This window comes from Diceros bicornis, chromosome 19 (genome assembly GCF_020826845.1).
Source record: "Diceros bicornis minor isolate mBicDic1 chromosome 19, mDicBic1.mat.cur, whole genome shotgun sequence".
NCBI lineage: Eukaryota > Metazoa > Chordata > Mammalia > Perissodactyla > Rhinocerotidae > Diceros > Diceros bicornis.
The window spans coordinates 28,463,993-28,581,542 of record NC_080758.1 but is presented as its reverse complement, the minus strand read 5'-3'; the positions used below and the strand labels follow the sequence as shown (position 1 = coordinate 28,581,542).

Genomic DNA, 117,550 nt, shown 5'->3' with positions numbered 1-117,550 from the left:
TCTGAGCCTCAGTTTCCCCATCTGTGAAATGGCAAGCAAGAACATCCTTCCCTCTCAGGATGGTTCCAAGGAGAAAGAGCAAACCGTGACAGTTTCCTGGGTGCTTCCCCGTTTATAAAGCGCTTTGGGGTCCTGCCCGGTGGCACAGCGGGTAAGTGCACGCGCTCCGATTCAGCGGCACTGGCTTCTCAGGTTCGGAACCGGGCGTGCACAGGCGCACTGCTTGTCAAGCCATGCTGGGACAGTGTCTCACATAAAGTAGAGAAAGATGGGCACAGATGTTAGCTCAGAGCCAGTCTTCCTCAACAAAAAACAGGAGGATTGGCATTGGATGTTAGCTCAGGGCTGATCTTCCTCACACACAGACACACACACACAAATATATATATATATAAAGCACTTTGCCACCATTGCTTTATTAAACCTTTAGGAGAACCCCAGGGGGGCAGGAAGCTCCATCTCCCTATTCTACTCAGGGGGAGCGTGAAGCTCCGCTCTGGGAAAGCAGCCCTGGAGTTTTGCAAAGACCACAGATTTAGGAGCCGCCTCCAGGCTCAAAAGAACCAGTGGGGTGCCCTGGAGAGGCCTGAGGTTGGGTGGGCTTCACAGCATTCATTTGACAGAGGCAGTGCAGCCTAGTGGTTAAGAGCAAACACCCTAGATCCAGCTTGCCTAAGAGTGCACCCCACCACTGCCCAGACCCACTGTGCTACCTCAGGAAAGATACTGAAAACCCTGCTTCAGTTTCCTCCTCCGTAAAACGGGCTTATAATAGTACTCACTTCACGGGGTTGTTGCTTGGATTAAATAAATTAATACGTGTAAAATACTTAGAATGTGTGGCATGTTGTAGGTGCTCAATAAATAGAGTGGGGACAACGGGGGCTCAGAGAGGGGAAGGTGCCCGTTACAGGGCTCACACTCCAGACCTGGGAGGCCTTGGTGGCCCTTGCTGTTTGATGGAACATCCCTGTGCAGCCCCAAGGGGCCAGCACCTTTCTTGGAAATCCCTTTTAGGTCTTGATATCTGAATTCACCAGTGTCAAAAAATAACTCCTTGGGGCAGAAGTTGGATGGGAGGTGGGTGGAGTTCTGTTTCCCTGATTCCAGCACTCCAGGGACCAGCTCCCCTGTGTCTCAGAACCCTCCGAGCACAGCAGGGGGTTGTGGCACCTCACTTAACCCTGGAGACTCCCCTGCCGGGAGGGATGGGTGGACTCATTTTCTACACCAGGAGGTCCCGCAGCCGTCCGGGGCAAAAGAAGGCAGGCATTCTTATCTTCTGAGCACCTCGATGGAGCCAGCACTGTCTGGGTTTGCTCCCACATTCCTAACTTTGTTTCATGCTGTGTCAGACCCTGTTCTAAATGCTGGGGACTCAGCCGTGACAAGTCTGACCTATTCCTGCCCTCAGGGATCTTATAAATCAGTGGGGAGACAGACCATTATCAAGAAAATAAAATTAATAGCCGAGATCATTTAAAATAGGTTATAAATGTTATGTATTTTCTTGAATGAACAGGATAGATTTGTTCTCCATCAGATATGACTGAGCGGTGGCTATTTTCAGTAGGAGTCATCAGGAAGGTGATGTTTAAACTAAGATCTTAAGGAAGCGAAGGGGTGAGGAGTGCAAAGATGTGAGGGGAGACAGAGAAAAAGTAAGTGCAAAGGCCCTGAGGTACTTAAGGAACTGTGAGATGGGCACTGTCACCTCCGTTCTATAGATGAGTCCAGGTGAGGGACTTACCAAGACCACCGAGCTCGTTGTATGAAGCAGATTTGAGATTTGAACCTGGGGCAGCTAACTCCAGTGCCCACACTGTCCAGGGACAGATCACAATCTTTGCAACCCGAAGGCAGCCTCCACCCGGACTTGTGGATGGTCACTGGAACCGCACCCTGGGCCTGGACTCCAGGTTTGAGGGCCTTGTCACAGTTGGGGGTGTCAAATCCCAATTCTCTAGACCAGCACTTTCCAATAGAACATAACATGAGCCAAGTATGTTTTCATTTTTCTAGTCAGGTATTGCAGGAGAATAAAAAGAAGCAGGTGGAATTAATATTAATAAATATTAAATATTCTATTTAATCCAATAACATAGCATATTATCATTTCAACAGATAAGATAATAAAAATTATTAATGAGATAATCTAAAATTTTTTTCATACCAATGTCTTCAAAATCTGGTGTGTATTTCATACTTGGTTTGGACACAAATCAGCATGGAAGCTAAATTGTCAGTGGTGAAAGTGAAATGTTGTCCTCCCAAAACAATTAAATTGGGTTTAAAGGAAAAAATATGCTACCTGTTTTAAAATTAAAATTCAGTAAGATGAAAAATTTGGTTCCTCAGTCACACCAGCCACATTTTAAACGCTCAGGAGCCACGTGTAGCAAATGGCTATGGTATTGAGTAGCACACCCCTAGACCAAGAATTCCAGGGAGTATAGCAAAGAAGTGAAGAGCGTGGGGTCTGCAGTATAGATGCCACAGAGCCTGGAGCCTCAGTTTCTGCATCTATGAAATGGATTGATTATACCTTCTTTGCATTGTAGTCCTAAGGATTAAATGCACTGAGGCAGTTTTCTCATCTGTGAAACGGGGAAAATAATAGTGCCTACTTCATCGGTTTGTTATGAGGATTAAATGACTTAATATCTGTGAAGTGCCTGGCATATAAATGCTATATAAGCATTTGTTAAAAGAAGAGAAAATAAATGGTGATCAACGCCCCAAAATTAAATGCAAAAATGTGCACTTTCCTGGATGGAGAGTTGGGCTTTCGTCAATTCCCTTCTCTGCGGGCTCAGAACGTCCCTCCACCCAGATGCCTGAGCCACGCGGGCTGCATTTCTATTCGCTGTAGTTCCGCTGACCCCCAGCGCTGGGAGGAGGAACTCGGCGCGGGGCGGGGAGGCTGCGCTCCAAGGTGGGGGTGGGAGTCCGTGGACCGCGATGATAGGAGCCGCGCCCGCCTCCCTCCTCCACACCCCGTCGCTGGTGCCTGCCTCAAGCCTGAAATGCCACCGCTGGTGTTCTTAAAACGTTTCAGCTTTTTTTTTCTATGTCTGTCGCCAGTCCTCCTCCTTTTGTTGAGGAAGATTGGCCCTGGGCTAACATCCGTGCCCAATTTCCTCTACTTTATATGGGACTCCCCCACAACATGGCTTGACAAGCAGGGCATCCCTGCGCACGGGGGATGCGGACTGGCGTACCCTGGGCGGTCACAGCCCCGCGTGCGCACCTCACAGCTGTGCCACCAGGCCGGCCCCAAAACCTTCCGCTTGGTAAGTTGTGCCCACGAAAGCGAAAAGATGCTTTGGAAAGAATTTTGGTTGGATTCAGGTCTGGCTGAAGCCATTGACCCCGTGAGATGGTGGGCAAGTCATCTTCCCTCTTGGGGCCTTAGTTTCTTGTCTGTAAAATAGGAAGAAAGAGTTGGATTAGGTCGGTGTTTTCTAAAATATGACATGTATAGCAATGGTGGGGTCTCAAGACTCTGAATCATTGAATCATTTGGTGGTACATGCATTTCCTTTTGATTTTCTTCCTGTTCCTCCAGTTACTGGGGGGAAAAGTCTCATTTTACAGCCTCTCTGTCTTTAACAACTCGCTTGGTAAGGAAGAGAGAGCAGGGCTCAGTCCAGAGCCTTCAGCAAGAAACAGGATTTTGCTAGGCTTGAAGAATCTTATTTTGCTTTCCTTGTATTTAATTTGATGGTGACTTTCTCCTTACCGGAAATGATAGTGGCTTTCCATTTGAGGTCAGTGACTTAAATGTTCCCTTTTAAATGAATTTACCTAAGTTTTAAAAAATAAGCTGATTGAAAGAAAAACATCAGGAAACTAATAATACAGATGCGTAAATGGATTTGAGCCAATCAATTTGGGAAAAGCAGTGAGTGATTCAAGAGTTGCAGCTCTAGGCCTGTGCTCCTCTTGGGGAGCCCTCATTAGGAGACCAGACACCCCCCCTTCTCTGGGGTTTCCCAGGGGCTTTGCAGAAATCCCTCATCATCCGAATGTGGCTGAGGCTGGGCCTCAGGAAAGGCAGGAAGCCCTGTGCGTGGGCACAGCATCTTCCCAGAGGTGGCCCAGTGGCAGCCACGGCCCTGCCAGGTGACCCAGGTCTGCCCTGTGGGCCTGGGTTTTCTTTAGGAAGAATGTGATTCCTGTGCTTGAGGATGGAGCATGGCCCTGTGTGGGTGCTTCCTTACATCACCTCACTGCATCCTCAAACCTCCCAGGGAGTTGCTGTTTTCATCCCTGGAGACAGATGAGGAAACTGGGCTCAGAGAGGTGACATCACTGGCCTAAGGATGAGGAGGGTAGTGTGATTAGGAGCCTGTCTATCTGGCTTAAAGCCCAGGTGGTCTTTGTCCACAGCCTTACATAACCTCTTTGGCCAGTACTAGTTATATGACACTGGGCAAGTCACTTAGCTGCTCTGAGACCCAGAGCCTCATCTATGAAATGGAATTGATAGTAGCATCCTCCTGATAGGGTTATTGAACTGCTTCTTGTTACCGGGAACTGTTATTGGATTAAATGGAGGGTTAAATGAGTTAATACAGGTAAGGTGCTTAGAAGAGTTCGTGGCACACAGTAAGCACTTGATGATAAGCGGCAATATTATGTCTACGGAGCCCAGGCTGCTGCCTCCCCTGCACCCCAACACACACCACTTGAGAGCTGAGGGTGGAGGGAGAGGTGGGGACACACCTCCTGAGCATCCCCCGTGTGGCAGGCCTGGGCTGTGTCCTCCGTCTGCTTTCTCCTGTAATCCTGACCACAGCCCTGTGAGCTAAGGATGAACTTATGCCCTTTCTACAAGTGAGAAAACCAGGTGTCAGAGAGGAGAAGTAACCTGCCCAGGATCACACAGCAAGTCCAGGGGTTTGAACCCAGGTCTGTGTAGTTCCAAAGCCCGTGTCCTTCCGCTATTTCAGGAGCCTCAAGGAGATTGGCTGAAAGCTCTGGGGAAGTCCTGTGCCCCCCTCAAGGGTGAGGGGTCCTCTCCCCAACCTGCGGTGGGAGGAGCTGGATACCGCAGGAGGAAGGCAGGTTTCTGGTTCTGACCTTGCCTTTGACCTTGGGCAGCCCCAGTCCCTCTCCCGGCTCAGCCACAAAATTACTGCTTCATGTGTGTAAGGATGGGGCTCTCTGAACTTCCAGGGATCCTGCTCTGTCCCCTACCTTCCAGCTGAGGGGAGGAGGGAGCCCAGATCCACCCCTCCCAGTACTGGAGCTGCCACTGAGTTGCTGAGTCGTCTGATCCCTGCCCTGCCTGCCTTCCTTCCTGCCCGCCCCCTGCGGTTCTGAAGCCATCAGCACCAGGGAAGGAAAGGGATGCTGTGTTCCATCCAGGCCACTGTCCAGCCCTTCCCTTTCTGAGAAAAGCTTGTGAGATGGGGGGTGGGGGGGGCACTTCGAGGTGTTCAGCCAGCAGCCGGTTGCATCAGAAAAGCCTTGCGCAAGGCGCCCTCCTGGGTCAGGCGTGGAGTCCTGCCCCATAGCCCCTACCCCCATCCCAGCCGGAGCCCCTGGGGTGCTAGAGTAAGGACTGTTAGGCCTTGTGGGGGACACTCAACCAGGCCTGGCCCTCGGGAGTGACCTGGGGAGGGCGAGAGCATGGAGGGGAGTGTTTGGATGATGGCACTTTAGGCTGGAAGGTGCTCCTCAAGGAGTCCAGAGCGAACTCCCCCACTCAGTCCCTCCCTGGACACTGACTGAGCCCTGACCCTTGACTCTGGTCATAGACTGAGCCCTAGTCCCTGACTTTGGACTCTGACTGAACTCTAACCTGAAACCTTGGCCATAGCCTGAGCCCTGATCACTGCCCCTAGCCAGGGCTAAACCCTGACCCTGGCACCAAACTGAGTGCTGACTCGGTTCCTGACTGGGCACCCACCTTTTCCCATCCTGACCCCTGGCCTGAATTCCAATTCTGGCTCCTGACTGAGTTATAGTCCCGCAGACAGACTTAGCTCTAATCTGTTACCCCTGACCCCAGTCCCCAGATACACCCAGCTCTAGCCCCAGGCCTGAGTGTCTTGAGACACTCTTAAGAATCAAGAGAGCTGTGTCAGGCACAAGCATCAGGAGCTTGGCATCTGCTGGCCTCCCTCCTGGGCCTCTTACCCACCCAGGCTGAGGATGGCCCAGGGGCTGGGTTGAGCTGGGGGCCCCCATGGAGCTGTCCCCTGACTAGCATGAGACTGTGACTCAGCAGGGTGGGGGCTGGAGGTAGAGTCAGCAGGGTCATTGAGGTTGGGCGGGGGCAGGTGCTGAGTCAGCGCAGGGAGAGAGAGGACAGTGTCTCTGAGGTCAGAGCTGAGGGGGTGGGGGTGGGAGGCTCCAGGTCTAAAAATGGATGGTACATGTGGCCGGCCGGGACCGTTAAGGTAAAGCAGCCCCGTCCGAGTCCTATCCACCTCCATCTGCCCATTTATTGCCCATTTTTCCATCACTCATCTATATTATTCTCTCTCAGAGCATCCTGTTCTTTTCCTTCATAGCACGTATTATAATTTGGAATTATATATGTATTTGTTTTTTCATTTATTTAGTGTCTGTCTCCCCCACTAAACTGTAAGCTCCTTCAGGGCAGGCAGCTGCCAGTTTGGCTCCCAGTGTATCTCCAGGTCCTGGTACAGTGCCTGGCACACAGTAAGTGTTCAGTAAATAGTAGATGAATGGATTAAATCTTTCCACCTATTTATTCGTGCCTCATCCATCCATTTACCATTCACCTGTAATCCATTCCCCACCACCGATGCATTCAACTTTCTCCTACCATCTCTCCATTCTTCCATCTACCCTCCACTCAACCGTTATCCACCCATCCATCCATCCATCCATCCACCCACCCACCCACCTATACATCTTTCCAGCATCGAACCATATATACGCTCATTCAACAAATACTTATGGAGTACTTCCTAATTGCCAAGCACTATTCTAATGGCTGGAGATACTGCCATGAAAATAACAGACAAAAAACAGTGCTTACATCCCAGCAGAAAGAAAATATGCAAGAAGTAATTAACATAATAAATACTTAAATTATAGGTCATGTTAGAGAGTATTAGAGGAAAAGAGTAGAAACATAGAAGAGTGGGTGAAGAGGATCAGGAGGGGGCATGGAGGCAGGTGGTGGGTAGGGTGGTCCGGCGGATGCCATGAGACTCTCTGGAGGGCAAATTGTTCAGGCAGGGGGAATGGCTTATGCAAGGCTGAGGGGACACTTGACGGGTGTGCTGATGAAGGAGGTCAGCGTGGCTGGAGTGGAGCAAGCGAGAGGGAGGCGGTAATAGATGAGGTCAGAGAGGTGATGGGGGCAGACCATCTCGAGCTTTGTAGGCCTTTGAAAGGACTCTGGGGAGAAGGGAGCAGATGTCGCAATAATTCTGCTGAGAAACGCCGGTGGCTCAGAGCAGGGCAGCAGCAGTGCAGGTGGTGAGATGTGATTGGATTCTGGGTATGTTAAAGGTAGAACCAACAGGATTGCTAATGGTTCAGATGTGGACTGTGAGGGAAAGGGAGGTGTCAAAGATGCTGCCAAGGTTTCTTGGCCTGAACAACTCCAAGTATGGAGCTGCCATCAGATGAGATGGGCAAGGTGTCTGGAGGCAGCCCCAAGGTTCAGCTTTGGCTGTGTTGAGTCTGAGATGTCTTTCAGACCTCCTAGAGGAGACGTCGGGTAGGCAGTGGATGTATGCGCTGGAGTTCAGGGGCGAGGTCTGGGCTGAAGATATAGATCTAGAGTCATGGGCATGAGACTGGATGAGAGCACCAAGGACCAAGTGCTGGACCACTCCAGCAGGAAGGGTAGGGAGAAGCAAATGAGGGACCGATGAGGTAGGAGGACGGCTAGGAGAGCATGGACACCTGGAGGCCAAGTGAAGAGAGCAGATGTATCAGGGAGCAGGGAGTGGTTAACGGTGTCAGAAGCCGTCGGTCAGTCAAGAAGATGAAGACTGAGAATTGAGCATTGGATTTAGCACCTTGGTGACCTTGACAAGAGCAGTTTCAATGGATGCAAGGTAGGGGGGGCAAGTAGAAGTATAATTGGAATGGATTTAAGAGAGAAGAGGAATTAGAGACTGTGAGTATAGACAATTTTTTCAAAGACCTTTGCTGCAAAGGGGAGCAAAAAAAGTGGGGGGTAGCTGTGGGGAGGGCTGTAGGATCAGGTGAAGACTATTGTCTTAAAGATCCATCCATCTTCCATTCATCCACAAATCTATTTGACCACCATCTACCATTTACCTGTCCGCCCACCAGTCACCACGCATGTGCAAACATCCACTCCTCATCCTCGCCCGTAAGCTAAGAAGGGTGTCCTGAGCTCCCACAGGGACCAACTCCCATGCCAGGCACTGGGGCTGGGGGTGGAGGGCAGGGGGTGGAGGGCCTAGAATCTGGCACATAGTAGATACTAGGTTTAGAGGGATTAAATGAATTAAAAAGCAAGAAGGCGTGGTGCCTCCCCTCCAGGTGCCTGGTCTAGCAGGAGGATGCAGAAAGCCAGAGCTGGGAGCATTGTCTGGGATCGTCTAATACAAACCAGGGAGGGGATGCCTTGCCTGAGGTCACACGATGGGTCAGCGATGGAACCAAGATTCATACTCAGGCCTCCTGTCTTGGCAGACAGGTGTTTTCTCTTCCAGGATGTTCTGTCCAGGGGGCAGAATTTAGCTGGGGGCAGGGAGTGTGTGGGGATATGGCACTTTCAAGAGGACAGATTTTAAAATATTTTTATTTGTTTATATTTCAGCTCAAAATTTAAAAGGTACAGGGAATAATACTTGAAAAGTCTCCCTCCCATTCCTGTCTCCAGCACCCTAGTTCCTCTTTCTGGAGGCAACCAATTTTCTTGTGTTTCCTTCAAGACGTAAGTTATGACTATTTTCCCCTTTTCACACAGACGGGAGCATACACACACAGTCCTTCAGATTGCTTGCTTTCTTTCTATTTACGAATTCATCTTGGGGATTATTCCATACCAGTTCAGAAAGACCTTCCTGATTTTTTTTACAGCTTTGTAGTATTCCATTGTAGGATGTACTGGTTTATTGAGACCACCCCTTGTCAATGAACATTTCATTATTTCCGGTCTTTTGCAATAACCAACAATGCTGCAGTATTCACACATGGGGGAGCAGAGAGAATCTCCAAGATAATTTCTTTCTTTTTTTGTTTTTGTGAGGAAGATGAGCCCTGAGTGAACATCTGCCAATCCTCCTCTTTTTGCTGAGGAAGACTGGCTCTGGGCTAACATCTGTGTCCATCTTCCTCTACTTTATATGGGACGCAGCCACAGCATGGCTTGACAAGCAGTGTGTCGGTGCGCACCTGGGATCCGAACCTGCGAACCCCGGACCGCTGCAGTGGAGCTCGCGCACTTAACTTCTGCGCCACCGGGCTGGCCCCCAAGATGATTTCTTAGAAGCAGAATTGCTAAGCCAAAAGTTTGTGCATTTGCACTTTTTGTGTGTGTGTGAGGAAGATTAGCTCTGAGCTAACATCTGTTTCCAATCCTCCTCTTTTTGCTGAGGAAGACTGGCCCTGGGATAACATCCGTGCCCATCTTCCTCCACTTTATACGGGACGCCGCCACAGCATGGCTTGAATAAGCGGTGCGTTGGTGGGTGCCCGGGATCCGAACCTGTGAACCCTGGGCAGAGCATGCAAACTTAACCACTACACCACCGGGCCAGCCCCACATTTGCACTTTTAATGGAAATTTCTGGATGATCTTCCATTGAGATTGTACCAGTCTACCTCCTGCTAGCAGAGCGTGAGTGCCTGTTTCCCCACTGGACTTCGACAGTGCAGTGTGTTATCGAAGTTTTTGATCTGTACCAATCTGATTCAGAAAGATGACAGGGTCTTCATACAGCTTTCATAGGTTTCTCCTGTCCTGCCAGGTGAATCTTTTCACATTTTACAGCCACAAAGCAGCTGGGGAAGAGGAACTTCTCAAGGTCTGCACCGCCCAGGCTGCCTTGGTGGGCAGTGAGCGCTCCATCTCTGATGGTGACCCAGCGGAGGTGAGAGGAGGCCAGCCAGTTGGCCTGGCAGGGGCTGTGCTTCTGAGAACAGTCTTCCGAGAACAGTCTCCCTCCGCTTCCTCTGTTCTCGGCTCCCCCTCTCCTCCCAGCTGTGCCCATGGGCTGTCACGTGTCTATCATCTTCCCCCATCTCTGCACCCCCACAGGCCACTCCAGAGCTCCAGCCGCCTCCTGAGGAAGTCATTTCCCTCTTCCTGCTATTTAACCTGTCCTTGGCCCAGAGCTTCTGGAAGGCTGGGCTAAGGTGACATCCGGCCCTCCTACTTGGCCCCACAAGACACCAGGGAGAATGTTAGAATCTTAAACCATCTCAGCTGGTCTGGCATTTAGTGATGGTCAAGCCCACACCCCCTCATTGTGGGTCAGAGTGCAGAGTATGTTTGTGTGTGTGTACGTGTGTGCCAATGTGTGTATATTGGTGTGTATCGCATGGATGTGTGTCTCTGTGGCAGCCTGGAGTGAAGGAAAAAAATGCCTGGTTCTGGAGCCAGGACAGAGCGGGGCTGGAATCCCTGCTTGGCCTCTAACAGCGATGTGACGTGGGGCCAGTCACTCGCCTTCTGTGAGCATTGGTTCTCTAGTGTGTAAAGTCAGAACGATAATCGAGGAGCTGCCCCTGCCAGCCTGGCTGAGCCATCTCCTTCCACTCCCACCTTGCTCCCTCTGCTCCAGCCACTTGCTCTTTTTTTCAGTCCTTGAACAAACCAAATTCTTCCTGCCCCAGGGCCTTTGCCCTTGCTGTTCCATCTGCCTGGAACTTTCCCTACATCTTCCCAGGCTCCTCCTCCTCCTTCAGGTCTCCTCAGAGAAGCCCTCCCTGACTGCTTAGGAAGACTTGTGCCCCACCCCAGCCCTTGCAGTCTGTCTCTAATCCCATAGCTCTGTCTTATTTTATTCACAGCACTTGTCAATGATCACATTTGTGTGTTAAATCGCTTCTTGCCAGTCCTCCTACCCCACTAGAAGGTAAGAGCCCTAGAGGGCAGGGATGCTGCGTTCTTCTGTCAGCACAGAGCCCGGCACCTACCAGGTGTTCTGTTGGTGAATAGTTGTTGAATGGAGGAATGTGAAGTACTCAGCACAACGCCTGAGATACAATAAAAGCTCAAAAGTGCTGGTTATTATTGTTATCTAAGTGCTAGTGGCTGTCATGATTATTTATGAGGAATAAACAACTTTGCCCGGCAGTTCTTACAGCCAGTATTTATTTGAGTCTTGTGTGACTAAGTGTCATGGGAGAAACAGGGATACGCGAGCCAGCGGATGCTGTTGCGGAACAGACAACATTGCTAGAAGACAAGGACCGTGGGAGATAGTCACGGTGCATTGAGATCGTGATGCACTGAGTTATTCTAACGACGAGACTGGACATGGGTATTATCACCCCACTTTTTAGATTAGAAATTGAGGCTCGGAAAGGTGGACACGTCTAAGGTCACCCAGCTGGGCAGTGTATCTCCAAAGCACTTAGCATGGCGCCTGGGCCCAGAGTGGGGACTCAGTGGCCAAGGTGTCATTGGCACATCTGTCTGGGCCTCCCCAGGGGCACTTCTGGTGCCTGGAATGCGAGGCCTCTGCCTGGGCGCACCCCGCACACGGGCACCCAGGAGGTGGCTTTGCGCTGCATGTGTTCCTCACAACTCTGGGGCTCCTGGTGGAGAAGTCAATGCTGAGGGCCACTGGGGTCTTTCTGCTGGGAGGTCTGTACCCCTGGGGTCCAAGCTCTGGGCTGAGGAGGACTTAGTCCTGAGATAGGAAGGAGCAGCTTTGACGGAGGGCAGGATGGGGGCTGCGCCTGTGCTCATGGGGACACATGCACTGGCAGACACCAGGCTGTGTGAGCACTCGTGCACACACAGACACACCCCTCTCTTGCACGCTCTTGCTCTCCCAGGCACGCTGACGATGGCTCACACTGGCTGAGTCACTCTGCAGGTGAAGGGTGCTCCCGGTGCCCCAGCCTGACTGATGTCATTCCAGCTCTCAGCTCTGCAACAGCAAGGCTGTGTCCGCGCTGTCCAGGAAGCGTCCACAGTGCTCAGCCCAGGGCCAGCCCAGAGCAGACACTCAAGATTTGTGGAGAAGATAAATTCACTCCCTTCCTCTTTCCATCATTAATTTATTACCCCTTCCTTCCTTCACTCACTCACTCGCTCACTCACTCACTCACTCAGGGCCTCCAGTCCTGCTCCACCCCACCCCTCACCCCACCCCCACCCCCAGCACAGCCTGCATCTGCTGTGTGCCCAGGTCCTGGCAGCTCTTCCTCTGCCAGATCCGGTCCATGGACCCTGCCCAGGTCCACACCTCCATGGACATCCTGTCTTCCTCCCTCCTTCTCCCTGCCCTGACCACATGGCCTGGGCCAGATGCTTATGAAATCCTATGAATCCTTCCATCACTGGAAGGAAGGAAGGCCATCACTGATGGCCTGTTGCCCAGGGCTTGGCTCTGAGTCACGTGCTCTGGGGCTTGGCGAGGCTGGGACAGGAAACTCACAGCCCTTGGTGACGCCAAGCCAGGCTGAGACTTGGAGCGAGGCCAGAGTCACTGGTCCCATCACCACACAAGCCCATGGAGCACACCTGTGAACAGACACGTGAGGATGTGGCCCAGAACAGGACGTGGTGTGTCCAAGGTCACAGGGAATGTCAATGTGGGGATCCAGCTGTGCACATCTGTTCACTCCTGAACACAACTGCACAGTAGAGGACACGAACTCCACTTCCTAACATCACAGGACCAAGGTTGGAATCCCAGCTGTTTGCTAGCTATGTGACCTTGGGCAAGCACTTCACTTCTCTGAGCCTTATCTTTACTTACCTACACATAGTAGATGCCCAATAGATGTGGCTGCTAAAAAAATCAAACTTGATTCTTGTTACTCCATCTTGACCAGAACAATTAAAAAAAAATTTTTTTTTGGAAATAACTTTAGATTTATACAAGAGTTGCAAAGACAGTACAGAGAGTTCCTATCTACCCTCCAGCCATGTCTCCTTCCTCTCCTGAAGTCGGGGACAGTTTCTTGGCCTTTCCTTGTCTTTCGTGACCTGACACTTCTGAAGAGTGCTGGTCAGATATTTTGTAGCATGTCCCTCATGTGGTTAGGCTGAAGTTATGGATTTGCGGGGACGCACACCACACAGGCGGAGTGCGCTTCCCATCACATTATTTCAGGGGTCTATGATATCAACAAGACTTGTTACTGGCGACGCTAACCTTGATCATTTGGTTAAGGTAGTGCCTGCCAGATTTCTTCACTCTGAAGTCACTATTTTCCCTTTCCACATTCTATTTGCTAGAAGCAGGTTGCTAAGTCCAGCTCACACCCAAGGCGAGGGAACTAAGCTTCACCACCTGGAGGGCGGAGCATCAGAGAACTTTAACACAGGTTAAAAGCCCCACAGAAATTAACAAATATGTGGAGGGAAGATACTTTGAGACCATGCAAATATACTGTTTCTCCTTAAAGTTTCACCCACTCATTTCAGCATTCATTAGTGGATTTTGTATGCAGAAATTTTTACTGTGGTGTGCTACAGACGAATTTTCTATTTCTCTCAATCCCTCTGTATTTATTAGTTGGAATTCTTCTGTAAGGAAGATTTCTCTCTTCTCTCTCATTTATTAAACGCATCCAATCAATTATATTATTTTTAAAATTTTAAAGTTTATTATTTTTAATAGGGATTGCATTGAATCTGTGAATTGCTTTAGGTAATACGGATATTTTAACTATGTTAATTTTTCCAATCCATGAGCACAGAATATCTTTCCATTTCTTTGTGTCTTCTTTGATTTCTTTTAACAATGTCTTACAGTTTTCAGTGTATAGGTCTTTCACTTCCCTGGTTAAATTTATCCCTAGGTTTTTTATTCTTTTTGTTGCGATTATAAATGGGATTGTATTCTTGATTTCTCTTTCTGCTAGTTCATTGTTAGCGGGTAGAAATGCAACTGACTTTTGTATGTTGATTTGTACCCTGAAACTTTACTGTATTCGTTTTCTATTTCTAATAGTTTTTTGATGGATTCTTTAGGGTCTTCTATATATAAAGTTAATTATTTTTAAGAATGTAGTATATTCACATGGTTCAAAATGCAAAATGGGTTGGGGCTGGCCCCGTGGTGTAGCGGTTAAGTGCGCACGCTCCGCTGCTGGCGGCCTGGCTTTGGGTCCCGGGTGCGCACAGAAGCACCGCTTGTCAGGCCATGCTGTGGCGGCGTCCCACATAAAGTGGAGGAAGATGGACATGGATGTTAGCCCAGGGCCGGTCTTCCTCAGCAAAAAGAGGAGGATTGGCATGGATGTTAGCTCAGGGCTGATCTTCCTCTCACACACAAAAAAATAAAGAAATAAAATGCAAAATGGGTGAAAGAGTATGATGTGCTAGTCTCCTTCCCACCTCCACCCCCCAGCCACTCCGTCCCCAATCCCCTCCCAAAAGGCAACCAAAATCAACAGAGATTTTATGCATATGCAAGCAATGTCCATAAATATTCTTTTTACACAAATAGTTTAAAAGTATTCATAGTGTTCTGCACCTCGCACCTTTTCACCTAACAATCTAACTTGGAGATAGTCCAGATCAGTACATAAAGAACTTTCTCATTTTTTTACATAGTGTTCCATTATGTAAATATACCATGATTTGTTAACTAGTCCCCTATCAATAAACACTTAGGTTGTTTCCAAATATTTTCTGTTACAAACAACGCTGCAGTGTTCCAGCAGGTCGAGTTTAACCTACAGGTGCACCTGCACCGGAGGGAGGGATCAAAGGGCGTGTGTGTTTTCCGTTTTGATATTGCCAAACTGCCTCTCTTGCAGGCTGCGCCAATTTACACCCTGTTTTCGTTTCCTAGGGCTGCTCTACAAGGTACTAGAAACTGGGTGGCTTCAAACAACAAAAATGTATTGTCTCACAGTTCTGGAGGCTAGCAGTCTGAAATCAAGGTGTCGGCAGGGCCATGCTCCCTCTGAAGGCTCTAGGAGTGATCCTTCCTTGCTTCTTCTAGCTTCTGGAGGTAGCAAGCAACCCTTTGCGTCCATTGGCTTGTAGATGCATCACTCCAGTCTCCGCCTCCATCTTCACGTGGCCGTCTTCCCTCTGTGTGTCCAAATTCTCCTCTCCTTATTGGGACAACAGTTATTGGATCGGGGCCATCCTAATCCAATATGACCTCTTCCTAACTTTACTGTATCCGCAAAGACCCTATTTCCAAATAACGTCACAATCACAGATTCCAGGTGGACATGAACTTTTGGGAAACACTATTCAACCCAGTACACATCTTCACTAGCGTGTATGAGAGTGAAATGGAAGCTCCTTTAACATCTTCAAGGATTCGAGTGACAGTTGGCATCACTGGGAATTAATTTTGGTTATTGGATTCTGCTCCTCTGAAATGGGATGCTTTCTTGGGACTGGGCTGTGGGGGAGGCCTGAGATTTATTGGGGTTACAGACAAGGGTTGGCTTCCCCGGTGGCAGCTGGATAGGAAAGCTAATGGGAAGGAAAGCTAGTGGGACACAGATATTCTGGGGTGGAGGTCTACCTGAGTTTTTGGGCCCATTTTGACAGTGTGAAATTCTATTCCTGGTCCTGATCAGCTGTGGGCACTCACCCAGAGTGTCCAGGTCAGAGGTCACACACAGCTGTCCAAGGATTGAAGCTGTCCCTGGGAATGTTTTGTCTTGCACAGCCCTTAGGCAAATTTGAAACAGATACTAATGTTTAAAAATGGATCCATCTCATATAAAAATTTGGTTTCCTAACTTCTCTGGGTAAAAAATATTTGTTAATACCATGCTCACATTTCCACATGGCAAGAAACATCTGGATATATTAGTTGGCACTTGATGTCATGTCCCCAGCCCTGGGCTGTCAAACCATGGGGCAATATAGTGCAGTGGCCCAGGCTGTGGACTCTGGAGCCCGCCTGCCTGCGTTTGAATCCCAGCTCTGCCATTTACTAGCTGTGCATTCTCCGGCAAGTTGCTTAATGTCTCTAAGCCTCATCATCCTCATCTATAAAACTAAAATTGATTTGTTCAACACACTTTTTTCTTTTTGCTAAGGAAAACTCGTCCTGAGCCAATGTCTGCGCCAATCTTCCTCTATTTTGTATGTGGGTCACTGCCACAGCATGGCTGCCGACGAGTGGTGTAGGTCTGCCCCCAGGATCCAAACCTGGGTTGCCGAAGCAGAGTGCACAGAACTTAACCACTAGGCCATGGGGCCAGCCCCTCAACACATTTTTATTGAGTACCTACTATGTGCCAAGCACTGTTCTGGGCACTTGGGATAAGTCAGTAAACAAGGTGCAAAGATCCTTGCTCTCGTGGAGCTCATATTGTGGCTTGGGTGGACGGGTAATATATAACACTATAACAAATAGGTAAATTCTGTGGTATACTGAAAGGGGATAAATGCTATAGGAAAGCAAAAGCCAATATCAAAAGTGCACCGGGAAAGGGGAATGGGAGCAGGGTCACGTTTTAAAATAGGCTGCTCAGGGAAGGCCTCAGGGAAGGTGACATCTGCACAAAGACTTGAAGGAGGTGAGGGGACTGAGCGAGTGGTGAACTGGGGAAGGGCATGCCAGCAGAGGGAACGGTGAGGCAAAGGCCGGGAGGCAGGAGCTGGGCTTGATGTTGGAGGAACAACAAGGAAGCCAGTCTGGCTGGAGAGGAGGCAGGAAGGGGGAGAGTGCTGGGAGCTGAGGTCACAGGGGAAGAAAGTGGGAGGGGGAGGGCAGCAAATCCTATAGGGCCTTGCAGGCCACAGGGAGGATTTTGGCTTTTACTTTGTGTGAGGTGGGAGCCATGAGAGGGTTCTGAGCAGAGAAGAGACAAGAGCTAACTTACATCATAACAGGATCTGTCTGGCTGCTCTGTAAGGATCAGAGTTGATGGGGGAAGCAGGAAGCCGGGAGACTGGGGAGAAGCTAGTGCAATAATCCAGATGAGAGGTGCTGGTGGCTCAGGCCTGCAGCTAGCGTGAGGATGCGGGACGTGGTTGGGTACAGGATGTGTGTCCAAAGTTGAGTTGACAGGACTCACTGATGCACTGGATTCAGGCTGCGAGGAAAGAGGGGGCTCAAGGATGACTCCAAGCTTTTGGCTGGAGCTGCTGCTCACTAAGGTGTGGGCAGCACAGTGGGGGCAGGTCTGGAGGGTGAGGGGTGATAAGGAGAAGAGTTTGGGACAGTTGAGCAGAGATTCAACACGCAGGTGAGTGCAGCTGGAAACACCAGCGTGGAGTCTGGGAGTAGAATCATGGTCCCCCCCTCACAGGCTATTGTGAGGGTTAAATGAATTCATGTCTATTCCCTGAGAACAGGGCCCGGACCTTGGTAAGTGCCAATAAGGGTTAGCCAGGAAAAGACCCCACCTTTGGCTCCAGCTCCCTCCGCAAACACCCCCCAGCCCTCCCGCACCCCCCCCCCCCCGCCGTCTCTCCCAGGAATAGGGGCAGTAGGTTGTCAAGATGACTGAGAAATTTCCTTCCCACCAGGCTAGCATTTAAATCCACCCCTGGGAAGCCTTAGGCAGGTGGCTTTACTTCTCTGACCATTAGTTATCTCATCTGTAATATGATGATAGCAGTCCCCTTTCTCAAAGGGTTCTTGTGAGGCGCAGAGGAGAAAGAATGGGTTTAAGCGCCCAGCACACAGTAGGAACTTGTAACAGTCTCCTACTCCCATGCCCCCAGTGGTCAGGGAGAAAAGAAGCAAAGTCCGTGTCCATCCCAGTGTTTATTGAAAGGGAAGGTGGGATGGAAGGGGTGAGGATGGGGAGGGGGGATGCCGCACAAGGGCAACAGGGCCTGCCTGGTCAGGGCGGACTGAGGACCCTCCCAGGAGGCCCCTCCAGGCTGGTGGTGAGACTGTGGGGAGGGCAAGGGCGCGGCCCATGGGCGCCTCTCTCCAGCTGTCTTGGAGCTCCCCCTGGTGGTGGAGAACGGAGACGATGCACCTGGCTGGGGAGCCTGCAGGATGGAGGGCTTGGTACCTCCAGGAGGGCACATCTGTTACAGGTAAGATCAGGACCTACGGGTGATGGTTTCTAGGTGGGTGGAATTTGAGGGGCAAATACATCCAGTTCTCCTGCCCCCTGGCTCTTAGAGACCATTTAAATGCATGTCCAAAGTATCTTCCGAGCCACATGGGACCATGAGGCCTGCAGCTAGTCTCTCTGGGCTGAATCTGACCCCCACCCTGGGGGGTCCCCTGGAAACCAGGCAGGTGCAGAGCCCTGCTCCAGCTGTAGAGCAAGAGCTGGCCCAGGAGGAGTCTGAAGATATAGGTCTGAGTTCCTGCAGACCGCCAGCCTCCCTCAGCCTCCTGCTCTGTAAACTGGGGCTAGTAACAGCCCTTAATGGGTGGACTGAGGGGCTCTGATGCCAAAATGCATGTAGCAAACGTACTGTAGGGATAAATGTGTTCACACATCCTGGAGGGGAAGTCCAAGGGAGCATCTTTGACCCATCCCAAGGCATCCTGGTACAGCCGACAGAGGGAGGGTCAGTGGATGAGAATGACCTCGCTTCCCCTCCTCCTGTCTTGGCCCATGAGGGGAATGCTTACATCCTGGGGAGAATAGGAGAGTCAAGGAACTCTAGGCTCTGGTCCAGGCCTCGTAGCACATAGGCAGGAACCGATGGTCTGAAAGGGTGAGGGGCTTTCCCAAGGTCACAGAGGAGAGGGGGGATCGGTTGAGGGAGATGCTTTCTGCTCCTAAAGAGCCTTGGGAAGGAGGGGCAGGTGGGCAGTTTTAGGAGGACTTGGGGAAGGTTGACATCTTGGATGAGATGGGGCCCTACCCCTGGGACGGGGCATGAAGATGTGAGCTCGACTTTCTGACCTGGTGTGGGGCCTTCTGGGAACTTAAAGGGAAGGGGCTCTACTGAAAGGGAGAAGTTAGGGAGACAAGGGGAGGGCGGGGTGTGATGGGGAGGAGGAAGGGTCCAGACTCCAGGTCTGGCGCCTCCTCTGGCCATGTGGGCAGCTCAAGAGTCCCGCTTGGGCTGGATGGTCTGCACAGAGGATTGCCCAAAGGGGCCGGCGGGCGGCGAGAACCAAGACTGGCCACTGGCATCACGGAAGATGGGGGACAGCTGCTGCTCGGGCTCGTCCCCGAAGACCTCCACATGGCTGTCAGCTTCGGTGTCCAAGGGTTCTGCCTTGGTGTCCTGGCTCAGCCAGCCCGTCATGGCCCAGAACAGGCAGATAGCCAGCAGGACTCCAGCCGCCACGCAGAGCGCCGTACCAGCCAGGCGGCAGGTGCCCAGGGCCTGGTTGTAGTCGGCTGCCCGCTGATCCAACACCAGGAACTCACCCTCTCCGATGCCTTCCAGCTTGGGGGGCACTGCATAGCCAGTGGTTAGGGCCGCCACACCCAGCAGCAGAAGCAGGGTCCCGGAGGACAGGCTGATCTGGGGAGAGGCAGATGGATTGGGAGGCAGTCAGGGACAGCCAGGGGCCCCAGGCCAAGGGGTCACCTTGGATCCCAACTGGACTTAAAGGTAACCCTTTGGTCCAACCCTAAGAGATGAGAATCACAGAACACATCTGCTAGGATCTGACTGACAAGGGGCACAAACTGTCATGTTCTATTTGGAATCTTGAGGCCTCTCAATTAATTTCCTTCCCAGCTCCCACCTAGTCATGGGTTTCTCCTGCCAACCTTGAGTCCCCGTCCATCATTATTTGGGTCCCATCCTATCCCCCATCCCATCTACCCTCTATCTCTCTGGTGGGTTAACCCCTACACCTCCCTCAGATCTCATCTCAAACCTCACCTCCTCAGGGAAGCCTTCCAAGATGCCCCTGGACTGGGTCAGGCTCCCTGCTCTGCACTCATGCAAATGCTGTGCCCATTTATTCTGCAGTGCACTCACCTTGGTGCACACCTGGACATGTTCTTTGGTTACTGTGTAAGTGATGTCTGCCTGCCCCACAGGACTGAGGGCCCGGAGAGCCATGAGAGCAGAGACTGGGTCTGTTTTGGCTCACTAGGTGTCTTCCGTGCCTTGCATGGTGCTGATACAGAGCAGTAGCTGAGTGAATGTTTGCAGAATGACTAAATGAACCACAGCTACGAGCTCCTCAAGGACAGGGTCCATGTCTTCTTACATTCTGTGTCCCCAAGAGCCTAGCACACTGCCTGGCAATAAGAAGATGCTCGAAATTTTAAAATACATACTCACTTTCTCCTGGAAGTCTTCCCTAATCACCCCAGGCACTGAGAGCATTTCCTCTCCTGACATCCTCTGCACACCTGGCCTGAGGCTGTGCATTCCCTCTGCATAGGTGGCACCTCGCCTCAGAGGGGAGACCCTCTGTCTCAGTCTCCTTACAGTGTTTAGCAAAGAGCCATGCCCATCGTGGAGACTCGGCTCACTGCCGCCTCCACACCTTCCCACATGTGGCGCCCTCACTGGCCACTCTCCCTGTTGTTTCTCTCACGTTTTCCACTGCCCTGGCAGCAGTACCCCAATAGATCACTGTGAAGCCACAGTCAGATTTAAGTGGGATGAGCCCCTCGTCCTGCCAGTCAGTGTATACCATCCCCTTGGCCATAGTAATTACTTCAGGGCTGGGCAAGTGACCCAATCAGAGCCAACACCATGCTTGCCAGGACTTCCTCTTTCTGGAGGAAATTCTGATTCTCCTTGGATGGTGTGGGGTGAAAGACAGAGGGTGGTAGCATGGTAGCAGCCATTTGGGGAACGTCTGGGGAGAGCCTGAAGCTAACAGGGGCTGCAAGGGTGGAGGCACCATGGGGAGCCTGCAGACTAAGTGAAATTTTGAGTCCTCAGTGTGGTGGTTTGAACTGCTGGATCAAACTTTGCCTGAAGGCACCAAATCTCTAGTGTCTTCTATAAAATGAGTAATATTTTCCCTTTCTAGTTTAAACCCACTTGAGTTGGGTTTTCTGTTGCTTGAATGTGCAAGTCTCACATGTAGCTGCTACAGCATTCCTTTGCTTTCTAATCACTGACCCCATCTCCTACCTGAAGCCACAGGAAATCACCAGAGTTGCTTCTCCTCCAGCCTTACCTTCCAGCACAGTGAGGGCCAGGGTCGGCGGGGGCACAGGATAGGAGGCCCCTCGGGGTCATCGCTGAGGGCAGTACCTGCACAGTCCTCATAGAAGAGGTGCAGATAGGAGCGGACCCCATACCACTTGCCATCTTCCACGTTGGGGCCACGGCTGCAGCCACAGGGACGGTCGCAGCTAGGCATCATGGGGCCCTATGGGGTAGGCAAGGTGCAGCGGACAGAGGGAGAGGTCAGTGGGAGTGGCCCATGATGACCCTCACAGGGTCTCTGTGCCCCTCCACTTCTCCTCCCGTTTTAGACACCCCACACTTATAGTACAACCTGGCCTTCTGGAATCCTGGCCTGTGTTTCCCTAAGTACACTGTGAAGGAGCCAGTGCACAGAAGAGCTTAGCCTAGAGCCTGGCAATTGCAGGTGTCAATAAATGTGCATGTTTCATCTGGAGGCCACCCAGTAGCTGGACTGTGCCTTCTGGAGCCTGACGGCCTGGACTGGAATCCCAGATCCATCACTTCCCGGCTGTGTGACCTTAGACAAGGGCTTTCACCTCTCTAAGCCTCGGTTTCCTCATCTGTAAAACAGGGCTAATAATTAAACGTGCTTCATACAGTTATTGTGTCCGGTGCCAAGAAATGATAGAAGTTGTGATGATGATTATTATTATGACTAATAATTTCTTCATTATTATTTTTATCCTGAACTTTGGAGCCCTGTGTCTGGAGTGAGAGATCTTCATCCCCATCTCTTCTCAAAATCTCCTCCCCCATCAGGCTACTCTTGGGGGTAATGGTCACGGCTGGGTCACGTGTCCCATCAGGCAGAGCTCCCTAAGCTGTAAGGCCCTGAAAGGTCCCTCCTTAGGCTGCCCTGTAGAAGGCAACAACCTTTAAGTCCTGAGAAATCGTGAATCCACAGGAGGTGAAGGTCAGGGACCCTGGGGATTAGGGGCTCTTAGGCTCAAGGGCTGTTAGATTTCTAGAGAAGCCTATCTAAGATCCCCTCTTTTCAAAAATGGAGACACTGAAGCCTTGGGAATGGAAGGTACTTGTGTCTCCACACACAGTAGGACTAAAACCAAAGCCCGGGGACAGGGGGCAGTGCTGGGGAAGTACTGGGCCCCTCCCCACCCGCCATGATGGCCCTCAGCCCCTCTGAACAGCTTCAAACAAAATAAAGCAATGTGCTTATTACACTGAAGGGTAAGACAAATTTCTAGCCCTCTCACATTTCCAGCCAGATATGGCCCTCAATTCCCCGTGTAGAGACTCACCAGTACACACATACACACCCACAGCACAGAGACACACACACCCCAACACAGACACACAAACACCACAAAGAGACATACACACACAGACACACATATACCCCACAGAGACACATAAAATAGACACACACAGCACAGAGAAAGACACACAGACACGTTACATACAGAGACGTGCCACAGAGAAAAACACGTGCGCACACACACACAGACACACACACACCAGAGACATACACAGACACACACACACCACAGAGACACACACCAACACAGACACACAAACACTGCAAAGAGACATACACAGACAGACACACATATACCCCAAAGAGACACATAAAATAGACACAGCACAGAGGAAGACACATAGACACACTACATACAGAGACACGCCACAGAGAAACACACACACACATAAACACACAGAGACACACACATAAACACACAGAGACACACACATCACAGAGACACACACATCACAGAGACACACACATACAGCCACACGCAGACACACACAGCCACAAAGTGTGTTGAGGGTGATTCCTGGAGCCCCTACAGGTCCACACAAGCGCAAAGGAATGCTGTCGTTAAAGCTTGCCTATAAATCTCAGGACTCCACAGCTCTCACCCACAACTCAGGAGAAAAAAAGGAAGAGACGAAGAAAATTTTCTTTGACAGAGAATTGGAAAAGGCAGACACCAAAAGCGAAAGACAGAGAAAGAGGGTGAGAGGTCTGGAGAGGGAGGGGATCTCCCCGGGAGGGGGCGGGGCTCCGCGGAGGGCGTGGCCAGTGCGGGAACCACCCCGGGCTGTGGGCCCGGGAGGCCGCGGTGGGAGAATGAATGGGGGCCAGAGGGGCAGTCAGGGTCTCAGTGCAGCGACCTGTAATTAAAGACCCTAGAGGAGGGAGCGCCGAGGGGGTCCAGGAACTGTCGGCCTGGGTTAGCTCCTCCCCTGCAACTCACGGCCCCTCTCCCCCAAATATACATAATCACTCAATCTTGCCGTCATTGCAGAAGGAAGGTGACCTTGACGCTGCCTTCCCCTCGGCCTGGCCCCTCCCCCTCTCATTTTAGGGTTGCAGGGAGGCGGTCTAGCTGTCGGGGGGCGGGAGCGAGAGCATGCTGAGGACCCGGGACGAGGGTTGCCATAGGAACCGCTGTGAAGATGTCCCTAGGCGGGAGAGGGGAGGAGCTCGGTGAGAAGGGAGCGGGAAGAGGAGGGGGCCACAGGGTCCGAGGGGGGAGACTGCGGCGGAGGAGCGAGCGGAAGGAGGCGTACAGGAAGGTGACAGGCGCGAGGGCCTGAAGATGGATGGAATCTCTCGCCTTTGCACGGCCTCACTCAGTTCTCCTTCCCAGACCCCCAGACCCGCCCACTCCAGCGTCCGGCGCTGCCCAGACTGGGAGAAGGGCGCCCTCCTGGGGGGTGAGGCCAGGGATCACAGGCCAATGCTCCCCGCCCCCCACCGCACCACTGTTTCTGACCGGACCACCCGTTCCCTGGTCCAAATAACTGCATCCTTTCCCCTAGAGGGAAACTGAGGCAGAGAGGGTGGGAATGGGTTTCTAGTAGAGAGGTGGGTGGGGGTCTTGTCCTTTGAAGCCCCCGCCGATCCTATCAACCCTGAGGTGTCTCCGGGAGATGGGGCTGGTGAGATCTCTGCCGCCTGCTGCTTCCCTGGGACCCCACCTCCCAAAGCCCGAGGCACGCTAGGGCTAGGGCGCCGCCGTCCTGCCCGAGGCAGGACACAGCTGGGGCTGGGGATGCGGGCGGGAGTGGGGGTTCCCCGGAGCCCCGGCGAGGGCGGGGTGGGGGTCGCGCCGCGCGCGGAGCAGGGCTGAGCTCACCTCTCTGCCTGCTGTCTCCGCCGAGCGGGAGCCAGAGCGCCAGCCCAGCAAAAGCGGGTTCGGTCGGCGCCTGCGCCGCAGCCGGGGGCGGGGGTGATATGGGGGCGAGAGGGGGGCGCCAGCCCGCTCCAAGGGCTGGCTCTGCAGATTGTGGACCCTTGCAAGATCGCGAGCCCCTGTCACCTGCCAGAGTTCCCTTCTCTCTCTGAGACCCCAAGTCCTTCCTGGAGACCCAACCCCGTCCACCCCACCCCCTCATGCGTCCTTCAAACTCTTCACCGGCTCTCCCATCACTCCCTGGATCTCCCACCGCTCTCACTGAAGCCCCTTGCCCTCACCAAGCCTTCATTTCCTCACTGTATCCTTAGTTCCCTCTCTAGCCTCCATCCCTCTCATGGAGCCCCCACCCATGTGTATAAACCCTCATCTCCTCACTGAGCGCCCCGCCCTTCACAAACTACTGTCTGTCTCTCTAAGCCCTCACACATGGTTGAGCCTCACCTCTGGGTCACTGGGTCCCTACCAGGAAGTCCCCTCGTGCTTGCACCAGGAGCCCCTCATCTCTTACTGAAGCCCTTGCCCTCTCACTGAGTCCCCTGTCCTCTTTCCATTTTCTTTTCCTCTTTGAGCCCCTACACCTTCCTGAGGATCAGCCCCCTTATCTTGAGAAGGGAGTTGGGGTGGGGAGGAGGTGTTGGGAGGGGACACCTTCCTTCCTTTCTGCTCTGGAAGGAGCCAATGAGACAGGCTCCCTTGTTCTCACTCCCAACCTACCCCTAGTTCTGCCCTGGGCAGTGTGTACCCTATGGCCCATCTTCCTGGAGAGCCAGCCCTTGCCAGGCAGCTGCATCTACTTCATTCCTTGTCATGTGCCCACAGCCTTGGTTTTGTCCCACTTTTGCTATGTGGTCTTGGGAAAGTCACCACACCTCTCCCAGCTTCATCAGGCACCATTGCATAAACATGCCTTCACGCCTTGAGCATCCATTCCATCTCTCTTCGTGCTAGGGCTGGGGACACAAAGAAGAATGAGCTCTGCAAGATGGGGCCACATCTTTTTCATTTTCTATTGTCTCCCTGAGCCTTGCATAGTGCCTGGCATTGAGTAGGCAGCTCAATAAATATTTACTGAACACAGACTAATAATAATAGAAAATATACGGTGCTCATTATGTGCAAAGGGCTTGTCTAAGTTCCTTATATGTACTGCCTACCCATTTAACCATGTGCATGTGTGTGGTGGGGGAGAAAAATGGGAGGAAGTCCTGGAGTTCAAAACTAAACTCAAGAGTGGTGACAGGAGATGAAGCCAGAGAGGTGGGCATTCATGAGACCCTGCAGGACCTCGTGAGCAAGGTGAGGAATGTGGACTTCCACCCAAGAGTAGTGAGGAGCCATGGAAGGGCTGTAAGGAGGGGAGGGGATCTGTGGTCTGGTTTGCACTCTGATGAGATCCCTCTGGCTGCTGATCCCCCAAGAGAACAGGGTGGAAAGCTCAAGACTGGCAGCAGAGACACCAGTGAGGATGCTCCAGGTTAGAGATGACGATGTCTTGGCCTACTGGGCTCACAGAGAACTGAATGGATTTGAGACATCTTAAGGGCAAAATAAACTACAGGAATAGCAAAAGATAGGAAACACCCTGTGGCAGTTTTAAAACATGGCTGCAAATTCTTTAGCACTTCTCCTATGGAGAGATGGGATCTACGTAGCCTTTCTTCGTATCCCGGGTGAGCTGATGACTTCATCCAACAGAGTATGGTGGAAGCGATGCTCTGACTTCCAAGGCTGGGACATAAAAGGACACGCACTTCGCTGGAACTCTAGCTCCTGGAGACCTGAGGCGCCATGCAAGAAGGCTGTCTGCCTCGAGGCCGCCATGCTGTGAGGAAGCCAAACCACGTGGAGAGCCCGCGGGAAGGCGCCACATGCCCGCTGAGCCTGGCCTCTGAGTCATCCCACTTCAGGCGTCAGACCAGTGAGTGAAGAAGCAAGCAGATGACTCCAGTTCAGAGCCGTTCAAATCAGCTTCAGCTCCAGTGATATCGGAGAGGGGATGGGTGAGGTTCTGGAGGTGACGGGAAGGGATGAGGTCAAATGTACGGGGGGATGGGCTGGCCTTGAGCCAGCACAGGAAGATCCAGTACCCTCTGAGAGCCGGGGACGGAGGGCAGGGTGGCCACTGAGGAGAGATACAGCGTGGTGGTTGTGAGTTGAACTCTGGAGTCGAACAGATTCAGGTTTGAATCTTGGTTCTGCCACTCGCTGCTTACATTATTTACCCGCTCTGAGCCTCGGTTTCCCTGACTGTAAAATAGGGATAATATTAGTAGTTGCCTCTCACAGGGGTTCTAAGAGTGCAATTAGATGTGCATAAAAGACAGTTAGCAAGGCACCTAGAACAGAGTAAGAGCTCCATAAATCGTTGTTGCTGTTACTACTATTATTGTTACATTAGTTTATAGGTGAGGAGGGTAGGAAGTTGAGTGACATGACACCTGATAAATTGAATGCTCTTGAGAAAAACAAGAGGCATTATCTAAGAAAAAGGAAAGTTCTAGTTCAACAGGAGGCTTAAAAAGGTGGTGAAGCAGATACAAAAGGTGACATATTGAATGATTCCATATATATATGAAATACCCAGAATTGAAAATCCATAGAGACAGAAAACATTAGTAGTTCCTAGGGGCTGGGGGAAGGGAGGAATGAAGAATGACTGCTTAATGGATTTCCTTTTGGGGTAATGAAAACATTCTAGAACCAGATAGTGGCGATGGTTGCACAACATTGTGAATGTACTAAATGTCACTAATGGTAAATTTTACGTTATGTGTATTTTACCACAATTTTTCAAAAAGGGCAGTGAAGACTTGGAACAATCAATAATAATGATGGATGTCACTTATTGGGCATTCACTATGTGCCAGGATCATTTATCTTCTCAATAGCCTTACGAGATAGGAGCTGTGAGAATTCCTATTTTGCAGATGATAAACTCTGGGTCTCAGGAGGGTGAGTCCCTTACCCAAGGTCATTCAGTCGCCATGTGGCAAAATCTGCTCTGATGGCTCTGAGGCCGTGATCTGTGGAGACAATGGTCTGCGTGGCTGTGGCTTTCTTTGGCAGTGTCGGGAGAAATAAGAGTGAAGAAGAAGGTTTCTGGGACCCCAGCTCCCGGGTTAGGGTTCCCCTGGACAGGTGGGGCAGAAGGAGAGGATAAATGGGGATGCAGCGAGCAGGGGAGAGAGCAGATCCCATGATGAACCTCAGGATGGAACCTGGCTCCGTGGGTAAGGACGCCAGGGCAGCCCAGGAGGGGAGCAGATGGATCTGGGGAAGATGCAAGAATTCCAGACTGAGGAGTCTGATGAAGTCCAAAAACAGGTGGATGGGAAGGAAGGGAGTCTGAGGTCAGAGTGTGGGACCCTGTAGCTAAAGATTTTACGTGTCGAAACTTGTAGGAGATGAGATGGTCTAAGCCAGTGCTGCCAATAGAAGTTTCTGCAAAGTTGGGAATGTTCTATATCTGTGTTGCCTATACAGAAGCTGCTGGCCACATTTGGCTGTTAAGCCTTTGAAATGTGGCTAATGCCAGTGAGGAACTGAATTCTAAATTTTATTTAATTTTAACTACTACTTTACATCTAAGTTTAAATAGCCACATGCAGCTAGCGGCCACCATATTGGACAGTCAAGGGTCAGTGGGACAAACCTTGCTGCCAGGGCCCCACTTTGGGCAGGATTGCTGCCATCTCAGACCCCTCAACCATCCCCACTCACCCAGCGCTTTTGCTCTGCCCCTAGTGGTCTCTTCTCTACATTGCAGCCACAATCTTCCCTTACTCCCCTGCTCAAAACCCTCTGACAACATCTCACCTTACTCAGGGTAAAAGGAAAAGACTGTGGTGGATTAAAGATGGCCACAGACTCTTTGTCACTCTGCCCTTCAAGAGGTGGAGTTTGTTTCTCCTCCCCTTGAATCTGAGCTGGCCGATGACTGCTTTAACCAGTAGAACGTGGTGAAAGTAATGTGGTGCTGGTTCTGGACCTAGCTTTCAAGAAGACCCACTTCCTCTTCCCCTCTGTTGGAACACTCACTGGTAGGATGTTTCCTCTTGGACCCCAGTCCCCATGCTGAAGAAGCCCAAGTCACATGGAGAGGCTACATGGACGTGCTCCACTTGACAGCCCCAGACAAACTTCCAGCCCGGGACCATATTAGATAGCGTCATGTGTGTCATCTTGGATGTTCCAGCCCACTTGGGCCCCTAGATGACATCACGTGAGCAAAATAACCATCCCACTGAACCCTGCAAACCCACCGAATCTTGAGAGATAATAAAACGGTGTGGTTTTAAGCTACTAAGTTGTGAGATGGTTAGGTATGCAGCAATAGACACCCCAAACCAGTCCTTATTGTGCCTGTCATTGCCCCCTCCCCCACAACCTTATTTATCTCCTTGATCTCATCTTCCTCCTTTCCCTTGCTCACTGTCTGTCCGCTGGGCTCATTGCTAGTCCTTGACTGAGCCAACTTCATCAGGCAAACTCCTACCTCAAGGCTTCAGAGCCTTTACTGCTCTTTCTCCAGATACCTGCATGGCTAGCCTGTTGCTTTATTCAGATCTCTGCTCATACGGTGCCTTATCAAAGAGGTTTTATTTAAATACTGTGGTAGAGACATAGACTGCTCACCAAATTTCCATGTGCTCCACGTAAATTTCCCAGTCCCCTTGAAATGAGACAAAGCCACGTGATCAGTTCCGGCCAATGAGCTACGAGCAGAGTCATGCAGGTCACTTCTGGGCCAAAGAATTTGTTCTGGTTGCTATGCTGCATAACAAACCAACCCCAAACGTAGTGACTCAAAACAACAACAATCATTGTTTTGCTCACAAATCTGCAATTTGGGCAGGCCTCAGCGGGAAGGCTTGAGTCTGCTCCACTTAGCATCAGCTGGGGTGGCTTGACCAGGGACTGGAAAGATCCACTCCCAAGGTGGCTTGCTCACATGGCTGGCAAGTTGGTAACGGCTGTGAGGGGGGAGCTCAGCTGGGGCTGAGGGCCAGGAGACTCAGTTCTTCTCTGTGTGGGACTCGCCACAGTTTCTCAAGCTTCCTCACAGCCTAGTGGCTGTCTCCCAAGAATAAGTATCCCAGGAAAGAGGTGATGAAATCTCCACGTTTCTTAAGGCCAGAGTCTAGAAACTGGCACACTGTCGCCTCTACTCTATTCTGTTGATCACAGAGGCCAGATTCAAGGGGAGGAGACACACTCCCCGGCTCTCAGTAGGAGAAACGTCAAATAATTTGGGGGCCATGTTTTAGAACTGCTAGAGCGTTTAAGAGCTGGTGCATGACCATCCAGTTATGTTTTCTCCTGACGTGACAGTTGTGGAGGCTACCCGTTGACACGGTAGAGTCAGAAGATGGAAGTTGACTGGACTGTTGAGTCCCTGAGTGGAGAACAGCTGCTCTGGAGAGTCACAATATCAGAATATGTTTAAGCAAGAAATAAGCCTTTGTTGTGTCAATCCATTGATATTTCAGAGTTAATTTGTTACTATGTCATAATCCAGCCTATCCTGACTGATAAAGAAACTGGTACCAGAAGAAGGGTACTTATGCAACCAAACCCAAAATACGTGGCAGTGCCTTAGTGGTTGAGGCTGCAGGAAGGAAAGTTGGCGATGCTTGTTATGCAGAAGCAACACGTTTGGTAAAACTTTCACTGCAGTAACTTGGGAAGCAGACTATATGGGTGCCTTTGGCTGTGTTTGTCCAAATATTCAAGAGAGAGATGAGTTCAGGAAAGAACTGGCTGGCTTGCACACAGAAATAAACGGAAATAGAGTTCAGAAATTTAGGTCCTTGCAGAAGTGGAAAAGCCTAATGCTTCCAGACCCCAAATAGAAAGAGATGAGCTTTAAAAAGGTGCTGAGCACAGCAAAATCTATGAATTCACCAAAATGTTTTAGGGCAAAGATTGGGTTAAGGGTGTGGCCTTCACACTCATTTTAAAAACTTCTCTGTTGATTAAAGTATCTTGGGCTAAAGTCAATTAAAGTAAGAGATTGGATTTTTAAAGGCTTTGGATGAAAAATACTCTGTATAACTTCTCAGATGGACAGAATGATTCAAGGCCAAGCTCATATTCGGGGTGTGGCTCTACCACCTGGTATTCCTGATGGCTGCCGTTAAATTAACATAGCTCTTTGAGGTAAGAAAGCAAAGAAAATAAAGCAGACCTAAGGACTGTGTGTGGAAACGTATTGTGGATATGGTTTTAGTACACAGAACTGACTAGAGTCAAATGGATAAGAACTCTGTTGTTTGTTTTTTTTTAATTTTTTTTTTTGTGAGGAAGATCAGCCCTGAGCTGACATCTGCCAATCCTCCTCTTTTTGCTGAGGAAGACTGGCCCTGAGCTAACATCCGTGCCCATCTTCCTCCACTTTATGTGGGACACCGCCACAGCATGGCCTGACAAGCCATGCGTCAGTGCGTGTCTGGGATCCGAACCTGGGCTGCCAGCAGCGGAGCGTGCACACTTAACCGCTGCGCCACGGGGTCGGCCCCAAGAACTCTGTTTTTTGAGAGAACTGTTCTGCCAAAGAAATCACAAGCCTGGGATGAAAAACCCATGACTGTTTGAAGTTCAAAATGATCTTAGGAACCTACAGCCATTAGCATGGCTACTATCAAAAAAACAAAAGTGAGGGGGCCGGCCCCATGGCATAGTGGTTAAAGTTCCCCATGCTCTGCTCCAGCAGTCTGGGTTCACAGGCCCGGATTCCAGGCAGGGACCTATATCATTTGCCAGCCATGCTGTGGCAACAACCCACATACAAAATAGAGGAAGACTGGCACAGATGTTAGCTCAGGGCTAATCTTCCTCAGCAAAAAAAAAAAAAAAAGCAAAAACTGAAAATAACAAGTGATGGTGAGGATGTGGAGAAACTAGAGGCCTTGTGCAACGTTGGTGAGAATGTAAAATGGTGTAGCTGCTGTGGAAAAGAGTATGACAATTCCTTGAAAAATTAAAAATAGAATTATCATATGATCCAGCAATTCCACTTCTGAGTATATGCTTAGAAGAACTGAAAGCAGGATATCTTGAGGAGGTGTTTGCACACCCATATTCATAGCAGTATTATTCACAATAGCCAAAAGGTGGAAGCAACCCAAGTGTCCGCTGACAGATGAATGGATAAACAAAATATGGTATATACATACAATGGAATATTATTCAGCCTTCAAAAGGAAAGAAATTCCGACACACACTACAACATGGATGAACCTGGAGGACATTATGTTAAGTGAAGTAAGCCAACCACAAGCAGACAAATACTGCATGATTCCTTGAGTATTCCTAGAGTATCAAATTCATAGAGACAGAGAGTAGAATGGTGGCTGCCAGGGGCTGGTGGGGGGTGGGGAATGAGGAGTTATTGGGTTAACGGGTGGAGAGTTTCAGTTTTGCAAGATGAAAAGAGTTCTGGAGATGGATGGGGGGGGTGGTTATAAAACAATGTGACTGCTTAATGCCACTGAGCCGTACACCTAAAAATGGTTAAGGTGGTAAATTTTATGTTATGTATATTTTACCACAATTAAAAAAAAAAAAAAAGGATCCTAGGATCCCCAACAGTTTTTAGGCAGGAAGTGGACTAAAAAAGCTGTGTACCTCCCAAGGATCATGAGGCAGCCCTCGGCCTTGTTGCCTTCCAGTCCATTCCTTGCTCTTTCCCTGCTCTGCAGACCTGACCCCTGGAGGCTGAGGGTCCCAGCCTCCCTTGTCAGCTGGCCTCCGGACAGGAGATTGTGGGAGAAGGGGAGAAGCCACGGTTGTTCTGCCTCTCCTCCTCGGGCTCCCCTAGCCTATACTGACACATACAACCACCTCATCTAAAAGAGGAGCCTTTCCTCACACTTTATCCCCTTCACCGCATGACTTGATTACATTTATCTGTGTATTGATTGTGTGTTTCCATCCACGAAAATGTAAGCTCTGTGAAGGCAGTGACTATGTCTGTCTTGCTCATTGATGAATTCCCAATCCTGGAGACAGTGCCTGGCACAGAGTAGGCACTCAGGAAAGATTTGTCGAAAGAGTGAATAAATTTAGCTGTTGAATCAAATGCACAAGAGAAGAGGGAAAGCCCTGAGGAGCTCCTGGCAGGTATTCATAATCTGCAATAAAAGCCAGAGAGGTCAGGTCGATTCTTTAAGTCACACAGCAAACCCTCCACTGACCTCAAACCCAGGCTTCTTTCCATTCTGGATTTATATCCACGTCTCAAAGACATCTTTGGCCTCAGATTTTTTTGGAGGAGAAAGAGCAGGACTTGACATTCATTTAGATAACAGGAAACCCTGAAAACAACTGAGGGTGAGAAATTGGGTTGCTAAGAAACCTCAGAGGATGGCGAGAGGTGTGGTATCCATTGCTAGGCAACCTGGAAGAAGCTAGACGGGCAGGTTTGGCTTTCTCCCTCCTTTTCATAGGCTCCTGGAGTGCCAGGCTGGATATGTTCTTAAAGACGTCTAGTCCAACCACCCAACTTACAGATGGGGAAACCGAGGCCTCAAAAGTCAGGGTAATGAGCCCAAACTCCCTCCGATGTCTCAACAAGAGCAAAGACAAATGGCATAGGTGGGGAGTGGCCCAGCATGACCGAGGCAGAGTTTCAGGGTAGAGCTGGTTGCTGAAGAAGAGTCTATAAAACAGTAAAGGTGGCTGACCCCGTGGTGCAGCAGTTAAGTGCGCACGCTCCGCTGCTGGCAGCCCGGGTTCAGATCCCGGGCACGCACCAATGCACCGCTTGTCAGGCCGTGCTGTGGCGGCGTCCCATATAAAGTGGAGGAAGATGGGCACAGATGTTAGCCCAGGGCCAGTCTTCCTCAGCAAAAAAGAAGAGGATTGGCATGGATGTTAGCTCAGGGCTGATCTTCCTCACACACACACACACAAAAAAAAAAAACAGTAAAGAAGGCAACTGCAAAAGGCGTTGAAAGCCAGGCCAAGAACCTCAGACTATCCTGAGGGTCACGGGGAGCCACCAAAAGGTTTTCAGCAGTGGTCAGACGTGTGTTTTCAAAAGACCCTTCGGGCTGCAGTGTAGAGCCTCAGGGTGACGTCCAAATGCCTTCAGGGCCCGTCGAGCTCTTGCCAGTCCATCTCCTCTCTCCCCACCACCCCTGCAGCCGCAGCCAACTTCTCTCCATGTCAGCCTCTCTTGCTAAGTCTTCCCACTTGCAGTTACTGGTGTCTGGAAAGCTTTTCCTTCACCGGAATCTGCCTCATCCTGCTGTTCTAGTTAGAACCGCTGTGTAACAAAGTGCCCCCAAACCTAGTAATGCGAACAACGGCCATTTCACCACGCTCACGGATCTGTGGGTCAGAAATTTGGGTAGGGCAGGATGGGATGGCTGGTCTCTGCTCCGCGATGGCTGAGCCTCAGCTGGAAGGCACTCTGACACCTAGGAGGGGCCTGAATGACTGGGGCTGCATCATCTGGAGGCCCCTTCACCCGTCTGGCGCCTAGGCAGGCGTCTGCATCACTGGGAGCACCTGCACGTGGTCTCTCCAGTGTTTCCGGCTTCTTCACCACATGACTGTCCTAGGGCTGGTGGACTTCTCACATGGTGGTCCAGTGTGACCTCGCCTCGGAAACCCACAGCATCATTCTGCTGCGTCCCATTGGGTACAGGTGGACCACAAAGGCCAGTCCAGATTCAAGGGGCAGGAAATGTACGGAAGGGATGTCAAAGAACTTGTAACCATGTTCTAAAACCACAACCGAATGAGGTCTCAGTCACAGCGTAAACATCACCTCCTCCAGGAGGTAACCTGACCACACCCTGCTCCATGTCTGGACTAAGTGCCGCCTCTGTGTTCCCCGAGCCCCACTGTCCATCTCCATCAATGCATTTCCACCCCTGTGTTTATGCATCTTTCTCCTCAGACCTGCGGGCTCAGTGAGGATGCACCACGTCCGTCCCTGTCACCTTTATACACCCAGCACCTAGCACAGAGCCTGGCAAAAGCAGACCCTTAATAAATGTTCATTGAATAGGTGAGTGAATGAGTAACTGAACAAGCCAAGGCATGGAGTCCAATGCAGAGGCCATTCCTTCCTCACGAACCTTACATAGTAATTGGAGAGACAGATACAAAATAAAAACTATATGTGATAAACACCAGATAGTTAAAAATGCTACTAAGAAAAATAAAGCAAAGTAAGGGGACAGCATAAAGGAGGGTGTGATACTTTATGTGAATGGTCAGGGAAGACCTTTTTGAGGTAGTGACATTGTAGCTGAGAACTGAAGGAAATGAGGGAATGAGCCATGTGAATATCTGGGAGAAGAGCATTTCAAGCAGAATAAACAGCATGTGCAAAGGGCCTGAGGTGGGTGTGTGCTTGGCAGTTTGGAGGAACAGCAAGGAAGCCAGTGTGCCTGGAGCATGGTGAGGGAAGGAAAAAGAGGTAGGTGAGTCCCATGGTGGGCCACAGGTCAGATCACATAGGGCTTTGCAGGCCACGCTGGAGACCTTGGCTTTTAGTCTGAATGAGATGGGGGCCATTGGAGAATTTTGAGCAGTGGCGGGACATGGTCTGATTTATAGTTTAACCAGAGCCCTCTGGCTGCTATGTGGACAACAAGACTGTGATTGACACAAAGGAGAAAGCAAGGAGTCCCTTAAGGAGGCTGGCACCGGATACCAAGCAAGAAATGATGGGGGCCAGGACCATGCAGGTGGCCATGGAAACAGTGAGCAGTGACAGGACACAGGACACATTCTGAAGGTAGTGCCAACAGGACATAAGGGATATGAAGCTATGAGAAAAAGAAGTCAACAATGATCAGAGGTTGTTGAGCTGTTAATAATATGAGGTGTGAAGATGCGGAGTCGGGGAGCAGGCTTGGCAGGATTGTGGAAACAAGAATTCATTTTTAGACATGCTAAGGTTGAGGTGCCGATTAGATATCCCAGTGGAGATGACGAGAAGGCAGCCAGACACGGGAGTCTGCCAACGTCAGGATGGAGATACAGACGTGAGAATCCGCAGCCACGACAGGCAGACTTCTAAGATGGACCCCAAGATTCCCACCCCTGGTGCACACGCCCAACACCAGTCCCTCCCCTCAGTGTGAGACCACTGAGGGTGATGGACGTCACTCTTGCGATCAGGTTACATTATATGGCAAAGGTGAAGGGATTTTGCAAATGTGATTAAGGTCCCAAATTAGCTTTAGTTAACCAAAAGGGAGATTTTCCTGGGTGGGCCCGACCTAATCAAGCGAGCCCTTTAAAAGATAGCCTTCCCCGAGCCAAGTGACTGGAAGCTGTGGAAAGATTCTCCTGCTGGCCTTGACAAAATTAGCTGCCACGCTGTGGGAGGCCTGTGAAGAAAGAAACTGTGGGCCACTCTTGGAATCAAGAATGGCACTCTGACAGCCAGGAAGAAAACAGGGACCTTAGACCTTTACCCACAGGGAAGTGAATTCTGCCCACTGCCACGTGGATGTGGAAGAGGACACTGAGCTCCAGAAAGGAACGCAGCTCACTGGCACCTTCACTGCAGTGTGAGATCCTGAGCAGAGAACCCGGTGAGGGCATGCATGGACTCCTGCCCCACCAAGACTGTGAAATAATAAATGCATGCTGTTTTAAGCCGCTAAGTTTCTGGCAATTTGTTATGCAGCACTAGGTAACCAATACATCAGCGTGTAAGTGTTTCTAAAGCCTTGGAACCCAGACGGCTCAAATAGCCCGGACCTGAAGGATGAGTCAATGATGGCATGAATGAGCCAGATTGGAGGACACACCCCGACCCCGACCCCCAAATGCTCCCTACTCCTTCCAGCCAGTAGGTGTCCCCATAGTCCACACAAGCAGGACTCTCCCACCTTTCACAGGTCAGAATCCATTTCCTTCTGAAATGGAAGGAACTAAAGTCAATAAACGGTCCCTCCTCTATTCGCACTCACCCTCCCTCACTTTACATATGGGGAAACTAAGGCCTGCAAAGGGGCAGAGCCTTGCCCAAGATCCCACAGCGTTCTAGCTGTTCTAGCACTATTTCTGGCCAGGCGTTTTAACCTCCTCCTCCTGGGGCCATTCGGAAGAGCAAATAGACTGATCATCTCCCTCTCTCCAGCTCTGACTCGGAGACGGACTGCCAATGGGACTCAGCAGAGGGCTCTGGAGTGACTTGTGGGCCGAGGCTGGAGATTCTAACTGAAGCTCCAAGGTTGCAGCTGACGGTGTTGGTGAAGAAGGCTCCTCCTACAGGCGGGGCATCCGAAGGGCCCAGCTGCAGTTGCTGGGCCAGTGACCCAGTTGCCTTTGTCCAGCCCCTCACACCCTCCTTTGCAGGCTGGGTTCTCCAGAAGCAGACGCGGAAACTGAAATTGGGGTTCAAGGTATTTATTAGGGATAAACACCTGTAAAAAGAAGAAGGAGGAAGCAGGATTGGGTACAGGAAGTCAAACTGCTCTGCAGGCCTGACAAAGCCTCGGCCACCCTGGAGGGGCCCTGGGGTGAGTACTGTGAAGGGCGAGTACTGCCTGCCGGTGTCTGTCCTACACTGAACTGAAATGGCCAGGCGGGTATACCCAGGCTGACTCAGACACCAGGTGCAGGCAGCCCTGGGAAGGGCGTGACCTTGGGCGAGGAGGCTCCCTGCAGCTGAGACAGACCCTGAAGGGCTGACAGCTGGAGGCTGGCCACTGACCATACTTCCCACGGCCTGGGTAGTCCTTCCTTGAAGGGGGTTCTGGGTGGCACATATCTCTGTCTTCCACACCTTCTCAACTCTTTCTTATAGGGTTTTTTTTTCCGTCTTGATCCGAGAGGCTGGGGGGATGCAGTCACTAATTCCTGCATCCCCTCAGTCCCATTTTCTATAGGCACCCGGTGCTCCCAAATCTGCTATAGCTCTCTTAAAGCGTCTGTGGGTATCCCAGTCCCCAAATACCCTCTCTGAAGGAGGTCTGCACATTCGACCTCCGTTCGTACTGGGGAAACAGGCTTTGTCCAGCCTTAGGAATTCACTGGATCTGACAGAGGAAGAATCAGGGGGATGGGCGTCAGGAGGACAAAAGATTTTGAAAACGCTTGGTCTCAGTTTCCAAAAACACTGGGAAAGAATCTCAAGGACAGGAATCGTTGTGGCTTCTGTTGCTCTTCTCTAGTCATTCAATAAACCTACACTGCGGGCCAGTGACGTGCCAGACACTGGGACCAACCCCACCACTCCAGGCCCTGAGCTGACAGCCTAACGCCATGTGCAGATTCAAACAGGGAGGGAGAGGCAGCACCCTGAAGTAATACTTCACCAGGAGACAGAACCGACTTGGGGCTTTGTCTCTGACCTATGCTGCTTGCAGGCCTTCCTACAAGTTGCTTCACCACCCTGACCCTCAGTTTCCTCCTCTGGAGGATGGAGTAGTACAATTTATGGAGCACCATGTTAAACACCTTAAACTTCAGCCTGTGAAGCAGGTACTGTTATTGTCTCCACGTTGCATGTATGGAAAGAGTCGTCAGGGTGAAGCTAACATGCTCAAGGTCATACAGGTGCTCAGCGGTGGTGCTGGGCTGTGAGCCTAGACAATGCGGCTCAACCCTGCTTCTTAATCTTTACTAAGGGCAGGGCCAGACTGGCCCCCTTGGACCAGGTACGCCTGCATATTTGTTTCACTCGGTCCACAAGGATTTAAAAATATCTGAATCAGCTTTCATGTTGAAATTGAGATGTTCATAGAAACATCCAGATTTCCACCTTCTCTTGAAAAATCTAGCCACCTGGCTATGCTGGGCTGCATTGCCACTGGGTCACAACCGGCAGGAGGTGAGCAGCTGCCCCCTTAGAAGTGGGTCACGAAGCCAGTGTCCACCCAGACTCTCTCATTCATTCATGTTACCTGCCTGGCCCCTGTAGGGATGAATTTGCCCCCCTCCACGAAGACCAGGGAGTCCTGAGACAGAGGCCTACAGGGGCCAGGTGCCTTCCCTTGGGACCCCCAGCTCTTCCTGCAACAGAGCTAAATCACATGGACTAGAATCTGGCAAACTATTTGGGGAGGGTGGAGGAAAGGCACAGACATGTAGAACCACAGGGCGAGGTCGGGGCAAATACACTTTATTCAGTCCTGGCATCAGACTGGCGGAAGTCCTGCTGTGGGTGCCAGTGCCCCAGATTGGAGGGACCCTCCCCTCAGCTACGAGACTAGTTCTCCAAGACCACAGACAGTGACATCTCTTCACTCACATGACGTTTTCTGGTTTTTTCATTGTCTTTTTTTGTTGTCGTTTTACTTAAAAAAAAAAAAAAAGAGAGAGAGAAAGAGAGAGAGAGAGCGCAAGAAAGGCCCAGAGCCAGAGCACCAAGCTTAAAGGAGGCAGCTGGTGGCTTTGTCAGCGACGGGAACGCGTGGGGCAGAGGCCTGCAGAGACCCTGGACAGGGGTCCCGAGGACTCTGGGACCGTTTGTTCCTGAGATTTGTGTATGTGAATGAGAGTGTGTGCACACCCGCGAGGGCGAACACACGCCGGTGAGATACAGGTAGTGAGGGCAAAGGGGGCGTGGGGAGGCCGGAGGGGCGGGGCTGGAGCGGGGGAGTCGGAGAAAGAGAGGAAACGGCATCAGGGGCAGGGTCCCCGAGGGCACCCCCAACTGGGCACAACTTCCTCTTACAGCAGCGCTGCCCCTATTTTTCAGATGGAAAAACGGAGGCAAAATCGGCCCTCCTCCACCACCCTGACCCTCCCTTCAGTCTCACCGAAGCCGTTTAAAAGGGGGGCTCTGCTTCCCACCCCATCTGCTATCGGGCCTCAACCTCAAGCCCCTCGTACCTACGTGCCTCAGTTTCTCCCACTGAATACTGGAACTGTGGGCACTGAGGGTGGACTAGAGTGACAGAAGGCGGGGTGGGCTTAGGGAGGAGCCCAGGCTGGGAGTGTGCCCTGAAGTGGGAGGGCACTTTCCCTGGGGGTGGGGGGCAGGGAAGGGAGCAGAGGGACCTTGTCTCCCAACAGACTGGTAGGAGTCTTGCTTCTAAGTTTTCTTGGGCAGCCCCTTCCTCTCGTGGTGGATTTCCAGAGAAAGACCCTACCTCTAATTCCCAGGTAGGGGCAAGAAAGGGAGGTTTCTGGTGACCAAGATAGGCTGTAGAGGCAGTCAAGCAGCCGGTGTGGGGGCATACACGTGGGGCTGGGCGACTCCGTAAGGGAAAAGGGGCTACGCCACTTGGGAGAGTTCCAAGCTCCAAATCATCCCTTCCGGGCCAGCTAGTCTCTTTCCCCCCATTCCGAGTGCTCCTCCCATTAAGGCAGCGACGCCCCGTCGGGCTGAAAGGAAGCCGCGGCTCCCGGATCAAAAGATTTCTCTGGATCGCTCTATACCCGGCCCCCTTCTTCCCGGAGCGGGTGACAGAGGCGTGCGGTTCGACTGGAACCGGCCCCCTCCTCCCACGAAGCATTAGGCATGCGCGAGCAGGGGGCGGGTCCCAGCGCCCCGGGAGCGAGAGGAGCGCGCCCCTCCCCCTCCAGGGGAGGGGAGGGGCATGGGAGGAGCGCGCGGGGCCGCCCAGCCGCAGGGCCCCCCTGAACAGCAGAGGAGGCGGGCTAGGCGAAGGCGGAGGGATTCGGGAGCAAGGGCAGGGGAGTGTCCTCCGGCCACGGGGGGTGCGGGGGGGCGTGTGCAACGTGGGGGAGGGGTATAGGTCTGTAGGAGAGAACGGGAGGTGTGTCGGAGGGGGGCTGGCTGCTGGTGGCTGTGCGGGAGGGGGCAAGACGGGGAGGGGCTTGGATGTCAGGCTAGGAATGGAGGTTGGGCTGCCTTGGGGTGTGTCTGCGGGGGAGGGGCATGTCTAGATTGGAGGGGGATGGGCACGTCTAGGAGGGGGGAGGCTGCGCGGGAGATGGGGTGCCAGCCTCGGCCTCCGAGGGGCCCCAATACCTGATTCCTGTATGTAAACAGCTGGTTTGGGGGCGTGCGCGCCCCGCTGACGGTGGGCTCAGTAGGTGAAAACCAGGTCGGCGATGCTAGACGGGCGCCAGTCCCCCGCGATCATCTCGGTAACCTCGGGGGTGCAGTAGTCCGGGAACTCGAAGTGCGACGTGCCCGAGGGAGGCGGCAGGTCCGGGTCGCGGTCCAGGGCGCTGCAGTCCAGGCCGGCAGGGCCGGGGGGCACTCTGGACAGAAAGCCCAGCGGCTCCTCCCCCGATGTCACCGTCTCCTCTTCGCCTTCGTCCGCCGCCGCCGCCTCCTCCTCCTCTTCCTCCGGCTCTTCGTCCTCCGACGGAGTCGGGGAGGCGGTGGTGACAGCCGCCCCCTCCCCCGACGGCCCCTGGGCGCGCTCCGCTGGTCCCCGGGCGGCCCGCCCCGCCGGGACCATCCTCCACAGCTCCCGCCCGGGGGTCTCAACCAGGCGCACTTCCAGCAGCTCCTCGTCGTCGTCCTCGTCGTCGTCCTCGGGCGCCGCCGCGCCGCCCCCCAAAGGCCCTCCTGCCGCTCGGCGGCCCCCGCGGCCAGGCAGCTGCGGCCCGGGCTTGAGCCGGCTGCCACCACTGCCGCCGCCGCCGGGGGGGCGGGGCCGCGCCTTGGCGGGCGCCCCCTTGCTCTTTTTGCGCGGCCGGTACTTGTAGTCCGGGTAATCCGCCATGTGCTTGAGGCGCAGCCGCTCCGCCTCCCGCACGAAAGGGATCTTCTCCGAGTCCTGCAGCAGCTGCCAGCGGCGGCCCAGGCGCTTGGAGATCTCGGCGTTGTGCATGTCGGGCCACTGGTCCATGATCTTCCGCCGTTCGTGCTGCGACCACACCATGAATGCGTTCATCGGTCTCTTGATGTGGCCGCTCGGGGTCTTGCACCAGCCGGGCTCCCGCGCCCCCTCCTCGGCCGGCCCGGGCCCCGGGGGCGGCGGCCCGCCGTCCCGCTTGGCCCTCGCGCCCCGCTGCTGCACCATCGCGCCTGGGCCCGGGGCCGCTAGACGCCGCCGGGGGCCGTCCGCATCCTCCGCGGCTGGAGGTGGGGGAGGAGGCAGCAGCGACGGAGGGGCGGCCCCGCCCCGCAGCTCGGCCCGGCCCCCGCGAGCTGGGGAGCGAGGAGCTGGGCGCTCGGGCCCAACGGACGGCGGGGGGAGAAGGTCAGCGGCGCGGTCTCAGGCGGGCTCAGCGCGCCCCCGCCGCCTCCGGCAAGTTGCGCCCCGCTGCACTCCACACATTGTGTTGCGGGGGCGGAGGAATCGCACCCCCCGGGCCCCCGCGGGCTCTCCTTGCAGCCTCCTGCTCCGCCGCGGCCCGCGCGCGCCGCTCCCCGCCCTGCCGCCTTCCAGTGTCTTTCTCCCCGCGCGGCCCCGCCGGCGCGCGCGCCACCCCTCCCCCTCGCCGTCTGCGGGCCGCTGCGGCGCGCGCGGGGCCGCCCCGTGTAAACACCGAGGTGCCTGCTTGGGCTGCGGCCGGGCCACGCCTCGCGCTCGGGCGGCGCGTCACCCGTTGCTGGGCAGAGAACCTGGTATTTGCATCTCCCAATCGCTGGCTGCCGGGGCGGGGCGGGGCTCGGGCTGCGGGGCTGGGCGGTCTCGCGGCTGGGATTGGGGGTGTAGGATGAAGTCGGTTTCTTTTCTTAGGCTGGGGACTGGAGGGAGGGTGGGGGACGCGGAACGTGCTTCCCATCTGCCTCCGAAAGCTTGTCCCCGCCCCGCGTTGCCTTTGAAATTTTAGCTTATTCAGTGACACCTGCCGCCAGGTTGGACCTCCGCCCTCTCCTCTTTCGAGAGCGTCTTTTTGGACCGTCTCAGGACAGAATGGGGGAGGGGGGACGCTGGCTCAGAAAAGCTCCTTAAGGTGACAGACTCATCGTGTCATAGATGTAGCCCCTGCCTAGTACGCAGAGGGTCCAGCAACATAAAAGCTCAACAAATGCTTCTGGACTCAAAGAACGAATCCCTTTCATATTTTTTTTATCTCGTTTGAAGGGCCACAAGAGTCCTGAGAAAGAAGGGAATACGACGCCCACTTTCCAGACAAGAAACACCGAGGACTTGCAGACTAGGGCTCGAATCGTACGCTCGCGGTCCCAGCTCTCTCTTCCCTGCTCAGTGCACGCAAGGGCCGGGGCACTTCGCCTACCAGCCGAGGATCCTGAGCAGGGCAGACTTCTCGCTTTTCACAGTCCTGGGCCGAGGTTCGAGGATGCGTGGGTGCCCCATTCCCAGGTCCCGCCCCACACCGCCGCCGCCTGGTGCGGGACTAGGGCGCGACGCCCCCCCTGGATCTGGAGATGTGTGTGCGGGCACGGGGGCGGTGCCGGGCCAAGGGGCGTGGCCGCGACGCCTGCCCGCGGCGCGTGGCGGGGAGGGGCTGCGCGCTCCCCGCTCACCACGTGTGAGCCCGCTCGGGCACCGCCGGGCGTGTGCTACCCCTGGGGGAGGTCACCTTCACGGCGCCGTGGGCCCAGGCGATGGGAGGGGGTACTGAGGCCTCGTCCCTCGGAATCAGGAGCAGGGAGGGGTCAGGATTAGGGTCTCTTAAGTGGCATTCTGCTGGGGCTCAGGGGGCACTGTCCCGGACGGAGGGTACGAGTCCCTGCCGGTAGACTTTACCCACCACTGGCGGGCGGAGGGTGCGCGGCGGGGAGGAAGGGTTGTGGTGCTGTCTCCGCAGACGCGGGGGGCGGGGTGATGTTCAGGGTGCCCGCGAGGGAAATTGGAGCATCGCCGGCGGGAGGGGGCGACTCTTAAAGGCACAGGGCACTCGGAAGGAGAAGGCCTTGCTCCCGACCAAATGGTTCCTCCGCCGACTTATTGGACGCTGAGATCTTGAGATCCCAGAGTTTGAACATTCATAACGGCAGCCTGGCCGCTTCAGTGCTCGATGGAGTCAATCCCTATATTCATATCCCGGTGACTCCTTTTGCTTATCCTTAAAATGGGGCAAAAACAGTTTCTCCCTCATATGGTGGTTTTACAAATTAAGTGGGATAATCGATATACCTAAATACATCCCTGACACCTAGTAAAGGCTCGATAGATACTAGTTATCTGGGACTCAGGGCACCAACAACGTAGAGACACCAACATAGTAAGAAAAAAAATTGGCGGGGTGGGGATGGATTTAACATTCCAAAAAAGGTATCAAAGTAGTGAGCGTGGGAAAAATAAAAGCTTTTTTGAATTTTCTAACACTTTTACACTTTTCCCATTTAATGTTTGTTTTATTTTAAATGACATATGATGGGCACCACCATCTTTTCAGTGCTTAGGGCCTGTCAAAGGTCTTATTCTGGCCCTGTAGCTGCTATTATTATTATTATTATTATTTCAACATTCTGGCCTGCTGGATGTTCCTCAAACACAGAAGGCTGGGGCCCACCTCAGGGCCTTTGTACATGCTGTCTCCTCTGCCTGGAAAACTCTTCATCTCCATCCCCACAAGGTTGGCCCATCTCATTCTAGCTTCGGCTCAGATGGACTCTCCAGAGAGCCCTGCCCTGACCACCCTCTGCTGTTGCCCACCTGTCCCCTACATCTCAGGTGCACAGAATTGCTTGTCTGTGACACATTTTCATTGTCTGTGATTGACTCACTATATTATATTTGTATTATTTATTTATACATGATATAATAAAAACCAGTGAAATCAGCAACCCAACACAAAAACTAGAACATTGATAACAACCGGCATTCCGCTATGAACTCCTTTCCCATTCCATCCCCTGCCTTCCCTCACCTGACGTGATGTCTATCCTGAATCTTCCCATACATTATTTAAAAACATAGCTTTATTGAGATATAATTCACATACCATACTGCTCACTCATTTAAAGTGTACAAGTCAATGGCGTCTTCACAGATTTGTGCAACCATCACTGCAATCGATTTTAGAATGTTTTTATCATCCTGAAAAGAAACTGTACTCATTAACAGTCACTTCTGGGGCCGGCCCGGTGGCTTAGCGGTTAGGTGCGCGCGCTCCGCTGCTGGCGGCACGGGTTCGGATCCCGGGCGCGCACCGACGCACCGCTTCTCCGGCCATGCTGGGGCCGCGTCCCACATACAGCAACTAGAAGGATGTGCAACTACGACATACAACTATCTACTGGGGCTTTGGGGAAAATAAATAAATAAAATCTTTAAAAAAAAAAACAAAAAACAGTCGCTTCTCCATCTCCTCTGCCTCTGCTCTCACCCCTGGCTCTAGGCAACCATTAATCTCCTTTCTGTCTCAATGGATTTGCTGCACCATTTTACATTCCAACCAGCAATGTATGAGGAGTCCAATTTTTTCTTTCTCTTACTTTTAAAAATATGTTTTCTCAAAAATATATGCTCGGGCCCGCCCTGTGGCTTAGCGGTTAAGTGCGTGGCCTCTGCTGCTGGCGGCCCGGTCCAGATTCTGGGTGTGCACCGAGGCACCACTTGTTAGGCCATGCTGTGGCGGCGTCCCACATAAAGTGGAGGAAGATCTGCACGGATGCTAGCTCAGGGCCAGTCTTCCTCAGCAAAAAGAGGAGGATTGGCATGGATGTTAGCTCAGGGCTGATCTTCCTCACACGCAAAAAGTATATATGTATATATACTCTCTTGCCTTTAGCTTTATCATAAGGGTACCATGCTGTATGTAATATTTCAGTATTTACTTACTAAGTATTTTAGTGCTAAGATTCGTCTAAATTATTGCACCTGGGGGAGCCCCGTGGCTTAGCTGTTAAGTGTGCGCGCTCCGCTGCTGGCGGCCCAGGGTTCAGATCCCGGGTGCGCACCTACGCACCGCTTCTCCGGCCATGCTGAGGCCGTGTCTCACATACAGCAACTAGAAAGATGTGCAGCTATGACATACAACTATCTACTGGGGCTTTGGGGGGAAAATAAATAAATAAATAAATAAATAAATAAATAAATAAATATAAATTATTGCACCTGTGTGGGGTTCCGTCCTTTCACACTGTGGGAACATACCACACTTTTCCTGTCTGTTGTCCTGGCCATGGACATTTGGATAATTGCCAGGTTTTTGGTCCTATGAAGAGTGTTACTGTTAGTGATCCTAGATAGTCCCTGGTGCTCAAGTGCAGGAAAGTCTCCCGGGTGTACCATGGAAAACGTGACGCCTGCAACCGGGGACATGTGACTGGCCACTTTTACAAGGTAATGCCAAACTTCCAAGTTGTAGCAATTTACTTTTCCACCAGCAACATAGAAGAGATCCTCTTTATCTACATCCTATCCAAGGTTTGATATTGTCAGATGTCTTAATTTTTGCTTGCATTATTCTCTTTCATGGCCCTTTCTGTTTTCTTCATGGCACTTACCACATTCTGGAGTATTTTATTTGTTCACTTGTTGTTTGCCCATCTCCTCTCCACTAGAATGTCAGCTCCAAGAGGGCAGAGTTTTTGTCTGTTTTGTGTACTGCTGTGTCCCTAGGAGAGTGCCTGGCACACAGCAGGCGCTCAATTAATATTTATTGAATGAATTAAAGTCAGTGCTGTATCAGGAGTGCACTCAAATTCCTGCAGGAGCCCAGAGAAGGAAGTAAAATTTTGGAAAACAAAACTCAAAAGTCCAGACTGTCACTGAGATGTGGTGGTCATCAGTGCAGGCGACCATGAGTCCTTTCAAAAGGGTGCCCCAGAGTCTAACCTTGCAGGCCACAGGAGGTCAAGGCTGGGCTCACCACTGAGCTGTTCAGTCCAGACTGCAGTAGGTAGATGGTGAGGTTCTTGGAGAGATGCTGACCACTGCTACCCCACCAGTCCAGGCCACCATCATCTCTTATCTGCCCAGCTTCCTTTCTGGTCCCTGCACCCTCCTTCCATTCCATTCTCCTCCCTGAAGCCAGAGTGATGGTATTTTCCAGTCACAAATTTGAATGTGTCTCTTCCCTTCCTAAAACTGTTTAGTGGTTTCTCCATTACTCTCAAGATAAACACCAGACTTTCACTGGCCGACCAGGCCAAGGTTGGTCTGACCCCTGCTCGAGGATCTGACCGCCTCTCCTGCTTTCTCTATCTTAAGCCAGTTTCCAGCCACACCGGCCTCTTCTAGTTTGTGGAATGAGCCGGGCTGCCTCTGCACAGAGGGTGTTGTGAAGTCCATTCCCTTATCCTTTCCAGCATTCCCACCTCTGTCTGCCTCCTTCTAGCTCTTCTTCAGTACACCTGGGCCTACCCAGCTCATTTGGCACTCTGAACAGATAATTTTTGAGAACCTACCTCCTCTAAGTGACAACATCATTTTCAATAACAGTCATGAAATACAATGAATAATACTAACGATAATGGCCAGCAGAGAAATGCAGACGGTGAAAATATTCTTTTACTGAACTTTGTATATGTAATCATGTCAGTAAAAATAAATATTACAGTACAAAAAAGGAAAAGAGTATTGGATCAATACTTTTCAATTACATTAATATATTTCTTTGAAAAAAAAGAAAAAACATACCTATATAGTGATCTATTGCAATAATAATGTTACATTACATTATTTACATTACAGTTTAAAAACAAAACACTTTAAAAGTAAGAATCAGTTTCAATATTAAATACATTCAAATTCGGTAAAACAATTTTACTAAATAATAATAATAATAATATAATTGTAAAATTTTAACTAAATAACAAAATTTGCAGTTACCACACTTTGCAGTTTGCTCTTTGTTTCTCTGTTTTAAATTTCAAATACAAAAGCTTTAAGTGGTCACCTAGAATGACAGAATTGCAGCAACTCGAGTTCTGGTTCCTCAGCTTCATAATCACTGTGCTGTCATTGTTTATTTTGAATCTATTGTTTAAACACAGACATATGTTGTACCAAAGAGGCTGGAGACACAAGTGCTCAGGAAGCAAGCTGGAACAATTCCGGACTGTTGGGACCTTCTTCTCAAAACTAACGCGTGCAGCTGCGTCTGACTCGGCATGTGTTGGGGCTGACTGTATAACTGGGGGTGCTCTGAATGAACTTCCTTGTAGAATATAATGTCTCTTAGTGTGTAAGTAATTAAAGTATACTATTCAAAGGTTACAAATATATTAAGACTCAAGTTAGACCAACAACTTGATCTTCGCAGGGGAGTATTTTATCACTGATATGGTTTAGAATGGTGGGCACATGGTGATGATAAAATGCAGGTCGACTTTTAATCAGTTTCTTTGTTGTTTTTAAATTCTCTGCAGACAATACACCCTCTCAGTGCCTGCATGGCCCCACTTGGTACACCATGGCAGAGCAGAAGCTCCATGAGATCAGAGGACCCACCTGATTTCCACTCTCGCCATTGTATCCACAGCACCTAGCAGAGCTTGGCACTACATAGAGTCTCAATATCTGTTCAATGCAGGGAGGAAGGAGCCAATTCAGGTGTGGGCGTGGCTGTCCCAAACACCACCATGTGACCCCACCCGCCCAGACTGTGTCTAGCTCCACAACCTCAGTCTGCAAACTGGCGTCAAAGACATTCAGAATGGTGGGGCCGCGCCTGGGGCATAGCGGTTAAGTGCGTGCGCTCTGCTGCCGGTGGCCCGGGTTCTGATCCTGGGCGCGCCCCAATGCACTCACTGCTTGCCAGGCCATGCTGTGGCAGCATCCCATATAATGTGGAGGAAGATAGGCACAGATGTTAGCCCAGGCCCAGTCTTCCTCAGCAAAAAGAGGAGGATTGGCAGGGATGTTAGCTCAGGGCTGATCTTCCTCACACACACACAGAAAAGACATTCATAACGGAGAGAACAATAAGAACAAGATATTTTGCTTTTTGATTCCTCTAAATTCTTCACCTTAAAAAATTCGGAAATTATGATTGTGTGTGTGTGTGTGTGTGTGTGTATTATAGGGGTCTTTGAATAATAGTATAGAACTGCACATGTGGCTATTGAGCACCTGAATACGGCTAGTGCAAATTGAAATGTGCTGTTGTGCAAAATACACACCGGTTTTCAAACATTTAACATAAAAAATGTAAAATATTACATTGATGTTCTTTTCTTTTTTCTTTTTAATTTTATTTATTTATTAATTTTTTCCCTGAAAGCCCCAGTAGACAGTTGTATGTCATAGCTGCACATCCTTCTAGTTGCTGTATGTGGGACGTGGCCTCAGCACCGCTGGAGAAGCGGCGCGTTGGTGCGCGCCTGGGATCCCAACCCGGCTGCCAGCAGCGGAGCGCAAGCACTTAACCGCTAAGCCACGGGGCGGCCCTGATATTATTTTCCATTGAGTATATGTTGAGATTATAATATTTTGGACATATTGAGTTAAATATAATATGTTAAAATTAATTTCACCTGTTTCTTTGTTTAACCTTTTTAAATGTGGCTTCTGGGAAAAAAGTTACACTACGGCTTGCATTATATTTCTAATATAGACAGTACTAACATAGAAGATGGAGGTTTTTTCTCATCTTTACTTGGCAAAATAAAAAGTTGGCAATCTTTTGCCTGTCCCAAAATTTTTAAAAGTGTTCTTTTTTAAGGGGAGGGAGAATTATTACCTTTTTTTTTAACTTCTCTGTGAAATCCCGAAGCCTTAAGCACCTTGACAGAATTCTGGGTTGCCAATCCATGAGATGTAGTTTGAGACTCAGAGAAGCACAAGGCAGAGGGGAGAGACCAGAGCTGGGGACGTGTTCGTGGGGAGAAGAGAACAGCGTCAGTCATTTTAGCAGCACCAGCAGGACTGGTGGAATTGGGGAGTAATCAGATTGGGAGAAGGAAGGGTAAGTGACTAGATGGGGGAGGGGATTTAATCTGGATAGTGGGTCCCATCTGGTGACTCTGAAATCACACTCCACTGGTACATCTCCATGTCTCCTGGAGTATAATCCTTATCCCCACAACCTGACTCTGAAATTCATTAGACTTTTTCCTTTGGGGGTGACCATCATGACTTATCATGAAAGGGGACACTATTAATAATTATGCCGGAACAACAGAAATAAACTGAGACTGCCTGGGTAAACTGGGAAGTAAATCATCCTCATCTTATTGGCTAAATATAGTGGACTCCCATAGATGACTCAGAGGTCAAGCATGGAAATACTGGGGCTTTAAGCAATCAAAGCATCCAGGATTTGGAGCACACTTTGTTCAATGTTATGAGTCTTTAGGGAGTTACTTCAACTCATTTGCCTCAGTTTCTTCATCTGCAAAATGGGAGCAGACATGGGACATGGTAAAGGTTCAATGAGTGGTCGCTATAACAAGAGCTACAACAAAAATACCCTATTGTGTGCCTTCTCTTTTTTAAAAAAAGGCACAAAAAGCAAAACTATAGAGATAGTAAAAAGATCCATGATTGTTGAGGTTTGGGGAGGAGAGGATTAAATAGGTGGAGCACAGGGGACTTTTTAGGGTGGTGAAATGCTTCTGTATGATACCATAATGGTGGATACAGGACATTATGCATTTGTCAAAACCCACAGAACTGTACAACACAGAGTGAACCTTAATGCATGAAAATCAAGAAAAAATCATTCAGGGGGCTGGCCCAGTGGCATAGTGGTTAAGTTTGCATGCTCTGCTTTGGCAGCCCAGGGTTCGTGGGTTCCGATCCTGGGCGTGCCCCGAGGCACTGCTTGTCAGGCCATGCTGTGGCAGCATCCCACATATAAAATAAAGGAAGATGGGCACAGATGTTAGCTCAGGGCCAGTCTACCTCAGCAAAAAGAGGAGGATTGGCAACAGATGTTATCTCAGGGCTAATCTTCCTGACGAAAGGAAAAAAAAAGAGAAAATCATTTAGGACATCTGGAGAATCCCAAGATGGAATGCAGAATGTGATGAAACAATTGAACTGTAATACAAACATATGAAACAACCTCACTGAAGGAGGTGAAGGAAAGGGTGCTGACTTAAGTAACTTTAGAAATGAGCAGAGTCTGTAAAACTAAAAGCAAAAGAAAGTGGACAGAAGTACTGACTCTAGTTGATAAAGTTTCCCTTGGGGGTATGGGTTAACAATGCTGATACTGCTATACGTGTGTACTGGAATTGCACAGTTAAGTAAACGGATGGTGGATGGTGGGAGCCAGGCTTCTCACTGTTGGAGTGGGGATTTACAGATAAACAAGGGGAGGAGGCTAGAATGATTCATGTGGTAATGGATTGGAGATGGAAATATAAAGATGAACTCATGTTTAGTTTAATATAGACACAGATGGTTACATACAGAAATATTTATAGATATGTGTATATATACAGGTTAGTATACATATACACATATATTTCTTTGTTCTGTTAGTTGAGAAGAAATGACAACCCAGTAGCAGTGAGCACACTTAGCCCCCAGATCTTGGTTTCTAATACCATTCTCCAGTAGGAGGAACATGGCTTCTGAGAAATGGCTGATGCTAGGGCTGGGGCCAGAAAACACGAGATGAGCCTGGGGCATCATCTAGGGCCAGAAAGCAACGCAGTGCTCAAGAGCAACAACAACAAAAGGAAAAGACACACAAAGAGGGGGTCTGTCAAAGGGGCACAGGGGCCAACTAAAAGAGCTCCCAAGGGCCAAAGCTGGAACAATTGAGCAACAAAATTAGGATTATCGCCTAACTATGAAATGACTATCTGTGAGTCCATATTGATATAAATAAATAACTGAATAAATAAACAGAGGAAAAGAGACAAATCTTCAGTGCAGAAAAATCCCAAATAACTTATGTGGCTACTCCACTCCTTAAGTGTGGGTTAAGCATAGTCACTTCCTTCCAAAGAGGACAGTGTGAAAAGGCGTAAAAGAAGAGTAACTTTACATTGGGGAAACCTGACAGGCACTGTCTCAGCCAGGCGATCAAGGTCCACATCAACAGTGATATGTTGATGTCTGAGAAACTGCCACGGCCAAGGGGACCTAAGGAGACATGAGATAAAGGCAACGTGGCATCTTGGACGGGATCCTGGGATAGAAAAAGAATATTAGGTAAAAACTAAGGAAATCTGAATAAACTGTGAACTTTAGTTAATAATAATGTACCAATATTGGTTTCTTAATTGTAACAAATGTACCATATTAATATAAGATGTTAATAACAGAGGAAACGGGGGGGGGTGGGAGATATAGGAACTTTTTATTATCTTTGCAGTTTTCCTGTAAATCTAAAACTGTTCTAAAAAATAAAATTTATTTTTAAAAAAATGGCACAAGGTTTTAAAAACACATTTAGTTTATTTAGACTTTAGAGTGTCAAAGCCATTACACAACCTGCCTTAAAAATGGAATTTCTTCGATGGCTTAAGAGAAGTATTTATCCTACAGTTTTAATATGTTTTGAATCCAGGAGTTAAATTGCCCAATAAAAGTCGGCTACCAGTGAGTTAGGTCAATGTCTCATGGACTCAGCATCGAAAACTCAGCGCCTTTAATTTGTATGTATTTGAAATACAAACCAGGAAAGATGACTAGTTCCTTGATCATTTTAAATTAAATGAAAATATCTATAATGAAAGAAATCCACATAGAGCAGATGTCAAACCCACTGCCTAAATTTTCATTGCCTAAAATTGTTTCAGTAGAGAATGACATATATTGTTGCGTAATTGGAACAGTTTTGTTCTTCTTAAATAAAATACCAGCCAAAGATTATTCAGGGTGCAACTGACAAAGGCGTTACTGCTAGTTCCTTCCCATTTGGAGAATTCCTTTTTTTGAAAAATCAAGTCCCGTTGCTACTTTGAAGCTAGAGGGAGAGCAGGGTCGAAGCTCATTGGTGGGGTCGCCAGGCCGAGGGCAGGGCTCTAAGCCAAGGGACCTGCCCATTGGTGGGCTGCCGGCAGCTGGGGGGCGGGGGCGCCTGGGATGGAGCTCCAAGCCCATTGGCTGCGTCGCTGGAGGATGGTGTAATGGACCGCCAAGGCCTATGCGGCCGGTTTCTACGGCAACGGAGGCTTGAAAGAGCCACTCAGATTTCAGCGTTCGCCCCCCAACTCCCCCTTCCGGAGGGGGCAGGGCAGCCTGGATTTGAGGGCCTGTGGAGAAGGCGTGGGGGCTGGGAGTTAAGGGGACAGGACCTTCCTCCGACCAAACCAACATAGCAAAGCAACATTTGAACCGGGTTCGAGGAACCTGGCCTGCGTGCTCACTGGAAAAAAAAAATCAGCCAAACAGAAAGGCGTCAGGAAGTAAGAGAAAAATGACATATAATTCCATCCTCCCCTGACCTCTCCACTGGTAACATCTTGCATGTGAACGAACACAAAGCCTGGCACAGAGTAGGAACCCAGTACTTAATGGGAGGAAGAAAGAAAGGAAGGGAGGAGGGAAGAGAAGGAGGGAGAAAGGGAGGATCCATGATGTGGGCAACGTGGCGTGAGACAAAGTGCCCTCCCTGTTAGGCTGCAAGTCCACAGAGAGACCCCTAGAGCCGACGGGGTATGACAGCCTCGGAGACGGGGGCTTGAAGGAGAGAGGGGTCGCCGGTGCACTGGGAGGAGGGAGGGGGCGGCAAACGGGATCGTGTCTCTAGGTGTTTAGGAGACCCCCTGGGTTCACGTTGCCGCTGGCGCTGCCACTTACCAGCTGCCGGTGCTTCAACTCTCCAGATCCCAGGGTCTTTGTGTTTGGGGAGTAATAGGCAGTTCCTACTTCATTGAGTTGGTGTCAGAACTGAGCTGAGATAATGCGTGTCAAGTTCTTAATACAATGCCTGCAACATAGTAACCGTGCCATCCTCAGTAGCTATTATCATAATTGAAGAAGGGGTAGGATTTGACTAGGGGAGAGAACAGGGAGGTTATCATTATCCGTGTGGGTAGGGAGGGCGGAGGGAGGAGCAATGCAGAAATCCTGCAAAAGAGACCAGTTTGATGTCTTGTAGAAAATCTTGGGAGAGGATAGCTAGAGGGCAAAAAGGAAAAAATAACGACGACAGCTACTGTTGACTGAGCGTCTGGCGCTCTGCCAGGCCCTGTACATGAATTGTTTTATTTCATTTTCTCACTGGCCCTGAGGAGGCAGTTACCGTTAAAGCCATTTTTCTGCTAAGGAAACAGGCCCGGAGAGGTTATGGGGCTTGTCTGAGCTAAGAAATGACACAACCAACAGGCAAATTTGTGGGGCCCAGGACAAGAGTACCATTGCAGGCCCATATACCATATGTCTCTAAATAGAAGTTATACATCAGTCTCATGTGTTAAGTGCAATATGTTCTAGTCTCCTCCTCGTCGTAACAACCTGAAAGGCCAGGTTTGAATGAGAATTCCAGGAGCCTTGGAGTTCTGTTCCAGAATGTGTTGGCCCAAGGAGAGCTACCCCCTGGTCCTGCGTCCAGCCCTTGTCCAGCTACCTCCCACCCCACGGTGAGGGACCCGGCGTGCATGAGTGGACAGCCCCCACATCCAAGCTGTCTCTTGCAAACAGCTACTTTGAGACCTAAGCCACAGGTCTCTAGGGTGCATATCAGGCAGTGCTGTTTGCCCTCAGCTGAGATGGACCCAGGGACGAGGCCCATGAAGGCTCTGTAAACAAGGGTAGGGAAGCGAATTCTGAGGACCCAGAGAATGTTTCAGACAGGCACGGCACAGACTCTGGGTGGTCGGTTCCTCCTGTGCCTACAGAATCCTCGCCCTGCCCCCTGGGGTGGGGTAGTGGGGCTCAGGGCAGGCGCTACTCTCGCCAGGGGTAAGGGAGTGTTGCAGCCAGGCATTCGGGATCCAGAAGGCTGGTGCTCCCCTGTGCATCACAGTGCCAGGGGACAGGCAGGCTCAGTTTCAGTAATATGCCCTCAGAGAAATAGGGGAGGATGGGCCTGACCTCCCAGGCTGAAGGAAACCCTCACCAGAGGTGAGAAGACTGAAGGAGTAAATTAGCTTTTTAAAGATGAATGAATAAGGCTGCCTTAGTATAGAGTCAGTGACAGGTATGCTAAGGGATACCTTGAGTATCATTAAGAAGGACACGTAGACACATGTCCTGATCTGTAACCTCAGCCAAGTAATTTCTAGATCATTCATGCAATAATATTTATTGGGCTTTTCCTATGTGCCAGGCACAGTGCTAAGTGCTGGAGCTACAACCAAGAGCAGAAAAGTCATGGTCCCTGCCCTCTGGGAGCTCAAAAGAGGCAGATATTAATCAAACCATGGCCTGAATAAACATATCATTGTACCTGCAGTCACTGCTGCAAGAGGGGGAGCATGTGAGACGTCTAGAAGGTTAGGGGAGGCTGCAGTTAGGAAGTAGCATGAGAGCTGAGCGCCAGGCAAGGTAAGGGTTAACCCCGGTCGGGTCGAGGAGGGTGAATTCCTGGAATGACTAGCAGGTGCCCAGCCAGGGTGAGGGGGTGAGGCCCAGAGGAGGCAGGGTGCCTGCCTCCAAGGGCCTGGTGGGCCCCAGGGAGGACACGAAGTCTTTGAAGGTCTTGAAGCTGGGGAGTAATGTGATCAAATTTCGTTTTGGGGAGGATTCTCCTGGATGGAAGGAGGCCAGACTTGGAAGCAGGAAGACCAGTGAATTGGCTGTTCTAGAGTCTTAAACTTTCCCATCAAAGTTTCTTATTTTTAAAGATAGAGGAAATGGACTCCTGTCTCTGCAGAGTCTACAGGAATTTCTTTGAAGTCTTGTGTTTTGCATTTATTTTTGTTATTAAAATTTATTTTTGCGGGAGATAATACATGAAATAGTTAAAACAAAACAAAAACACCCAAGGGATATACCGTGGAAAATAAGTTTTCTTTCCATCCCAAACCCCATATATCCAGTTCTTCTCAGAAGCTACAACAGTTACTGATTTCATTAATATTTTTCCAGAGTTATTCTATACATAAATCAGCATACCTATATATTTATTCTATCATTTAAAAATGTAATATGTCTATCAAATCATAACATTGTACACTTTATCTTACAATTTTATTTGTCAATTATACCTCAGTAAAGCTGAAAAAAATTAAAATGTAAACAGTAGCATACCATATCTTGCTTTGTTCACTTTAAAATATGTCTTGGAGGGCCGGCCCCGTGGCTTAGCGGTTAAGTGCGTGCGCTCCGATGCTGGTGGCCCGGGTTCGGATCCCGGGCGTGCACCAACGCACCGCTTCTCCGGCCATGCTGAGGCCGCATCCCACATACAGCAACTAGAAGGATGTGCAGCTATGACATACAACTATCTACTGGGGCTTTGGGGGAAAAATAAATAAATAAAAATTAAAAAAAAAATTAAAAAATTAAATAAAATATGTCTTGGAGATTGTTCCATATTAGTAAATACAGAACTGTTTTTTTCTTTCTTTTTCTTTTTGTGAGGAAGATCAGCCCTGAGCTAACATCCAATGCCAATCCTCCTTGTTTTTGCTGAGGAAGATTGGCCCTGAGCTAACATCTGTGCCCATCTTCCTCCACTTTACATGGGACGCTGCCACAGCATGGCCTGACAAGTGGTGCGTTGGTGTGAGCCCAGGATCCGAACTGGCGGACCTCGGGCCGCCGAAGCGCAGTGCACGCACTTAACTGCTGTGCCACCGGGCTGGCCCCTCTTTTCTGTTTTTTTGGTGAGGAAGATTGGCCCTGAGCTAACATCTGTTGCCAGTCCTCCTCTTTTTGCTTGAGGAAGAGTGGCCCTGAGCTAACAGCTGTGCCAATCTTCCTCTATTTTGTATGTGGGACACCCCCACAGCATGGCTTGATGAGTGGTATAGGTCTGTGCCCGGGATCCAAACCCATGAACCTGGGCCACCAAAGTGGAGCATGCCAAACTTAACCACTATGCCACTGGGCTGGCCCCCAGAACTGTTCTTTTTAACAGCTGCATAGTGTTCTACTATTTGGATGTGCCAGGGCCTATCTATGTAGTTCCCTGTGGATGGACAAGCAGGTTGTTTCCAATCCTTGGTACTCCAAGTAATGCTCCAGTGAACATCCTGGTACATACATCTTTGTGCACATGTCCAAGTTTAGCTATAGATTAATTTCCTATAAATGACTGTTGTGTTAAAGATTGTGTGAATTTAAAATTTTGACAGACAGCACCAAACAGCTTTCCAAAGATGTTAGTCCATGTTTTATTTTTAAACTCTGCAAAGTTTGCAATCTCCTCCATAATACATCTGTGTTTATTTTCATGAAACACGTCCTCCCCTAAATATTCTTAGTCACATTGACAAGCCAGCAAGTGGTGCTGTATGGATCCATTGGCTTTGCACATGCCTGGTACACTCCCATGGAACTCTTCCTTCAGCTTGGTATGATCTGACCCCTGCTCACCCTTAGCTTCCTCTTGTACCACTCCACACTCCACCATACTGAACTCCTTCTGGTTGCTCTGTGTTGGCCATACCTGGAATTGACATGAAGAGACAGAATGGGCACTCTGGCTGAGAAGGAGGTCTCAAAGGAGCCCAGAATCCTTTTTTGAAAGGAGTTGGATGCTAGGTTGACTCCCTAGAGCAATAGGGAGCCCTAGAGGGAGTAAAAGGGTCAGAGTGCTAGATTGGCATTTCAGGAAGATTATTTGCTCCTTCATTGCCCTCCTGCTCCCATCACTCTACCTCTAAAAGGCCCTCACCAGTGACCTCCACGTTACTCAGTCCAATGGGCATTCTCCAATCCTAACTTTCCATGACGTTTCCCAAAGCCAATTTTACTTGGCCTCTTGCAGCACTCAATACAGTTGTTAATCCCTGCCGCTTGTAACTATCTTCCCTTGACTTTTATGTCTCTACACTCTTGTTTTCCTTCTCCCTTTCTGGCTGTCCGTTATCAGTTTGTCACAAATATCCTTTTCCATCAGGGAAAACTCTTACATGTCAGAGTTGCTTAAGGTATGATCTGGATTGCTATAATCTTTCTCCTCTATGCTTTCTGTCATGACCCATCAGGAGATTGTGAAATCAATTTAATGGGTCATGTAAGAATTCTTATAAAAGAATGAAGCAATAGAAAATGTCAGGGCAAACCCACAAGGTTACTATTGTTTCTTTTTATATATAAATTTGTTTCTTTATATATAAGAACACACATGCATATGTCTGATGGCTACAATGTAAAATGTATATCTTACTGTGGGATGTGGTTAAAGAGTTTGGAAGCCATTGCTATAGGACTCTTATGTTTATTTCTCAAGCCCAGAACTCTCCTTAGAATTTAAGACCTCTGGAAACATCTATTCCACACCTTCTCTTAGACATCCTCTCTGGAGACTTCAAACTCAACACATCCAAAATCAATCTCAAGACCTTCATCTCAAACTTGGATTTTCTCCTCTGTTCTGCATCTCAGGGAAGGCTCCACCATCAATCCAATTGCAGAAGCTGGAAACTTGGGAGTCATCCTTGGTACTTACCCTTCCCCCAGCCCATGTCTAAGTCTTGTTGACTTAAATCCCTAAATATCTCTTTACCCTGCCTGCTTTTCCCTGCCTCCACCATCCAGCTCCAAGGTACCCTCACCTCTCATCTGAGTGAACTGGACTTCTATCAACTTGGGCTCCCCTCCAACCCATTCTCTACAAAGTATCCTGAATGGCCTTTTAAAAATACAACCCTAGGGCTGGCCCTGTGGCCTAGTGGTTAAGTTTGGTGTGCGCTGCTTCAGCGGCCTGGGTTCGGTTTCTGGGCACGGGCCTACACCACTCGTTGGTCGCCCTGCTGTGGTGGCGACCCACATACAAAATAGAGAAAGATTGGCACAAATGTTAGCTCAGGGTGAATCTTCCTCAAGCAAAAAGAGGAAGACTGGCAACGCATGCTAGCGCAGGGCCAATCTTTCTCACCAAAAAAAAAAAAAAAAAAAAATACAACCCTGATCATGTCACTTTCTTGCTTAAAAATCTTTCGATGGCTCTTTATCATTCTTAGACTCAAATTCTAAACCTGGCTGACTAGATGCCCCCCCATCCCCCCAAGATCTGCAGCCTAATTTTGCACCATCATCTCCTTCCACCTCTGTATTGTAACCACGGCTGTGCTAGATATGGTTGGTTCCAGGTTGGCAGACACTATCCATTCCCACTCTGTTTATGTGCCTTCCTGTGCTACTCATGCTGGAAAGCTAAAACATTTTCTGACTCCCTTGCAGCTAGGGCTCCAGCAATTAGATGCACTTGCACGAGATTTGGAAGGTGGAAGTGAGGCAGAAGTCAAAGTTTTGGTTGTTTTTGCTTCTAAGGTCACTAGTGTACAGTCTCTGGCTTCAAGGACTAGACATTTCGCTGTCTTGGCAGTAGCACTGGCAGTGGCTTTCTGATCCCAGCATCCGTCCTTGGGTGGCAGCTTCAGCAGTGTGTCCTTAAACTCAGCCTTTCCAGGGATGGCCTCCTGGTTCCTTTCTGACTATGAAAGAGGTAGTGGCTCTCCTAATACCCAGCCTGGGGGCCATCGCTTGCTTCAATTCCCAGAGTGGTTTCTGTTTCCAAACCTGGATGGATACACTGGACTTCACTTTGTTTCTAGAATTGGCCGTGCCTCCTCCCCCTATAGCGTTATGTTATTTATCCCTTTTGCCTAGGCTACTACCCTTGCCACCTGGTACCTCCCCCGCCCCCATCTCTCAATTAACTCCTCATAGATCCTTTCAATCTCAGTTCAAACAATTCTCTAGGAAGTTATCCCTTACCCCTATGACCAGATCATTCTCCTTGTTAAACACGATATCACTCTGTTTCTTTCAACACATTGGCACAATTTGTAATTATGTATTTGTGTGACTCTAGACAAATTCAGGGGACTTGACTATTTTGTTGTATTCTGTTGTCTAGAAAGAATTGGTGCTTTACATGTGTCAAGTGAATGAATGGAATGGATGAATGGAATGGAGGTGGCCAGACTGGAAAGTATTAGGACAAAATCAAGCCTCTTAAATTTGGTCACCTCCTCTTGGCCTTTTCCCAACCACATCTTCCTGTGACTCTCCAGCACACGCTGCGTGCTCTGGCCTTCAGGTCTTTGCACAGGCTGTTTCTGCTTCTTGGATATCTCTTCCCTCTTCATCTGGTTCTTATTCATCTTGCAGGTTTCAGTAGAAACATGATCATGTCTTCTAGGAGACCTGTACTTCAGACAATTCTACACTTTGTATTTTTTTAAGAATATTTAAAAATACTTAATATTATTTTAAAAATTGCTTGCTTGTTACTTATCTCCCTCCACAAGTGCACTGTCTTGTTCATGGGTGTATGCAGAGCACCTTGCACAGGGCCTGGCTCTAATGGCCCTCAGCATTTGTGGAAAGCTGCAGGAATGCACGTCAGCTAGTCAGCCAGCCTCGGTCTGGGGATCTTGGTACATTCCCCAGGAGCCCATGAACAGTGAGGAATTGTAATTTGGGGGCTGCTAGATCAGGAGAGGAAGCTGGGGGAGGTTTGTTCCGCTCCAGCCCGTGGCTCAGTCTCCAGCCCGCCAGGCAGGAGGCCCTAAAGCGGATCCTGTGGGGGATGGGCAGGGAAACAGTTTCTTCCTCTGCTCCCTCCAGGAGAGTTGGGGGGAGGGCCAGAGAGAGGGAAGATTTCTTCCAAGGAGGCTCCTTGGCTTAGTGCCTGCTTGAAGGGGGCGGGGAGTGTAATGAATGCAGGCTTTTTCTCTCTGCCTCAGGCCTCCAGCCCTGTGAGGGAGGGAAACCATGGCACAGAAGGGAAAGAGATGAGGGATCAAGTAGGGAAGGGTCTGTTTGCTTCGGGAGACAGGAAAGAGAGGGGCTGAGCCAGCTCTGAAAGGCAGGGTTCCCAAGAGCCAACCATGCCTCAGCTATACCAGATCAGCTCCGGAAATATCCTCAAATCAGAGTCAAAGAATCAACGTATTGGGATCTTTAATTCTTAGGATCAGATCATCTTAACATCTCAGAGCCAGAAAATCCTTCAGAGGGTTGTGTCTGGGGTCTCCAGGGCTGGCTTGGAGGAGTGAGTCAGCTCTCTGGGAAGTTTCCTGGACTCTCTCTCTTCCTCTCTTATAACTGGAAGAGATGGCATTTTTTTTTTTTTTTTACAGCCCATGAATACTTTGCATCCAATTTGTGCCACTTACAATAACTGTAAGATGATGAAGCTGACATCTTCCCCCGTTTTTCCCACTGGTTTGTAATCTCCCGAGGGCAGGGTCTCTCTCTCTCATCTTAGTACCATTCAAAACTGTGGTCTCAAGCCAGCTGCCCATCAGAATTGCTTGGGGATGTTTACTGAAAACATTTTCACTCACTCCAGCGATTCCGATTCCTTGGAGCTGAGTTTGGACTGCAAACGAGTTTTAAGAGTGCTAAGTGATTGTGATATGTAGGGTTAGGTAACAAGTCCAAAGGGCCTGGCGCAACACTGTAGGTGCTAAGTATTGCCTGCAGGGGCTGGAAATGTATTTGCAGGGTAAACAAATGGTGGGTAGGAAGTATGGATTGAACTAGGGTCTGTATACCCATGCATCTAACACTTTGAAAGGAAATAGCACAGCAGTGTTAGCAATACAAAAGATAAATATTTATTCGGAACAAAACTTTTAACAATGGATTTTACATTCTAAGCCACAAGGAAATAGCAAAACATAAAGCAAAGGAAAGACAAAGACTAAAAGAAAAGCAGTGTACTGTCTTTTCTACTTTAACTTGATAACACTTAGTCGACCCAATGCTATCTCACTTGGCCTATTTCGCAAGTACATTTGAGAGTTAACAGCTCCCTCATAATTCCGGGTTAAAATCGCCTTCTCCCGAGAGTCAGGAGGTCGCAGATGAGCCCCAGTTAGCTGCTTCTCTGGGGTTTCTAGCTATTGAGGCTAAGGTGCAAATGTAAACCTTTGGTAGGTCTCCTCACTCAGGAGCACCCCCATTTCTCACTGGTGACAATGAATGGGGAAAGGTAAAGCCCCAAAGGACCTGGCACGCTTTAATCCAGATATGGTACCCCCAGGAGCAACAAGTGGACCCTGGCTTATGTTCCTTTGTCCCTTCTCTATCTCCCAAGTCTTCAGAAGCCCCTGCTAAATCTCTTTCTGCTTCCTCCTCCAGATGATTTCTTAGCATTCCTCTAGGCTCATTATTCTGGAGAGATCAGACTTTCTGGGCCTTCAAGTGTTGAGGAAAATGTTGTGAAGTGTGAGAGGTAGTAGAACGAGCACCGGGCTTGGGGTCAGGGAACTCTAGGCTAACGCTAGCACCAGACAGCTCCGTGATGTTGACCCAGTCATTTAACCTCTCTGGGCCTGTTTCATCTGCTGGAAAACCAGGAGATTGGTCTAAACCAACTTTCAGGTCCTTTCCAGCAGGAAAATTCTAGATTCCATGATTCTGTGAAAAATGGCTTCTGAGCCACTGAAAGAGCTGTCACAAAGTCCATGCATTTTACCGCCATAAGAGAGGCCCCTGGCCACCATTCAGAGCTTATTGACTTAGATTACATACACTTCTAACAACACTGGTTTCACAAATTCTCAGACCACATAGATTAGAAGCAGCAAATTAAAAGGGGAGGGGAAGAGCTGCAAAAGATAGACACCCTGACAGAAGCCACAGTCAACAATGTTCTCAATTCAACAAACACTGATGGAGTGCCTACCACGTGCTGGGCTCCGTACCTGGTGCTGGGGCATAAAGACCAGCAAGGCAGGCCAATGGGTGAAAATCCGGGGAGAAGACAAGGCGTGGGGAGTAAAATGTACCAAAAAATAAAAAAATCCCCAAATACAAAAACAACATATTAGAAAAGAAGGGACGACATATCTGCAGACTACACTTCTCGGTAGTCGTTACTGATGAGAGTCACCAATTCAGAAAAGGCTGAAATGGAGTAAACTCGATTTAAGAAGGCAGAGAGAGATGTCTCTTGTAGATTTAAAAAGATCTCCTTCAAAAAGGATAAAAAATGGTTTAAAAAAAAGTTTTGGCACTTCAGAGGGGTAAGCTGGCTCTGTGTTCACCCTGGGGGGCAGGCGGGTGTTCAGTGCCCGGCCACGCCGGTTAGCTGAGCTGCCACGGAATTGTGAACCGCTTTGGGACACTGAGCAAAGGCGTGTCCTCGCTTGCCACAGAGGTTGCACACGATGCCCTTTCGGCAGTAAGGGCTCAGGTGCCCCTCCTCCCCGCACCTGAAGCACCTGTCCTGCGTGCAGCTGCCGCTCATGTGGGTCCGGGAGCCACATTTAAAGCACGTCTTGGGCTGCCCTTTGTACCAGCTGTAGCCCCTCTCGGCCCCCAGGAAGAAGGCCCCTGGCAGGTGCCGGACCCCGCCCTCCCCCTGGCGCAGCTCGATCTCGCACTTGTACTCCCCGGTCCAGATCCCAAACCTGTCGGTCACTTTCACGGGCACGGCCAGCACATCGCAGTGGCGCTTGAGCCAGGTCACGATGTCCTCCACGTCCACCGTCTCGTTCCGGAAGAGGATGAAGAGCGTCTTCAAGCTGGACTTGCTCCGCCCCAGCACCACGAAGTTCTCCCAGCAGTCCTCCTGCTCGCGCTTCTCCTCGTACACGCGCAGGAACAGGGCCAGCTTCTCCGCCGAGCGGAAGCTCACGTCGAACTCGCGGCTGCCCGGGATCTGGATGACCGCGTAGATGTCGCTGGGGTCCATGCCGATGGAGCGCAGGATGAGCGCGCCCACCACGAAGTCCCGCGTCGGGCAGGCGCCCTCGTCGCCCTGGAAACAGATGCGCACGAGGAAGCGGCCCTTGCCCGGGCCCGCCGCGGGGCTCGCCGCCGCCGCCTGCTCGTCCTGAGGGGGCCGCTCGGCCGCGTCCTCGGGCGCGCCGGGCCTGGCCGGGGCCGCCATGGCCGCCGCCGCCTCGGCCTTCTTTCTCCTGCCCGCCTCGGCTGCGCCCTTCTTCTTGCGGGCGTCCGCCGCCTCGCCGGCCGTGTCTCTCCGGCGGCCCTTCGGGTCCCCGCGGCCGGCCGGGGGGAAGTCCCCGAGGCCCGGCGCCGCCAGGCCCGCGGGGGCGCACAGCCCGCCCCCCGCGCCGCTGCCGCCTTCCTCCTCGCGCCGCGGCGGCCGCGACTCGCGGAACTCGCCCTTCTTCTCGGCCAGGTTCTTCACCACCTGGGCCCAGCCCATCTTCTCGCGGCCGCCCTCAGCCTCCTGGCCCCGGGCCGCCGGGCGCGCGGGGGGCAGGAGCTGCGAGCGCCCCCGCTTCCTCTCCTCCTCCGCGCCGCCGCCGGTGGCCATTTTACCTCCTTCCCAGCATCCTCCACTCGCTCCCGCAGCCAAAGGGCGCCCATCCCGCGCGCCCGCCCGCCCGCCGGGGGCTGTGGGGGTTTGGGTTTTTTTTTTTTTTTTGAAATTCGACGCTCCTCTCCCCCGCCCCGCCAAAGGTATTTACCAGTGGCGCGGCGCGGCCGGCCTGGAGCCCCCTGGTAACGGCCGCGCCGCGTTTCCGCCAGGGCTCGCTCCGGCCCCACCTCCTCGGCGCCGGGGCGGGATGCGGCGCCTGGAGCGTGTCCCTGTCCCTGGCGAGGGTTTGGCAGCCTTGGGCCTCGCTCTCGAGGATTTGGTATTTCGCAAGCGGTCCTCGATGATTTCATTCAAGCAGCAGTACTAACGGCCGACAGCCCAAAGGAGGGACGGAGTTGAGGAAGATCTCGCCCTTTTTTTTTCTTTTTTATCCCTTTTCTGTTAAAAACAAAACGAATCAAAACTTAGCTCTCCTTCCTTCCAGGGCGTGTCACAGTGCATTGTTTTTCCAACGTCGGATTATGAACATTTTCAAACATACAGAAAGTTGAAAGAATTTTACAGTGAACATTTTACCTTTGACTTTTTACTGCTTTAACTTTCTGTCATTAAAATTTTGGTATACCGTGTCACACTCCATGTCTATCCATCAGTGCTTATTTTTTGATACATTTCCAAGTGAGTCATTGCATTGTTTTTTAAAAAAGACTTCCATCATATTCATGACAGTTACAATATTTTGAGCGCTTAAGTGCCCGGTACTATTCTGAGCGTACCCGGCACTATTCTGAGGATATGATAGCAAGCTTTATCACATGCAATCTTCCAAAACAGTGCTGTAATTATACCCGTTTTACAGGAGGCAGGGGCTTGGAGACAATCACTCCGTCAAGTGGCAGAGTTAATAGGCGGCCCCACGTGTAGGTGGCTTATATTTCTTCAGCAGCTTTGTTTCTGACGTGGATCAAGAACTATTTGCATCAGACTCTCCAGCAAACCTCGGTAACACACAGATTCCGTGGCTAAAGTTAGCACAGGACAGAATCTATTCCTCGTCTGTCTCAGCTGGAGCTTTGGAAGCATTGATAAAATTTGAGTGGTTGAGGGGATGGGTTTAACATCACTTTTTGTCAGCTTTGTTTTCTTTACTCATATCTGTGCTCATTTCAGGGTGCTTCAGTGACCTTTCCAACTTGGGTGAAAGAAAAGGTGGATTGTGGAGTCACGGAAACCCTAGTTTGAATATGACTGCTTCAAATCTCAACCTTGTTATGTGGGGGCCAATGACCTCAGTTTTCATAGCCTCCATTTGTTCATCCGTAACAAAGGGTTATTAATATCTACTCCCAGAGGGCTAATGTGGGGATTCAAGGAGATAGCTCATGTCGAAGAGCTGGCTCCACAATGGGTTTCCAGGAAAGGTTGTTCTTCCTTTCTGCCTTTGTTGGATTCTTTTCTATTTCTCTCCCACGTCTTCCAGTTCTACTTAGCAATTTGGAGTCCCCGTGGGCTCTTAAAATCTTTCCCTTCACTCCAATTCCATGTATTGGTCTCAGGGAAGCGAACATCTCCAATTCTTGTGCCATTTGGACCTTCCAGTTCCCTCACTTTATAACCTCTGACGTGCTTTCCTCCATCCCTTCTCTGCCACACATTCCCATGATCATACTTGGATCCTTATCAGAAACATCCAAGTCTTAAGATTCACCCACTCCACTCTTTTGTTCTTTCTGCTTGCCTGCTCACATCTTTCCTCAGGGAGATTATTTACAAAACCCAACAGAACCTATGTATTTTAAATAATCTCTTCCATTCCCCTTACCCTAACTCCCCACCCCAGGTAACTGTCACACCATCAAATATCTACAAGGATCAGGCAGGTACCTTAAATCAGGAAAATATTCCCAGTGAACTGGAGAGCACATGTTCTCACTGAAGGGGCAGCCGCTAGTCAACTCCAGTAGATTACTGCCCTCCGTGAGCAAGAGCCCACTGTGGCCACATCTTCCAATTTCTAAAAAGAAATCTGAACTCTAGTTTCTTTTTTTTATGGGAAACATTCTTCCTTCTCCTTCTTCTTCTTCAAGATTGTCTCAGCTATATTTGGATCCTCTGTGTAAATTTTAGAGCCAGCCTACTAAGTTCCAGAAACCACTTTTTGGGATTTTAATTGGAATTGCATTGCATTTGTGCCATTTTATAATACTAAGTCTACCCATCTATGACCCTACTAGATTTATCATTTATTTAAGTCTTATTTTATGAATTTCAATAACATTTAATAGTTTCTTCATAAAGGTCTTGCATAATTTTTTTTTGGATTGATTCCAAGGTACCATATGACTTGGTTGCTACTGTAAATGGTATCTTTAGAAATTACACATTTGTTATTGGTATTTAAAGGGAACACAATTGAATTTTGTATATTGAACTTGTATCTAGCAACAGTGCTAAAATCTTTTAAAATTTCCAATGGTTTTTGGTATCACTTTGCTTTTCTATGTTGACAGTCATGTTGTCTGTGAAAAACAAAGATTTTGTCTGTGTTCAGATCTTACGCTTTTTCTTGTCTTACTGCGCTAGCCAGGACCTCTCATATAACCAGCATATATTAGGCATTTTTGTTTCATTTCTGACTATAAAGAGATCTGTTTTTATTTTATTTATTTTATTTTTATTTTTAATTTTTTTGTGAGGAAGATCAGCCCTGAGCTAACATCCATGCCAATCCTCCTCTTTTTGCTGAAGAAGACTGGCCCTGAGCTAACACCCATGCCCATCTTCCTCTACTTTATATGGGATGCAGCCACAGCATGGCCTGACAAGCAGTGTGTCGGTGCGCACCCAGGATACGAACCCGGGCCACCAGCAGCGGAGCGTGTGCACTTAACCGCTAGGCCAGTGGGCCGGCCCCAAGAGATTTGTTTTTATTTTGAAAAGATTTGACCCGTGGATTGGGTTCTGGCTTACTCTCAAATTTTACTAACCATATCTTCTTCTATCGTAAGATTTTGTTGGTATGTGTATGGTCCCCCTTTCCATCAATTCTATTTTTCTCAGGTCAAATTTTTCAGATCCAAGTTTTCTATATTCTCTTTTGGTCAGTTGTGGTTTTATTTTTTGTTGATTATCACTATCAGCAATTTTCTCTGTGAATTGGCTAAAAGACTGAACATTTATATTTATTTCTCAGTGAATTTATTTAAATATTGCCAGCCATTCTTCCCAGCAGTGTTCCAGCAGTGAGATTAGTCTATTGCAGAGATCACTGAACCAGGAGCGACAGGGGCCGGGCAGGTACCCTGTGAGCAAAGCAGTTCAGATGGGCACCGAGGCCATCTGAAAAGGGCAGCCTTTACTCATTTCTGGCAGCTTATCGCCACCGAAGGATATCGGTTTGGCATGTCAGTACGGGCTCTTATTGACAGATTTTTGGGATGTGTACTATTTTTTAAAAGCTAATTAGGAGACTGTGGAAGAGGCATGATTTGAGATGGACCTTGAGAGAAGAAGCAGGTTCTGGAGAGCAAGAGAGAAAAAAATCTATGGAGTTATAATTATTGCTACTCACAGATGAGGAAACTAGGCTCAGAGAGGTAAAGTGAGTTGCCCAATGTCACAAAGCTAGTAGTAGCTTAGAGACTGAAAATTTGAACCCACATCAACCCAACTCCAAAGCTTAAATGCTTAGCCGCTTTGGTACTTCTGCCTCGTGTCTGTAAAATGGAGATGATAGTGCCTGCGTCAAGTTTGCTATTTACTGACAACTTACATTCATGGTTGTATTAGCACATAAGCTAGGCTCCTTTCCTTTTAAGGGCATGACCAAAAACTTGCAAACATTTCTTCTGCTCGCATCACATTTGCCAGAACCTAATCACATGGGCACACTTAGCTTCAAGGCAGGCTGGGAAATGAGGTCTTTAATTGGGCAGCCCATGTGCCCAATAAAAATTCTAATACTACAGAAGAAGGGTAGAGTGGATATTAAAGGCCATTAGCAGTCTTTACCACAATGGTGTTAATCTCTAAAACAAAACAGTGAAGTAGGCATTATTGTGCCTGTTATACTGATGAATAAATTGAGGTTCAGAAAAGATGAAACAACTTGCTTAAGGGTAAGCTGGAATTGGAATCCCGACTCATGTTTGACCCATCATGTTCTACCCCATCCTCAATGAAATTGTTTCATTATGAACTTTGCTGCTTCCCATTTATTCTCTTCTCACTCAGTAGTATGCTATTCGCACGGGTGTCCGCACTCTCTGGGTTGTGAACCTGCCTCCAAATGATTATTCTCTGGCACTGTGATCCTGTCCCGGAGGGAGAAGGTAGTGGACTTGCAAAGGCTGGATGCTGTGGGGCCACGTGTGTGAGTTGTTCCTTCAGTTTTTGCAACAGATGTTGGAAAGCAAGGCTACAAACTGCAATCTCTTCACCAAAAACTAGTATAGCAGGCTGACCCAGGAGAAGGAAGCCAAGGTCAAGGGAGGAAGGAAGCACTTGACTATCAGGGTCTGGCTGAATCAACGTCAGCCTAATCCATGGGAAGGAGGAGCTGGTAGAGTCCATGAAGGGGACATTATCAGAAGTCTAGTATTATGTCCATGTGGACAAACTCTTTGACCTTTTTTCTGAGATCTGTCTTGGCATTGAGCATGGCAGGTGCACATGCATGGAGAGGGGGCTGGAATGCAGGTACAAAAGCATCTCCTGTGATAGCATCAGGTTCTTCCAGCCTCTTAGCAGACCCTGCCAGCAAAGGAACATCTTGTCAAGTATGGCTTGGGGTCTAAGCTGATGGTTTCCAAGACGCTCAACTGCAGATGCCAAGTCTATCTTGTCAGCATGCAAGCAAATCCTGTTAGGCTGTGCACATTGATTCTGGCCCTTCGAGACCACTTGACTAAGTTTGTCCTCCTATATCCTCTGACCCCCAGGCGGGTCCAGGAGGACATCCTGGTGGATATCTTCACTGTGTTTAGGGAACCCAGAGTCTTGCAGACCAGCATTGATGATATTTCTTCATCCAGATTGACAAGGGGCTCATGCAGATGTGGCGGAGCTGAAGATGGTCCACGAATGGTGACAGGGCTCCGTGGAGGGAGCCCATGGCATTATGCATACTGTATTAGTTTCCTAAGGCTGCCATAACAAAGTATCACAAACTGGGTGGCTTAAGGCAACAAAAATCTATTCTCTCACAGTTCTGGAGGCTAGAAGTCCTAAATCAAGGTGTTTCCAGGGCCATGCTTTCTCTGAAGCTCTAGGGGAGAATCTGTCTAATGCCTTTCTCTTAGCTTCTGGTGTTGCCAGCACTCCTTGGCTTGTAGACGCATCACTCCAATCTCTGCCTCTGTTGTCACATGGCATTCCCATGTGTCTGTCTCTGTGTCTCTTCCCCTCTTCTTGTAAGGACATCAGTCACATCAGATGTGACTGACTTATTCTTAGGCCTGACATTCCATTAAGACTTCATTTTAACTAATTACATTTTCAACAACCCTAGTTCCAAATAAGGTCATATTCTGAGGTTCCAGAAAGGACATGAACTTTGGGGGGACACTATTCAACCCAGTGCACAAACTATATGTGCTGGATGCAGAACAATGACATAGATCAGTAGCCCCAGGGTCTGCGGTTTGTTCAGATGATGAAAAACTTGACTTACCACAAGGTTGTCTGCCACAGCCCCATGAAGCCATGTTTGTCTGCAACGTCAAGGTTGGCCTGGCCAGCTCCAAGTCACCCCAGGAAGTTGTGCTCATACTCAGGCCTGAATAGGATTTGAAGAGGGCAGAGAGACAACTGAAGAACAGCATCCATGTGCAACAAGAAGACAACAGGGAGCTGAGACCTGGGAGTGGATTCAACAGGGGCTCTTGGGATGGAAGTGCAGGTAGCTCTTGAGTGCTGTGCAGACGTGTACAAGAAGGAATGTCCAGAATCTTGTTGTGTCAAGTGTAGCAGGGGCCTCCACAAGATCCGTGGCATCTCACCCAATGACTACAGTAGGGATTGTGGGTTTAGGAAGGTGTGTGACTTTGCCACAAAGCTAGCATATCAAATGACATTGGGTGGAAGCCCGTTGGCAGCCTGCTCAGCCAAGTCAGCAAGGTGTTGAAGGGGTCAGAGGCCAGGCTGCTGTTGCTGAGCTTGGAGCTAAGCAGGGCTGGATGGCCCTCTGTCACACTCATCATCTCACATTGCTCTGTGCAGGAAGGAAAGGCCACCTCATCCTGCCCACCCATGCTGGGGGCGGGAGTTTCCATCAGGTGCTCAGGAACACAGAAATGCACCACAAACAGGTGTAAGTGCAGGTGGGACTCCATCTTATGTAATCCCAGGTCCAACAACAGCTTAGATTGTTACGACAAGTGATTATCAATGGCCCCTCAAGTGTGTTTTGGCTTTGATTAAAATGGCAGCATTTTTGCAAATGTTTAAGTATTTATTTATTTTTAAAATTTGAAATGGGAGGTAGTAATATTACTGACTGAGCACCCGAAATGTGAGGAGCAGGCAACGCTCAGTGGGTGTCCATGCTGGGTCAGCATGTCTGACGAGGAAGGCTGAGTGACAGTGGCCAAGTCCCTTTTTGTATTAGTCACAATATAGGCTAAGCTGCTGTAACAAAGCACTCCCCAAATGCAAGATCTCAAACAAGTTGGAAGTTTATTCTCTCTGATGAAGCAGCCCAGAATTTGGCAGGCGGTCAGGGCGGGTAGGTCTCTCTGTCCTGCAGGGTTGTCAGGGGCCCAGATTCCTTCTATTTTGTTCTTCCACGTGTAGGTTTCATTAGGATGTTTTTAGCTTGAGAGTATGTAAAAACTCAACTCACATTGGCTCACTCAGTAAAGTGTTTTGTTACATAATCTTGAGTAGTTTCTAGATGGGTTACAGGATGGTTCATTTAATGGCTCACTAGTGCTATCTAGGAACAGATTTCTTCCACTTTCCCCTCTTCCATTCCCAATACGTCCTCTTCAGCTACCTCCCCTCACAGTGTCACAAATCCAGGAATGCCACACAGATATGACAATATCTAGTTGTAGATAAAGGGATGTTTTCCCGCAATGTCTTTTTTTCTAGGTGTGATGAAAATCTTTCCCCAAAGTCTCTGAGTAGGCTTCTCACCCTGTCTCCTTGGCCAGACTTTTATCACATGCCTATGCCTAAACCTATCACTGGCCAGGGAAATGAGCCCACCGAGTCTAGCTCAGACATGATTGGGACTGGGGCTGGGGCCTGCCTCCTCTAAAGGTAGTGGGTACCTAACAAGATCAGAGCCCATTAGCTGGGATGAAAGGGAGGGATGGCTGTTGGATAGGCAACTACCCCAGGTCCACCACATATTGCTACCTCCTACTTTTTAACTGTTTTCTGGTACAGAAACAGCTAGAGTTTCCGGTTCTCAGCTGGAGTGCTGTGGTACAGTGGGTTCTGCAAGTGGGGGTGCCCAACATAGTGATTTCCTCAACCCTAGGAGCATCCAAGAGGGTCCTGGATGGCCACAGTACCCAGGCTGATTGCTTTTACCATAGCAGTCTCTTCTTTTACCGTAGTGTGCAGTGCAATTTAAAACAGTTTCCTATGATTTTTAGGAGGGGGAGAAGTTTGCAGGCTCTGGCCTAGTATTCTATAGTAACATTCCCTTATTTCATTTTATTTTTTTTTGCTGAGGAAGATTCACCCTGAGCTAACTTGCCAATCTTCCTCTTTTTGTATGTGAGCCCCTGCCACAGCATAGCCACTGACAGACGAGTGGTGTAGGTGTACACCTGGGAACCCACCAAAATGGAACACGCCAACTTAACCACTAGGTCACTGGGGCTAGCCCAACATTCGTTTATTGAAATTTAGGTGATTTCAAATTATTTGCTCCCTCCAAATTATTTTTTAAACTGGAATGCACTTTTATTTTTTTAAATTTTTGTGAGGAAGATCAGCCCTGAGCTAACATCCGTGCCAATCCTCCCGTTTTTTTTTCTGCTGAGGAAGACTGGCCCTGAGCTAACATCTGTGCCTCTCTTCCTCCATTTTATGTGGGACACCGCCAAAGCATGGCCTGACAAGCAGTGTGTCAGTGCGTGCCCAGGATCTGAACCCTGGCCACAAGCAGTAGAGCACGCGCACTTAACCACTACACCACGGGGCCGGTCCTGGAATGCACTTTTAAATCTATGCTCTATGTAGCAAATCTGGGGTGTGGAGAAAGAACTGAACTGGGGCAAGGGTGGGAGCTGGTACTGTAGTCTAGGTGTGAGAGGAAAGCAGGGTATGTTTGGAAGAGAGTTGCCATTTTGAGTCGGGAAAAAATGTTTCTGGGGAAAGACTGCATGTTAGAGTTGCTTATTAGGCACCCAAGTGGAGATGTTGAGTAGGCAGCTGGATGTATGTGGCTGGAATTCAGGGGAGATGCTAGAGATGTGAGTCTGGGAGGCATCTGGGTAGAGATGGCATCCAAAGTCACAAGACTGGAAGGCAGCATGAATGAAGTGAGAGCAGACAGAGAAAAAGAGAGGGTCAGACCTGAGTCCTGGGGCAATCCAATAATAAAGGGAGAAGAGGAGGAACCAGAAAAGGAGAAGAAAAGGAGTAGGAAGCAACTCGAGAGAGTGGTTTCCTGGACACTAAGGTTAGAAAGTGTGCCAAGGAGGGAGTGATCCACTGTGTCAAATGCTGCAGATAGGCCAAGTAACATGAGGGCTGAGAAGTGACATGGGGTTCAGCAAAGTCGAGCTCACTGGTGGCATTGACAAGGGCAGTTTCAGTGGAGAGGTGGAGAGTGAATGCCTGATTGAAGAGGCAGAAAGGAATGGGAAACAGAGTAGGCAAACCTCCTCAGGAGTTTTACTGTAAAGTGAAGCAGACATGGGAGGGTAGCTGGATGGGAAGTGCTCACTTTTTTTTAATAGAAGAAATTAAAACATGTTGGTATACCGATGGGAATAATACAGAGGAGATGGTGATGGAGAAAATGGGGAGAATTGCTGGGGCAATATCTTAGAGAAAATGAAAGAGGGTAGGTAGGATTCGGTGCACAGTGGTAGGGATTGGTCTTAGTAGGCAGCTTATACATGGTCACCGGAGGGAGGCAAGAAGGTGGGTAAATGAGGTGATGTGAACTTGTGAGTTTACTGATCCCCAAGATTTTCTTTTATTTTTTTAATTGCCAATTAATTGTTTTTATCGAGGGAACACTGGTTTATAACATTATATAAATTTCAGGTGTACATCATTATATTTGAACTTCTGCACAGATTACATCGATTTCACCACCAAAAGTCTAGTTGCCATTTGTCACTTTACAAATGTCCCCCTTTATTCCTTTTGCCCTCTCCTCACCCCCCTTCTCCTCTGGTAACCACCAATTTGTTCTTTGTATCTATATGTTTGTTTACCTGCCACATATGAGTGAAATCATACAGTATTTGTCTTTCTCCATCTGACTTATTTCACTGAGCATAATACCTTCAAGGTCCATCTGTGTTGTTGCAAATGGCACGATTTCATCTTTTTCTAATGGCTGAGTAGTATTCCATTGTATATATACATATATAAACGTATACGTATATATACATATATAACATACACATATAAAAATATATACATATAAAAATATACATATAAATATATTTATATATAAATATATACATATACATAAATATATACATATACATAAATATATACACATATACATAAATATATATGCAAATATATAAACATATATATACATTATATCACATCTTCTTTATCCATTCATCCATCAATGGGTACTTAGGTTGTTTCCAAGTCTTGCCTATTGCGAATAATGCTGCAATGAACACAGCAGTGCATATATCTTTTTGCACTAGTGTTCTTGTGTTCTTTGGATAAATATCCAGAAGTGGAATAGCTGGATCATATTTCTATTTTAATTTTTTTGGGGAATCTCCATACTGCTTTCCATAGTGGCTGCATCAATTTACATTCCCACTAGCAGTGTATGAGGGTTCCCTTTTCTCCACATCCTCTCCAACACTTATTTCTTGTCTTTTTAATAATAGCCATTCTGACAGGCATAAGGTGATATATCATTTCCCCAAGATTTTCTTAGTGAAATAGGAAGCAAAGAGTAAGGATGGAGAAGGAAGTAGAGGTTTAATAAGAGTGGAGAAAAACATCTTAATTCTTTAGGATGATGGGCGAGGCCCGCTGAGCGGTACTGAAACCGAGCTGAGAAGAATGTGGAGAGCCACATTTTGCTTTGAGAGATTAGTCCCTCTAGGCGCTCTGTAATCTGCGTCTGTTTCCTTGGAGACGGAGACAGGAGAGACGGCGTCGGGTCTCGCTGGGAAGTTTGAGTGGCTAGGGTTACCGCGAGATCCACGCTGAGACAAGGAAGTTGGAGAAGTCGAATAAATACGCATCCCAAGAGATCCGGGCCCCACGGACTCACGACTCTTCTTCCATTTTCCCCAATGGCGTGCATCTCTCCGAAGTAGGTAAAAGGAGCATCGCGGGGTGGTGGAGTGCGCATGCGTGCCCCCTTGCCTCGCGGGGTCCTCTCTCGTCCTATCTTTTGACCCCGCCCTCTCGCCGCCCACATCTCCCTGGCCCCGCCTCTGCGTGGCGCCCTCCCTGCTCCGGCTCCGCTCCGGTCCTTAGTAACTGCGGTTTTGGGTTCGAGACCCAACGTCTGTTTCACGTTTGCTGCTTGCAGCCCCATGAGTTGGGAATGATGGAAGTTCTTTCCCGCTGCAACTCTTTCCCGACCCAACCACTCTGGGATTCGCTCCACGATGCAGAAGTACCAGATTCTGGTGAGTACGTGAGGGCTAGAGTGGGGGTGGGGGGCTCGCTGACTCTGGGCCTGCGGTGTGCCTGCTCTCAACCCCTGCGGCGGTGAGTGTCCCGGGTGATAGAGTCCGGAGACCTGAATTCAGGCCCAGCTGTGTCACACATTTGTTGTGGGACCCGGGATGAGCCTGTCAACCTCAGTTTTCTCACCACTTTATCAGAATGTAAGGGTATATTATGCTGCTCTCTTAGTTATCTCTCATTGCTGCTGGGTCTTTTCCATGCCTTCTGTTTCTCACAGTTCTTAGCACCTCACAGCCTGGATGTGCTTAGTAAATTTTGGCTGGCTGATAAAAAAGTGATAGAATTACATTATGGAGCACTTACCACATGCTTTCCAAATACCATCTCTCGAAATTCTTGCATCAGCCTGTGGAGGTAGGTTTTATAAGTAGATCCAGTTTACAGGTGAGAAGATTGAGGCTCTGAGAGGTAAAGTCACTTGCTCAAGGTCACAGAAATCTGTAAGGGATGAAGCTGGGATTTGAACCCACCACGCTGTGTGACTGACTGAGTTATGTCTGGTAGGATTATGTTCCATGGCAGCGGTCCAAGCAGAAAACCAAGCCATCTACTCTGCCTCCAGTCCTTCAAACCACCGGCCGTAAGAAAAGCAAAATGAAGACTTTGACTAGCGTCCAGCCAGGTGGGCAGGTACCTGGGGGCTGGCGTGGGGGTTGGGAACAGGATAGAGTGGATGCTCTTGGCCCTTGAAGACATCATATATATTAGGGTAGGCTAACTGCTGTAACAAACAATCCCCAGATTTCAAGTATTAATACAGAAGCTTATTTCTCATTTATGTCAAAGTCCATTTGTGGATCTGGGTGGGAGAAGGTAATCTTTTCCACATGATCATTCAGGGATCCAGTCTCCTTCAACATTGTGGCTCTGACATTTTGTAAGGCCTTGAGGTTCTCTGCTGGATACTTCTGCATCCAGCTGGCAGAGAAGGAAGAGAGAGAGAGAGAGCAGGAATATGGATGATTTTGTGGGTAGTTTTTTCTTGGGGCCCAGACTTGAAGTGACACATATCACTCCCACTCAAAGTCCAGTGGCTGTAAATCATATGACCACCCCTAACCACAAGGGAAGATGGGAAATGTAGTCCAGCTGTGTGTCCAGGAGGAAAAGAAAACAGAGTTTAGTGAACCCAGGATAATCTCTGTCACATCATCGTCATGCCTTCCAGGGGAGTTCTGAGGCCTGGCTTAGGCAGACATGGGGTCAGATCTTGGCTCTGCCACTTACTCACTTGGGAAAGTCATTCATCTCTCTGAGCTTTGGTTTTCTGATTTATAAAATGACACTAGTACTTACCTCAGAGGGATGTTGTGAGAATTAAGTGAGAAGATCTATGTAAAGCATTGTTGCCAAAGCTTATCAGACCCAACACTCCTTTTAATAACAAATATTTTGTAATATTCCTTTAGCATCCTGAAATGAACCTCATAGATAATATAACCTACCTATGTATATAATTACAAAAGAAAAACCAATATAATGCCCTAACTGTAAAGTAAAGGAAAAATACAAGGAAAGTTATTCATACTTAAAGAACATATATTTCAGTATGTAAATGCTCAGGATGGACTGCACTAGAAGACATGATAAAGTAGTCAGGAGCTCGCTCATAGATGTAGAGTCACGGGCAACGTAACAGTTGCAAATGCAGATAGACGCATGGTGGGGCATCGGGGACTCCAATACTGAGGGGGATTTTTCATTGCAGTCATGATTTCCAAAGTGGTGCCCATCTCTTGGTAAAGTTATAAACAAAACAAAACACAGTCTTCCCTTGATTACAGCTGCTTTCTTGGAAAATTCAGCATTACAGTAAAACCCTGAAAAATATTCTTTGTGTTTATATGTAGAACAGTGTCAGGTTCTGGGATCAGATCATTATAAATAGGGTTTTCACCTACATCAGTATCTGGTAGGACTTTGGAAAGTCATGCAGGACACAGCAGAATTCTGTGTTCTGTGGGCGGTCCTGTTCTGGGGGATGTCTAGCATCCCCGGCCCCCACCCGCAGATGCCAGTAGGGCCCCCCAATATTTGTGGGAACCACACATCTCCCCTGCCAGTGTATCTCAAACGCCCCTGTTGAGAGTTGTAGATGTAAAATGATGAGCGCAGGGCCTGGTGGTGATGACAGAGTTGTTGTCTTCGGCCCTAGACCCTATTCAGACAGCATCTACAAGGAAACTCGTGCCCTTTTCTCTCACTGGGGAGGCAGTGAGATGTGTAACAGACACAAGAAGAACAAGAGCAATTAACATATACCGCAGGCACTTATTATGTGCCAGGTACCGTTCTCAGCACTTTACACGTGTCACTTCCTTGAATCTTCCCAACAACCCTGTGAGGTGGGTGCTGTCACTGTCACTTCCTCTTGCAGATGAGGCACAGACAGGTGTAACGCCCAAGTTCACACAGTTAGGAGGGGGCATAGCCAGGCTGTGACATTTGGCGGTTTGGCTCTAGGACCCACAGTTTTAACCACATATGGGTGGAGAGAGTGTGGGCACTGGGGAAATGCAGACCTGAGTTGGTGTTCCACTTTCCTTTCCTGCTCACAATTCCATCCAAGTTACCTATCCCAGCCTCAGTTTCCTTCCCTGGGGAAACGTGCACAAAGATTCCTGCCTTATGCAAGTGAAATAATCTGTGTAAATAATAATGATGAAAATAGCTCCCATTTGCTGAGGACTTATTTTGTGTCAGGCTTGGTTGTCTAGCCTCTTTCATTCATTCATTCGTGTATTCATTTAGCAGCAGCCATTTGCTCAGCCCCCATGTGCCTGGCATTGGGCTGAGTATTGTTGACTCATGGTGAAGGAGACAGATTGGGTGTCTAGCCTCAGAGGGTTCATGGTCCCAACCTCAAACATGTAACTACACAAAACTTTAAATACACTTGCGATAGAAGGAGGTCATCGTCTCATTCACTCCTTACAGTGACCTGGGAGATGGTGTCATCACCATTATATGGATGAGGAAACTGAAGCTTAGGTTGGTAACATGTCTTGTGCAAAATCATGTCCTTAAGGGCAGCTTTTGCGTATTAAAAAAGATAGATCAGCCGATTCCATCGAGATGGAGCAGCCCCATTCCTTCCTGGTCCTTCTTTTTACAATTAAAAAACCCTGGACATAACACAACAGACAAACATAGAAAGTAGAAGGTGGGCTGCCAGAGTGATGAGCGTACAGAGTCATCTGGCCTTCATGCTACATGTCAACAAGGAACTGTCTGCTAAAAAGAACATTAAATAAGATCCAGAGTAATATGTAAATCATCTAGGATACAATCAGAATCACTCATCATACTAAGAATACGGAAAATCATGACACGAATGAGAAAAGACAGATGCCAACACTGAGATGAATAATAATTATTTGACTGTTCTTGTTTACAGATGACATGACTGTCTACATAGAAAATCTTAAGGAATCTACTAAATATAAAAGAAACTAGAATTAATAAGTGAGTTCCTCAGGGTCTCAGGATACAAGCACAACACACAAAAATCAGTCACATTTCTATGTACTAACAATGAATATGTGGAAACCAAAATTAAAAACACGATACGTTTATAATCACTTCAAAGAAAATGAAGTTTTTAGGTATAAACTTAACAAAACATGTACAGGATCTTATGCTGAAAATTACATAATGCTAATGGAAGAAGTCAAAGAAGACCTAAATAAATGGAGAGACATTCTGTGTTCATGGATTGGAAGATTCACCATAGTAAAGATGTCAGTTCTTGATCTATATGTTTAATGCTATTCCTATCACAATTCCAGCAAGGATTTTGTAGACATAGGTTTATTCTAAAATTTGTGTAGAAAAGCAAAGTCCTAGAATAGATAAGACAATATTGAAAAAGGAGAATAACATGGAAAGAATCACTTTACCTGATATTAAGGCCTACTATATAGCTATAATAATCAAGACAGCATAGTATTGGCAGATAAATAGACACATAGATCAATGGAACAGAATAGAGAAACCAGAAATATAGCCACATAAATATGCCCAGCGATTTTTGACAAAGGTGCGAAAACAATCCAGTGGAGGCAAGAAAGCCTTTTCCACGAATGGTGCTGCAGCAATTGGACATCCATAGGCAAAAAAATGAACCTTGATTTAAGTCCGCAACTTATACAAAATGAACTCAAAATGTAAATGTAAAATGAAATTAAAATTAAATGTAAATGTAAAACTGTAAAACTTTTAGGAAAAAACACAAGAGAGAAAAATCTTTGGGATCGATGGCCAAGTGAAGAGTTCTTAAACTTTACACCAACAGCTTGATCCATAAAAGAAAAATGAAATAAATGGATAAGTTGGACTTCATCAAAATTAAGAACTTTTGTTCTGTTAAGACTCTGTTAAGAGGATGAAAAGACAAGCTACAGACTTGTAGAAAATATTTGCAAACCACATATCTGACAGAGAACTGCTGTGTAGAATTTATCAAGAACTCTAAAAACTCAACAGAAAAACAATTCAGTTAGAAAATGGGCAAAAGACATGAAGAGACATTTCACCGAAGAGGATATACAGATGGTAAATGAGCACATGAAAAGATGTTCACAACCATTATCCATTAGGGATGTGCTAGTTAAACCACAATGAGATGTCACTGTACACCTGTCAGAATGGCTAAAATGAAAAATAGTGATAACAGCAAATGTTGGCAAAGAGGAGAAAGTGGATCGTGCATGCTTTGCTGGTGGGAATGTAAAATGGTGCAGCCACTCTGGAAAAGAGTATGGCAGTTTCTAATGAAACTAAACATGAAGTTCCCATAGTGATCCAACAGTTGCACACTTGGGCATTTATTCCAGAGAAATCAAAACTTAGGGTCACACAAACCAGTGCATGAATGCTTCATAGCAGCCTTATTCATAATACCCCCAAACTGGAAACAGTCCAGATGTCCTCTAGTGGGTGAATGAACAAACTGTGGTACAACCATACCATGGAATACTATACAGCAATAAAAAGAAAAGAACTATTGATACACTCAATAACTTGGATGAATCTCCAGAGAATTGTACTGACTGAAAAAAGCCCAGCCCAGAAGTTCTATACTGTATGATTCCATTTATTCTGGGAATGACAAAATTATAGAAGTGGAGAACAGATTAGTGATTGCCAGTGGCTAGGGACAGAGGTGAGGCGAGGATGGTAAGAGTAGGGAAGTGGGTGTGACTCTTAAAGGCAACCTGAGCCATCCTTGTGGTGATCGAAATGTTCTTTGTCTTGCCCATTGTAATGTCAAGATCCTGTTGTGATATTGTTCTTAGTTTTGCAAGATGCTACCATTGGGTGAAACTGAGTTAAGGGTACCTAGGATTTCTCTGTAGTATTTCTTAAAACTACATATAACCTGAACTTATCTCAAAATTAAAAGTTTAATTAAAAGAAAAGATAAATCAGGGCTACTACCACTAATGAAAAGAAATACTCATTATTAAGGCTACAAATCTTCCTAAGTATTTAAGTTCAATTTACAAATCTTATAATTTTTATAAACACTTGTAAGAGGGATTTTAGAACTTTGTTAATTAAATTCCCCTAAACCTTTTAAGCTACATCGTAAAATTTAATATATTCATTTTCAGATAGTTCACTTGTCTGATTAACAAAAACCATTTGGTATTTAAATAATTCTTGTACATCTAATAAATAAACTTCTTAATATGGGTAATCTTATGTTCTCATAAAAGTTTTGGTAATTTGTACACATTTAATAAGAGTGTCTTAAACCTTTCAACTGAAATCTAAATCAGAATCTCATTTACACATTTTAAATTAGAACCACAAGATTAATCTATTAATCATTCCATCTCTTAAACAATATAATTAAATACCAGATATATACTGATAATTCATAACTTTCACACAAAATTATTGTAATTTACTTCATCACTTCAATACATAATACTAAAATTTTCCAGGGTTAAGGATATTGACCCATTAAAGAAATAAGATTTTTCTGAAATGCACTGGGCTGCACCTGGAGCAGGGATTTCGGTGGGGGCTGAGGATGCAGCTGCAGCATTTGTGATGGTTTGGGTGATTTGTCTCATGCTGGTGCAGGGCCCACTGAGAGGAAGCAGGGATTCTAAGAACTTGCCCTCCAAATGCCTTCTTCTGATCTGAATTATTTTCATATACTTCTTATCGGGCAGGAGCACATCCTTTATAGGTATTTCAGAGACAGCCAGTGGGAGTTTGGCATAGCTCCCAGGCCTTTGTCTGGTGCTGTGGTCCTGATCCCAATTCTCAGGTCATTAGTAATAATAAGTAATTAGTAATAATAACTAATGTATAGTCAGCACTGAAAATGTGTTAGGCACCATTCCAAACATTTTAAAGTATGGTAACTTCTTATGTAATCTTCACAACAACCCTATGAGGTAGGCACGATGATTATTCCTATTTTACAGATGGGGAAACTGAGGGACAGAGAGGCCATGTGACCTGCCCAAGGTCACACAGTTAGCAGAAGGCAGAGCCCAGATTCAAACCCAGGCTGTCTTGCTCATTTGTTCTTGCTTTTAACCCCTACCCCATCTGACCTTGCCACCGGCCAGGTGGGTGGGAGCGTTAGGGGTGCCTGGCCATCTCCCCTTGTTACCCCCTCCTTCCCTCTGTCCACACCCACAGTCACTGTGGTATGTGGAAGTGCCCAGGCTTCTCCATCCAGGCCCAGAGAGGGGCCTGGGAGCTTATTGATGGATGTGAGTTTCATCCTCTGTCTCACTGTCACACATTTTAAGGCTGTGAGTGGGTGGGGCTGGGACCTGGGCCATCTCTCATGGATGGTGCTTTCCCTGGACCTGACCCCAGGCCTGCCTGTACCCTCACTCTCTCTCTGCCCTTTCCCATGCCCTAGGGTTGCATTCCAAGCCCACCATGGCGATGACAAGCCAGCTGAGGAATCCACCAGAACTGCGAGGAGGGAATTTGGACTCTGGGAAGCTACAGGCCAACATCCGGCTAATGAGGGTGTGAGGAGCATCTCCACAGGCACCGGGACCCAGGACAGGGGTGGGGGGCGGCGCTAGCACACGTGCGCTGAGCACAGGTCAGGGGTGCCTGACCTGACTCATTTCCCCCCACAGCAACCTTGTGGGCACGCTTCTCATCATCCCTATTTTACAGATGGGGAAACTGAGGTGCAGGGAGATAAATGACTTGTGCCAGGTCACGTGGCTAGAAAATGGCAGTACCAGGGGTCAGAGCCAGTTAAGCAGTGTTTGCCGTTGTGTTTAAGATCAGGAGAACGATCAGAATCACTTTTTATGTCACTGCACTAGGAACACAATCTAGTGGCTTGTTCATTTTAAAATTTCCAGTAAATTCACCTTTCATGGAATACAGTACACCTTGAAGCAAGGCTTAGAAGCTTACTATTAAATTTTTCACATCAACTGATACAATTTTAGATAATTAATTTTCTCACCATCCCTTGTTTTTTATGGCTTCTGAACAATGTTTTGAAGTATTTGAAATGACTAAAAGAAGAGGAATCTTTAGTGTTCATAGCAGAAAGTAAAATAACTAAATAATATAAATATTATAAAATACTAGAGAAGAATTCTTAACTCCTTCAAGAAAGTTTTAAATAGCTCAGTGAACAATGATTACTACATAAAGAAATAGGGAAGAATTTGCTTTGAGATCTTTTTTCCCTTTAACCTTCAATTTTGTGAAATGGTTTAGAGGGTGGCCCAGTATTCTTAAAGGAGAAACTTAGATTTCTGATGTTATTTTTATCCTGACTTTAGAAGGGTTTATGTGTTTTCGTTTGAAACAAAACATGAACTCGGACAATCTGGCCTTAAAACCCGTGCTCCTAACCAGTTCCTGATACTGTCTCGTAATCATTCATTCGTTAGTTAGTCAACATGTATTTCTTGAGCGCCTACTATGTGCCAGGCCCTGTTCTAAATGTGAGGATTCCCCAGCAATGTGGTCTCTGACATTAGGGAGCTCACATTCTACTGGGGGAGACAGACAATAAACAAGACAACTAAATCCATAATATGTGTAATGACGATAAGAGTTCTGAAGAAGTATAAGGATAAGGTTAGGGGGCTAGAGAGGCACAGAGGAGAGAGTGGCTCTTTTAGGCAGGGTGGTCAGGGAAGGCTGCGAAGATGGTGACATCCGAGGGAGGAATGTTCCAGGCAGAGGAACTGCAAGTGCAAAGGCCCTTGGTGTGAGGTCGATGTGGCTGGAGCAGGTGATGAGGAGGAAAGGTGGGGGTGTAGGGGGTCATGGGGATAGGTCGTATGTGGCCCTGAAGTCCATGATTAGGCTTTGTGTTTTATGCCAAGTACGACAGGAAGACCCTGGAAGACTCTGAGTAGAGCAGGGACGTGATTTGACTTAGGTTTTCACAGGAGTCCTTGGGTTGCTGCTGTGTGGAGAATAGACTGTGGGCACAAAGGGGAAACAGAGGAAGGGAGCAGAAAATAGCTGGTTGGTTTGTTCTTGAAGATGGAGTAGGATCCTGACTCTGACTCTCAGCCTCAGGACAATTATTTATTCAATCTACAACTCTTGAGAGAGTGCCTGCTGTGTGTCAGGCACCATGCCGGGTGGTGGGGACACAACGGTGAACACAGAACTCAGAATTTGTGCTATTATGGAGCTTACACTTTAGTGGGGAGACACATAATAAATGAATTTAAAAAAACCCAAAGAATAGTTCATCCGTTTATTCAGCCCAGACTTATGGAGCTCCGGGCACTGTTCTATGTGCTGGAGATACCGCTGTGACAAAACAACAATGCCCCTGCCTCCTGGCTGTGACATTCTAGTGGGGGGGATAGACAAGAAACAAGATAATAAGAAAAATACCTGTTATGTTGGGTGGTGGTAAGTCCTAGGAGAAAAATAAATTGGCGAAGGGGAAGACATAATTACAAACTAGTTACATAATTACAAATTGGGGTAAGGGTCAGGAACAAAACAAAGCAGGGTTTCTACACTAGATCTGGCGGTCAGGGAAGATCCATTTCTAGGATTGAGGTCGGTAGTTCTACCGTTTGTCGGACCACCTGGGTATGGGCTGTGTGTTAATCTGGATTCCTGGTGCCAGCCCCAGGATGCTGGCTCAGTGGGCCTGAGGCTTGGAGACTGGTATTTTTCACAAGATGCTTCTGGTCCCTGTGAGCCATATTTGGGGGATATTTTGGTCTGGAGTTGTGAAGGCAAAAGAGTGGAGTGGCTAGGAGCCCAGACTTCAAGGATAACAGCTCTGCCATGTGTGACCCTGGGTAAGTTACTGAATCTCTCTGACTCTGGGTTTCTGCTTCTATAAAGTGCGGCTAATAATATTGCCAAGTGAGGTAGTGCGTGTGAAGTGCTTAGCACAGTTTTGGACACATAATAAGCACTCCATAGGTTTGCACTATACTTGTATTATTACGTGAGGACTATGGGAGCCGAGGGCTAGGAAGGGGTAGTTTCTTTTTTTTTTAAAGATTTTATTTATTTATTTTTTCCCCCCAAAGCCCCAGTAGATAGTTGTATGCCATAGCTGCACATCCTTCTAGTTGCTGTATGTGGGACTCGGCCTCAGGATGGACAGAGAAGTGGTGCCTTGGTGCGCGCCCGGGATCTGAACCCGGGCCACCAGCATCGGAGCGCGCTCACTTAACCACCAAGCCACGGGGCCGGCCCAGGAAGGGGTAGTTTCTAGCAAAGGACACAGAAATGAAGAAGAACAGAAGGAATAAAGAACGGAGTGCATAGATATGGCAGAGGTGGAGGGCTAGCGCTGGTGAGAGAATAGTGGTCCCCTCTCCTCCATGGGGGATACATTCCAGGACCCCCAGTGGATGCCTGAAACTACGGATAGTGCCAAACCCTATATATACTATGTTTTCTCATATACATGAGAAATAAAGTTTAATTTATAAATTATAAAGTTTAATTTATAAATTAGGCACAGTAAGAGATTAACAACAATAACTAATAATAAGATACAACAATTGTAACAATATACTCTTTTTTTTTTTTTTAATTTTTATTTATTTTCCCCCAAAGCCCCAGTAGGTAGCTGTACATCATAGTTTCACATCCTTCTAGTTGCTGTATGTGGGACACGGCCTCAGCATGGCCGGAGAAGCAGTGCGTCGATGCGCGCCCGGGATCTGAACCCGGGCCGCCAGCAGCGGAGTGCGCGCACTTAACCGCTAAGCCACGGGGCGGGCCCAGTAACAATATACTCTTATAAAAGTTACTATAGGGGCTGGCCCGATGGCCTAGTGGTTAAGTTCGAGCGCTCCGCTTTGGTGGCCCCGGGTTTGCAGGTTTGGATCCCGGGCGTGGACCTACACACCACTCATCAAGCCATGCTGTGGCGGCATCCCACATACAAAATAGAGGAAGATGGGCACAGATGTTAGCTCAGGGACCATCTTCCTCACCAAAAAAAAAAAAAAAAGTTATTGTGCCATACGATTTTTTTTCTTTCCTTATTAAGTTGAGAACTTTCACTTTTTCACTGAAAGGAAGCACTTCATGGCTTCTCTTTGGCATATCCGAATTGCCGGCATCACTACCCTTGTGCTCTGGGGCCAAGTAAAATAAGGGTTACTTGAACACGAGCACTGTGATACAGCCACAGTTGATCTGATAACCCAGACGGCTACTAAGTGACTAACGGGCAGGCAGCGTACACAGTGTGGACGTGCTGGACAAAAGGATGACTCACGTCCTGGGTAGGATGGGGCAGGACAGTGTGAGATTTCATCACGCTACTCAGAATGGCATGCAATTTAAAACTTATGAATTGTTTATTTCTGGAATTTTCCATTTAATATCTTCGGACCTTAGTTGACCGTGGGTAACTGGAACCTCGGAAGGCGAAACCTCGGATGAGGGGGACTACTGTAGTATCAGCTACTGTTCACTGAGTGTGCACTGTGTTCGAGGCACTGCCACTGAGTGGCTTAGTTGTGAATATTGTCTCATTTGTGTTTCACAGCAGCTCTCTGAAGCGGGTGTTAGTTTCCTAACCTGTAGAATGAGTGTAGCAGGGCGCTGGGAGGCTCACTGACTTGCCCAGGTTCCCGTAGGTGGTAAGTGGCATAGCAGGTATTTGAACCGAGGTGTATCTAGGCCTGACATCAAAGTCTTAATCACTCTGAGGTTCAGCCATGCTTTGCAGCTTTAAGCCCACTCAGTTCTGTGCCTCAGTGTAGTGGAAAGACAGACGTGGGGAGTCAGAAGTCTGCATTTCCAGTTCTGCTGCCACCACTTCCTGGCTGTGTGACTTTGGGCAAGTCACTTAACCTGTCTGAGCTTCCGCCTAGCATTAAAATAGAGTTAGTAAACATAGAGCTGTTGGAGGGTGAACTGACACTGTGTGCCATGTGCTGAGTGAGGTACAGTGCCCGACACATGGTAGGCCCTCAACAGTTGTTATTATTATTATTATTATTGTAGATTTTGTGTACCCACCAAGGGTGACCTTAGACGAGTCACTGAACCCCTCAGACCCTTATTGTTTGCACAGGGGCATTGTAGGAAATGAGAGGTACTCACTCAGCTACCTGACGAGAAGTGGGAGGGCTTATCATCCCCTCTCCCTCCCTGCTTCCCTTCCAGACGTGGCCGTCACCTCTGCCACCTTCTTATCCACATGGGGCATTTTCTGTTATGATCACCACTATCTTTCACTGATTCTAAGAAGCCATTGATAATAAGGCATACCTTTATTTTATTTACTCACTACTGAGATATTTGTCTGTTAGATTGTGACACACCACCAATTGTAAGATGCATTCCCACCTCAGAGATGTAAAATTATGGGAAAATGGGCATTTCAGAGTGGATGGAAGAGTTGTAGGTGCTCTGACCTGCAGACAATGGGGTCGCATTTACCAGTCGAGGCCACAAGGGGGCGGGTGTGCGGCGGGAGGGAAGTGGTCCCCAGGCTCCCGGAGGTTCTGGTCGTCGCGGCAGCACCGCCTCGCTTTCCCTTCTCTCCTCCTGCAGAAGATGCTTAGGAACTCGCAAACCTCACTCCAGGAGCGCCGCAAGCACGAGGACTTCCTCACCAAGCTCAATGGGGAGCTGATCAAGACCATCCAGGACATGGAGGACAGCTGTGCCGAGAGACTGCGCGCGATGCTGCAGCAGCAGGACATCCTCGCGGTGAGGCCCCACGGTGGCCTCACAGCCCCGCCTCTGCCCTCTGCACTGCGGTCCTGCCCTCCCCGGCAGCGCCCTCCTGAGCGCTCGGGTGCCCTCTCCCGGCCTCTCCCGGTCAGTTACACAAGCTGCTTCCTCCATCTGGAAGATAAATCTCTTACACACTTCGCCCCACCTCCCTGGTCTTTGGAATCAGACGGAGATGGGGGGCTCATCCCAACGTCTTTGAGGTGACTCAAAGTCTACATCTGAGCTCTGTGAAATGAGGCACAATAGCGCCTACCGCAAAGGAGGGTTGTACTTGGCACACAGTAGGTGTGCAAGAGAAAGTATCTGCTACCACCACCAGCATTCACACATGCTTATATGGTGTAATACTGAGTGCTGTGTATATATTCGTATAATCCTTACAACAACCCTGTGGGGTGGGCATTATTATTGTTTTTATTTTACATATGAAGAAATGGAAACACAGAGAGGCTAGGTGACTTGCATAAGGTCACCCAGCTACCAAGGGTCAGAGCTGGGATTTGAACCCAGGCAGTCTGGTGGCAGGATCTGTGTTCCTTCCGCCATGCTGTGATTACCACCCTCACTCAGTGGTGGCACTTATGGTCTGTGGGTGAAGAGTGGCTTTGGAGAGCCGGAGGAACATCCTCTGCCTCCTCTAGGAGAGACTTGGTGAAGCTGTGGGGAGAGGGCTGAAAGTTCACAGGGGACCCGGGAGTTTGGGCTGGAGAAGAATCAGAGAAAATGGTTTAATGGAGAAGTAATTCCCCTCCGACTGCAGTCTGCCCAGGGAGAAGAGGGACTGAGCTCACCTGGAGCCTGTGAGATGAAAAGAAAATGCAGACTTCTTGGGGACTTAATTGGTCTGCTGGGGCTGCCATAACAAAATACCACAGACCGGGTGGCTTAAATGACATAAATTAATTTTCTCACAGTCTGGAGGCTGAAAGTCCAGGATCTGGGTGCCAGCAGAGTTGGTGTGTGGTGAGGCCTCTCTCCTTGAGCTGCAGATGGCCGCCTTCTTGCTGTGTCCTCACATGGCAGTTCCTCTGTACATGCGTGGAGAGAGAGAGATCTCTGGTGTCTCTTCCTCTTCTTCTAAGGACGCTAGTTTCAGAGTAGAGCCCCACCCTTTGACCTCATTAAACCTTAATTACCTCCCTAAAGGCCCTGTTTCCAAATAGAGTTACATCAGGGGTGGGGGGTTAGGGCTTCAACATACAAATTTGAGGAGGGGCACAATTCAGTCTATAACAGAGACCAAGGGTGTATAGAGTTACTCAGCCCAAGGAAACTTAGTAGATAGAATATTCTCCAAACCTAGATAAAGTCGTTGTCTGATTTTCCTCCGTTGAGCCATTTCTACATTTTTCATTCATCCTGAGAGCTTCCTATATATGAACCCTTGGAAAACAGCGATCAGTGGGACACCTCGTCCACACCAAGCTCTCATTCTAGTGTTGTCACAGGCAGGCAGAAAGCCTTTTTTGTGTACCGTGATGGGGATGGGGGACTTGGGGAGCTTTGAGGGGCCTTCTAACACAGACATGGGAGGATCAGGAAGGCTTCTTGGAGAAAGGGATGCTTGAGTCGAAACCTGCGGAAGACAGTGCTAACTGGTAGAGAGCAAGCGAGTGTTCCAGGAAGAGGAAATGGGTACATAAGGCCTGGGGTGAGAGGGAGCGTAGCTGGCTCAAGGAGCCACATGTTGATTGCTGGATGATAAGGTGTGAGAAAGGGATCAGAGAGAGATGAGATTGGCCCAGGCCAGATGGAGGAGGGCCTTGTCAGCCAAGGTTAAGAGTTTGGACCTTATTTACAGGGCAGAGGGCAGTCATTGGAGGGTTTTAAATAGGAGAGGGATGTGGCCAGCTGTTTCTTTAAAGGAAGATCATTCTGGCTGCTGTGTGGAGAGTCAATCAAAGGAGGACCAGTTAGGAGTAGCTCTTGTAATATTTCAGACAGGAGGTGAAGAGAACTTGAATAAGATAGTGGCAGTGGGGATGGAGAGAAAGGCACAGCTATGAGGGCTGATGTGGGGATAAAATCCATTCTTGGTGTCACTTGGTGACATTTTGGATGAGAGAGGGGAGTAGGGACTGATGCCTGGGTGTGTGGTAGGGCCATCGGCTGAGGTGGGTGGTGGGAAAGGGGAAGGTTTGGAGGGGGTAGGGTGGTACGTGACTGCTTTCCAGCCTCTGGTCGGGTTCCTGGGCCTGGGAATGGGTCTGGCTTTGGGGACTCCTCTGAGGAAGTGCTGAGTCCCCCGAGAGCCATGCTTTGGCAGCGCCAGCAGAGGCTGGGGGTGAGCTGACCCAGCACCCCCACAGACCGTCGTTGACATCTTGGACAGCTTCAACAAGAAGAGTCTGCAGCAGATGAAGCGTGAGCTTCAGGAGTGGCAGGAGAAGGAGGAATCCAAGATGAGCTGTAAGAGTCCCTGGGGCGAACTCCCTGATCCTCACCCACCCCTTGGGGAGGTCAGCTGCAGGGCATTCACCAGGTACCTTCCTTTCAGAAACCATCAGGCCCGTCACCTCCCCTCTCAGGCAGATGGAATTACTAAGATGCAGAGCTAGTAGCTACTTAGTGAGCACTTAGCACCTGCAGGCCCCATGTGTCTTCATTTTTGTGGGCACACTCTCAGTCATTACAACTACCTGGGAGGGAGGGACTGTTCTCCCATTTTGTAGATGAGGAAACTGAGGCTAAGGGAAGTGAGGTAGCCTGCTGAAGGTTATGTGGCTAGGAGCCAGAATCCAATCCCAGCCTGCCAAGTTCCCTCTTTTGAGTCTGTGGCTGGGCCAAGTCCCAGGTCTCCTGGCTTCCATCCCGCTGAGCCCATGGTTTCTTTCCCCTGAGCAGACTAGAAGCCCTCTGAGGGGAGGGGCGGTGTGTCAGGCAGCCTCTCACTGTGGGGCTCCCCTCCATGGAGGAAGGCAGGATTGGCTTTGTCTTAATCCTGCTGTGGTTGTGTCTTGGGAGTCAGTGTCACCCCATCTCTCTGGGCTCGTTGCCTTGGGGGCTTCTGTATGAGGAGACTGAGGTCCAGAAAGGGACAGTCTTGGTGAGGGTCACGCAGTAAGTCAGTGGCAGAGCTGAGACTGGTCCAGGGATCTTGCACCAGTTTAATCTCTCTTTCCTACCCAGTGTTGTGTTTTCTTCTGCGGGGGTGACAGACTCCCTAGGGGCTTAACTTTTCACCACCTCCCTGCCTGTGTGAGCTTGCTTCAGCCCAGACCCCAATCGGCCAAGGAGAGCTTTGCCTCCTGGATCTCCTGGGAGGGGTCCTTGAGGGAGCATCCTGCCTCTTGTCTCCTGACCCCTCCAGACCTGGAGCAGCAGGTGGAGCAGCTGAATGGCAAGATCGAGAAGACCCAGGAGGAGGTGAGCTTCCTGAGCACTTACATGGACCATGAATATCCCGTCAAGTCGGTCCAGATTGCCAACCTTGTGCGCCAGCTGCAGCAGATGAAGGACAGCCAGCAGGTGGGTGAGCCCCGGGCCCCGCCCCGCTGGACCGTGCGGGAGGCAGGTCTGGTGGCGAGCACTCTCCTGCTGACCCCCAGGATGAGTTGGATGACCTTGATGAGATGCGCAAAGTGGTCCTGGAGTCTTTGTCCCAGCAGATTCAGAAGAAGAAAAAAAACCTTCTGAGGGCTCTGGTGGTGGTGAGTAGCCAGCGGCTGTGGCGGGTATCGAGGTCCTGCGCCCACCTCTGCTTTCTTCCCGGTGCTCTGCCTCCAGGCTCCCTGCACCCCCACCGGTCTGCCATGCACTGCTGCCCCAGAAGAGGGACTTGGGTCAGACCTCTCCTTCCTCCACAGAAAACCCAGTATCCCTATCAGGAGGCTCTCCTGCAGAAGATTTGGGATAGCCAGAACATGCTGAAATGCGTGGGCAAGTTCAGAGAAGTGAGTGGGCAAGGAAGGCGATGGTCTGTCTGTGAGGGAGCAGGAGGGTGGGGGGTCCCCGGGACCTGTGGGAGTCAGGCTTGTCCTTACCTGGTGCTCAGGAGGTCTCCAACTCTGGTGTTGGCCTTCCTCCTTGCCAGTGCCATTACTGTCACTCATCATTCATCTGAGAAGGAGATTGGTGCCGGCCCAGCCTTCGCCTCATTGACCAGCATCCCTGCTCATGACCCATTAGCACCGTCACCAGGCATCACCCACTCAACCATCATTTTACTGTCGTTACCCACCCCCTATCATCACCTCCTAATTCTTGTCATTGACTGTCACTCATTGGCAGTGTTAATGCACTTCACTGTCACCAGCCTCTTGCATTAATTGTCATTATCTTGCACCTTCATCAGCTATCTGTGTGAGTGGCCTTCACCGTCTCTGCCAGCCCCCATTAAACCTCATTGTCAAGTACTGCCACCCCTTTGCCACCTGTCTCCATTCTCCAGGACCCCTCACCTTTTGCAGCACCAGCAAACATTGTTGCTACCTTGTGAGCGGCCCCGCCCTGCGTGGAGAGGCCCTTCTCTAGGGTCCGGGGAGTCCCAGGGGCAAAGTCCAGGCTTTTGCCCTTTACTCCTCACCCGTTTTGCCCTTTTCTCCCTTTGGTTGGGGGACATTTGGCTTCTTACTCTCCCTGGCTGTGCCTCTCTCCTCAGTGTATCAGCCAGCTTGAGGAGGAAATACCCACATTAAGGGCCGAGGTGGAACAGCTCCGAGCCCAGATCCGGGAACCCCGAGAGATCATATTTGCAGACGTTCTGCTTCGGAGACCCAAGTACGTGATCTTTTTGCAGCTGCCTCTTAAACCAGCCATGCTGCGGGCTCGAGACGGCTCTGTGTTCTCGGGAAGGCAGCCTGGGGTAGAAGGCAGAACCCCGGAAGGGAGGCGGGAGACCTGGGTTTTTGCCTGGGCACCGCCACTGACCACGTGGCAGATGTGGCCTTTTCCATCTCTGGGCCTTAGTGTCGCGTCTGTGCACAGCAGGCTGAGGTAGGTAATCTCTGTGGACCCTTCCAGTTCCCGGATTCCATGTTCCAACCAAGCAGGTGCACCCCTAAGCTCCTGGGTGTTCAGGAAGGTGGAGTGGAGTGGGGTGGTGGGCTCCAGGGAAGAATGGCCTGGAAGACACACTGCAAGGAGGGAAGGATGTCCTCCCTGCCTGGCAGACTTCTGAGCCCCAAAGAAAGAAGTGTCTTCCTTCCCAAACCAGTTCTCTGCCTGCCCTCCCTGGGCTTGGGCCTTTCTGGCTGAGCTTGGGGGTCCCGCCGGGCCAGGCGTCTCCATGATGACACAGGACCCTGGGGCACTGTGATTCATGTGGGACAGATCCTGGTATTTGAGAATTATTTGATTTTTCTTCTTCTTAGCCTCCGTGTCTCCTTCTCCTCCTGTCCCTTTCCTTCCTTGTCCTCTTCTTTTCCTTAAAAAATACTGTCAAATCTATGAAGCCCCGGGCATCGTGAGTGTAAACAACACTTGGCTCTGCCACTGCGGAGCCAAGGAAGGACCAGACATTAATCGATAACGAGCCACAAATGAGTGTCCAGTTCAGCTGAGCCAAGAGCTGGTGAAGGAGAGGTACCCGGTGCGGGAGAGCACGTCCCGACGCCGAGTCTGGGGTGGTGACGGAAGGTTTCCCTGAGAATGTGCCACTTGAGCTGAGGTCTGAAGGTGTGTAGAAGTTCACTAGGCAAAGGGGGCTGAAGGGCGAGCTGAAGGAAGAGCGTGGCTAGGTGGTGGTCCTGGGGACTCGGGGATTAATGAGGAGGCACCATCGTCCCTGTCTCAGCTCTGAACACATTGAAATAAGCCTGGAAGGGGTAGGGCCGACGCGGGCCAGGTTGTGACTTTTATTCTTAAAAAACCTGTTTTAGAGAATGCGGCTTATTTCTCCTGGCATGTTGGCTTCTGAATATTGAACCTAGAATTAGGCAAAGAGAGCTACCTGGCCAGCTACCTGGGAGCAGAGGAGACTGTAGTCCTGGCGGGCTGCTGGTTGTTGAGAGAGGACAACAGCCCCGCCCCTGTGCCTCCTCCATCTCTCTACCCTTCAGGTAGCGGTGCCCCCTGCCAGGGGCAGAGTGAGTGAAGGGGCGAGGAGAGGCCAGAGCAGTGTGCTCCTTGATGCTCCTTCCACGTGGAAGGAAACACCAGAAGAGGAAGAAGCTTCCCCCCCTGAAAAGTGGGAATGGCATGCTGCTAACAGAGCTTCTGCAGCCAGAACACCCGTAGGAATCAGCTGGAGATCTTATTAAAAAGCAGATTCCAAATCAGTAGGTCTGGAGTGGGGCTCAAGAGCGTGCATTTCTAAGGAGCTCTCAGGTGACGCTGAGGCTGCCGGTCTCTGGACCACGTGTGGAGCAGTGAGGCTGTGAAGGACCTGTGGTAGGAGGGAGGTGGGTGTTTCCGTGCAGCCGAGCGAGGCCAGTGTGGCTGGAATGCAGAGGGACAGGGAGAGTAATAGGGACCTCCGTGCAGTGCCCTGTGGGTCAAGGTGGGAGTTTTCTACTTGATCCTAAAAGCAAGGAGTTTTTAAGCTGAACGGTCAACATCAGATTTGTATTTAAAAGAAGTCGCTTTGCACAGAGCCTGGGGAAGAGATTGGAGAGGAGCCAGAGTAGGTGCTGGGAGCCCAGGTGGGTGTGATGGCAGTTTGTCCAGGGGAGAGTTGGGAGTGGCTTGGCCAAGGTGGGTGACACAAGAGACAGGAGAAATAGGTGGACGGGAGACATATTTAAGAAAGTAAAGTCTGTAGGACTTGGTGATGTTTGGATGTGGGAGGTACAGGACAGGGAGGTGTTGAGAATGACCCCTAGGTTCCCAGCTTTTGTAACAGGGTGGGTGGTGGTGTCAAATCCAGAGATAGGAAGACGGGGGACGGGGCGAAGGATACGTATAGATGTCAGTGCAGTTGAGAGTTGACGGGGCCGTTCAGCTTGTTTTACGTGAGACCTCAGCGTGGAGCCGTCACACAGGCCCTGAGTATGTGAGTGGGACCTCAGGAGACAGATGCTGGCTGGAGATGAAAATTTGGGCATTGCCAGTATAGAGATGCATTTGTTTTTTTTTTACTATTATTATGAAAAATTTCAAAAATACAGAAAAGTAGAGAGAATATTATAATGAATACTGAATTTCCCATCTACATTTAGAATTTGTTATATTTTTGCCGTATTGGCTTCATCTTCATTCCTTCCTTTTTTTTTTTCTGAGGTATCATAAATTCAGACCTCCTGACGTTTCATGCCTAAATACTTCGGAGTGCATGGGTGGATTATTGAAACCATGAGAGGGGATGAGAGAACTGGGAGAGAGTGGAGAGAGGATGTAATCCTGCAGCCCCGTAAATGTGCCAGTCACTGAGTTGGAGAATGTATAGCAGACGGAACCTGTCTCTCTTGCTACCTGTATGGACAGAATAACGCCTGTCATTTACTGAGCACTTCCTACACGCTGGCACGATCCCATTTAATCCTCCTACCAACCACCGAGGTGTGACCCCTTTGACAGATGGGGAAACAGGCCACCAGGGTCTGTCACATAGTGAATGCTTGTGACATAAGTGCCAACTGAAGGAGTGAAGCTCAGAGAGGAGAAGTAGTATGCTCAAGGTGACACAGAGCCGGGTTTCCAAACTAGTCATCCTGACTCCAAAGAGAGTGCTCATCCTGAGGGGCCTCAGCATTTCAGAGCTGAGTTCCTGCTCCCTCTTGACCTTGGCCCTCTGTAGGGGAACATTACCTGTCAAACCCATTCCTTTTTCATTTTTGATGTGTGTGCGTGCGCGTGTGCACAGTCGGGCTGCAAGGTCACAGGTTGTGTTTTGGAATGGGGCTCACCAGGTGGGTGCCAGTGTTCTAAAGAGCAGGGCTCCCCGGGGACATGCTCCCCCACCTGCAACTGTGGCGCCCCTGCTTGGCCTCTCACACCCCACTTTGCTCTTCCCTACCAGGTGCACCCCAGACATGGACGTCATCCTCAATATCCCTGTGGAAGAGGTGCTACCCTTCTAGATGGCGGGGTCATGGGCTGCCCCTCTGTCCCTGCACTCTCTTCCCCACACCTGGAGCCTTGAGTCATCTCCTTCCAAGACTACGTCCCCATTCAGACCCTGGTCTGCAGTTCTTCCCTCCCTCCCTCCCTTCTCTCCCTCCATCCCTCCCTTCTTTCCTCCCTCCCTCCCTCCCTCCCTTTTTCCCTTCCTTTCTCCCTTCTTCTGGTTAGTGCTGCTGCTTGGGCCAGGTGGGAATTCCCAAAGGAAAGTCTGCCTGTTCCATTTTACCAATAAAGCTGGATTTCCATTGCTCTTTGCCATGTCTGGGGGTTCCAGCTAGGCCTTGTAGAAGATGTGGTAGGAATGGACTGTCTTAACATAGGGCAGCTGTGCTGACTGCACCTGGGGCTCAAAACTTCTCGAGAAATGCCGGAGTGACCCCCTATCTGAGTCTCTGTGGCTCTGTGGCTCTGGGCCACCTTCTCCCTGGTGCAGTGGGAGCCCAGTTTCCCTCCCAGTTTGTACCCAGACCTGTTGAGGACAGTGCCAGGGTGGAGGGGACACTCTTTGAGTTTGATACACCCGGAAACTTGCTGGGCCTTCATTGCTGGTGGCCGTCTCTCTTCTAGTCCAGCTGTCTGTCTGTCCGGGGCCTCCACCCCACCTGCATATGGACGTGAATACAAACTGATACTCAGCTGCGTGGTTAGCCACAGTTCCCCACCACATGCTCCCTGGGGCGGACTTACAGATGTGCCGCCCAGACCCACCTTCTGGCAGGGACCTGCTGCTCCAGTTCCCGGAAGTGCTGTGGGCAGGTGTCCTTCAGCTGTCAGACCCTTCACGGTTTGCCCCGGCTGCAGAGAGCCACTTCACCCAAGGTCAGGCCCCTTCCCACATCCGAGGAATGCTCGATGTGCAGGTACCAGAGGCCCAGCCATCTTGGCCTAACTTGGGACAACTCTGAAGGGCTGTTCTGGCTCCAGAACTCCTGTAGGGCGGGCTGAAACTGTCCTTGGGCTGGCATTGCAGCTCCACTTCCCCTCTGCGTAGTCCTGCGCACTCCTCTGCCCTTCCTCGGTTGTTGATTCCAAGGGCACTCCTTAATACACGTCCTGCACCCTACTCTCCATCTCAGAGTCAGGGACCCAGCCTGCTGCAACTCCCAAGAGCCTCTGGCTGCTCGCAGATCCACTCTGGGTGTTGGGAGACTTTGGGTTACAGGTTACAGAGCACCTAACTCAAATTGGCCTAAACGATAAAGGGCTCAGGTAAATGAATATTCTAGGTGAGACAAGGCTTTATCCAGAAATCGGGACGGCACCAAGGACCGAGTTTCTGTTTCTTGTCCTCCAAGGCGTTTCTCTCTTCCTAAGGTTGGCGCTCTTTGTGGTCCCAGTATGGCTGCCAGCATCTCCTGGGGTGGTGTGATTCCTTGCTCGTGTCCTGCTGGAAAGAGAGAATGTCTCTGTCCCAGAATTTTCAGCCAAAGTCTTCAGATTCACTGTGACTGGACCAGCTTATGTGAGATGCCTTGAACCAGTCTGGGAGGTGGAGCGTGCCTATTGGTTTAGTCCGGATCCCCTGCACCACCCTTGGAGCAGGGGAAGAGTTGATTGGGGTGGAGCACATGACCTGGGCTAAGCCAATAGGCACTCTCCAAACAAATTGACAATGTTGAACATAGTAAGAACAAACAGAACTTACTCCATGCATTACATATATCAACTCATTAAATCCTCACAAGAACAACCCTATGAGGCAGATGTTGTTAGCATTTCAGAGGTAAAGTGACTTTTCTAAAGTAACCAGCTAGTAAGTGGTAGAGGCAGTTCAGTCTTAACCGCTGTATTGTCAGGAGCTCAGCTGAGCTGGAGAGAGCTGACCTGACAGGTTTCAGGATAGCTGGTTAAGAGAAGTCAAATTAAAGTAACAGTCAAGCCTTTGATCACTTACTGAGACGGTATAAGAGAGAGGCTAAAGCAGAGAAAGCACTGACTTCCACCCTGTTCCATTTTCCCCACAGAATGGCACCATTGAGGGTCAAAGTGGACCAGCATGCTTGTGGGGATGGTCTCAGTGCTGAGAGAGTCAAGTTCTTCTCACATCACACCATCCTGGTCTCCTTTTCTGCCCGTCCTCCACTTTTAAGAACTCTGTGATTACATTGGGCCCACCAGGATAATCCAGGGTAATCTCCCTTTTTCAAGGTCAACTGATTAGCAACCCTAATTTTATCTGCAGTCATAATTCCTCTTTGCCATGTAACAACACATTCCCAGATTCTGGGGATAGGATGTGGACATCTTTAGGGGACTGTCTGCCTACTACCGTCTGCCCTCTGGCCTCCAAAGATTCATGTCCATCCTACATGCAAAATACATTCACTTCATCCCAGAGTCTCATCCCAGTATAGCATCAACTCAAAGTAAAAAAAAATTTCATCATCTAAACCAGGTAGAGGGAGGCTCCAAGAGTAATTCATCTTTGGGCTCCACAATTCCTTTCTATCTGTGAACCTATGAAATCCAAGAAACAAATTACCTGCTCCCAAAATACAGTGGTGGGTTGGGCATATGATACAAGTCATAGGCTTTTCCATTCCAAAGGGAGGAAGTGAAAGGAAAAAGAAGTCACTGGTCCCAAGCAATTTTAAAGTTCAGCTGCTTTCTAGGCCTGGGAATAATCCTCTGGGCTTGTGGCTCCAGTCTCTGGGCTCAAGGCTTCACCATCATCGTTCCCTTTTGATGACAGGTAGTACCTTTTTGCAGCTCAGTGGTTTCATCAGCCTGTTTCCTGCCTATAGAATTTTGGGGATTGACATCCTTCTCATTTTGTCCTCTCTCTGTCCCTTTCAGTCTAAGCTGGTAGTGTTTCTGCTGATATAACATCCTCAATAAGCTTGTGGGACTCATGTGTATGTCACAGAAATTCTCTCCATTAGACAAAAGGCACCTCCACATATCTTTCCTAGATAATCCCATCTCTATTTTTGACTTCTGCTCAGCTGGCTAAGGGGATCTATGAGTCACAGGCTTATTCTCTTCAAAGAGCCTTTAAAAAATTGCAGTAAAATATACATAACATAAAACCATTTTAACCATTTTAAGTGTACAATTCAGTGACAATAAGTACATACACAATGTTGTATAGTCATCACCAATATCTATTTCCAGAACTTTTTCATCATCCTAAACAGAAACTCTGTACCCGTTAAATAATAACTCCCTACCATTCCCTCCCCCCCGCCCCAGTCCCTTGGTAACTTCTATTGTACTTTCTGTCTCTATGAATTTGCCTGTTTTAGGTACCTCATACAGGTGAAATCATCCAATATTTCTCCTTTTGTGTCTAGCTTATTTCACTTACCATAATGTTTTCAGGTTTCATGCATGTTGTAGCACATATCAGAATTTCATTTCTTTTTAAGGCTGAATAATATTCCGTTGTATGTTTATACCACATTTTGTTTACCTGCTCATCTGTTAATCAGCATTTGGGTTGTTTCTACCTTTTGGCTATCGTGGCTATTGTGGGTTATTGTGGATAATGCTAACATTGGTGTACAAGTATCTGTTTGAGTCCCTGCTTTCAATTCCTTTGGGTATATATCTAGAAGTGGGATTGGTAGATTATACGGTAATTCTATGTTTAACTTTTTGAGGAACCACCAAGCTGTTTTTCACAATGGCTGTGCCATTTTACGTTCCCACAGCAATGCACAAGAGTTCCAATTCTTCCGTATCCTCATCTACACTTGCTATTTTCTTTTTTTTATAATAGCCATCCTAATGGATGTGAAGTGCTATCTCATTGTGGTTTTGATTTGCATTTCCCTAATGACTAATGATGTTGAGCATCTTTTCATGGGCTTATTTCAAAGAGCCTTTTGTATGACTGAGTACTCTGAACTTTTGATCTCTCTGAGATATTTATTAGCAAAAGTGTGTCCAGCCACTCTTAGCATTTTCTCTATAGCATGTTTTCCTGACAGAGAAGCTCTTAATGTCAGCGTCCTTTGCCATTTGAGTAGCTTGAGTATTTCTCAAACCATCAAGTCCCCGTTGCTTTTGGGTTAACAGTTCTTGCCTCAATTTCTCTCTCTTCTCTCACATTTTACATTAAGCTGCAGGTAGAAAGCAGGCTTCTCCTTCAAACTTTCCTTGGAAATCTGCTCAGCTGAATATTCAAGTTCACCACTTGTAAGTTCCATTTTTCACAACGCGGGACACAATTCCCCTAAGCCACTGTATTACAAGGATGCTCTTTCCTCCGGTTTCCAATGGCATGGTCCTCATTTCCTTCCGAGTTCTTGCCAGCAGCACCTTCAACATCCGCATTTCTACTAACAGTCTGTAAACTAACATTTAGTATTCTCTAAGGTAATTTAGGTTTTGTTTGCTTCCTCCCTCTTCTACTTTTAAGGACACTTGTGGTTACATTGGGCCCACCCAGACAGTCCGGGATACTCTCCCTGTCTCAGAGTCAGCTGATTGGCAACCTTAATTTCGTCTGCAACCTCAATTCCCCTTTGTAACGTAACACAGCATATTCACAGATTCCAGGATCAGGATGTGCGCATCTTTGAGAGGGTGTTATTCTGCCTACCATACTCCCTTTGGCTGAGGAGAAGAAGCCCCCTCTTCTCCACACTGGGGGACTCTTGTCCCCAAGGCCCTCCCAGCATTCAGGCAACCTCTGGGAGCTTTGAGGCCCAGGCTTGCTTGTGCCCTAGGCCTTGGACCATGTGTGGGGCACCCTTCCTTCCTCTCCTGTTCTGCAGCAACCCGAGTTCCCAACACAGTAGACACAGGAATTCACCTCAGATAAACCGTATTCAGACAGGCTTGTCAAATGGAGCTTGTTTTCCAGAACTGTCGCTCCCACATACCCTCTCACGGACAGACACAGAATTGTCCTGCTGGCTAGGTTATCGGTGGAGTTTCTAGTGTGGGTGGGAGAAGCCCCTCTACCTGGTATAATTGGTTCCAGAGGGTGGCTGGCGCAATAAAACCTGACGGCAGTGAGGATGAAAGATGGTCCAGTGGCCTTGGCAGTTTGGGTTGGAAGTGTCCCATACCCATGCCAAGGGCCAAATGAGCCCCACAGAGCTAAGCATAGCAAAAAGGCCATACAGTGACATTTCCGTGGTGTTAACCATTGTGGCTGAATCATTGTAGGTGTGTGGGAAGGCGGCTGGGGGCCAGGGGAGCTGCCCATGGGTCAGCAGGAGTGTACATGGGGGTGACATCGCTTTGTGAGGAGGGACTGGACCATATTATCTGAAGATATTTCTCATGTGTGTCAGTTTTAAGTTCCTCTGCCCGCTAATCACTATCCACACTGTATTGCCTGCTGAGCCTCCACATTCTGTGAACTTTATCATTATTACTAGCTATGAGTTGGCCCTTGTGTCCGTGGAATTTAGGCAAAGCTTCTGCTTTAGGCAAATTAGGATCATCGGGAGTCCAAATCAGCATACTTGGGGCTGTGGTGGGGGGCACTTGATAGTGAAAGGATCCTGCCCTATTATCTGTCCTCAGTCCATCCACCATCCTTTACTGGAGTGTTGGAGGGCGGCAGGAATGAGGAAGAACAGGGGTATGGAGATCCAGAGGAGGACGGGAAAATCAGCACTTGGCGTGGCCTTTAGTGGAAAGAACAGGCAATAGGGGTGTCTCCGGGGCATTTGCTGAGGTGTAGAATGCCCTAAAGGTGGAGAATTTAGCATAATAAGGATTGTGGGCAGGCACAGCCCAGGCACTATGAGAAGACCAGGCATTATTTTTAAATACTTGAAAAGCCTGTTCTGGCACTCAGTGAGTCCAGCTAATCCGGTAAATGGAAGTTTCCTGTTCTAAGGCCCATCTCTGCATATCTTGTGAAGTGCATTGTGAGCCTTGATCTGAATCTAGTTTAGGACACCAATAGGACTTAGGAGTGCTTTGGTAGGGCCCTGGGCAGTGGAGTCACGCAGTGTCCTGTACGCCTGCGTGAAGCCAGTTGTGTGTCGACCACGGCGTGGGCATACCGAGTGTTGCCAGCAGATGGCGGTAGAGGGCCAGTAAAATTAACCTGTCAGTGACTTGAAGGACGGGCTCCGGGGGAATGGATCCCCAGCTTGTAAATCGCCAACGGCTCGTTTAATCGTAGAGTTCATAATTGGAAATGATCATTTTGGCCGTTAGTGTGGCGAGTGGGAGGCCTTTGTTTTGCGCTCGTTGCTATTGCCTGCCCCCTGCCCACGGGAGCTGGCTCCGCCTTCATCTCTCACCGTTCTTTTTCTGTCTCTATTTCTGGTCCCACGAGCCTTCCTTCCTTCCTCTTGCCCAACAAGCTCACCTCCTGCTCAGCCTTTGCCCGGCTGGTCCTCTCCTCTGAATGCTGTTCTCCAGGTCTTCAAGCAGCTGACTCATCATGCGCTCTCAGTTCAAGTTTGCTTCTGAGAGAGGTCTTGCCCGACCACACTTTCTAAGGGAGTTCTCCTCTTTCCCCATCGCTTTCCATCACATCGCTCTGTTGTATTTTCTTTATACAGTGATTACTCTCTGATGTTACACATTCATTTACTTCTTATGTTTGTTGTCTGATTCCCCCAACCATAACGTAAGTTGCATGAGGGTAAGCAAATTGTCGTTCTTGTTTACTGCTACCCCTAGTGTGGGGAGCAGTTCCTGGTGCATAGTTGGTGCTCAGTAAATACTTATTAAATTATTGAATGGGTGAACTGGCTCTATCTATTGTAAAGCTAGGTTTCAGCAGTGACGCTTGCATCGCCCTGGAAATGAAGCTCCCACTTAAGGAAAATGATTGAATGATGAGGCAAAATGGAGTACATGACTAAATACTGCATTTTAAGACTGTCCCCAGTCTGTGAGCTTCTGATTGACAGGCCACGGGTGCTTGGCCGTGCCCTCCCATTGTGCTGAGGCAATAAACAGGACACTTGTGACCCTGAGTTGTCCCTCATCTTCACAAAGGTGTGTCCCTGTGTTGAACATTGCAAAATCCTTTTGTGCAGCTCTTTTCCTGGTTGGATTGAACTGCAAATTGTCTCCTGAGAATGTAGCAGCACCTAGCATCCCACCTCCTTCCCCACCCCCCTACCTGGGCAGGGTTCAGTTACCTCCACCTCCTGTGAAAGTTCATCATTGTTATTAACTGTGAACTGGCCCTTGTACCCATGGAATTTAGGCAAAGCTTCTGCCTTAGACAAATTAGGATTCCTGTAGGAGGATAATGCAAGGAGATAATGCAAGATGGAAGGCCAACAGATACAAGCTCTCACTGCTTAAGATCGTGGTTTGGCTATTGTTAGTCAACGTCTTAGGGCTGGGGTGGACTTTTTTTTACTAGAGGTACGTTAAAATATAGATTAAAAATAAGTGTTTAAACAACTATTTATATATAAGTTTTATGCAGATGTGCATAGTTATGGGCAGAGTCATTTTGAACAAGTCATGAGAACACTGGTATCACATTGACTAAACAATTTTTTCTTTTTAAATGTTTACTGTAAAAACAATTCTAAGTTAAAAGCAAATCTGAACAAATAGTGCTCATGGATTATTTTGAGAACTGCAGGGTGTATGCCATCACGGTGCATCTCCATGTGACTCTAGCCTCATGTCCTTATGCTGGCTCTCAGCTTTGATTTCAGTTGTTTCATGAAAGAAACAAAGGGTGCTTTCGGAGAGTTAACTGGACTTGTGTCTGGGAACACTGCAACACAGCCAGAAATTTCAGGATGGTTCTTGACTTCATAGCTCATCTCTAAGTTTCTGGGGACACAGTACATTCTCGGTAGGGATAGCTTGCTCTCCAGTTGTGATGATCAACATGTGCTGCTTTTGCTGTCTAGCAGCTACTCTAGTCCCTCGATAATGGTGGGACTCAGGGCAGGCTACCCCAAAATATGCCATTTTGGCATGTTGATTATTTTGAATTAAAGTTACTTGAGAATCTACCAATGAAAGAAGGGCACTCTGACCCTTCTCTCTGTTCCCCTGAAAGCAGGAAATAAATCTCCCATGTCAAAGGTACCCTCCCTGCACCAGGAGGTAGAGAGACATCTTTATTGCCAGAGATAGGGCATTCAGGGCCGAGAAGGCTGTAAACAAGCTCTGCTTAGTTTCTTCACTAATTAGTACCCAAGCTTAAGTTTCTTTGTCTTGCTTCTTCTTCACAAATTTATTATTTCTTTGTCTAAAAGGTATAAAAGCTGCCTGCTTTGGTCACTTCTTTGAGTTTTCATACTTCTATGAGCTCCTGTACATATATAATTAAATTTGTTTTTCTCCTGTTAATCTGTCCTATGTCAATTTAATTATTAGGCCAGCTAAAGAACCTAGAAGGGTAGAAGAAAAATTTTTCCTCTCCAACAATAACGATTCCTAAATTTCCATTTGGGGAATCCACCCCAGGCCCATTCTCAGTCCATGAAGAAGTTGATTCCTCTTTCTTTTTTCTTTTTGTTGTGGTAACATTGGTTTATAACAGTGTGTAAATTTCAGGTGTACATCATTATACTGAAGAAGTTGATTCTATTTCTGGATTTGGGTGTGAGGCTTATGACCAAGACTAAGGCAATCAGAGCATTCCATCCCCCCAGTCACTGATTGGGTCAAAGATGGGCACATGACCTAAGTCAGGCCAATGAGGGCTAGTGAGGCTCAGGTCTTAGACTTCTATTTGTGCTATGGGAGAAGAGAGCTCTCTTTTACACCCAATTTGGTATAGGAGTTGATGTGTTTTTGTAGTTGTTTGAAGCATTATGTATAGCTTGACAACGAATCCAATATGGCAGGAGGTAGCATATTACCATTAGAGGTGAAAGGAAGACAGGTTTTAATGACGTCATGTGAGCCCTGGCCAGCTGCCCTTGAAGATTGCCCCTGGCCTTTCAGTTGTGTGAGCTGATAAATTACCTGAGGAGCCTTGACTGATCCATAGCTTAATCACTCCCTTTTGTAATTAAGCCTGCAATTTACTTTGAAATACATCAAGAAAATAAGATGGCTTGATAACATATCACTTCCTAAGGTTTGCATGCTTAGGAAAGGAAGATGTGTAAGCTTAAAGCATCATTCTTATCAAAATACATAAATGAATTCTGGAAAAGTAGCTTCATGGCTATTAAACTCTGTGATTAATTCAACCAACACTGCATGCCTATTCTCTGACAGTGCTGGGTGCCCATTCCAGCAAGCTCAGGGCAGCTCAGCCATGGGAAATAAATGCAGTCCCAAAATGTTACCATTTGCTCAATTGGCATGCCTAGCTCAACTGGAATGTCAGCACTCCCATAATGAAATGAGCAATTCTCACTACTCCAACAGCTCAAGTTCAGATTATTCTGATGTTTTGTCACATCAGTAAAAATAATGACCTTGTTAACCATGGGAGCCAGGGCTGGCTTCATGGGTGTGCGACCTGTGCATTCACACAGGTCCCGTGCTCAAAAGAACTGTCTGCTTGGTTCAATATTCTACTGTAGCGGTCTTGAAATTCTTAATAATTTATTTTTTTGGTTTATAACATTGTGTAATTTCAGGTGTACATTATTTCTTATCAGTTTCTGTACAGACAGCATCGTGTTCACCACCAATAGTCTAATTTTTATCTGTCACCATACATACATGCCTCTTTACCCCTTTCACCCACCCCCCAAACCCCTTCCCCTCTGGTAACCACTAATCTGTTCTCTCTTTTTTTTTGTGTGTGAGGAAGATCAGCTCTGAGCTAACATCCATGCGAATCCTCCTCTTTTTGCTGAGGAAGAACAGCCCTGCACTAACATCTATTGCCTATCCTCCTCCTTTTTTTCCCTTTTTCTCCCCAAAGCCCCAGTAGATAGTTGTATATCATAGTTGCATATCCTTCTAGTTGCTGTATGTGGGATGCTGCCTAAGCATGGCCGGACAAGCGGTGTGTCGGTGGGAGTCCCGATCCGAACCCGGGCCATCAGTAGCAGTGTGTGTGCACTTAACCGCTAAGCCACGGGGCCAACCCTTAATCTGTTCTCTTTATCCATGTGTTTGTTTATCTTCCACATATGAGTGCAATCATGCGGTGTTTGTCTTTCTCTGTTAGGCTTATTTTGCTTAACATCATGCCCTCAAGGTCCATCCATGTTGTTGCAAATGGGACGATTTTGCCTTTTTTTATGTCTGAGTAGTATTTCATTGTATATATATATGTATATACCGCATCTTCTTTAACTATTCATCAATTGAAGGGCATTTGGGTTGCTTACACATCTTGCCTATATTGTGAATAATGCTGCAATGCACATAAGGGTGCATAAATCTCTTTGAATTGTTGATTTCAAATTCTTTGGATAAATGCCCAGTAGTGAGATAGCTGGATTGTATGGTATTTCTATTTTTAATTTTCTGAGAAATCTCCATACTGTTTTCCATAGTGGCTGCACGAGTTTGCATACCTACCAGCAGTGTTGTGAGGGATCCCTTTTCTCCACATTCTCTCCAACATTTATTATTTTTTGTCTTGTTAATTATAGTCATTCTAACAGGTGTAAGGTGATATCTCGTTGTAGTTTTGATTTGCGTTTCCCTAATAATTAGTGATGTTGAACATCTTTTCATGTGCCTGTTGGCCATCTGTATATCTTCTTTGGAAAAATGTCTGTTCATTTCCTCTGCCCATTTTTTGATAGGGTTGTTTGGTTTTTTTTGTTGTTGAGTTGTATGAGATCTTTATATATTTTGGAATTTAACTCCTTGTTGGATATATGATTTGCAAATATTTTCTCCCAGTTGGTGGGTTGTCTTTTTGTTTTGCTCATGGTTTCCTTTGCCTTGCAGAAGCTTTGTAGTCTGATATAGTCCTGTTTGTTTGTTTTTTCTTTTGTTTCCCTTGCTTGAGGAGACCTGGTATTTGAAAAGATGCTGCTAAGACCAGTGTCAAAGAGTGTACTGCCTATATTTTCTTCTAGGAGTTTTATGGTTTCAGGTCTTACATTCAAGTCTTTAATCCATTTTGAGTTAATATTTGCATATTTAATTTTGTAAACTTTGTGTATGGTTAATTTTGTATATGGGCAAGACCTCTCTGAGACAGCAAACTTGAATTAATGGTGTAAGATAATGGTCTACTTTCATTCTTTTGCAAGTGGCTGTTCAGTTTTCCCAGCACCACTTATTGAAGAGACTTTCCTTTCTCCATTGTATGTTCTTGTCTCCTTTGTCGAAGATTAGCTGTCCGTATATGTGTAGTTTTATTTTTGGGCTTTCAATTCTGTTCCATTGGTCTGTGTGTCTGTTTTTGTACCAGTACTATGCTGTTTTGATTACTATAGCTTTGTAGTATATTTTGAAGTCAGGGATTGTGATGCCTCCAGCTTTGTTCTTTTTTCACAGGATTTCTTTGGCTATTCAGGGTCTTTTGTTGTTCCATATAAGTTTTAGGATTCTTTGTTCTATTTCCGTGAAGAAAGTCCTTGCGAGTCTGATTGGGATTACGTTGAATCTGTAGAATGCTTTAGGTAGTATGGATATATTTTTTTTTCCCTGCAACTTTGCTGTAGTTGTTGATTATTTCTAATAGTTTTCTGATGGATTCTTTAGGGTTTTCTATATATAGAATCATGTTGTCTGCAAACAACGAGAATTTCACTTCTTCCTGTCCAATTTGGGTACATTTTATTTCTTTTTCTTGCCTAATTGCTCTGGCCAAAGCCTCTAGTACTGTGTTGAATAGGAGTGGCAAGAGTGGGCACTCTTGTCTTGCTCCTGTTCTCAGAGGGATGGCTTTTAGTTTTTCACTATTAAGTATGATGTTGGCTGTAGGTTTGTCATATATGGCTTTTATTATGTTGAGGTACCTTCCTTGTATACCTATTTTATTGAGAGTTTTTATCATAAATGGATATTGGATGTTGTCAAATGCTGTCTCTGCATCTATTGAGATGATCATGTGATTTTTATTCCTCATTTTGTTAATGTGGTGTATCACATTGATTGATTTGTGGATGTTGAACCATCCCTGTGTCCCTGGTATAAATCCCACTTGATTATGGTGTATGATCCTTTTAATGCATTGCTGTATTTGGTTTGCCAACATTTGGTTGACGATTTTTGCATCTATGTTCATCAGCGATATTGGCTTGTAATTTTCCTTCTTTGTGTTGTCCTTGTCTGGTTTTGGTATCAGGGTAATGTTGACTTCATAAAATGAGTTAGGAAACATTCCATCTTCTTCAATTTTCTGGAGTAGTTTGAGAAGGATAGGTATTAAATCTATTAAGTCTTCTTTGAATGTTTGGTAGAGTTCTCTGACAAGACATCTGGTCCTTGACTTTTGTTTTTGGGGAGGTTTTTGATTACTGTTTCAATCTCTTTATTTGTGATTGGTCTATTCAGATTCTCTATTTCTTCTTGTTTCGGTTTTGGGAGGTTTTATGAGTCTAAGATTGAAATTCTTAATAATTTTAGAACAAGAGACCCACATTTTTATGTTGCACTGGGCCCTGTGAAGTATATATCTCATATTGACTGGAATCCATAGTTGAATCTCATGTTCCTTAAATCCTCCAATTTTTTGATTTGCAGAGGCAGCTCAATGCATTCTTCATCAGATTTATGCCACCAGCCTACATTTCTACTGTCTGATTCTATGAAAAAGGATGAATTTCTGTATTGTGTTTCATAGCCTCGGGACACACTGGATGATGATTAAGAGCACAAGCATGGAGAAAGGTCACATCTTTTACTTCTTTCATCACATCGTTTGCCTGATAAATGATGCTGTGGGAGGAGAGCTTGAATAACTGCTGGAACATTCTCTTCTGGTTTGCATTGCTCTAGCGAACTCTGCTTTTTCACGTTCATGCCAAATTTTTAAAATTATTTACTCTCATGCCCAAAGAGTTATGGGTGCTCAAATTAGGCCCAGAGTTTTTTCTAAAAATATCAAGAGGGATACACTTTGTTCACAGGTCACAAGTTGGATGCTGCTTGGAGAGACCCTTTGTCTAAGGAAGAATGGTACCAAGGATGGTACCTGGGAGAGGTTGGATCCCAGGTGAGGAAGGTTCTTTCTACTTGTAAGATGCATGGAAGGGACGCCCCAAGAATCCTCTCCTCCTTCACAGAGCTGTTTTTGGCAGCTGTGACATCTTCAAATTAAACAAGGTTTTGTAGGGGACAGTGGTCAAAGGCAGCTGCCCAGAAGGCAGAGGGAAAGCACTTTAAATGCCTTAGGAGAACTTCAAATTCCCTTTGGCATGAAGGGAAAAGATGCTTTTGAGTGAGGAAAAACCCAAGTGGTTAGCCCATTCAAGGCCTTCATTTAATACCAGTCTCATTTTCCCCAACATTTTCTTATGAAAAATTTCAAACATACAGCAAAGTTGAAAGAATTTGGCAGTGAACACCCTTTCCCTACCGCCTGGATTCTATTCTTAGGTTACTATACTAGCTTTATCACATATCTCTCCATCTGTCCATCATCCATCCATCCATCTTATTTTCAAGTTGTATTTCTTTTTGTTATATTAATTATGATTTTTAAAAATTGTGGTAAAAAACACATAACAAAATTTATCATCATTGTGGTATAAGCTGCTTCCATCTACGTTCTGTTGGCTGAACTCAGTCACATGACCGCCTTTACCGCAAGAGGTGTACACAGGAGGGAAAGAAGATGGTTTTGATGAACAGCTAGCCTGGTTCTGTCACATTTCCTATGGAAAAGGTAATTGTCATTTCTTTAGCAGGGAAAAGGGGCAGTGTGTTCCTTCTGCTGTAGGAGCTGTAACCTCACATTCAGCTGCCCTGTGACCAATGCCATGACTGGAGGCACGGAGATGTGGAGCTGGTGACATTTCATGTGGTCAGAAGCTGTAGGTGGCTCTAGTTGTCCCGTGAAAAAGGCTTGTCATTTTTTTCCTTGGAAAAAAAAATTAGTACCCAAACTATTGGTTACGATAAAAAAAAATTATCCAAATATTGAAGCTTTTCAATTACTTTTTTTTCTTTTTTGATTTTTCTCATTCTTCCTCTCACAACATTCTATTACTATCTCAAATCTTTGTTACTATCTTGTTACCATCCTAATCTTAATATTACCTATATTGTCATATCAAACAATATGTTTAAATTGTAACATTATTTAAAACTCAAAAACAATCTTGATTAAAAATCCCATTAAATATAATTTAAGCATATTATTAAGATAGTACCAACAACACACTATTTCATATTGGACTTTAGAAAACTCGAAGGGTTTACATTTAGACTATACAAATTGATAAAGGTTACACAGATGTGACATGAGGGGACAGTATATCCTTTTCTTTTAATTTTTTATGATTTGATAGCTTTAGAACTAAACTCCAATTAAAAAAAGTCTTTAGATATACATGGGAACTATATCATGTATTGTCTCAAAAGGCATTTAAAAATATCAGAAAATATAACATCCCACTGCAAATAATATTAATGTTAAGAATTACTAGAGAAATTTTGTTCTGTTAAATCTACTCAGAAAACTTTAGTGGAATTTTAGTTCACATCATTTTATAGTATAATCTGGGTATTTCTGTGTGTGAACCAATTTGTAAGTCATTAGTTCATTAAATCAAAACACATTTTAGTTGGAAATCTGTATTAGTTTCCCATTGCTGCATAACAAATGACCAGAAACTTAGCAACTTGACACACAACATATTTATTAGCTCGTAGTTCCGTGGGTCAGAAGTGCAGGTAAGCTCGGCTGAGTTCTATGCTTAGGGTATCACAAGTCTGAAATCAAAGTGTCAGCTGGGCTGCCTCTTATCTGGGGGCTCTGGAAAAGGGTCAGCTTCCAACCTCACTCAGGATGTTGATGGAATTCAGTTCCTTGAGCTGGACTGAAGTCCCTGTTTCCTTTCTGGCTGCTACCTGGGGACTGCTTTTAGCTTCTAGAGGCCACTCGCATACCTCATCATGGGCCTCCTCCATCTTCAGGCCAGCGAGGATGCATCAGATCCTTGTCATGCTTCAAATCTCTCTGACCCCTGCTACCAGCCAGAGAAAATTCTGTTTCTAAAGGGCTCACCTGACTGGGTCAGGCCCATATGGATAATCTCCATATATTAAGGCTAACTGACTTGAGACATTATTATATCTGCACAGTCTCTTCATAGCAGTACTAGATCACTGTTTGATTGAATAACCAGAGGACAGGAATCTCGGGGGTGGGGTGGGTAACATTAGAATTTTGCCTGTGGCAAAACCTATGTTTATGTTACATATACATATCTTCGAGTGTCATTTTAGGAAATGGAAGCTCTAATGCTTTGTAGAAAGGCAAAGGAAATTAAAATGTTTATAGACAGTTTTGCTTTAGTGTAAAAAGTTAATTAAAAAAACTGGAATAAAATATGCCATGTCTGTATTTTCAAAATTTTTTACATTATGTAATCAATACACCGAGATAAAAGAATTGAAGCGTATCTATATTCATTTTCTCAAAACAATTACATTTACAACTATTTACCAATAGGTATTTTTCTTTTTGCTAATTGGTAAAATTAAGTATTGCAATTCCAAAACTGAGTGTTATGGACTGAGCGCTTATGTCCTCCCCAAATTCATACGTGTTGGATTGAAAACTCAGGAATTTCCGAGATGAAATGTGAAGCTGGCCCCTGTACATGGAGGGCAAGGAGAGACTGAGAAAGAGGCGGATCACTCCAGATTGGTAGGTGGCAGGTTTAATAAGCAAGGGAACTTACTTAAGAGGCGTGTCTTGGGTGCTTTCGAGACAAGTAGATCTCCGCGTCTACCCGCCAGAATCCTAAAGTTTATATAGAGGCCCTAATAGGGTTTAGTTACGTATGCCATCCAGATGGTCTCAATAACACACTGCTCTCTCAAGTTTGTATCCTTGAAATGGCTCTGGCTGTGGAAATGGTGGGTGGGACGTACGTTCCGAGGATGGAGAGTGGGTGAGGTCCAGCTCTTGGATTGACCAGCAGCCATGTCCTCTCCATGACCTCCTCCAACAATATGTTGAAGCCCTAACCCCCTATGTGACTGTATTTGGAGATGAGATCTCTAAAGAAGTAATTGAGGTTAAATGAGGTCATAAGGGTGGGGCTCTGATCCTTCAGGATTAGTGTCCTTATGAGACACCAGAGAGCAAGCTCTCCCTCTCTCCATCATGTGAGGACACAGGAGGAAGATGGCCATCTACAAGCCAGGAAGAGAGCTCTCACTGGAGACTGATCCTACCCGACCTTGATCTGGGACCTTGATTCTAGCCTCCATAACTGTGAGAAAATATATATCTGTTGTTTAAGCGATCCAGTCTATGGTATTTTGTTATGGCAGCCTGAGCAGACTAATGCACTGAGAAATATTAAAATTTACAGTATGATTATTTCACACATTTTATTATTTGCTTTTAGATTTGGAAATAAGATAATAATTATTAACATTTAAAAATTAATCCTTATATAGGGTATATTAGAAGAGTGGTATTTATTCTTTTCTCTTCAGCTTAAAAACCATGGCCATAAAATGTATTTTTTAAAAAAGGAAAATAAACAATTTATTTTTAAAAACCTCAGGATTTCAGCCTTAGAGAAGAATGTCTTGAAAACAAAGTCTTGAAAGTAGTTACTGTGCCTTTTTTCCGGGCATAATGCCATGGTAAATACATTATTTTATCAATTCCATGGCTTGCTGCCAATTTGCAGTTTGATAACTCACAAGTTTAATAATTTCTTCTGTGAATACGCTTATACTGAATGATACAATATTAAGGACGATTCAATTTCATAATAGCAATTTGGTTCTATTGATTATAAGTCCTCTTGAAGTGGATTAATAGTACAACCTCTTAACATATTTTCCCTCTTTCTCTCTTCCCTCTCCCTCCTTTCCTTCCTGGCCAGGATTACAATCATTGTACAATTGTCTTTGAAAGAATGAGATTCAGAATTGTTTTTCTTTTTCTTGTTTGCAAGGAAAAAAACTAGCCAAGACATAGGAGCAAGCTAAGCACATACCTATTAAAATAGTTACTGAGACGAGCCTCTTTAAAGCTGTTTTCATCTTTTCAAGCATCACATGCCCATCACGATGACTGTTTCAGGAAGCTTGAAGACTGTTCCGTGCAGCAAAATGAGAAAGGGAGAGGAAAAGAGAAGAAAAGAATCATCAAGTCTTTTCATAGGAGAATTGTTTAAGTTATTGGTAGAAGCTTAAGTTACTGCTCTTAAGAATTTATATTTTAATATTTTATATGAATATTTTATTTTATGAGAGCGCCAAGTTTGTATAAATTAAAAGTTCTCTATTATCTTGGTATATGGAAGAAAATTTTCCCCCAAAAGTGACATTTTTGTGATTGTATCTTTTAGGTTTTAATTTCTGAAATTAACATACAGTAAAATTGACTATATTTTGGTGGACGGTTGTGTGAGTTTTAACTACCACCAAAATCAAGATACAGAACGGTTCTATCACCTGCCCAAATTCCCTTGGTATCCTTGACTACCGCAGAAGGGAATTCTTTCAGCTTGCGCCGGGGAAATCTAAGCCTGGCTGGCAGGCCAGCTGAAGCCGAAGGGGGAGGGAAGCAGCCCTCTTGCCCTTCAATAGGCGTTCCTTCAATCCTCCCTTTTAAGTACGGCTGCAGCTTGTCCGGTGTCCCTGAATCCAGCGGTTCTTTGTTCGTACTCTCTACCGAGTAGACATGTGGTTTTCTCTTGACATTAATTTCTCGTCTTATTGTGCTCTGAGTAAAGACTGTGAAGTGTTACATTTCTGCTTTTAATAATTTTTAAAAATTTTGATTGCAACCTGAAACTTGGCTAAGTTTTGTGAATCTACCACAGGTTTTTGAATGAAATTTTTTTTTTCTAGTCATGCAGAATATTCTCTCTCTGTATTAATTACTTCCAGTTTGTTAATTATTTGTTAAAACTTCACTATGTCCTTGTTTTTTCCTTTTTGGACTTGATTCATTGATTTCTAATAGAATTGGAGGTCATTTACCTGGAAGAAATTTTAGGAGAGACATTTTGGCTGGGAAAAACTTTATAAGTGGGAATATTACAGCACTTTCTCTAGTAGCCTCTCAATTCTGTCTCCCTTCCTGCACTGTGGGTGAAGGGGTAGAAATGAGCTGTAGTGTCCTATCTTTTCCAAGGATCTGTCTCATCCTGTGATGGTTCACCATTGACAGCACCACAGATAATTTTGGGATTGTGCCTTGAAGAAGCAATTTACCTAAATTTTATATATAAATGGAACTTTTTTTTTTTTTTTTTTGCTGAAGAAGAGTTGCCCTGAGCTAATATCTGTGCCAATCTTTCTCTATTTTGCATGTGTGTCACTGCCACAACATGGTCGCTGACGAGTGGTGTAGGTCCACGCCTGGGAACCAACCCCAAGTCTCCAAAGCAGAGTGTGCCAAACTCAACCACTAGGCCATGGGGCTGGCCCTGGAACTCTTATTTTTAGAGTTGTATTCTGTAATTGATTATTTAGAATAACAGAGGACAATGAATAAATCTTTAAATATATTATATCTATATTTCTGGCCATTTATAGCCATTCCACCCCATGGATCCTTGTGAATCCTTGACAGAGAGTAGGGGAATAATTAGAAAACCAGAAAATGTTCTGCCAGGTTGAGTTGTTATATGGCTTATAATTATCGTGCCTATGCTAGAATATTACTTTTTCTCAGTAATGTGTTTTCCAGAAAAATTAGAACGTAGAAAAATTAGAAATATAAATAATTATAGAAAACATTAGCCATAATCCCATATCTTTGTATGTCAATTTAGGGCCTCGTGCTATCAGAAATGTATTTATATGATGAAGAAATAATTTACAGTATTTGTAAGCACATGCTATTTTCTAAAGAGAGTAAATACTAAGAAAGGTTATCATCTGCTGATCTGGTTATGGTTGTAGGGATGTCAACACGAGAAGCAGAGAGAGGACAAAATGGCCTTCGTCTAAGGCCGGGGAGAATGGAGGTAGGTTGGGGGGAACAGGAGGGGAGTGATTGGAGGCATAGAGTGACTGCCAGACTCAGCACTTGGATCTGAGGCATCAGTGGTTGAAAAAGAACTTGAAAAAAACCAATAATTTTTAAAGGGAATTGTTATGAAGATTTGCTGTATGTGGTGATGCAAAATTTCTTCCACATGTCCCCATGAAGTCTTCAGTAAAACATTTATTTCTCATGACCGCATTGTGGAGTTGAGTCTATTTTGGAATGCATTGTGTATCTTCTTTGAGAAGGGCCTGGGGCAAAAATGGAGCAAACATAGGAGCTGTTGATAGGACCCCAGCACTTGGGGTACCTGTTTGTGTGTGTGTGTGTTTTTGGTGAGGAAGATTAGCCCTGAGCTAACATCTGTTGCCAATCCTCCTCTTTTTGCTGAGGAAGATTGGCCCTGGGCTAACATCCGTGCCCATCTTCCTCTACTTTACATGTGGGACACCGCCACAGCATGGCTTGATAAGTGGTGCGTAGGTCCACACCCTGGATCTGAACCTGCCAACCCCGGGCTGCCGAAGCGGAGCATGTGGACTTAACCACTATGCCACTGGGCCAGCCCCGTGTGTGTGTATTTTTGTTATAAAATGGGAGCAACTATATATATGATTTTTAAGTTGCTCTTTGAATTAATAATACAGTTGGATTTATTCTACACAATTGAAGAAAGCTCTAAACTTATAGTTTTTTAAGGGTTCATGGCATTCCACATTATGAATATATCTACTATATTTAACAATTCCCTCATTCTTGGACATTTAGGTAGTTTCCAGTTTTTCACTATTTTAAACTATGCTGTTAGGATTATGCTTGTACATTATTTTTTAAATATGGATTCTGGCTATTTCCTCAGAATATATTCATTCCTAAAAGCAGAGTCTCTGAGCCAAAGAACATCAACATTTCTAAGGTGTTTGAAAAGTATAGCTAAATGTCTTCCAGAATTTACCTATTTAGTCCTAAGTATGAGTGTCTGATGATAAGACTTGTTTCTATTTATACCTCGTCAAACCTGGGTTTGCAAATCTTTTGAATCTCTGACAATCTGGTAGATAAAAAATGAGATCTCACTGTAGTTTTAATTTGCATTTATTTGATTACAAGTAAGACAGATTTTTTTACCCATGTTTTTTGACCATTTTAGTGGTTAAGTTGCTAGTTTATGTCACTTATCCATTTTCTACTAGGAGTTTCATGTTTTCCTTGATACTTTATGTTAACTTGTTATATTTTTAGGATATCAATGCTTCATCATATGTGTCTGTTTGTCATTTGTCTTTTAGCTGTTTATGATACTTTAAATTTTCTGTTTCACTTTGAGATTTATTTTATTTTAATAGTTTTTTTTGAGGTATAATTGACGTACAATAAACTGCACACATTTGAAGTGTACAATTTGGTAAGTTTTTGGTTTATGTGTACCCCTGTTAAGCCAACCCCATGAGATCAAGATAATGAACGTATCCATCACCCCTCAAAGTGTCCTCATGCCCCTTTGTAATCCTCCCTTCAGTCTTTGCCACCCGCCATTCATATCCCCAGGCAACCACGGACCTGCTTTCTTTTCTTTTGTGAGGAAGATCAGCCCTGAGCTAACATCCGATGCCAGTCCTCCTCTTTTTTTTTTTTCCTGCTGAGGAAGATTGGCCCTGGGCTAACATCTGTGCCCATCTTCCTCCACTTTATATGGGACGCCACCACAGCATGGCTTGACAAGCAGTGAGGCGGTGCATGCCCGGGACCCAAACCCCGGGCCGCCAGCAGTAGAGCGCGAGCACTTAACCGCTGGCCATGGGGCCGGCCCCTCTGCTTTCTGTCAGTAGAGCTTACTTTGAATTTTCTAGAATTTTATATAAATGGAATCATACAGAATACACTGTTTTGGTAATTAGTTATTAAAGGAATGCAAATTAAAACCACAAGGATATACCACCACACACCTATTAGAATAGTTAAAATGAAAAAGACTGACCATACCAAATGCTGGTGAGGATGAGAAGCGGCTGGAACTTTCATGTACTGCTGGTGGGAACGTATGACACAACCATCTTGGAAAACAGTTTAGTATTTTCTTAAAAAGTTTAACATTCCCCTACCACGTGATCCAGCCATTCTACTCCCAGGTATTTACCTAAGAGAAATGAAAGCATAGGTCCATACACAGACTTGTACATGAGTGTTCATAGAAGCTTTATTTGCCATAGCTCCAAACTGGGAATAACCCACGTGTCTATCAACAAATCAGTGGATAAACGAATTGTAGTCTATTCATCCAACGGAAGTACTTGTAAATTAAAAGAAATGAACTACTGGTACATGCAACAATATGAATACATTTCAAAATGATATCTTTTGACATACAGACGCTTAATATTTTATGCTATATAATCAGTTTATTCTACATGAGTTTTGCCTTTATTGGCATACTTAGAACTTCTTTGCTCCCAACTTTATTATTTAACTATATAGTCTTTTAATACGTCGTTTTTCACACTGTCATTTTTAAACCACCTGGAATTAATTTTTGTCTAGGATATGAGGTAGGGAATCGGCATTTAAATTTTTTTGGTGTGGTTAGCTAGTTTCCAGCATTGCTTTGAATTGTTTAGGCCTGAGTGTTCTGATTTGTTCTTCTCAGGTGGAATTTGGTACCTATCACATAAATGTCATACAAACTTAATGGACATCAAACTGTAAGAGGAAATTTATGCATGATTCTGCTTTCCAACCAAATAAAAAAGTCATAATTTTCATGAGTTTCGTTGTATCATTTGAAGAGACAATTTTGACATAATGGCAACCATAGTAAAATGCTATTTTGAATAACGTTGTTAGTATGTACCATTACTCTATAAGCATTTCCATTTGTCCGTAATTATACATGTTATTAGTATATAGTATTTAATCATTGAGAATTTTCCCATTTTCTTGCCATTTTAAATAACATTGCATTGAACACCTTGGTGCCCGTAACTTTTTGTTCTTTTGAATGACTCACAATGGCTAGATTCCCAGAAGTAATGTTAACTGGATTAAACAAATAGAAATTTTGCTTCTTTGTACTTATTTCTGCTTGGTTTTCCAACAGGGTTATGCCAATTTTATATTGTGGGTTGGCACATCTGAGTCACCAGCATCATTGCAGCTGCTTCAGAGAGTATTACCAATGTTGGATCTATGTATTTCGTCCATTTTATTACACAAATGAGTAAATGAATATCTCATCAGTCTACCTGGCTGGCCAAACATACACTTTCAGCTCCTTTCTCTCTTTCCATATGCTCTGTAGCAGCCTTGGGGGTGCACCGCTCAGAGCTCCCTTCAAGAGAACCGCTGTGAGGATGTAATTGGCAGACAGCCTCCAGCTACTATACTTCCAGATCGACAGGAGCATTCACCCTAAGGCCATGGTCTCCAGGGCCTGCTCCCAGCCAATGACTAACTCAGTGGGACACTACAGTCTGGCCATCCCTGCCCTGGGTGGGGCTCCTCTGAGGGACAATTCTTGCTTTGGGCCTCCCCATCCCCAGACCCATGGCTGAGACTTTCTTAGATCTGCAGTCTCAGCTCCTCGTATCCACTCCTGTCCCTCTCTCCTTTTAGAGGTGTCAGATCAGCATTGCAGTGTGAAGGTTCACCCTGCCTACTCCTGCTCCCTCTCACCTTCCTCCATCACAAGTGTCTCCCTTCAATAAATCTGTTGATGCCTTATTCTGTCCTGGCATCAGCTCTCAGAGGACCCAGACTGACACCCCATGGATGAGTCCACATGGCAGTCATTCCCGTAGGATAGATACAAACTCCACATTATTTATTAAGTGAATGACAGAGTGATGTAGAAGACAGGAGCTTTGAGGTTGGTCATAAATTGAAGCCCCAGAAGGAAGAAGCCCCAACAATTTATGGGGAGGTGATAGTCCTTTAAATCCTCGGAGGTGGTGGTGGTCGTGATGTTATAATCATTTTTTGCTTCTTGTTTTGAAGTTTTGTGTTTTTTCTGCATGGGTTCTTAATGGACAGGTGGTGGCATGATGGGCCCTGGCATTAAGAGGTCTCTGACACAGCAATGTTAGTACCTGTTGCACATGAACATGGTTCTTTCCAGGTCGCCGCACTGCAGGCTGCAGTGTCCCGGGAGCTTACTCCCACAACCTGTCCAGCCCCCACTGG

General features: G+C 47.7%; 4 protein-coding genes across 7 annotated transcripts; 1 reads left to right on the top strand and 3 right to left on the bottom strand.

The window, feature by feature from the left end:
* Positions 1-17,840: 17,840 nt before the first annotated feature.
* Positions 17,841-24,307, bottom strand: NRSN2 (neurensin 2). 2 transcript variants are annotated; one of them, XM_058562141.1, is made up of 3 exons: positions 24,268-24,307; positions 21,153-21,347; positions 17,841-19,525 (listed from the first exon to the last, which is right to left on the bottom strand). In XM_058562141.1, the coding sequence occupies exons 2-3, from the start codon at positions 21,339-21,341 to the stop codon at positions 19,100-19,102; spliced, it is 615 nt and encodes a 204-aa protein (XP_058418124.1). In that variant the 5' UTR covers positions 21,342-21,347; positions 24,268-24,307; the 3' UTR covers positions 17,841-19,099. The 2 variants fall into 2 exon arrangements, with proteins under 2 accessions (XP_058418124.1, XP_058418126.1); XM_058562143.1 differs by lacking the exon at positions 24,268-24,307 and adding an exon at positions 21,477-21,804.
* A 14,099-nt stretch (positions 24,308-38,406) lies between these two features.
* Positions 38,407-41,615, bottom strand: SOX12 (SRY-box transcription factor 12). Its single transcript, XM_058563007.1, has one exon. It carries the CDS (start codon positions 41,244-41,246, stop codon positions 40,299-40,301), a length of 948 nt encoding a protein of 315 aa, XP_058418990.1. The 5' UTR covers positions 41,247-41,615; the 3' UTR covers positions 38,407-40,298.
* Positions 41,616-60,650: 19,035 nt separating this feature from the next.
* ZCCHC3 (zinc finger CCHC-type containing 3) lies at positions 60,651-63,438 on the bottom strand. Its single transcript, XM_058563005.1, has one exon. The coding sequence runs from the start codon at positions 63,343-63,345 to the stop codon at positions 62,128-62,130; it is 1,218 nt and encodes a 405-aa protein (XP_058418988.1). The 5' UTR covers positions 63,346-63,438; the 3' UTR covers positions 60,651-62,127.
* Positions 63,439-73,669: 10,231 nt separating this feature from the next.
* C19H20orf96 (chromosome 19 C20orf96 homolog) lies at positions 73,670-94,665 on the top strand. Of its 3 annotated transcripts, XM_058563002.1 has the most exons (11): positions 73,673-73,834; positions 74,057-74,156; positions 74,722-74,839; positions 81,110-81,222; positions 86,230-86,388; positions 88,725-88,824; positions 89,726-89,883; positions 89,964-90,065; positions 90,222-90,308; positions 91,016-91,134; positions 94,313-94,665. In XM_058563002.1, the coding sequence occupies exons 2-11, from the start codon at positions 74,136-74,138 to the stop codon at positions 94,371-94,373; spliced, it is 1,038 nt and encodes a 345-aa protein (XP_058418985.1). In that variant the 5' UTR covers positions 73,673-73,834; positions 74,057-74,135; the 3' UTR covers positions 94,374-94,665. The 3 variants fall into 3 exon arrangements, with proteins under 3 accessions (XP_058418986.1, XP_058418985.1, XP_058418987.1); XM_058563003.1 differs by lacking the exon at positions 90,222-90,308 and having other exon boundaries at positions 73,670-73,834; XM_058563004.1 differs by lacking the exon at positions 81,110-81,222 and having other exon boundaries at positions 73,674-73,834; positions 74,722-74,847.
* The last annotated feature ends 22,885 nt before the right edge of the window (positions 94,666-117,550 follow it).

What these genes read in the sequence shown, in the direction of transcription:
- NRSN2 (XM_058562141.1), bottom strand. Translation starts at nt 21,341, where the DNA reads ATGATGCCTAGCTGCGACCGTCCCTGTGGCTGCAGCCGTGGCCCCAAC. An exon ending in GGCCCTCACTGTGCTGGAAG is followed by an intron (nt 19,526 to 21,152) that starts GTAAGGCTGGAG and finishes GCCTCTCCCCAG; the next exon opens with ATCAGCCTGTCCTCCGGGAC.
- SOX12 (XM_058563007.1), bottom strand. Translation starts at nt 41,246, where the DNA reads ATGGTGCAGCAGCGGGGCGCGAGGGCCAAGCGGGACGGCGGGCCGCCG.
- ZCCHC3 (XM_058563005.1), bottom strand. Translation starts at nt 63,345, where the DNA reads ATGGCCACCGGCGGCGGCGCGGAGGAGGAGAGGAAGCGGGGGCGCTCG.
- C19H20orf96 (XM_058563002.1), top strand. Translation starts at nt 74,136, where the DNA reads ATGCAGAAGTACCAGATTCTG. An exon ending in AGCAGCAGGACATCCTCGCG is followed by an intron (nt 86,389 to 88,724) that starts GTGAGGCCCCAC and finishes GCACCCCCACAG; the next exon opens with ACCGTCGTTGACATCTTGGA. An exon ending in TTCTGAGGGCTCTGGTGGTG is followed by an intron (nt 90,066 to 90,221) that starts GTGAGTAGCCAG and finishes CTTCCTCCACAG; the next exon opens with AAAACCCAGTATCCCTATCA.